This window comes from Felis catus, chromosome D2 (genome assembly GCF_018350175.1).
Source record: "Felis catus isolate Fca126 chromosome D2, F.catus_Fca126_mat1.0, whole genome shotgun sequence".
NCBI lineage: Eukaryota > Metazoa > Chordata > Mammalia > Carnivora > Felidae > Felis > Felis catus.
Window position 1 is genome coordinate 19001757 of NC_058378.1, and position 142692 is coordinate 19144448.

Consider the following 142692-nt stretch of genomic DNA (forward strand, 5'->3'; position numbering starts at 1 on the left):
AGGTGTCTTTCCTGTGAAGCAGCTGCTCGGCTAGTGGTGTGGACGCTTTCTGGTAACCTGGTAACCACCTGTGTTTTGGTCTATCGATTAGACTCCTCCTTTCCTCCCTGCGCTGTCAGTCACACTGTTGTGTGTCACCCGTCCCCCTCCCCCCCCCCAAAACAGGGACCCGGCACAAGAGCCAGCTTGAGCCAAGTTGGAAACAACGGCTGGTCCTGGATGAGCCGGTGATCCAAACCCGTCTAGTGAGAGTCCTTGCCTAGACCGGTCTGTGGTGTTCAGAGAGGGAGGCTGGCTTCTTCTGGGCCTGGGGATGCCGAACAGGTGGGGGGGGGGGAGGGATCCAGGAAGCTGTGCCCCTGGGGTGGGGGCTGGGGGAGGGAGAGTCAGGTGGCAATGCTCAGACTGCATCTGGGGACCGGGCTCCTACGCCTCAGTGCGTCCTTCCTGCTCGGGTCTACAGATGCCTCCCCACTGGTGTTTGTTTGGCTTGAACCGCTTCGAGTTGGGTTTGTCGCTTTCAACCAAAAGAGGCCGGGCCAAGAGTCTCGTCCTGAGGCAGTTGCCCAGGGGGTCAAAGGCACAGATTGTGGCTTTAGGCTCCCTCAGTCCGGACCTTGGTCCCGCTTCTCGAGATGGGTAGCTGGCCGGCACTGAGGCACCCTAGCCTGTCTCCTTGACCGGAAGATGGGCCAGCGTCTCTGCTCTAGCTCCGGGGCCCCTTTCCCGAGCCACGGGACACGCTGTGCAGCGATCGTGATGGCCTCACACAAAATGGCCACATGCCGGCGTTCACGATGTGCAAGTCCTCGCGGGAAGCGTCAGGGGTTCCTTCACTTATTTATGCCGACAGTGTCTTGTTCTAAAAGGGATTTATGCCTTTATGATAGCTTCCGCAAGGTTCTGAAAGATGAAATGGAAATGAGTGAAGAAATTGGGGCATCGAGGGTCGGGAAGCTAAGGTAAACCTAGGAGTGAGATTAGTTAGCCAGGCAGGTTCAGATGAACCGGAAGTGTAATTCTTTTTTTTTTTTTAATGTTTATTTATTTTTGAGACAGAGAGAGACCGAGCATGAACGGGGGAGGGACAGAGAGAGAGGGAGGCACAGAATCCAAAGCAGGCTCCGGGCTCCGAGCTGTCAGCACAGAGCCCGACGCGGGGCTCGAACTCACAGAGCGTGAGATCGTGACCTGAGCCAAAGTCGGACGCTCAACCGACTGAGCCACCCAGGCGCCCCCAGAAGTGTAATTCTGAGCTCACCAACAGCTTATGCGAAGAGGGAGCTGCGAGCAGGTATAGGACTCTCGCGTCTTCATCCTGATGTTTTCACATCTTGGGGCCTTGATGACCTAGTGAAGGCCCTGCCTGCCCCAGGCCCCCAAACCCGCCGAGATTATTCAAACTAGCCAATCCCAAACCTGCTTGCCCTGCCTCAGTGGAAGCCACCAGGAAGGCTCCGGGCGACGAGATGTCACCTGCGCTCCGTCCACCGCCTCACTGACCTGGTGTTCCCTCATTTCTAGGGAATCCATGGGTATAAAGATTGCTCCCTTCATGACAGATATTTCCACGTCTGTGTATCTTATCACACCCGAGTACAGCAAATCCCTGGCAGGTTCTGCAGCAGTGACTCAGGGTGTCCGTGGTATCCAGTGAGAAAGAGAAGCGCGATTATTCAGTAAAGCGAGGCCAAAGGCAGTTGTCTCCGGTAGCCCTCTTAAAGAGGACGTTGCGTCCTGGACTGAGCAAAGTCCCCAAAGACAAATGCACAATTTGAGAGGAGGCTTTCAGCGGCAATAGAACACTGGCTGAAATAGGCTTAAAGACCACACAGCTCAGAGGTGAGAGCGGTGCCATGGAATTTAGAGCCTCGGGAGAGGCTGGTTTCTTTGTGATTCTTTTTTGTTTGTTTGTTTTTTGTTTCATCCCTGAGCACTCTCTGAGAAAAGTTCCATTCATCTTAATGCGGTAGGAACACATTTTGGAAATATTAGCTGCTCATTTAAAAATAATTTTTTTTAACGTTTATTTTTGAGGGAGAGAGACAGAGGGTGAGTGGGGGAGGAGCAGAGAGAGACAAGAATCGGGAGAGGGCTCCAGGCTCTATAGGTGGGGCTCGAACTCATGCACCGTGAGGGCCTGACCTGAGCCAAAGTCAGATGCTTAGCCGACTGGGCCACCCAGGTGCCCCTTTAAAACGCTGCTCATGTTTATTCTTGGTATTCCTTTGTATCCCATGGCCCTTCTTTCCAACATTAGAGGCCAAGTTCAGAGTCAGAAAACAATCAAATTCTTAGCCTTGACACTAAAGAAAATAGGCTTGTGAGGACCAGAGAGGAGTAATGTCTTGAAAACCGAGGATCTCAATTGGCAAGAGCCGGGCTTTAAGGGCGATCAAAGGTCTAAGAACTGAAGAGCTGTTTGAAGTTCGCCTATAAATGACAGGAAGACGCTTGCAAGTGACATTTGGGAGGACGCTTACCTATAGCTTATTTTCTTCACCACAGAATGAAGACAGGCAAGCTCTTTGGGGCTGCAGGAAAAGAGGTTTTCCAAGTTTAGGATGGTAAGGTAGTGGGGAGGCCACCTATGTCGTCAGTTTCAGAGGAGAAACTCTGTGGCAGGCACACCCAGGCTGAATGAGCCATGATCGTGACCCCTCGATATGTTGATAATGACCCCCGAGCCCTGGGACGTGGCCAGCACGAACCGGAGCATGGAGCAGGATCTAAGTGGGGTCTTCAGGGTGGTGAGGTGGTCAGGCTGGATCCCGGAAAGGTCCTGAGACCCCGGGAGGTCCCCACAAGTGCTGAGAGAGCTGGGGGTCCTGGGGAGGAGGTCGTGGCTCCTTGCAGAGCTAGAAAGGACGCACAGTTGTGGGAATGAGGTCCCCCCAGAAGGGCCACGTGGGCACAGGTGGACTGAGCTCAGCACCTCCTCATCAGCACTCACCTGAGTCCTCCCAGGGCCTTGCCACATCCCCAGGGGAGAGGAGGGCAGAAACATCCGATTTTAAATCGTAAACTGACTTCACAGTCATTAACGAAATTTACCTGGAAATGACAAGATTCTTTTTGCTCTTGGGAGAAAACAGGGACTCAAGAAAAAGTATAGCATGGTTATAGAAAATACGGTGTCAGTTTTGCACAGTTGAGCTAGCTGCCAAGTTCTAGGAAAACGCTCTCTCTCTCTCTCTCTGTGGGGTATTTTGGTATTTAGTATCTCAGCGGTTGTTTCACTCCAAGCTAATACCCAGCTATTATTACCTTTTTTTAAATGTTTATTTATTTTTGAGAGAGAGAGAGCATGGGGGTGGGGGGAAGGGACAGTGAGGGGGACAGAGGATCCCAAGCGGGCTCTTTGCTGACAGCAGACAGCCTGACGTGGGGCTCAAACTCACGAACTGAGAGATTATCACCTGAACTGAAGTCAGACGCTTAACCAACCAACCCACCCAGGCGTTGCTGGCTATTACTGATTATTAACATGAGTCTCAAATTTTCTCTGGTTTGTCTATATTTTCTTGATTTTGTTATTTTTCGATAATGAGCATGGCATTTATTCATTCAATAAGCACTACTGAGGACTTCTAGACAGCCAAAGCATAGTGCCCCAGTTTGGATCAGGTTCAGTTGTAAGAGACACAAAATAACAGTGGCTTAAATAAGGTAAAATGTCTTTCTCTTTCCTCTGAAAGCCTGAGGATAGACCATCCAGGACTGGAATTGTGGCTCTACTCCACAAAGTTCTCAGACACCCAAGGCCATCTCTCTTGCTTCGCGTGGTTTTAATTTGCATCATCAATGATGCAAATGTGGTCCAATGTGGCTGCACAGGTCCGGTCGTCACACACACATTCCAGCTAGCAGGAAGGAGGAGGCAAAGGACGTGACTAGCTGTCTTACGGAAAGCTCCTGGAAGCTGCTATTTAGTGCTTCATTGGTCAAAACTTGGCCAAAATACATCGCTTCAAGGGTAACCCAAAAAAGTCATTTTTATTCTGAGCGGCCCTGTGCTCAACTAAAATGTGGGCATTCCATAAAGGTGTAAGAAAGGAGAATGGTTTGGGGGGGCGGATAACGGGCACAGTTCTTTAGGGATGCTTTATTTATGTCTATCCAATTCGGCAAACATTTATTGAGCAACTATTAGGAGCCAGGTACTGGAGGGACAGGTCCTGGAAGTGTCCTCCCTGGCGAGCCCTTATCCTCTCCCTGCTGTGCTCCCTCTGATGAGGCAATCATTTCCTCTCCTCCTTCGGATCTGATTTGGCTTTGCAGAGATAGAATTAAAAAAAATATATTTTTATTTATTTATTTATTTATTTATTTTTTGCGGGGCCCCTGAGTGGCTGTCAGTGGAGCGTCTGTCCGACTTCAGCTCAGGGCACGATCTCATGGTTTGTCAGTTTGAGCCCCGCATCGGGCTCCCTGCTGTCAGCACAGAGCCCACTAAAGATCCTCTGTCCCCGCCCCCTCTCTGCCCCTCCCCTGCTCACGCTCTCTCAAAAATAAAACATTTAAAAAGCAATGAGAACAAAAGTTGTTTTTTTTTTTTTTTTTTCTGCTAGCCCTACCTCTGGATGTTGAACTCTGATGGGTAAGTGATTCTGTTTTACCCGCCTGATGCTTTGATTCTTTATGAAGAATCCCCTGGCTTCCATTTAAATTACCTCCAGGCCTTGAGGGTGAATCGTCAATCAGTATTAAATCTCTCAGACTCAGAGTCACAGACTCTTAAAGCTAGAAGGGTCTCAGGGAGCCCTGAGCCCCGAAGCCCTCTGTAGACACAGGAGGACCCGTCAAGCCCAGAGGCGGGCAGAAGCTTGCCGGGGCTCTCAGGTGCCCGGGGTTCGCGGCCCTCCAGCCCCCGCTGCCTCCCTCCACCGATGGCTCTTGGCAGAGATCAGCACGCTGGGCAATCCCAGGCCTCAGTCACACGTCACCCAGGCAGTGCTGGGGGAGGAGGTCGTAACTGACTGACGTAACTGACGCTTCATCCCGTTCCTTAATCCCCAGGTGACCTGTCCCAGTTCTGCAGATGCGCATTTCTGAGCCCTGCATGAGGAAAAACTCAGATTTGGATTTGTATGCTCTTGCTCCCCGGGCCCCTCCCCCACCTCTCCCTGCTCCTCCCTCCCAGCCGCCTCAGTGTCACCCCTGCAGCCCTTGCCTACCAGTACTTTGCTACCGCTGGGTGCAGGGGGAGGGCCAGGGTGGCTCGGCCCCCTGCCCATCGCAACCTCTCCCGGGGAGGCCCCCACCTGTGACTTGTTGTCCTGGAAGTGACACTCCCAAGTCATAAATGATGGGGTGTATGGAGGCAGGATTATCCCTCTACTAGGGATAATGACTTGGATGCCAGTGACCTCTCTTGAGTGGGACGGAAGGGCTGAAGTCAGGCCCCGGGGCGCTGGGGATCAGCCTGGCCCTGACAAACCGGGGGAGGCGGCCTCAGAGGTGCCCCGGCCTCTCCTCTGCCCCCTGCCAGGGGACAGGGTGCTAACTGCCGGTCATACCACCTCCCGTCTTCATGTCCCAGCAGAGGGAATGGGGTGGAGTGAGGGATGGGGTGAGGCTCCCTTGCTGGGGCGGGGTGGGGGGAGGGGAGAGCCTGCCAGACCAGAGGCAGGACCCTGGTGGGATCTGAAGGGACAGAGCAGCCCCACCAGAGAGAGCATCACCCAGAGAGAGAGCCACTACCCTCAGCCTCCTTTGCCAACGGGGATCACCACCCCCCCACCCCCACTCCCCTGCGAGCCTGGCTCCTGGTCCCTCCCTGGCCCCTTCCCTGCAGCACCACCCCTGGTCCCTGTCCCCAAAGTGGTGTCTAGAGGGCCAGGAGGCAAAAGCAGAAGCGCAGGTGCCCTACCCACCAGCCAGCGCCCTGGGCACCACTGGGGCCTCAGGCCTGAATCCTGGGGCGCTGCAGCCGGTGGCCAGAGCTATGCCCTCCGTGTGCCAGCACATGTACAGATGGGGCGGCGGAACAGGTCAGGAAATGAAGAGTAAGGGAGCATCGCGATCCCACAGACACAAAACCAGCCCCCTGCCTGCCTCTCCCTGGGGAAACGGATCCGGGTTCATCTCACTCAGGGGCTTGGCATCTGGCCCGGGGTGAGTTGGGGCTCTCTGAGCCCTCTGGTCTGGACCCTCCTTTAATGCACCGGGTGGGGGGTGGGGCACACATGTCGCTGAATGGGGGCGGGGGGGGGAGGGTGGTGTCTCATCTGTTCCACCAGGAGGCAGCGAGGTGATAGGAGCCCCCCCTCCACCCCCGCCTTCTCCCCCCCTGCTTTGTTGCTGCCGCATCTGTCTCTTGTGCAGGTCAGAATTCCTCGCAGAAAATCTAACGAAAGGAGAAAAGCACATTTTCAATCCCGCACAAGAAAGATGCTTCCCGGAAGTTATGACGTCATTGCATCTGGGGGCACTGCGCTTTTGTGGTGAAGAAAAAGGACGGTTAGTATTCCTGTTAGATGCAGACTGGTGGGTGGGTGGGTGGGGGGGCGGGTGGCCAATTTCTCGCGCATCATCCTAAGTGGAAGGCGTAGCTGCTTCTCCGCCCAGCTATTCTCCTGGAGTTCATTTGCAAAAAAACTTGCTCTGAGTTTTCCTACAGGAAAAGAATGTACCCTGTTATTTTGTGAGAAGGGGAAACACAGGCCACAAATCCCTGGTCCTCTTGGCCCTCGTCTACCACACCCTTCCCCATCCCTGGCCACGTGGCTGCCTGGGAGGAACCCGCTGGCCCACAGGATGGCATGAAACACTCCCCTGACTCCCAGCTCGCTTACGGGTAATGTTTTCAGGGCACAGACGAGAGTGGGGTGAAGCGTGTTTCCAGGTCCCGCTCCCCAACAGACCCGTCCTAATCTGGCGCGTTTTGGATGCGATGGAGTGACATCATAGGCCCGGCTACAAAAATGGCCCCAGGTCGCCAGCAGACTGAGCCCCCCAAAATTGTAGAGCCAGAGGTCTGTTGGGCCACCTGTCAGATCGACCCTTAAGGCCACAGACACAGCCTCAGTGGGGTTCCCCCTGGAGCATGTACTCCTACTGTTTCTTCCTCTGTTTCCCAATCCTTATCAGAAACCTCAGTGTCTCAGGTCAGGGGAGGGCTGTGGGGAGGTGGGATTAGACTTGGTCAGTGAATTTTTTTTTTTAATTTTTTTAATGTTTATTTATTTTTGAGAGAGAGAGAGAGAGAGAGCATGGGGGAGGGGCAGAGAGAGAGGGAGACACAGAATCCAAAGCAGGCTCCAGGCTCTGAGCTGTCAGCACAGAGCCTGACACGGGGCTCGAACTCACAAACCGTGGGATCATGACCTGAGCCGAAGTCAGACGCTTAACGGACTGAACCACCCAGGCGCCCCAGCCTGTGTTTTCTTTTTTATGCTACGTGAGAATATCACCCATGACAGAGCCACGGCCTTTGGTCTTTGAATGAGCTCGTGCTTGAGGAAAAGTGTTCGATATTCCAGAGACGGTACCTGTTCCTTCCTCGCCCGCGTGAGTCAGGAATCCTTGTCTCTGGCAGACGGAATATACCCCGTCTCCTCGACTGAGAATTCTACTCTGGAAATAAACACATTTGTACGCCTGACTTGGATCCCCTGTTCCCCTCTCTCTGCCCCTCCCCTGCTTGCCAGCTCTCTCTCAAAAATAAACACTTTCCGGGGCGCCTGGGTGGCTCGGTCGGTTAAGCGGCTGACTTCGGCTCAGGTCATGATCTCGCGGTCCCTGAGTTCGAGCCCCGCGTCGGGCTCTGGGCTGACCGCTCGGAGCCTGGAGCCTGCTTCCGATTCTGTGTCTCCCTCTCTCTCTCTGCTCCTCCCCCACTTGCACTCTGATTCTCTCTCTCTCAAAAAAAAAATTGAATAAATAAATAAGCATTTGTTTTTAACCAAGATGCCGATTCGAATTCAGTAGATCTGAGATGGTCAGAGATTCTGGCTTATAACCAGGTCCCTGGTGATGCGAGGCCGCCGGCCTGTTCCACGGAGGGAAGGCGGTGTTTCCCCATGTGTGGTCCTCAGGCCGTCTGCATTGGAGCCCCTGGAAGCACCTGGGCTCCCCTACAGCCAGAATCTAGGGGAGGACCCCCCGGCACCCGCAGTTCAGTAAAAGCCCCAGACGACTCCGGTGCAGACGGATGCCAGTGAGCAGCTGCTGTAGGGACGAGAAACATGGTCACTCACGGCAGAGCCGAGGTTGAAATGGCCCATGGGCTTGTGCCGCTGCCGTGTGCGATGGTGTGCTCCTTCTGTGCCCCCAAGTTTTGGCCTCCTGACTCCCCAGAATAGATCTGCTTCATGGGATGGCTACCGTAATTAGCCAATAAGGTCAGATCTTGGTATAAAGAGGCCCTAGGGGGAACTGTGGCCTGAAGGAAAAATGACTCAGGAGAGCATCGGAACCCGGGGCAGGATGGGGAAGGACCCTCACCCTGCTTTGTTGCATGGAGCCTCCCCTGTACCTCCAGCACTGGGCCCAGAGCAACCACCTGGGCAGGCAAGGAGGCCGGGGGACCCACGGGAACCGTGCACAGCCGGCAGGCAGGAGTCCGGGTGCCGACAGGAGATGCAGCCTTGGGGGCTGGGCCAGCCCTGCGGGTCCCCCATAAAGCACTGCCGAGAAATGCAGGCCAGCCCGGCACACGCTGCCCCTGCCCCAGCCCCCAGCAGGACCCACGCTGGGTGCTTTGCACCCATGCTGGGTGCCCCGCCCCCCGCCTTCTCCCTCTCCCCCTTCGTCCCGGGAATATGTGGGGCGCACCTGCTAAATGTTGAGTGGGCACTAAAGAGAGAAGAGCCAGCAGAGGTCACAGAGTAGGGGCCGACACAGACAGCTGAGCAAGCTCCTAGATCCGCTGTGATGAGTGCGGCAAGGGTGGTGGGGTTGTGTGCTGCGGTGCAGGGGAAGGGGGCTGCTGGAAGCGGCAGTTGCCCAGAATCAGTTCTGGAAGGTGGACAGTTTGATATTCTAAGGCGGAAGGTCTTTGCACCCATAAGCAGCACGGCACCGGGGCACTTAGGCTGAGCAGGGGCTAGGAGAAGATGAGGCCAGAGAGGCAGGCAGGGGCCAGATCAGGAAAGGCTGAGTCCTGCCAAGGAGGCTGGCTTTTCCTCTCGCAGGAGCCCCCCCATCGGGTCGTCAGCAGGGGAGCCTTGAGTGAGGTCCCCGAGGCGGCCGTGAGGAAGAGATCCTGGAGAAAGCATGCACGGCTGACCGCCTTGGAAAGAAGGGCCGTGTTGGTGAATCAGTCCTGCACTTGAACTAGTAGAGGTTTTGGCGGACTGAAGTGCCCGTCACGGGTCAGTTTTTCTCTTACTGCCCTTCAAACCCCGGTTGAGAAAAAGATATTGGTGCCCCGGATAGATCTGTTCAGTGAGGACAAAGAGGCCGTCCATCCACCACGAAGATGGAAATGTTAGCAGTGGTGGCGCCCAGCCCTCAGTTCATTTGCAAACAATTGCCAGGGAAGATACTCCTCGCGGTCAGACAGAGAAATGGTTAGTATAGTCATGACTAAAGAAAACAGAAAAAAAACTGACCTTAAAAAATCCCAATAGGAAAGCAGGCAACGGACATGTACAAACAAATCATAATTATAGATATTGCTTTATTTTAGAGAGAGAGAGAGAGTGCATGAGTGGGGGAGAGAGGCAGAGAGAGAGAGAAAGAGAGAGAGAAACACAGAATCCCAAGCAGGCTCCACACTCAGCACAGAGCCCGACGCGGGGCTTGATCCCATGACCCTGGGATCATGACCTGAGCCCAAATCAAGTGTCAGATGCTCAGTCAACTAAGCCAGCCACGTGGCCCCCCGAAACAAATCACGATTTAAGATACATATTCTGTAGAAGCACAAAGGACATAAAATAAACACACAAACCAAAACACGTGAAAAATGTTTAACACCGTTCGTGATCAAAGTCACGGCCATTTAGGCACTGAGAGTTGGCGCTCGTCGCGTATCAAATTGGCGATATTTAAGAAGCTAACACGCAACTCTGGACTGAGAAGACTAGCGGTGTGGGCAGCCTCTCAGCATCCCGGTGGTGGGGGGCGGGGGAGGGAAACAGGGAAACTTTTCCGAAAGCAATTTAGACAATTAAACCCCAAAGCCATAACAGTGCCCTGTCTGTGATTTTACTTCCAGGAATCTATCTTAAGGGAGTAATGAACGAGGCTTCAGGGATGGATGTACAAGGACACCGTAGTGCTATTTATGATAAGCCTAAATTGGAAGAGGTAAGTCATGGGTCGAGGCTAGCCCAGTTTGATAAGCTTACACTGCGTGGTGTAGGACGGACCACTGAGCAACCACTAGACGTATGTACTGAAGGATCTTGAACCCGATCGAGGGAAATACCCACGAGGCATCTCACATAAAACCAGTATATTAAACCACAAAATCGGCAGGGTCCCAATTTTATTGTTTAAAACGAGCATACACTTAAATAAGTGTTAGAAGGGCACACAACCAAATGGGGGAGATTATGAGGATTTTCTTTTCATGCGATTTCCCCCTTCCCCTGTATTTTGCAGTTTTCTACAACGAATGCGTTCCTAATTATGTTGGAAAACTTCGTCTACGAAGCCTCCTCGCCCCATCGAGTGACACGGTCCTCAATGCCACAGCAGGTTGATGCTGGCCTCAAGCTGTGGTTTGGGGCAGGTGGGGTGGCAGGTGGCCCTTTGTGGGCCAGGTTCGCAGAGTGTCACCGCATCATCGGTCCCCACGGAGGGCCTGTGACCACAGAAAGGAACTCCACCAAACCCAAACTCACGCCTCCCTATCTCAGCGTCCTACCTGCCAGGTCCCCAAATTACCCGCAGCCAGCCCCATTCCGTATGAAGGAAGTGCAGTGGAAGGAAGGTTGCAGTTAAATTACTTACTCTTGTAAATTTTGCCCAAACCAAGGACTTTCTAAGAACATTGCTAGAGGGGCGCCTGGGTGGCTCAGTCGTTTGAGCGTCTGACTTCAGTTCAGGTCATGGTCTCATGGTTCATGAATTCGAGGCCCACATCGGGCTCTGTGCTGACAGCTCAGAGCCTGGAGCCTGCTTCAGATTCTGTGTCTCCCTCTCTCTCTGTCCCTCCCCCACTGGCGCTGTCTCTCTCTCTGTCTCTCTGTCAAATTAAAAAAACAAAATCAAAAGGACAGAGTTTGGAGAGCTTCCTGGTTGGTGAACACATGGGAATTTGGGGAGAGTGGTATCCTCAGAGAGGGCACGGGACCTCCTCACCCTTTCCCCATACCTTGCCCTACGTGTTTCTTCCATCTGACTCTTCCTTGTATAATAAATCGGTGATCTAGTACATGAGATGTTTTTCTCTGAATTCTTGTGAGAGGCTCTAGCAAATTGATCAAACCCAAGGACGGGGTCACTGGAACCTCTGATCTATAGCTAGTTGGTCAGAGGCACAGGTAACAGCCTGGGCTTGCGACAGGCATCTGAAGTGGGGGGCAGTCCTGTGGGACTGAGCCCTTACCCTGTGGGATCTGACACCATCTACACCAGGTAGAGAGCGTCAGAATTGAGTCGAATTGTAGTACACCCAGCCGGTGTCTGAGAATCGCTTATCGGCGGTGAGAGGAAGAACCACACACGGGTCGGGACGGGCATTAGCATCATCAGATATGAAGCCAGCCCCTGAGGAGCTCGGGTTCTCGTTCAGAGCCCCAAACCTGCAGGACCCACAGCATTTTGCCCCAAGCTAGATTCCTAAGTCTTCCAGGGCACCAAATGAGCAGGGACCCTGGAGCTGGCCTCTGAGTCAGAAAAACTCTGGGTCCCTTAGAAGGTTGAACCCTATTCATACGAGGTCCTTGGAGTCACGGCTCTGGGGTCTCTGTCCGGGATGGGTCCTCACACACCTGAAAACTTGGCCGATGAGAGCAGGGCCTTCGTTCCTACTTTCCCAGTGGGGCAGCTGGAAGGGGAAATGGGGGAATCGGCACGTTTGTTCAAAGGACTTGCTGAAGGCTGAAGGCTCGGATTCCTGAGCTCTGAGTGGAAGCCAGACCCTTGTGGGGAAGGACAGACACAGGGAAGGTATTTTTCTTGGATTCCTGGAGTGGGTTTGGGAACCAAGGTCATCAAGTGGATGGAGATCATGATTTACATTGTAGTTGAGGAGCGGGTGGGTGGGTGGAAATTGGGGTCACCTAAGAGACAGAAGCCATGCAATTTGCTTCGTATATGGCCGGCCACTGCTCGAGCAGGAGGCTTTGTTCTATCACCCAGTTGTCTGCGCTGCCGGCAGGAAAGCAATTTTGGGCACTCATTTAGAAATCAACATCCTTCCTGCAGCAAATGCATACTCGCCCCGAGAAGGATCTGGCTCGTTACATTTCTCTGGGGACCAGAAACCTTCTCTCAGCCTTGCGCTCACCCAGCACGGCTCCCGCATGACTCAGGCAGGGACAGGCGCAGGGCACACTGTTTCAGGACATAGGTGGCCTTGTAGACGGCAAACGCCTGGCGGAGCCCTGCTTCCCTCCCACCCCCCGCCCCCCCATCGCTGTGGCCCAGCCCCACTCTCACTTCTTACAGAGCTGAGGGATGGGGCTAGAAGCTGACTCTGTTGCCCATGTCAGTTGGGTCTTGCCCTCCACCCCCCACCTCTGGGGACATAGCCAGTGATAAATAGTATCACAATAAGGCCACCAGTGTAGTGGTGTCACGTGGGTTAACTCAGTTCTTCGAACAGCCTTCTGCTTAGCGCACAAGCCCAGGCATGCAGGGGGCTTAGTGGACGGTTGGCCAGTCGGTCTCTTTGATCCCCTAGATCTCCGAAGTGCATGCTGGGTTTTTTCAGACCACCGCTTTACACGCTACCTGGGATTACGCAGAATACCACCGGGTAAGGATTTTCGCAGTTAGGATTAATCCTGCTGGCCACCCTTCAAATAAATTCCTCGGCCAAGTCCTCTTCTGTTTCTCTGGAGAAGCCAAATCTGGACCATCAGGCCCGTCGGTGAGAAGGTGCTGAGCCCGAGGCCCGAGCCCCTACCCACCACATACACAGATCTGTTTCTGTCATGGGCTTGGTTCAATGCAAAGCATTCGTGCAAAGCAATCGCTGAAGAGCTTAAAACATTTCTCCTCTTTCTCGTCTCCGCTGACCCCTGTATGTCCAGGGGGCCCCTGAGTCCCTCTGGAGATGTTTGGAGCTATTTATAAACGTGACACAGGATGATGCCTGGCTTGGCAAGCGGACCACACAGAACTTGAAGTTTTGGGAGGAGGAAACAGATACCCCGGTCCGAATCTGGCCATGATATCATTTACCTTCTAGTTCGTGGTGGCCCGCTGCCCGGGAAACGCCACCTGATCCCTTGAGGGATCCAGGGCTCCGTGGGAAAGTTCAGTCCCTGAGGACCCCAGCTGGACGGTTTGGAAATGTCTGGACCTATATATAACACGCACGAGGGTTGGAGAAGATGCTAGCACTCGGTTTTCTTTGTCGAGTGATGCCCCAGAGAAGTGCTCGTGTATTATAATGAAAACCAGAGTTTCTCTTTGCCTCACTGTCCTCTGCATTGTCCTTTTAGGCAAAAACATAATCCAGGGCAGAGCAAGATGCTTTATGAGTTTCAGACTTCAGACCCAGGTAGTCTATAACTGCATTCTAAAGGTGCCCCCAGATATAACTTGGAACCCTTTGTGGTGATTTAAAATTTTTGAAATGTTTATTTATTTTTGAGAGAGAGAGAGAGAGAGAGAGCGCTAGCAGGGGAGGGGCAGAGAGAGAGGGACAGAAGGTCCCATGTGGGTTCTGCACTGACAACACAGAGCCTGACACGGGGCTCGGACTCACGAAATGTGAGCTCATGGCCTGAGCCAAAGTCGAACGCTCAATCGACTGAGCACCCCTGGAACCCTTTTTGGTGATTTTAAAAGAATCACAGATGACACCTTAGATCTACATAATAGGAATATTAAACAAGATGGGAACCAGGCTGGCATGTCATTTAAAAAAAATTTTTTTTAATGTTTATTCATTTTTTGAGAGACAGAGACAGAGCATGAGTAGGGGGAGGGGCAGAGAGAGAGGGAGACACAGAATCCGGAGCAGGCTCCAGGCTCCGAGCTGTCAGCACAGAGCCCGACGCGGGGCTCGAACCCACGAACCGTGAGATCATGAGCTGAGCCGAAGCCGGACGCTCAACCGACTGAGCCACCCAGGCGCCCCTCATTTTTTTTTTTAAAGGAAAATATAGTAGATCCTGAGAAACTGTAGGTCTGTGTGACACTGCTTTCCAGAAAACTCCTGAGATTCATTGTTGAATATATGATTTCGACTATGAGGAAAAGATTTCTGGGAGTCTGCACTCGTTCAGAAAGAGCAGGTAAGTCATGCCAAAGTGATGCTATTGCTTGTTCAGATTGTGGCGCTCAGTCAGTACCTCCGAGGGATCCCGCAAGGGTGTTTGGTCCGTTTCATATGGCATCCGACATAAAACCCTATGCATGAAATGGAGAAATGTGGGTTGGGTAGTGACACGCTTGGACAGGTGAGAGATGGGTTGCTTGAAGAATGATGTTTGGAAACTGGATTGATATCGTGGTAGAGGGTGGAGTATTCTGTTCTAGCTTCTCCATGTTTGGAAATGGAAAACCTGCTTGCTAAATTCGTAGGCACTTCGAAAGCGACAGGGCAACTAGTCGGCAGACAACCAAACTTGACATCCAAGCTTGACAGCCTGAAATGGCGGGCTCAGATCAATGGGTAAAATGCCAACCAGGATGAATGCCAAGGTTGGATTTAGATTTTTAAATGCGAGAGAAACACGTTGGCAATTCATGAGAAGAGTCACTGGGGAGTTGAATAGAACACATTGCGGCGTGATTAAAAGAGAGATACACAATCCCGCACTACCTTCCTGAAGCATCCGTGTCAAGATCATGTTCAAGCCATAGTACATGAAAATCAGTTTTCACCTAGTTTCTGTTAGTCCGCATCTCAGTTCAAGTCTGGGCTCTGCATTTTAAGATCCGGGAACAGTGGTGAATTCTGGAACGTTGAGCTGGGTGACCAGAATAAGGAGGCGTGTGGAATGCCATACCCAGGAGAGTGAAGGAAACTTTTTTTAGAGTTTATTTATTATTTTGAGAGAGAGAGAGCATGAGAGTGTGTGCTTGTGTGCACACAGGCTGGAGAGGGGCAGGGAGAGAGGGAAAGAGAGAAACCTAAGCAGGCTCCCCACCATCAGCCCAGAGCCCGACGCAGGGCTCGAACTCATGAACCGTGAGATCATGATCCGCACTGAAGTCGGACGCTTAACTGACTGAGCCACCCAGGCTCCCCAACAAAGGAAACTTTTTAATTTTTAAAACATGTGTTTTAGTTTTTTACTGCAGAAAAACAAACACATGTTATAAAAATTGGGAAAAGTAAGGAGTAGTGGAGAAGAGACACTCGTCTTCTCCCCAGGGAAGAGTTGCTTTTATACTGGAGAAGGTGAGGCCTGTGGAGAGGGGGAGGGGGAGCAGGGTGGCGGGAGGGGGACACTTGGTTGAGAGTCAGGGCTTGGCCTCTGAGGTTCAGTTTCCTCCTTATCCAAATGAAGGGCTTGATTAGGTGACCCTTCAGGCCACTTCTAATGTCGTCAATGACTTACTGATAGGACAGGACTGTCTCCTAAACACTTGAAGGGCTGGGAGGTAATCCCAGATTGATCGACACACTTCCAGGCTCCCGAAGATAAAACTAGACTCATAAGGACAGGTAAACTAAGAAAACTTGGGATAGTTTATTATTAATTAAGCATTTATTAGGGGCGGCCTGGGTGGCTCAGTGGGTCAAGCGTCTGATTTCGGCTCAGGTCACCATCTCACAGTTTGGTTCCTGAGTTCGAGCCCCGCATCGGGCTCTGTGCTGACAGTGCAGAGCCTGCTCGGGCTTCTCCGTCTCCCTCTCTCTCTCTGCCCCTCCCCTGCTCGCTCCCTCACTCTCTTAAAAATACACAAATAGGAGCACCTGGGTGACGCAGTCGGTTGAGCGTCCGACTTCAGCCAGGTCACGATCTCGCGGTCCGGGAGTTCGAGCCCCGCGTCAGGCTCTGGGCTGATGGCTCGGAGCCTGGAGCCTGTTTCCAATTCTGTGTCTCCCTCTCTCTCTGCCCCTCCCCCGTTCATGCTCTGTCTCTCTCTGTCCCCCCAAAAAATAAATAAAAAACGTTGAAAAAAAAATTAAAAAAAAATACACAAATAAACTTAAAAAAAGTGATTTACGTTGAAATTGCTGTCACAGCTGCAGCCTTGGAAGGTAAGATCTCCCGAACGAAGTGCAGGGAGAGTGATGCATCGGACGGTCGTGCTTGGTCCCCGTTCTCATAGTCACGGGCCGCTGGGAAGGAAGCAGGGGGCCCTTCAGAGCTGTTCCCATAGCCCCTCCCGGCACTTTCCCAGCCACTAGTGGCCTGTGCTCCTTCAGGCTTTCACTGTCATCCCTGCCTTGACCCTGTGTCCTCGAAATGTTCGTCCAGCTCCGGTTTCTTCTCAAATGCCCCTCTTCAGAGAAGCCTTCCTCCCACTTTAAATTTTCTCCCACACCAGGAATCATTCTGTCAACTCGGCCACTTGTGGGTTCCCTTTGTCCGCGTGGAGGGCAGGCTTGTTCATGTTGTAACATCTGTTCCTACACCGGTGCTGACCCCACATCGGAGGCTCGGGCCGTATTCATTTTTGGAGAGAGCGTGAGTGGGGGAGAGACGGAGAAAGAGAGAGACACAGAATCTGAAGCAGGCTCCAGGCTCTGATCTGTCAGCACAGAGCCCGACGCGGGGCTCGAACTCACGGACCGTGAGATCATGACCTGAGCCCGAAGTCGGATGCTTACCTGATTGAGCCACCCAGGTGCCCCTCTTTGACCTTGGTTTCTGACACAGGGCTCTTACATCCCTTGGAATTTCTTGGATGATACATGTGTCTGTTCTTTTTTTTTTAGAGAGAGAGAGCCTGGGGAAGAGGGGCAGAGAGAAAGAGACAAAGAGAGAGAGAATATCTCAAGCAGGCTCCACACTCAGTGTGGAGCCCAATGGAGGGCTCAGTCCCACGACCCTGGAATCATGACCTGGGCCGAAATCAAGAGGAGGACGCTTCACTTACTGAGACACCCAGGTGCCCCTGGAGTGTCTGTTGTTCTAATGAGGTGACTCTGAGTGGGCTTCAGGATGGAGGCTGGTGACCCGCAAGACCAATCTAAGGCCACGATTAGAACCTTGCAACTTTCAGCCCTGCCTGCCATCCTCTGGGAAGGGGAGAGAGGCTGGAGGTTGAGTTAATCATCCGTCTTGCCTACATGAAAAGTCTTTACAAAAATCCCAAACCTACGGGGTCCGGAGAGTTTCTAGGTTGATAAACACATCTATATGCCAGCAGAGGCACACTCCAGCTCCACGGGGACAGAAGATCCTGGACTCCAGACCCTTCTGGATATTGCCTTATGTGTCTGTTCATCTGGCTGCTCATTGATATCCTTTATCATACCCTTTGTAACAGACCATCAAATGTTAGTACGTGTCGCCCTGAGTTCTGTGAGCCATTCTATCCCGCAAATGATCAAATCCAAGGAGAGGGGTCACAGGAACCTCTGATTTGCAGCCAGGTGGCACAGAAGTTGTAGGTAACTTGGGGACAGGTGGTGACCTGTGATTGGCCTCTGAAGTGGGGGCCATTTACGGGACTGGGCCCTTAACCTGTGGGATCTGAGGCTGACTCCAGGTAGATAATATCAGAGCTGAATTGTAGGACACCCAGCTGGCGTCACAGAATTGCTTGGTGTGTAAAAACCTATGCATGTTGGTGTCAGCGGAGTTCTGAGTGTGGTGGTCACGTGAGAGTAAAAGAGAAACACACAGGGCGTTTTTCTCCAACTGGTCCCCTCCCTTCCCCTTCTCCTTGTGACCTGGAAGCTATGTGTTGGGATGGCCTTGGGGCGGCTGTGTCACAAGATGGGGAGATCCAGGGTCCCTGACTCACTGCTGGGAGGACAGCCCCCTCTTTGAGTGAGAAACAGGCTTCTATTGTTTTCGAATATGCAGATTTTGGAATCTGTCTGCTGTAGAAGCTGGCCTGACCGGGTAGGAAATGCGCGCAGGAACTACTACCCTTCTGCAGATGAGATGAACAGTGAGTAAAAACTTTAGCAAATATTCTTGTTTTTCTAGAGGGCGAGGATTGATACCTAGGATTCCATCTAAAACAAAACCCTAGGGGTACCTGGGTGGCTCAATCGGTTGAGCATCCGACTTCGGCCCAGGTCGTGATCTCGCGGTTCATGAGTTCGAGCCCCGCGTCGGGCTCTGTGCTGACAGCTCGGAGCCTGGAGCCTGCTTCGGATTCTGTGCCTCCCTTTCTCTCTGGCCCTCCCCCACCTGCCCTGTGACTCTCTCTCTCTCTCAAAATAAGTAAACATTAAAAAAAAATTTTTTAAAGGAAACTATATTTCTATCTGTTTCACCTGTTTAAGCTCCCTTGGTCAGACTTTTTTTTTTTTTAATTTTTTTTTCAACGTTTTTTTAATTTATTTTTGGGACAGAGAGAGACAGAGCATGAACGGGGGAGGGGCAGAGAGAGAGGGAGACACAGAATCGGAAACAGGCTCCAGGCTCTGAGCCATCAGCCTAGAGCCCGACGCGGGGCTCGAACTCACGGACTGCGAGATCATGACCTGACTGAAGTCGGACGCTTAACTGACTGCGCCACCCAGGCGCCCCGGTCAGACTTTCTTTAGCAAAAGATTTCCGTGTGTTTTCTTTAAGGCGTAAAATGTCAAAGCTTCTAGCATTTACGGAGTGCTTGTGAAGCCCTCAGTGTGCGTCTCACTGAATCCTCCACAACGTCCCTGTGACACGAGTGTTATCATTCCCATCTCTCAGGGTTTGGCAGCTTAGGCTCAGAGAGGCAGACGCCTCGCCCAGGGGCACGCTGGGAGTAGGTGGGGAAGCTGGGTGTTCAGCCCAGCTCTGTCCAACTGCAGGGCCCTACATACTAACTGGTAAGTGACCTCACTGATCTAATTCAGTCTTCCGCCGAACAACCGAATCCCCAGCAAGGGTTTTCTGTGGTCCACACCTAAGCAGCCGGTCACATTTCGGGCCCAATTCAATTTGTAAGAAAGTTCTTCTTTATCCGGGGATGAAAACTGCTTCCCAGGCCGCCAATAAATGCTTAATGAATCGAGCCACCACGGTCCTACACTAGAACCACTAGATTATGTATGCACCTTTCCATTTTAAGAAGTCAAAGGATCTGTACGGGAAAGGAAAGAACTCAAGAAGACTTGCCAACCAGCCATCACTGACTGCAGGGAGAGGTGCTTATTACAAAGTCACGTATTTCGACCTCATGGCAAGGACGGAAGTGCAGTGCTGGCTCCTGATGTCCCTGCAGTCCCCTTGTGCCGGACTTTCATTGCTATTTTAAAATTAAAAAAAAATGTTTATCTATTATTGAGAGCGAGCGCGAGAGAAACACGGAGTGTGAGTGGGGGAGGGGCAGAGAGGGAGACAGGATCTGGATCAGGCTGCAGGCTCTGAGCGGTCAGCACAGAGCCCGACGCGGGGCTCGAACTCACGAACTGCGAGATCGTGACTTGAGCTGAAGTCGGTCGCCCAACCGACCGAGCCACCCAGGCGCCCCTCATCGCTATTTTAACACCCTGTATCTCTAAATTATGTATCTGAAACGTCTTTATTGGGAATCATGAACAACAGTATTCTCCTGGTTCATCTTTGGGGTTTATGTCAGGTAGGCTCTCCCAGAATATATATATATATATATATATATATATATATATACTCATTTAATGAGTAAAATGAAAGAGAAAATTCTGGTCCCAGCTCTGACAATAAGTGTGTGATCTTGCAAAACTTATTTACCTTCACTAAATGACCTTATAAAAATTTTTTTTAATGTTTATTTTTGAGAGGGGGGAGGGGCGGAGAGAGAGGGACACAGAATCCGAAGCAGGCTCCGGGCTCCGAGCTGTCAGCACAGAGCCTGACATGGGGCTTGAACCTGTGAACCAGGAGATCATGACCTGAGCCGAAGTCCGACACTTAACTGACTGAGCCACCTTCACTAAGTGACCTTCTAAACGTATTCTCGGTTTTAAAGACTAGAGGAATGTGGAGTAACCAATATTTAAGCAACGTCAGGAGATCCATGAAAGGAGATGTGTTCCATCTACTCCCACCCACTCCTGCCAACAGGGATTCGAATTTAACTTTGTAGCAATGATCAGAAGGTTCAAACACTTTTTCTCTACTATCTACACTTTTCCACCAAGAGTCCTTTGCTCCACTGTGTACTTGTGCTTATTAATCTCTAATATTGAGAAGGTAGCGTGCCCAGTTCACAAGATCACCCTCGCTCTGGACACCAGCTCCAAGTTTGGGACGCCCCAGGTTTGATAATTCCTTAGAAGAACTCACAGAACTCACTGAAAGCCAATGGTTGCAATATAACGACAAAAGGAAGCGTTGCGTGGGGCAGTCCGGGAGGGTTCCAGAAGCAGGGCTTCTGGTTGTTCCCTCCCCATGGTGTCACGGGCAGTGCTAACTGCTCCCCGCAATGATGGGTGACGTCATTTGTGGAATATTGCCAACCAAGGAAGTTCACCCACGCCTCAGTCTCTATGGGGGCTCCTTCGTCAGCTGTGTACGTAGCTGGTCTCAGTTTCCAGATCTTTTGGAAGTTGAGCTGGTATTGCAGGACTTAAAAGTGGACTTAAATCACATTGTTAGACATTCTGGTAGGGTCCAAGACGCCCAAGCAAACAAAGACACTCAGCGGTCAGGACATTCCAAGAGCTTGGAGATTACCCACCAGGGGCTGAGAGCAAAGGCCAGGCCTCCTTCTGGGCCAGGTTAAGTCCTTACTATGCCTGTGGAAAAGTTTTCTTTTAGAGAAGTTTGTGAAGGCCAATGTTTACAAACTATCTTGGCTTTTTTTTTTTAAGTTTATTTATTTATCTTGAGGCGGATTGGGGCAGAGAGAAAGAGAGAGAGAGAGATTGAGAATCTCAAGCAGGCTCCTCACTGTCAGCTTGGCACCTGGCGTGGGGTTCGAACTCACAAACTGTGAGATCATGAGCTGAGCTGAAACTAAGAGTCAGACTCTTAACCCCCTGAGCCATCCAGGTGGCCCTAGAATATCTCGTTTCCTGTCTGAGACTCAACAGAGTCCACTGCATCGTCAAAAAGCAAACGCATTTTGAACATCCACCATGGTGCTTGGAAAATCCTGTGCTAATTGTCCACGAAGTTTACCCTGCCATTCTGAGCCCTGTCTCATCTATCGGCAGACATGTTTACGTGCCCCAGCAGCCCAGGCTAGATGAGGCAATGGAGGTTATTGCCCCTTGACCACATAGGGCTGAAGCTTTAAGCTGGCTTCTGACCGGCCATTTTCGTCATGGTTGCCAACTCCCAGGGTTCTGAAAAGAAGGCATGACGCGATGTGCCACTATGTCAGCAGCCACCCAATCAGCAGTTGACTTGTAGTTCACTCAAGTCCCTTTCACATACGCGCTTTCTCCTCTGCAGGCTCAGGAAATGGGCAACTCTCTGACTCTCCTGAGTCACGTTTTTGGGCGATAAAGTTTAATCGGCTCTGAAAGTTGAGTGGACTTTGCCATCACAGTGGATCTCCAGAACCGGCGAAGTCTGTGCTGCGGACTGAACCGTGTTCCCTCCAAATCCTTATGTTGAAGCCCTAACCCCCCTGAGCCGACTCAGACGGTAGAATTCCCCCCAAAGCGGTCAATGTGACTCTCTCACAAATTCAGAAAGAACGTGTTTCCGAGGTTCATTTAAACGCTCAGGGGAGAGATCTGCACGATGCTGGAAGGCTGTTCTCTGTCAGGCTTTGAAAATGAGCAGCTTACGTGGGCTACGCTCATTGCCTCACGACTCACATACTATTTATTTATTTTTTAAGGTTACTTATTTATTTTGAGACAGAGAATCCCAAGCAGGCTCCACGCCGTCAGCTTGGAGCCTGACGGGGGGCTCGAACTCACAAACCGTGAGATCGTGACCTGAGCTGAAATCAAGAGTTCGACGCTTCACTGACTGAGCCACCCAGGCACCCCACACACTATTTATTTAAAAAAAAACCAAACATATATATATATATATATATATATATATATGTATATATTATTTAAGTATAGGTGACATACAATGTTATATTAGTTTCAGATGCATAGAAGTGACTTGACAATTCTACGATTTGGCTTTTATCTCGTCTCTCCATTGAAACTTCATTTCTGAAGCTCATTCAACTCTTGCCAGCCTGATTTTTTTTTTTTTTTTCCAGCCGTCACTATCCTAAGTTACTCGGCACACGGTCATCCTGGGCTGCTGCTTTCTGATAAAAAGAGCTCCCGTCTCCTGGTTGCTTATTAAATGCACATGCAAATTCCATTACTTCACACACTGAAATTGTATCCAATCCTCACAAGACCTTGCTACCGCATCTATTTTGTGCCTACGGACACTGAAGCACGAGGAGGTTAAGGTACTTGACCAAGGTCACATAGGGCAAAGCCAAGATTCAAACTCTGGCCCCAGTGCCCGGCACACTTACTCTCCATACCACATTGTCCCCCACCCTCTTTATTCTCTGCCTCAGGGTACCTGGCCAACTGCTCCTCAGCCAAATTCCTTTTGTCTTAATCATCCCTTCTAGTAACATGCGCGTTAACTCTGGAGTCGGGGGCGTGCTTGGGTTCCAGTTTCATCAGCTACTTACTACCCACGTAATCTTGGTCAAGTTTTTTTTATTAGGGCTAGTCCTCAGTTTTACCATCTCTAAAGTGGATGTAATAAGTCTAGTTGACAGAGTTGTTTTGAGAATTAATTGCGATAATGTGAGCAGAAAGCCTGATATTAGTAGGCATTTGTTAGATACCTCAGCGTATAGTTTGCCTCACGAATACGAGATGGGGCTACTTTTCCTGGGATCCATTAGCTGGCACGGGACAGGATGACAGGCAGGCAAATGTCTTGTGTGTACATCTATGTTTTTCTGGGAAAGAGCCTATAGCTTTATTTATATTCCCAGAAGAGTATGCGACCCCCACCCCCTCCAACTGGAAACCACTGAATGCTAGTGGGCCTGGAAGTTGAGTCCTGAGTCTTCCACATTTCCAGACCTGAGTCTTTTAGGTTTCCTCCCCTGAGCACAATGCTGGACACACAGCAGGCTCTCCGTGACGTGCAGGAAACCGAATTCGACTGCAGTTCGGCAGTGGATGTCAAGGCCTCGGATGGTGGGGTCCCTCGTGTTGCCAACCCGTTTTCTTCCATACAAAGATTCCCACTGTGAAAAGATTTTCCAAATCGCTTCTTTTGTCCAACAGCAATAACCCAAAGCAGACTATTCTAAATGTTGCATTGGAAAAGGACTCTAGTGACATCACATCACGCTGTGACATCTACGGTTGGCGGAGTGCCACCTGGGTGGAGGAGGTGGCTGTGTGCAGGGCAAGTCTGTATTGGCCCTCTTCGCCCTTCCCTCACTCAAACACCTTGACATAATAACGGCTGCTATGTAAAGAGTGGAAACACAAGCTATTCATTCTTATTTTTATCCATCTCCTTGGGGATTGTGATGCCCACCCTCAATTCAAAAAGGGCTCAAGTGTATTTAGGTATCGGTTTCCCATTGAGATATATAATATATCTTGCCTTCCTACGTAAGATCTGTGAGGTTTACGTTACATACCCCTGCGAGTCCCACTGAATTAAAAAAAAAAAAGTTTACATGTTACATCAGTTCGGAAGAATTAATGATTTTCAAACCAAAAAGGACTCATACATGAAGAAAGGATTCATCATGGGTTTAAGTGAGCATCCAAAATACACCATGCGCTAGGATAAGATCAGTAAACGAGGCGACCAAAAGGAAATTAAAACAGAACAAAGTGACGGGAGGTTGGTGCACGAGAGTGGGCCACACGTTTGCCCCTGTCTCTGAACTTGCCACACTCGAAGCCAAGCAAAACCACAGAAGTTTCAGTGCCCAAATGGTAAAAATAAGTCAATGCGTCAACAGCGGACCCAGACAGATTTCTCCTGTGAGATTTCACAAGGGGATCATGGGTAAAGGGGCAGACAGGGCATTTCAACTCCCTTGCACGGATTTAAAAGAAAGTCGCATCTGGCTGTTTCTTGGAGAATCCACCCGTGAAGCCAGTGCTCTAACACCACACGTAACGCCTCTGTGAGACACCAGAGAAATGCTCTTGAAGCACACTTGTCCCATGGGTTGGCGAGAAAACAAGGAAAAGATTTAGAGGGGGGAAATAATCACTTAGAGCGATGGAGTGAGTGCACACCCATTAGGTAATCCTCCATGAAAAATACGTTCTTGTTCCCAAGCCTAATAGAGTTGGGGGCTCTATTCTCTGGGGTGAAGGGGGGGGACCTGGAATATAGATTTTCTTTTTTTTTTTTAATTTTTTTTTCAACGTTTATTTATTTTTGGGAGAGAGAGACAGAGCATGAGCGGGGAGGGGCAGAGAGAGAGGGAGACACAGAATCGGAAACAGGCTCCAGGCTCCGAGCCATCAGCCCAGAGCCTGATGCGGGGCTCGAACTCACGGACCGCAAGATCGTGACCTGGCTGAAGTTGGACGCTTAACCGACTGCGCCACCCAGGCGCCCCTGGAATATAGATTTTCTATGCTGCTTACCTAAGTGGACAGTAGAATATCCATCCTTCCATGAACATTATGAAGCCACAGGGGGAAAAAGAAAAAGGCATCCTGGTCTACACGGGGGTGGGCTGACAGAGTATATGCAGGTAGGGCCAAGATTTCTTCAGAAACACACACAAATAGGCAACCTGGGGCTCAGGGTTCAACATCGTGGAGCACTCTTTCAAAGCAGGCGTTACCAATGCAGCCAGATGAGACTGCGTTCTGACAAATTGCCATGGTAATCACACTGTGTTTCTGGATTTGACGGCTTATTATCTAGTAGTCAAGGTAATTGGGGGTATTTTTGTTTCTTTGCTAGATGGGACCAAGCGTAGGAAGATCAGGGACAGGGGATTGCTCCGGAGGGGGCCAGAGGCTCTGTGCTAGAAGTCAAGCAAAGAGAGAGAGAAGGAGGCGGGGAGAGGGAGGGAGAGGAGGGAGGAAGAGCTTGTAGGGCTGTTCAGCGAACGAACTAGAACAGTCGGTGAAAGGCAGCAGAGGTGGAGGAAGGGCAGAGGACATAGGGGTGGCTACAGTATGAATGTCGGTGTCCCTCTCAAATTTGTATGTTGAAACCAATGCCCCCCACCCCCTGTCCACTTATGCTTCTTACTTCCCACCCTTCCAGTTGGTATTAGAGATGGGGCCTCTGGGAGGTCCACCTCCACCTCCACCTCAGCCCTGGAGACAGGGGTCTCTCACCTGACAGCCCGCCCCAGGGCTGAGGAGCCACTCAGAGGAGCTCAACTAGTGGTCAAGCTCAGGGTCTGTGGTCAGTGGGTCCTGGCGCAGAAGCTCTAGGCCTGTTCTTGGTAAGTGAAGGACTTTGGGTGGTTTCCCATCCCCTTCGTGGGACTCCCGAAGCCGCTGGCCAGGAAGGCGTCTAACTTCTCTTCTGCAGGGAGATCGTGCAAATGGCTGGCGCTCTCTGCACGGCCACCCTCTGCCTGTTAACGGGGCTGCAGGCTTCTCGGTAGGAATTCAAGCTACACACTGTGTTTCGTCTTTTCATTCTTCCCGTGGCTGGTAGTGCCTTGAGACAGAAGGTTATGCCGACCGGGAACAATCCAGGCAAACAAATGCTTGGCCTAGATCTTGTTCCTGTGAAAGGAATTCTCCGTGTGTACTTTTGTGTATGACAATTCCTGGCTATGTTCATTGTAGACAAGGAGGGAAGGAAGGCAGTTAAACAGTCCTGAGGTGTCCTGGGGGATTTTTTTTTTTTTAATGTTATTTTTCTAGACTCTCTTATTTAGAGTCTGGATGAGCCCACAGCTCTGACAGCTCTTTCCCACACCATGGGCCCAGCTTCCCCCTCAGCTGAGGATCGGGGGAGGCCTTGTGGGTGAGGCAGCTCAGCTAGGCCTGCCCCTGACCGTGTAGACCCCTTATCTGATCAGGTCCTTGCTCTCTGCAGGGCCGCCAAGGGGAGTTGGTGCTTGTGCGCGTGCCCCCAACTGGGCTGATAAGGTGGCGGGTGAGAGGACGGGCACAGGAAATACGGCCTGATAGACGTGATCACACCAGCGAGTGATTGTGCGTGGGGCACCCGGTGACAAAGATGACATTTTGACTGGGACTGGGAGAACGGACATGCCGTTAGCAGGAACTGGGACTCCAGAAGAAGGGATGGGCAGGGCGAGGACGGTGGTAGATACAACGAACCCTGAGCTCGAAGTGGTAGCCAGCCGGGCGCGAGGGGAGGACGGACGGTGACCTGGAAGGCGGTGTGGCCCCCAGAGTGGGGGCGGGGCACCGGGGCACTGATGCCGTGATGCAGAGGGGTCACCGCTGTTTTGCGATCCCTCGTGCGGGGGGGGGGGGGTTGGCATGAGGAGAGCGGAGGGGAAAGAATGGGGGGAATCTGTGACTTAAAAAGGGAGACGGAGAAATAGGAAGCTGCCAAGGAAACTGGGAAACCCATCCGAGAGGAGGAGTCAGGACCGTCCGGTGTGTTGAACAAAGCGCCTAATTGCTCGCAGACAAACCCCCTCTGCTCATTTTAGAAGAACAGACACATATTTAAAAACTTTGCCTGGGTGGCTTCCAGAAGCTCTGGACGGGCTGGAAAACACAGGTGTGGAGCTCTCAGAGGAAGAATAGCCACGGAGACCGCCACTGCCCTGGAGCCCTGGGTGTGCGGCTCCCATCCCTGACTCGGCTGGCTCTGGTCCCTGGGGTTTCTCCGAGCGCTGTGGCCACTGCAGCCCCAGGAACTCAGCCTTGAAACTGACACCGCGGCCAGAGAGCCTCCTGGTCCCTGCTTCCGATGCAACAGGAAACCCTGATGGCCAGCCTCGGGACAGGAGTATCTGATGAACAGAGTTTAGGGTCTCATAACTGCATTCCAGCCGCAAGAGAGGGTCTGGGAGAATATCTAGCGTTTGTAGCTTCTCCATTGGGAGGTGGAGTTATAAAAAGGGCAGGGTGGACGGGCGACTTCTGAGTATGTTCGTGTTTGGAGAGGGGGCGGAGGGGAGGGCTCGGGAGAACTGGGAGCAGAGCCCATGACCTGAAAAGAACATCTTCTCAGAAGAAAGGACAAGTGAAGTGGAGAGAGCTCTTGGAAGACGGCCTCCCTGCGCTAAAGAAGGACGAGGTTATTGACCCAGGATGGGGTGGCACCCTGAGGGGGAGATAGTGCCAGATGCTTGGGGAGGGCTCTGGGAAGCAGGGAGCCCAGAGAATCAGCCATGCATTTTTGTGACCAGACTGAGTCACTAGCAGGCCTTTTTTTTTTTTTTTTTTTTTTTTTCAACGTTTATTTATTTTGGGGACAGAGAGAGACAGAGCATGAACGGGGGAGGGGCAGAGAGAGAGGGAGACACAGAATCGGAAGCAGGCTCCAGGCTCTGAGCCATCAGCCCAGAGCCCGACGCGGGGCTCGAACTCACGGACCACGAGATCGTGACCTGAGTTGAAGTCGGACTAGCAGGTCTTAATAACGAATCTGTACGCCTATGTAGCAAATAGCTATTATTTTCCTATAGTCTCCCAGGATTCAGCGTTGCTTTCTATTGGCTCCCCAGTCACCCTGGTGGAGAGGCTCTCCCAGGGCTGCCTCTCACTGAAGCCTCCCTCTGCCAACGTCAGGCCCCTCTTGTCCATCCAGGCCCCTGCAGCCTGGCCTCAGAGGTCTCCTTGAGGCCTGCCTGTTTTCCACCTTCTCTGTGTCTTCTGTGAGCTTCTAAGGCCATTCCTAAAATTTCCCTCTTGCTTAAGAAAACCAGTTCCCAGGGGCAGCTGGGTGGCTCAGGCGGTTATGCGTCCAACTTCGGCTCAGGTCACGATCTCATGGCTCACGAGTCCAAGCCCCGCATCGGGCTCTCTGCCACCTCAGAGCCTGGAGCCTGCTTCGGATTCTGTGGCTCCCTCTCTCTCTGCCCCTCCCCTGCTTGCGCACTGTGTCTCTCTCTCAACGATAAATATTAAAAAAACAAAAAGCAGCTCCAGGTCCACAACGTTTGCCACAGTTGTATCTTGTAACCACTGTTTACGGGCCCTAACCCCACCTGCAAATATGACGGACACTCTCATCCACATCGGCAGCTTTCCGTGCTGTATGAACAGACTATTCTTTTTTTTTTTTTAATTTTTTTAATGTTTATTTTTGAGAGAGAGAGAGAGAGAGAGACAGAGTGTGAGTGGTGGAGGAGAGAGAGAGAGAGAGGGAGACAGAATCTGAAGCAGGCTCCAGGCTCCAAGCCGTCAGCACAGAGCCCGACGCGGGGCTCGAACTCACAAACTGTGAGATCGTGACCTGAGCCGAGGTCAGATGCTCCACCGACTGAGCCACCCAGGCGCCCCGATTGTATTCAAATTCTTAACAGCTTAAGATCAACATACTTAAGATCAACTATATCCCATGTTTTTATCCCTCTTACACGTGCTGTCAAATTAGAACATTCTCATCTTGTTCTTCTTAGACACAAAGACAAACCTCCACGTGGGCACACACAGTTTTGTGTGCCTATCACTCCTCCTTCTGAGGAGTCACCCCATCCTTATTCCCTGGGCTGTCAATCTCAGCCTGCCACCCTATCGCCATCGACAGAGATGGGCACGTTTCCCAGGCTTGGCCGATCATGTCACTTCCTACACCTGCCAACGGCTAAGCATGTGACCAGAGAATCTTTGTTCTCTTATGCTGGTGGTCCTCAGCTAAGACAACATAAGGCTACAAGGGGTTCTTCCTCAGCTATGTGGAAGAAGTCCATTTACATTGGGGGGGGGGGGGAAAGGCCAGCTCCAGGAGGAAAGCAGAGCTCAAAGACAGAAAGAAATAGAATCCCAATGAAATTGACTGGGACTCTGGGTTTAGCTCGGCCAGAGTCAGTAAATGTCCTTTCTATTTAAGCTGGCTGAATTGGTTTTTATCACCTCCAAGTGGACGAGCCCTGATGAATAATAACACTTAAAAAAATTAGAATCAAAGTAGCACACTTAAGTGTGCACAACAGGTAGAAGCAAAACAAATCGGGGCCCCTGCGTGGCTCAGTTAAGCGTCCAGCTCTCGATTTCACGAACCATGTGATCAGACCCCGTGCGTTGGGCTGCATGCTGAAAAGGCACAAGACTCTCTCCCTCTCTCTCTGCCTCTCCCTCACTTGGGCGTGCTCTCACTCTCAGATAATACACTTAAAAAAAAAATAAAACAAATCATTCCTAGTTCTATTTTTCAGCTATACGAAAACCAAAAAACAAAAAAAACCCAGTACATTACCTTGTAAAGTAGGACCACAAAGCACCCAGGGAAGTTAGCTGCTGCCCTTTCCCTGCAGGGGTGAAGTTTATTTCTCTCTGAATCTGGGCTGGGCTTGTGGTTTATTTGAGTATTAGATGCAGGAGAAGAGATGTATATGACCTTCCCAGGCCTTCCAGCTTGCCATTACCCTCTCAGAAGACAGGGGCGAGTGGAAAAGCCAGTCTAGCCTCCTGAGGATGAGGCCACAGGGAGGGGACTAAACGAGGCCAGTGCACAGCCAGCCCCACCAGCAGGCATGTGAGGCCCTCATGAGCTCAACTCTCCCTCCGGCTAAAGGCCACTGTACGGTGAGTCTAGACCAGCAAGGCGAAACCAGAACTGCCTGGCTAGCCCACAGAGTTGTGAGAAACAAGCAATCTTTTTGTAATGTTAAACCACTAAGTTTTGGGGTGTTTAATCATGCAGCCAAGGCTGAGACAGCTTGCGTTCTGCATTTTTCACACAACTGCACATTGTCATTTCCCCCGGGTTATTAATATATTTGTTACCATTCTTTGGGTCGCAACCATCCCAAACCACCCCTGGCCACTTCCACAAAAGTGAAATGCATTAGAAGGTTCCTGGGGGGTGTCTCAAGGATCAAAAGGCAAAGTTGGGGAAGAGAGAAGTCAGGGCCGCTGTGGGGAGGTCAACAGCCAGGGCTCATGCAGTGGTCCATCCAGAAAACTGCCCTTAACAATCCAGGGGTAATGACTCCTGGACTGCTCATTTCAACTTCTCAGGACAGTCTGACTTGTCCCATTTGGGCAGTGTCGACCTCTGGATCAGTCGGCTTCCATGAGGGGCTGGGGCAGAATATGAATGAAGACAGAAGCAAAAATAGCAGATGAAGGGGCGCCTGGGTGGCTCAGTCAGTTATGCATCGGACTTCTGCTCAGGTCATGATCTCATGGCTCACGAGTTCAAGCCCCATGTAGGGCTCTCTGCCAGCTCGGAGCCTGGAGCCTGCTTCAGATTCTGCGCCTCCCTTTCTCTCTCTGCCCCTCCCCTGCTCGCACTGTCTCTCCATCTTTCAAAAGTAAACATTAAAAAAAAAAATTTTTTTTTAAATAGTAGATAAAAAAAAAATAGGTGAATGGAGGAAAACCCACTACGGAAGCCAGACCGGTGTAAACTCACTCATGGATGGCCTAGGCCTGTTTTTCAACTGTTTTAAGTATTTTGATTTTCCAAAGCTGCTTTCGAATCTTTTTTGTTACGAATGTATCAACGCTCCTTTTAACGGAGGGTAAGGATCTGCGTGGGGCCACACTTGAAACTGTACCGACTGCAGCAACATTGTATGCTGCCGCACGAGGCAACTGAATCTGTCCAGGCTTTTTTGTGCTGACGTCTCTGAGACGGTGGATTGGCGGGTTTAATGAAGTTGAAAAAAATGTTTGGGGTGCCGAGAAGAAAGGAATTCGTATTAACACGTGGAAAGGGGTTAAACCCACAGTTACAGGTGCTGTGTGAACACAGGAAGGAAGCAAGAGCGACTGCGGGGACTCGTTTCTGGGAGAGGAGAGCAGCGCAGGGGTGTCAGGAGGGGAGCGCAGAGGGTGCGACCCCGGGGGTGCTGCACCGTTCACTGGACGGGGCAGCAACCCCAGCCCCTGACGCCTCCCGCGGCGGCGGGCGCCTGGGACGGCGCCTACTGGGGACGCGGGGGCGCGGGCGCCTGGGCCGGTGGGCCGGGGACGTGGGCCTGGGGCCCCGGGCTGGCAGACGCGCTGCACCCCCGCGCCTCGCGCTCGGCACCGAAGCGGCCGCCCCCACGCAGCGGGCGGGGGCCGAGACCGGGAGCGCGCGGGGGAGGCGTCTGCTCCCGGGGACTGAGGCGGCGCCTTCGCCTGCCGGCTGCCGCAGGGACGCGGGCCGCCGCGCCGTCGGCGACATCTTGCTCGGCAGGAAAGCGCGGGGGAGAGCGGGCCGCTCGGAGCTGCTGCGCCACGAGCGCGGAGGACGGGCCGGGGACGCAGGGCCAGGCCGGCGCGGGACCGAGGAGGTAAGCTCGGAGGGCGCCCCGAGGACCCCCCGCCCTTGCTTTGCCTCACTCCTGCCCCCGCCGGTCCCCGGCCTCCCGCGGCCCTGTCACACCAGCCCCCGGCCTCTGGCCGCCGTCCTCCGGGGTGACCCCCCAGCCCCCGCAGTCCTGGCCGCTGCGCCCTCCTCCTGGAGCCTCCCGCGCGGTACCCCGCCGGGGCCATCAGGACAGGGTCACGGGACAAGGCGCTACCTGGCCCGGTCCTCCCGGGCCCCGCCCCTTCCCGGGGCCGGCCGCCCGCTCCCTCCGCCCCCTCACCTCCGCCCCCTCCCGGGCCCGGCCCCCTCTGCCCGCGCCCCGCCCCTCCGCCCGCGCCCCGCCCCCGCCCGCCCCGTCCGGGCGGGGCTCCGGGTTTAAACGTCGCGGCGGGCCGGGTCGGCGGGAGGGGCGGGGCGGGTCTCTGTGTCGTGTCCCCGGCTCCGTAGGCGGCGGCGGCGGCGGAGCGGAGCCGCGCGCGCTCAAGCCCGCGGGAGGCACCATGTCCCCGGGAGCGGGGTGAAGAGCGAGTACATGAAGCGCTACCGGGAGCCGCGCTGGGAAGAGTACGGGCCGTGCTACCGGGAGCTGCTGCACTACCGCCTGGGCCGCCGGCTGCTGGAGCAGGCGCACGCGCCCTGGCTCTGGGACGACTGGGGCCCGGCCGGCGCCTCGGACGACTCGGCGTCGTCGGCGTCGTCGGGCGCCGGGGGCCCCGCGCCCCAGTTCGCCCCCGCCTCGCCGCCGCCGCCGCCCGCGGAACCCGCGGCGCGGGAGGGGCCGGAACGGCGGGCGCGGGGGCCGGCGGAGGAGCAGGGCGCGGAGGCGGCGGAGGCCGGGGAGGCCCGGGACGCGGCGAGCGCGGAGGAGGCGGCGGACGGGGCTCTGCCAGGTACCGGGCCGGGAGGGGGGACGCGAGGGGGCCGGGAGGGGGCTGCCCCTGGCGTCCGAGCTGCCCAGCTCCGTGTCTCGCAGCGCTCAGGGCAAGCCCTTCCTATTTATTTTTTGTTTTGTTTTCTGGTAGACGGAGAATGCGCCTCCCTGGCCGAAATAAGGGTGGTGTCAGCCCCGCCTCCGCCCTCCCGCCCTTATTTCCGTCATCGGGTGGCTCTGGGTTGGGCCCGCTGTGAACTGGGTTGAAGTGGCGCTGAACTCCGGGTCTTCCTCCGAGGGCCGTGGTTGCCTTAGTGAGCTCCGAAATCCCATCTATTTATATCTAAGCACCTCTTCCCCCCCCCCCCCCCCCCCCCCCCCCGTAGAGGAGCCCAGCTTCCGTCAGATTCTCAGAGGGGACCGAGCCCAAGAGGTTAAGGTCGCTGAGCCCAGCTTTCAGTCTTATGAATGGGGCCGCTGTTTTTCTGTGTTAAGTCCCTGACCTCGCTGCATTGTCCCTGAAGAGTATTTTGAATTTGTTGACGCAGGCGGTTGCGTAACTCCTGGTTGGTGGGAGAATATTCGTTGTAAGTGCGAGGTGCTCTCCGCTTCTTGCCCACCCACTCGTCCCCCGTGCGCGCACCCCTCATCAAAAGGCTGCCGCGGGGTGGAGGTGGAGCCGTAGCTGGAAGATGGCCCTCGGGTGCTGTGCGTCTACTGTTTCTGCCCTGGTCCTCCTCCACCTTCTTTCCTGGCCAGACGGTGGCAGAGTTGGGGTCTCAGCGCGGGAGGCCGGATGGACGGTCGCTGGTGCTTGGGGCCGGGCTAAATGCCTTAGGATACAGCCTGGAGTAACCAGGGGTTCCCTCCTGCCACTTTCTAGCGTTGGCCAGACACTCCCCCCACCCCTCCCCCAGTCCCAGTTCTCCACCCCCGTCCCGGGTCACTCGATTTTAAAGAGGCTTGGGCGAGAAAAGTAACCAAAATGTATTGACAGCTTATTATCCCTCCAGTCGCTGATCTTAGAAATACGTATTTGCTCGCTCAGCGTTCAAAACAATTCTAAGTGGTAGGGGTGTAATTTTTACCTCCGTTTCATAGATGAAGAAATGGAAGCTGGGGATAGATGATCAGTGACTTCAGTTTTGTTTGTTTACGGCACCGTAAAGCGGGGGGATTAATCAGCTTTTCAGTCTCTCCTCGCAGCCCCTCTTCGAGAGGCTGGAAGAGAGAAAACTGAATCTTTTAGTCACAGAGCCAGCCTGCTTTGTTGCTGTTCTGTCAACTTCAGCCATTCTCAGTGCTTCCTAGAGCTGCCTTTCCATCCTCACATAACCTGTAAATCCCCCAAGATTTGTGGCTGTGTAGTAGCTTCCTAGCTAGCTTCTAGGAGCTTCCTAGCTTCAATGATCCCTGGTGGAAATTTGAATAACAGAAGGCAGAGGGGGCCGGGGCACATGCCTTCTGGTTTAGTCCCCGCGGACACTGGCCTACCAGCTAAATTGTGAGGTGTACTTGAGGTGCCTGTGTTTGCCTGAGTTCCTGATTATTTTGGTTTCCTTAGAGACACGGAATCCTACTAGTGGCTGAGGTCAGTTATTTCTTATCTGCTGATATTTCTGGCTTAGGCATCAGGCAGAAGAAAGGATGTTCAGGGGCGCCTGGGTGGCGCAGTCGGTTAAGCGTCCGACTTCAGCCAGGTCACGATCTCGCGGTCCGGGAGTTCGAGCCCCGCGTCGGGCTCTGGGCTGATGGCTCAGAGCCTGGAGCCTGTTTCCCATTCTGTGTCTCCGTCTCTCTCTGCCCCTCCCCCGTTCATGCTCTGTCTCTCTCTGTCCCAAAAATAAATAAACGTTGAAAAAAAAAAAAAGAAAGGATGTTTGTTGTGTCCAGGCCTCTCGGTTCATTTGCTTTGCTCCTGCCTGTTGATTCCTATGTCTGGCAAGACTGAAAAATCCTTGTTTTTACGTGGATGGTTTTATATACTAGAATGATGAGTACTCTTGAGTTTCTATGAAACAAACCTTTGGTTCTTGTTTTCACTGAAGCCGTATGTACACTTAGAAGCATCTAGTTCTGTATGGCTTATTACAAGGATCCAGCAGACACACAGACCAGCCCCCTGTTCCTTAGAGGACCACTTCCAGCGCCTCTGGCTTTTCCTTCGGTGTTGATTTTTCTCCGAGTGACAAGGCTTTTGTTGACACCCCTTAATTTTTTTTCTTTCAGTCTTTAGCATTATCTATCGGCTTTCCTTCTTTTTAACTCCCTCCTAACCCATACACACGGGCCCTCCCCACACCTGCTCAATAGTCGTCATGGAGTTTGTTGCACCTACAACTGTATCTACATTATTGTGCCTGGAAAATGTTGTGCCAAGCCGCCCTGTATTGTTTGCCGTGACTCGTTTTTCTTTCTTTCACAATACAACCAACACATCAGGTTCGCTCTCGCTCTCGACATCTTAAGACATCCCTCCCAGCGTCTCTGACCTACTTCCATCTGGCCTGGTTGCTGCTCTCTCTTGCCTGCCTGGTTCCATCTTGGGCGGGCCCTTGGCTACCACCCCAGGGACTCCTTGGCTTCTCTTACGTAGGAGCCCTTGTGTGGCTCTCACATCATCTTCCTTCTTGGTTTACCCCTCCCGTTGGAACTCATCTTCCAGTAGCTTCCCGAGAAAGGGTATGTGCGAGGTTAATTTTCTGAGAGCTGGCATGTCAAACGATAGCTTGTATTTCCGCCCTCGCGATTTGGTGAGTTCGTGGCTGAGCCTGGAATTCTAGGTTGGAAGTATTGTCTCTAAAGAGTCTGGAGGCATTTGCTGTGTTGTGTTGTAGCTTGCGGTATTGCGCTAGGGTCCTGTGGTCACCCGATTCTTGATAACGTGTCCCCACCCTCAGGAAGCTTTTAGGGTCTTCCCTTTGTCCTTTGCGTTCTGAAATTTCTCCTTGATCTAGGTCTGTCTTCCTCCAGTGTGCTTGTGAGCCCTTGCAGTGAAACTCCTGCTTTGTCATTTTGGGAGGTTTTGTTTTTTCACCTCTATTTCTGTTCCTGTTCCTGTCTTCTCGAACTCCTTAGTTGGATGTTAGACTTCATGAATTTCTCCTCTACCTTTCGAATGTTCATCTGTCTTTTTCTTCTGTTTTTTTTCTGGGCGATATTCTCAACCTTATCTTACAACTCTTTCTTTCTTTCTTTCTTTCTTTCTTTCTTTCTTTCTTTCTTTCTTTCTTTCTTTCTTTCTTTCTTTCTTTCTTTTAGAGAGAGTGAGAGACAGCGAGCGTGAGCAGGGGAGGGGGCAGTGGGAGAGAGAGAGAGAATCTTAAGCAGGCTGCATGCTCAGTGTGGTGCCCCCCTTCCGCCCCCCACAACTCTTCTATTTTTTTTTTTTCATCTGTGGGATTCTATTTATTTTTAAATTAATTTTGTTTTCTGGACTTGCTCCCTTCCCTCCCTACCTTCTTTCCCCCTCCCTTCCTCTTTTTATTCCTTTGTTATAAAGTTCATTTATTTATTTTGAGAGCATGAGTGGGGGAGGGGCAGAGAGATGTGAGGCTTGAACTCACGGAAACATGAGATCACGACCCCTGAGCAGAAACCAAGAGTCCTACACTTAACCAGCTGAGCCACCCAGGTGTCCCTCTTTTTATTCCTTCATAAAAAACAGTATTCTCTTCTCAATTCGTGCATATAGTATCTTTTATTATCTTACTGAGGATATTACTAGAAGTTTTTTTTATGTATTTTCTTCTTATTGTATTTCTACGGCCTAGTTTCTGGCTCCCCACCCTCTCCCCACTTGCGTTTCTTTTTGCTTTTAACCCTGTATTTCATGTTAGAGACCTTTTTGAAATGTCTGATGATCCTTGGCTTCTCACTCTTATTTAAGAGACGGGTACGAAAAAGCTGTCAGGACGTTCTGTGCACCTGGTGGGTGTTACAGGAGTGTTCGCTGTGGTACGCCTTGAAGCCTGCTTTGGAGAGTCCTCCGAACTGTCTCTAATTCCTTCATGTGTCTCCTTTTCACTTAAATTTTATTTTTTAGCAAATTTACACATATGCATAATTTTTTAAAAATATGCTTAAAACGAAAAAAAAAAATCTGACCTATTTCCCACCCGTGCCCCTCGCTCCTGCGGATGCTCCTTCCAACTCTTTTTAGCTTTCCTTTCAGCGATGCCCACCCTCTTCTCATCTAGAGGCTTTTTATTTTATTTTCTTATTTTTTTTAACATTTGTTTATTTTTGAGAGACAGAGCACGAGCCGGGGAGGGGCGGAGAGAGAGGGAGACACAGAATCCGAAGCAGGCTCCAGGTTCTGAGCTATCAGCACAGAGCCCCACGCGGGGCTTGAACTCCTGAACCGGGAGGTCATGCCCTGAGCCAAAGTCAGATGCTTAACTGACTGAGCCACCCAGACACCCCTCCGTTGGCTGTTTAAATTTTATTTTAAACATTATATATTGACTTCCCATCATGGGAGATGATGTAGCTTAAGATCTTGGCTCTGCCCCGCCCACTCCCTGCCATTTACCAGCCCCCGGTTTGTCCCACAGTATTAACTAGGTGACTATTTTGTTTAAAGCACGATTCTGTGTTTGAATTATTGTGGCTATGTAGAAGTATGCACAGGCGGGCCGTGTAGTATATTCTGACTACATTTTCTTTTTATTTATGTTTTTCCTGAAGTTAATCATTGTTTTACCTTTTTGTATGCGTGTATGTGTGTGTGTGTGTGTGTGTGTGTGTGTGTGTGTGTGTGTATTCCCACGACTACTTCACCCTGAAATAGTCCGGTAGTATTCTAAAACTTGGCATATGCTAGACACATTAGGTGTTCTATTCATTTATTTTTCTTTTTTCCCTTGGAGACTTTTTTTTTTTTTTTTGAACCCCCATCCTCCTATTCCAATTTAGACGTTGTGCTGTCAGTCTGGGACTTCTCTTCACTGTTTCAGTATTTCTTTTGCTCACATCCTTTCTCTGATCTCTCTTGTACATCTCGAGTGTCCCTTCGTGTGGCTTATCCCTTCCTTCTGGGGTAACATGTCCTCTGTACGTCCTGAGAAATGTTGCATGGGAATAGAAATTTTGTGACCTTGCATGACCGAAAATGCCTGTATTATATCCAAAGGCTGGATTGATATTTTGCAAGGTAGAGAACTATAGATGAGAAATTTCAGTGTTTAAAGGTATTATTATATTGCATCCTAGTTTTTGGTCTTGCGTTTTAGAAGTACCATGCCATTCCAACACCTTGTGTATGTGACCTCTTTTTTGGGGGGCGGAGAGAGCAGTTTTTAATAGATTCTCTTTATCCTAGGTGTTCTAACAGTCTATGTCTTTGTTTTTTTTTTTAAGTAAGGTCTACACCCAAGGGGCTTGAATACTAAGATCAAAGTCGCATGCTCTACTAACTGAGCCAGCCAGGTGCCCTTTATGTGTATGTCTTTTTTTAAAAAAAGTTTTTTAATGTTTATTTTAGAGAGAGAGACAGAGAGACAGAGCACAAGTGGGGGAGGGGCAGAGAGCGAGGGAGACACAGGCTCCAGGCTCCGAGCTGTCAGCACAGAGCCCGACACGGGGCTCGAACTCATGAAGTGTGAGATCATGACCTGAGCTGAAGTCAGATGTTTAACCGACTGAGCCACCCAGGCACCCCTGTCTTTTGTCATTTATTGGGCTGACAACTTGGTGGGCCTTTTTAGTCTGGAAACTTCTCGTTTAGTTCGGTAATATTTTCTAGTACTGTTTAAATAATTTCCTGTGCTCTATTTGCTTTTTCTTTCTATATTTACTTTTAGTTGGATGGTGTAACTCCTGGATCAAACCTCTAACATTTTTATTTAAAACTTTTTTGATATTGGAATTTGGGGTTCTGTTTTCTGGAAGAACTTTTTAACTGTATCTTCCAATCTTTATATTGAAAATTTTAGTTCTGCCATCCTAGTTTTAAATTTTGGAAAGATTACCTTTTTTTTATTTTTGTCCCAAGTTTTATTTTTAAAAATTAAAAAAACAATGCGGGCACCTGGGTGACTCAGTGGGTTGACCATCTGACTTTGGCTCAGGTCACGATCTCACGGTTCATGGGTTCGAGTCCTGCGTCGGGCTCTGTGCTGACAGCTCAGAGCCTGGAGCCTGCTTTGGATTCTGTGTCTTCCTCTTTCTCTCTGCCCCTTCCCCACTCGCTCACCCCTCTCTCTCTCTCTCTCTCTCTCTCTCTCTCTCTCTCTCTCTCAAAAATAAACATTAAAAAAAAAAAATAACATCCTGTTCTTGGATTTCTTTTAACTCAAAAAAAAAAAAAAGCCATAATTGAGAGGTCTGTTATATTTCATACTCTTTTTGTATACTTTGGACTTTCTCTTTTTAGAGGATGTACTCAGATGTTTGCTCTTAGCCTGTCTGCTCGCACGTAAGAGTGAGACTTGTAGAGCTTTCCAGGAGCTCTGGCTGTGGGGGTGCTTGTTGACTAATTGGATGAGGACGAGCTGTTTCTCTGGGGAACTTAAACATAATAAGTACCCATTTTTCTTGTGTTCACCTCCCCACATGGCAAACCTCCAGTCTCCTGCCTGGGGCGGGTACAAGCCTGGCTGTCAGCATTCAGGGAACAAGAGTTGGGGAAAGGGAGGAGGGGCCTTGTTCTTTACCACATAAACCTGTTTTTCAAGAAGGTGTCGCCCTTTACTTTTCCTGTGCCTCGTATCTCAAGCCCCTACCCACTCTGCTTCTCCATCTCTGGGGAGTAACCCACATGCCTTCTGAGCTAGGAGAGGGGCAATCATGTGGCATACCGACCGGAGGAAAGACTTTGCAAGAAGTGTCGACAGCGACATAACCGAGTGACCCTGAAAACTAGTGGCTTAAAATTTCACTGCTCATTTATTACTGCCCATGGTTTCTGTGGGTTGGCACTTGCCCTGGGCACAGGGGATGCCTTGTTTCCACTCTGTGCCGTCTGCAGCCTCTGCTGGAAGGTGCCAGGGCTGGGGGCTGGCTGCTAGGGCCCTCGCTTGTGACATCTTCATGCACCTGGCCTTCCTCATAATGTGCCGGCTGGCCTCCAAGGGCAACTGTTCCTGAGAGAGAGCAGGGCACGTGCTGGGCTGCCCTTTGTGACTTATCACCAGAAGCCATGGACCACTTCTTTCTCCCCATTCCTCGCTTATGAAGGTCTGCCCAGGTTCAAGGGGAAGAAGCATCCACCCCCCCCCCCCCATCTCAACAGGCACATTCATATTATGTTGTCAGAAGAGCATGTGGGTTGGGGGGCCTGGGCGGCTTAGTGGGTTCAGCGCCCGGCTTCAGCTCAGGTCGTGATCTTACGGTCTGTGGGTTCGAGTCCTGCATCGGATGTGCTGACAGCTGGGAGCCTGGAGCCTGCTTCCGATTCTGTGTCTCCCTCTCTCTCTGCCCCTCCCCTGTTCACGCTCTGTCTCTCTGTCTCTGTCTCAGTCTCAAAAATAAACATACATTAAAAAAAAAAAAAAAGAGCATGTGGGCTGGGACACTGATTAATGCTGGACCTTTGGAAAAGGCATTCCATTACGCTGGCCTTCTGCCTCATTTTCTATTTCCTTTTGGGGTTCAGTGTGTGTCCTGTGGGACTTTCTCCCGCAGGGGGTTAGGATTCGTCCTACTCAGTTCTCAAGGTCACTTCTACGTCCTCATCTATGTTCCAGCTTCCAGAATTGTATGGACACCTGCTGCCTGGTGTCATTGTCTCCCTTGCTTTTTGTCCTATGGGTTATGCGTTTTTTCCTTCACTTTAGTGGGCTTTTGGGAGGAAGGGACTATATGCACATGTCATCAGTGCGTATTAAGCCTAAATTCCATTTGCTGTATTTTTACTTAGATTTACTAAAAAAAAATTTTTTTAATCTTTATTTTTGAGAGAGAGAGACAGAGAGAGAACAAGTGGGGGAGGGTCAGAGAGAGAGGGAAACAGAATCTGAAGCAGGCTTCAGGCTCTAAGCTGTCAGCACAGAGCCCAACGTGGGGCTCGAACTCACGGACTGTGAGATCATGACCTGAGCCAAAGTCGGACGCTTAACCGCTTAACTGACTGAACCACCTAGGCGCCCACTTAGGTTTATTTTTTACTTCCTTCTTGATCAGTCTTGCCAGAGATTTGTGAATTTTATTAGTTTTTTTCCCCCAAACTAACTCTAGACTCTGTGGATTTTCTTTATTAATATGTCTTTATTGATCCATGATCTTTTCTTCCCTTACGCTTTGTAAGATGGGTGCTTCGCGTTGATTTTTTTTTTTTTTTTTTTTTTTACCTGCTTTTCTTTTTGGATGTGTTGATTTCAGGTTGTAAATTTCCCCACAGTTACTGCTTTAGCTATACTGTCAGTTGAGTAGGATGAATCTTAACTCCCTGCAGGAGAAAGACCCGCATTTTGTTATATAGTATTTTATTTACTTAAGCAAAATCATTATGATTCTTAAAATACATGAAAAAATTAACAAACCTTAACACTTATGTATATAATACAAACATAAGGAAATGTATTTATCTTAAAAAAAAAAAAAGGACTATATCCTAAAAGCATACTACAAACGTTACGCTTAATGAAGAAACTGCAGAAGCATTTCTAATAAGGTCAGGATTAAGGAAGGAATGCCTTCCATCACCACTTTTTTTTAATTGTTAAAAATTATGGTAAAATCTGCTAACTCGCTCCGCCATTTAACCATCGGTAAGTGTGGCATTGAGTGCATTCCCATCTTTGTGCAAGCATATGATTTATTTTTGATCCGTGCGTTATTTAGAAATGTTTTTAAATTTCAAAACTGGAGATTTTAAAAAGTTACTTATTTTTGGGGCGCCCGGGTGGCTCAGTCGGTTGAGTGTCCGACTTCGGCTCAGGTCATGATCTCACGGTTCGTGAGTTCGAGCCCCACATCGGGCTCTGGGCTGACAGCTCGGAGCCTGGAGCCTGTTTCAGATTCTGTGTCTCCCTCTCTCTCTCTGCCCATCCCCACTCATGCTGTGTCTGTCTCTGTCTTAAAAATAAATAAAACATTTAAAAAGTTAAAAAAAAAAGTTACTTCTTTTTGTTGTTTTATCAAGGTGATTTACACTATAATTACACCATAATTATCCACTATATAGAGGGTACATTCTGTTTGATTTCAATTTTGTAAATATATTAAGATTTGCTTTAGAGACTCAGATGTGTAAATTCTTGTAAACGTTCCATTTCACCACATTATATATTCTGTAGTTATGGGATGCAGGGTTGTATGTATAGCCACTCGGTCAAATGTGTTAATTCTGTTGTCCAGTGTCTTCAAAACAGACCCTCCAATAAAACTGAGCGGCCCGGTGGACGTGTTCTCTCTTTGTATCATCCGGCATGGTAGTTCCTAGCCACGTGGGGTTATTGAGCACTTAAACTCTGATCGGCTTAACTGAGGAATCGAATCTTTACTTTTATTTAATTTTCCTTTACGCTTATAGTTGATAGCCACGCGTATTGGCTAGCACAGCCCTACACCAAGACTGAATTTATTTTTGTTTGACTGTCCTGTCAGCTCCTGAGAAAGGGGCATTCTAATCCTCTCCCACAATGGCGATGACCGCTGTTTTTTGTTCCTCTGAGAAGGTCTTTGGTTTAAACTTCAGCCCTCCAGGTAAGATCTTGACCCGTATGGTCACATGCACTCACCTGACAGCAGGCAAGAGTTTCATAAATATTAATATTGGGCTGATAGGTTCTGTCTCTTCTGCATTTTCCGTCTTTGTCTCCTGCTGCTGCAGACGTACTTGGGTTGGTTTCTTTCTTTTAAGTGTTACGGAGAGTAAATGCAACGATTTGATAGCCTGTAAATGGAAAATTGCTCCCGCTGGCCCTTCCTTCTTGTCTTCTGTCCTTACGAGGCCGCCCATCTTTTGCAGTACATTCATAAGCGCGTTTGCAAAATTATTTGCAGGGATAACTTGGCCCAGGGTCTCTAGAGAAGAGTTTACTTCTTTGTACCGGGCGCCTGTGGACCCTCGGGATTTTTAACATCAGTCTTTGTTTATCTGTGGGGGGGGAGGGCTGGTCCGGTAGCTCATGGTTAGCAGAACTAGGCCTCCTCCACTCTGTCCGGTACGCAGCCCACCGTGACCTGGTGCCCCGACCCCGCGTCCCCCTCTGTCAGCAGTGAGGCGGCCTGCTTGCCCAATGCCGAGTCTCTTCCCCCTCGTCTGACGGACCCCCTCCCCCCTGCGGTGTTGAACACTGTTCACGGCTGCCTCCTTTACCAACGCTCTTCCCGTAGTTTCTCTCCTGGTGAGTTTTCCTCCTTTTCTAGCTATTCTTTCTCCCTCTTAGGCTCTCCTTCTTCAGCCTGGCTGCTCCTTAAATAATGGTGGCCCTAGGGGCCTGACTCTCTGTCCCCTCCTCTGACTCCGCGTTGCTTCCTGGATGATCTGTTCCACGTCCAGACCTCAGCTCCCACCTGCTGGCTCACTACCTTGTCTCCTGGCTTCATGGGCCTGCTGAGTTGTTCCAGAAGTATCTCCCATCCGACGCCGCAAGTATCCTGTCTTTATCCTTGGGTGGACCTCTGTCAGAGGATAGCAGGACCATCCCCACTAAACATCTGTGGGAGCCGTGGACTCCTCTTTGCTCCCAGGGCCGCGGGGCGTCTGTCGTCTTCACCGGTCTGTCGCACTGTTGCTGGGCCGTCTGCTCTGGAGAGGCCTCGGTACCTCGGTACCTGCTCTGGAGAGGCTCGCTGTTCTGATCAGTGTGTGGTTCACAGGTGCCCAGTGAGTCTGAGCACCTGCCAGGCTCGGTGGGCCCCCTTCTGGTCCTTTCTCTCCCCTCTCCACCCCTACCGTGACTCCTGGGCCCCACTGGCCCCCACTTCCCACCTCACCCCCAGACTCTGCCGTTGTTTGCTAGCTGGCCTTTCTGTCCTCGCCTCTCTCGCTCATCCTTCACGTTGGTAGCTGGAGGCCCTAGCCCTAAAATGCAAATAGGGCCATGTTGCTTTTTCAGCTTACAATCCTTTAGTGATTCTTCATTTTCAGGAGAAAATGAAACTCCTGAGTTTGGTGTGGAAAGTCTCCTCCTTTGCCACCCGCTCCATGCCTTCATCCACAGACTCTCTCTGGACCTGTCATTTTGAACTATTTATATTCCCTTTTCTTTCCGGGCCTTTGGACAAGACATTCCCTCTTGCTGGGACTCTCTTTTTCTCTTTTCTTCCTGACTAGTTTGTCCTTTAACCTAAATCATTATTCCCTTCTCTGGGCAGGCTTCTCTGGAAGACCTGGGTTAGACACATACAGACCAGGAGAGGAAGAGAAGGAAGGGAACTTTGGTGGAGTCAAGGTCATTGCTGAGGATAGAAGATAGAAATGACAGACGACAATCTGTCAAGACTTCACGCTTGTGATACTTCAAGATACTTCCTATCCAGGGGCTTACTCTAAAGGGAATGTGGGCAATAAATAAATAAATAAAAATAAATAAATAAATAAATAAATAAATAAATAAATAAATGGAATGTGGGCAAAAAAATGAATAAATAAAAATAAATAAATAAAGGGAATGTAGGCAGAAGGAAGAAAAGAGTCACAACCAGAAATAGGAAGGGACAAGAATGTGTCCTAAAGAGGTGATGAGGCTTTAGAATAGCAATCTGTAAAGTCATCACCTAGAGCCAAATTCTGGAGCATTTGAAGTGAGGGGTATCCTTAAGACCTAAACAGCTCGGGTAAGTGAAATGGAGTTGTAGATGCATAAGGAGCCATTATTCAAAAGACTGAAATTAAATCACTCTATTGCATCATACACACAAATTAACTCAAGTGGATTGAAGACTCGGATGTAAGACCTGAAACCATAAAATTCCTAGAAGAAAACATGGGCAGTGAGCTCCTTGGCAATTGGTCTTAGCAATGTTTTTTTTTTCCGGATCTGATTCCAAAGGCAAAGGAAACAAAAGCAAAAATAAATGGGACTACAACAAGCTGAAAAACCGCGCAGCAAGGGAAAGAAAGCATCAACAGAATAAAAAGGCAGCCCACTGAATGGGAGAAGATATTTGCCTAAGGGGTTAAATATCCAAAATACATCAAGAACTCACACAACTCAACAACAAAGCACCAAACAACCCAAGTGAAACACGTGCACGGGGTGTGAATAGACATTCTTCCAAAGAAGATACACAGATGGCCGGTAGGCATGTGACAAGATGTTAAACATCAGTCATTAGCAGGGCAGCGCAAATCAAAACCACAATCAGCTATCTCCTCACACCTGTTAGAATTGCCATTACCAAAAAGGCAAGAGATGACAGGTGGTGTGAGGATGTGGAGGAAAGGGAACCCTCCTGTACTTGGTGGGGCTGTAAGTTGGTACAGCCACTATGGCAGACAATATGGAGGGAGATTCCGCAAAAAGGTAAGAGGAGAACTAACCATATTATCCAACCATTTCCCTTCTGGGTATTAAGCTGAGGAATACAAAAACACTAATTCGAAACGACATAGGCACCCCCATGTTTATTCTAGCATGAGTTACGATAGTCAAGATAGGGAAACAACCCTAAGTGTCCACCGGTTGACGTTGACGAGTGGGTAAAGAAGATAAGGCATATATACACACAATGGAGTGTTCCTTACCCAGCCACAAAAAGAAGAAGGAAATCTTCCCTTTGGAACACCACGGGTGGGTCTAGCAGGTTTCAGACCAAGTGAAAGAGGTCAGACGGAGAAAGACAGATGCCATGCGATCTCACCTAGAAAACAAGACAAAGGAACAAAAAACAAAAGCAAACTCCTAGATCCAGAGGACAAGTTGGCGGTTACCAGAGGGGAAGGGAGTTGGGGGAAGGCTGCGTGGCCGAGGGGACTCAACTGCGTGGTGACCGGTGGTAACTAGACTTACCGTGGTGATCAGTCTGTAGTGTCTACAGATACCAAATTATAGTGCCGTGCACCTAAAGGTCATATGATGTTGTATGCCGATCTTACGTCAGTAAAAACAACCAAACAAAAAAAAAAAAGGAAATTCGGGCCGAAACGAAACATGGGATCACGAAGCGTTGAAACAACATCGCATAACTTTTACAACAAATAAAGGGTCTATAAAAAGTAATGAGCGGCCAAATGATAAAATGTTGTCAAGGGAAGTAGGTATGTTCTAGAGCACATCCTTCATGTCTGACGTTCACCTCAGAAAGGGCCAGTCCCATTTTCCTTGAGGATTGCTCCAGCTCTGCTGGTAGGCTTTAGGGCTGTGTAGACCCTGAGCCCTGATTCATGCAGTCATTTCTATCTCAAGTGTTGGGGAAGCCCTCTTATTTTTTTATTTTTATTTTTTTTTATTTTTATTTTTTATTGTTTTTTCAATATATGAAATTTATTGTCAAATTGGTTTCCATACAACACCCAGTGCTCATCCCAAAAGGTGCCCTCCCCACACCTCCAGCTCTTCATGCTGGGAATCCATAGTGAGTAACTATGGAAACCGCTCCCGATTGTGACTGAGGACTGTTCAAGCTAAGGTGGGCAGCTTACTCTTTCTTACAGCATGTTAAGAGCCACAGGGAGCTCTCCATATTCGTGGCACCTCAAAAAGAAATGAAATTGAGCACGTCAAGAGCCGTAGGGAGGTTTCCGTAATCATGGTGCACCAGAAAGAAACGGGATCCCGGAACTTGAGTTGAGTGACTTCACACCTAACCTTTTACATCTGCTGAGAGATTACCGCAAATCCCGATCTGTTTCTGAAGTGAGGCCTTGATGATTGGACTTCCCTTGGGGGTGTGGAGAAAGCCATGAGGCTGTGGTGCTTTTTAGGTTTTAATATTTAATTGGGATGCTTGATATCGGACTGTGAGTGAGAGTTGTGGCTTTCGAATAGGTTTGGTCCAGCCTTGGTGGATTTGCTGTTGATTTTAAAATGGGCCAGACCATTTGAAAGGTATAACCCTGACTTGGTTTTGTATTTCTTGCTTACTTGGACTCGTGAATTGAGCCGTTACGGCATGAAGCGTTATGAATTTCACAACCCAGCTATTTGAAGTGATTATATAGAAACGTGATTTTAAAGCATTCTCGTCTTGTTTTATCTCCTTTTTTTTTCTTTTCTTTCAAAAGCACTGCCAGTGAAAGACATAAAAGAAAAACCTGAACAACAGGTCAGAGCAAAAGAGACTGACAAGTTACCCAGCAGTACTGAACCTCGACAGCAACCAAGTGCCTTATTTGCTAGAGGAAATAGGAAAGCAGCCAAAAGTCCTCAAAGATCATCAACTAAAATAAAGGAGAAGAAGCATCCGTTTGCTCTTTATGGGTGGGGAGAAAAACAGACCGATACAGGAAGCCAAAAAACTCACAACGTCTGCGCGTCTGCCCCCGTGCATGAGGTGGGTTCGTGGGCACCTGGCCGTCACTGCTTTTCCTTGGAGGCTGGGGGTTGGGCTGCGTTCCCGTCATCGGGTGTCCTATTCTGTGATCACCGCGGTGCTTTGGGGTCATGGTAGATCTTAGGAGATGGCAGGGTGGGCCAAGGAAAGCCTGGAATTTGGGCATCTGATTGGCAAACAGATTGAGGGTGTCAGCTCCCTGGAGATCGAGGGGTGTTGCTGGGAATTAGCTAGGATTTGGAAGATTTACCAACATGGAACCAGGAGAAGAAGTGGCTGGAGTCAGGGTTTTCAAGTTCCGGGGGGGTGGGGGGGGCGCAGGTGCAGAGGAGGAGCCCAGCGGGGCTGGTGGCTGCCTGTGTAGATGTGCCGTGGGCCTCTTGAGAGGTTTCTGGTTCCTGTGGCTTTGATAACTGGTATTCCTCGACTCCCTTGTTATCTTTTGTTAGATTGATTCTGTAGTTCTTGACACCTACCGTAGATTCCCTTTGGCTCTTTGAGTTCAATTCGGATGACTGTGTTTTCCCCTGCTCATCCACAGCCAGTGCCTTTTACTCATTGGAGCCTTAGTTGTCCTCTTTTTTTTTTTTTTTTCCATGTTTATTTACTTATTTTTGAGAGAGAGCACAAGCTGGGGAGAGAGAGAGGGGAAACTCAGAATCCAAAGCAGGCTCCAGGCTCAGCTGTCGGCACAGAGCCCGACCCCGGGCTTGAACCCACGAACCGTGAGCTCGTGACCTGAGCCGAAGTCAGACACTTAACCGACTGAGCCACCGAGGTGCCCCCAGTTGTCCTCTCAGTCCCGAGAACACGTCTGACCAGAGGTCTTCGTGTGTGCAGCCATAAAGCAATTACATATGTTAGCACTGACATGACTAAGTCGGCCTAAAGCAAAGAACGAATGAAAAGAAGCAGAAAATACAAAGAATTTGGATTCTGATGAATTACCATGATCAGATTTTTACTGAACAGACTTCTGAGCGAACCCTAGCAGATGGTGTTATTTGGAGTGATATTTGAGACAATGGAGCTGTGGTTTAACAAAAGACTGGCTATTACATGGGATTAAGTTCAACAGAGTTCGTCTGTAGCATGAAACGTCTTAAGTGGTAAAAGTCCTTTAATGGAATACTTATCCAGGCTTACTGCTAAGCGTCTTCAATAATTTTCCAGAGCCAGTTTCTAGAGACACATGCAAATTAGTTGCTTACCATTTATACCTAAAATTTAATGTCCGTTTTTTATTGTTTAGCGCCTTGGTCACTGACCAGGGGCAAGGGGATGGCTTTTCTGGAGGAGCTATTATACCTGGGAGAAAGGGATATGATGAAGCCGGGCTGGCCTCTGCCCTGGTTTCCATCCAGCTGATACAGGAATCTACAGGAAGGAAGAGTGCCGAATTCTCTGGAAGAGGGAAAAAAAGGTCCTGGGGGTAGTAAATATTCATCGCAAATATTCTTGAAAATGAGTATAAAAGCCACGTAAGTTATTATACTTTTATTTTAGAAGTAACAATAATCTTTTTATTTTTGAGTAATTTAGATTCACGAATCAGCATTACGAGCCAAGAACAGAAGACAGGTGGAAAAAAGGAAATTGGTCACTCAGAGGCAGCGTGCTCACTCTGTAGACGTGGAGAAAAACCGAAAGATAAAGCCTTCCTCCTCGGAGAACCCATGGATGACAGAGTACATGAGATGCTATTCGGCAAGAGCTTAAAGGCCGAAACAGTTGCTTGGACAGCCTCTTCAAAAGAGTGTAAATGAAAAGAAAGAAGAAACAAAACAAAAGAAAACAGACATAGATTTAAGAAACCAGCTGATTATGCAAGGTTTTCCATAGGGAATGTCCAAAAGATTGCTCTATTTCAGTGAACCCTGGTCACCTACCTCAGTAGTAGGGCGACAGTTGAAGCCATAGATATTTGGTTATTTATGAAGCTCAGTCCCTAATATTTGATATTCTTATAAGGGTTTTTGTTTTAAAGCATCTTAATCTTTTCAGATACCGCCACCGAATGCCTTTAAATGGCTATTGATGCTTAACATTCAGTCTTCTCTGTCAGTGTAGCCGGAGCCTGTTTTCATCCTGTCCTGAGTAACTTTCCAGATTCCATAGTGAGGAAGATCATTCCGACCTGTAGCTTAAGACTCATTTTCCTTACGCGTGGTTTTCTTCGTGAAAGAACGGCTCATCGAAAGGGAGTTTCGACACTAACATCGATTCCTTGTATAGTGACGCCAGAACCCCCGCAGTTCCTGAAAAAGTAAACTTATTCGTCTTTCAATTATGGCACCACTTTACACAGACCGTGATATTTAAGAATTATCTGGGCTGGGTGAGGGTCCTCTTTTCTCTTTAAATTGTCATCTGGGCACTTTCTATCTCATACAGATTTTAATCGATCGAACGCAGTCCCGTACGTAAAGTGCCAGTGCGGTGTGTTGAGAGGAGTACTGAACTTCTTTTGTGAAACTTTTCTTTTTATTATTGCAACTTTCTTAACACATAACGGGAGAAGCAGCTTCTTGCTGCGGTCCAGCCTTGTGGCATGTACGCGCTGCGGACTCTTGCCTCTTCTTTAATAGTTGGCCGTGACATTTAGAACTTCCCGTGTGAAATTTCACTTAGCGATGTTGAGGTGGTCTTGCGCACGGGGAGGGGGATGACATCCAGATACCAGTTAGAGGTGTGGCTTACCCCTGCTTTCTCCACTTTTTCCTCTACAGAACTCATTCGTAACAAAGCCTTGACGACGTACGTGGTTCAGACTTCCGCTGAAATGCGTTTCTCCCGGATTCCTAGCCAGTGGAATGAGACGATGGTGGTGTTTGTCTAAGGCACGGATGTTGAGCATGTAAATAAAGTGCTCCTTCCCTGGTACATTTCCTTTGGGGTAGAACAAAATGGTTTCAAGGAATGCTGGTTTCCATCCAGCTGATACAGGAAACTACAGGAAGGAAGCGTGCCGAATTCTCTGGAAGAGGGAAAAAGGGTCCTTTGCCTGGGCCAGGCTAGCACCTGTAGATGGGTGAATAAAATTTGCTATTAGGTGTGAGGTTGAACATTCCCTTGCTGTTTTTACTCTGGATCTTGGAAGTGTTGTCAATTTTTACTTTTTTTTTTTTTTTTTAAAGTAGGCTCCAGGCCCAGTGTGGGGCTAGAACTCATGACCCTGAGACCAAGAGTATGCTCTACCAATTGAGCCAACCAAGCCCCCCATAGTCAATGTCTAAAACACAAATATGTTATATTCCACATAAAATCTTCACACAGTGTCCTCTTACAACTGTATAAGCTTTGAAAACTCAAGAATCGTGAGCTTTAAAAAAAAGAAGACTTTTTAAATACTTGCATCATTCTGAGGTGAATCCTTTTACATAGAGAGCTCTCCTAATCATTGAGATGGGTATTTAACAGGAAGTTCTATATGTCGGTCCAAAACAACCCTGCTAATAATCCCGGTGAACGTGACTGTCGTTATTAAAGTCCTTAAACACTGCAGGTACCTAAGGATCAAATTAACGTGGCATTGTGATGGTGCAGCTGACTGTGAAAACTGTTCCTTCCAAAGCCCTTCGTGCTCCTTTGTGTTTAGGCATCCAGCTCAAGCGTTCCTGTTGCACCTGACAATCTCCGGGAAGATGGCCTTGGGTGTAGGTCAGGTTCCACACTGACGGGCTGCCTTAGAAACCCAGCTTCCTCTCGGCTTTACCAAGCCGGACTCCCTCCCCTTTAGGGAACAGACTCGTATTTAATGTGCTTCCTACTGGCAACTCCAGATGGGGACAAAACCTAGAAGGCAATATTGGCCAGTTTTACCCCTTTTTTAAGTAGAAGACCAATGGACAGGATTTTTAAAGTACTTTTCGTGTGCATGAACAATGAGTACATCAGCCTGAATTAACTGTGAGTCCCCTTCCCATGTCCAAGTCATTAGTTGGTGAGGGTGTCTTTTTAGGGGTGAAAATCACCTTTGGAGCCCATGAAGTTTTTTAAGCGGTAACAATTTGATGGTCTGACTGTTCCCTTCATTCTAGAAACTCATGTTCCTAATTCTTATAAATCGTGTTCCTAATTCTTGGGACAGCGTGGAAGACAGCAAGCTGGTTTAAAATTACCTTTCATGTTGAAAAGTCTGAAACGGAAAATCCAGTGAGAATATGGAATAAAATAATTGCTGCCTAAGATTCTCTTTTTTAAATTTTGGTTTTAAAATTAAAAGTTTGCCATAAACATGGTTTCTGTGTTACTTTTATTAAGAGCAGTAATCGGATACTAAGTAACATTTAGCAACTCTGCTGGACCAAGGCAAATGCCAAGTGAATAGAAATCTATTTCTTTTTTTGAAAAAATATTTTGAAATACTTTTTTAAGTGTATCTTTATTGATTTTGAGAGACAGAGCAAGCAGGGGACGGACAGAGAGAGAGGGAGACAGAATCCCAAGCAGGCTCCACACTGCCAGCACAGAGCCCGATGTGGGGCTCGAACTCGCGAACCACAAGATCATGACCTGAGCCAAACTCAAAGAGTCGGACGCTTAACCGACTGAACACCCAGGCGCCCCTATTCTTTCATTTTAAACCTAAAAGGCTGCTCTTATTTAGGAGGTATCAAAATACTCAGTACCTCTGGGTTTTATATATATATATATATATATATATATATATATATATATATATATGTATGTATATACACACACACACACACACACACACATACATATACTCCTATATATATATATATATATATGAACTCCACCGCGGTAACATTTCTAAGTACATATATACATTTTTTAAAAGTTTACTAAAGGTATAATAGGGTATAGATTCTCTGAATTGCTCATGATGTAGTAGGCACCTATTTATGGTACTTCATATGTAATACCTTTGTCATTGTTTCATTAAATAAAAATTGCCAATAACTTGAAAGGTGTGTGTGTGAGGTCACTCAAACTCTGTAAACTGCACGGAAGAATGGTGTCTGTGAGCCAGTAGACGTCACCCCCCCCCCAAAAAAAAAAAAACAAAAAACTCTCCTCCCCAAACAGAATTTTGTGCAATTGGCAGAGTTAAAAAAAAAAAAAATTCTAGTGATAACCTTCCTCCTTTGACTTGAAATGCTGTACTGAGCATAAACTTTAAAAATGGAATGTTATCGTACTTGGTATTTAAAATGTTCAAAAGTATTATTGGCAAGGAGGGAGAGAGGCGAAGCATATGTTAGAAGTGAAAACAACTTTTCTGAGTAAAAAATAGGTTTACACTGGATTAGATACAAAATGGTGCTAATGTTTCTTTATCTTGATTCTGTGTTTGGTTTGATACTAAAATGCTAATGCCTGACTCATAAGGCCCCTGCTATATAGTTTGGTGATAAGTTCACATTTAAAAAGCAATACTGGGGCACCTGGGTGGCTCAGTTGGTTAAAAAGCCATACTAAAAATGTGACCTGATCATTTCAAATGCTTTTGAAATGGAGTTTTTGGACAGCAGGGTGAATAGGGAGTAATACAGTGTAAGAACACACTTAATCCCAAATTCTAGGCAAGGAGCTATGTCGACATTATTGGCCCAGATTTGCTCCCTTCAAGCCTAGTAGCGTAAAAGGGAAATAAATTGCTTCTTTAACACTTATTTCCATTTTGAAAGTCAGGACACCTGCATGAAGACATTGGAAGCCTCTCTTGAGATTTCTTTCACAATTTGCAAAACTGTACTTAAGAACAGTCCCTCCCCCCTGCCCCCCTCCCGCCATGTTGTTTTATGGTTATTTTGAGTAGTGCCTTCCCTTTAACATTCTGAAGGAATATAAGGCCTACTTACAATCCCAAAGCTCAGGCGATGAGAATTCTGGGTTGTCTTTTCGAAGAACTACGTATTTGCTTGTAGCTTCTATGTAATGTTGCAATTACTTGGAAAAATGTGAATAAACTTAGGATTATGGGCTGAAACTTCTGTGGGAAATACTTCTGAGCAGTAGATCAATGGCTATGTGTACGACGCATGATCACATTGACTCCTGAATGGGTTTTTTTTCCCTCAGACAAATGTTACCAAGATACATTACACCCAGGAAAAGATGCTTTCTGGATATCCGCTTTGAGTTGAACGATAAGTGTTTCGTCGTCGTTTCGCTCACGTCTTCCCGTTTTGAAAATTACAAAAGCAATAATGCGTGCATGCTTAGAATCGTTCAAAAAGAGGTATGGAGTAAAAGGTGGAAGTTCTTTCGACACCACCCCTGCGCCGAAATTCCTTCTTCGAGGAAACCCGGGTCAGGTTGCGTAGGTAAGCTTGAAGACCTTCTTCCCTAGGCACTTACCTGTGGAGCCACACAGACCCTTTCTTCGGTGCACAAATACGCAATAGTGCCATACGCCTTCTAGGTCTTTCAATATCACGGGGAAGATTTGTTGTTCCGGGTTACGTGGAGTTAACACACACCTTCCTTTCCCTTCTCGCTGAACACGGCTGCGAAGCCCGGACAGAATGTATGGCGCCACCACTGGACGACACGAAGAAGTAAGTAGCACCAAGCAGGTTGGGGAGAACCCCAGAATTCCAAGCACCCCCGAGGTGGTGAGTGTGCCGGCTTCGTGTTCCTCTGGTTCTCCCAGCCGGAACGCAACGCAGCCCCAGATGCAGCAGTGGGCACGGTGGTGCCGGGATCCTAGAGAAGCCAGGCTTGAGAAACACAAATGCTAGAGCCCAGAAAGTGGGGGAAATGCCTGCTTCTTCCCCTTCTTTGTCTCCATGTTTCAGGCGAGGCCTCCCTCGGCTGCCAACAGGAGGCCTGCGGGAGCCGAGAGTCTGAGGGAAGGGAATTTCTCTTCCATTTGGTAGAGCTGTGGCACCAAGGAGGTAAGGCTGAGCCCGTGTGCTCGCCCTCCTCTCTCAAGGACGGGGCTCGGTTACAGGAGTGGGCCGGAAGTGGTGGGCTAGAGGACCCAGAAAGTGCTGGGGAGAGAGTAGCGAGGGAAGAGCTCACGCAAGTGACTCCGCGAGGTTATTCTCGAGCTCTGGCTCAGCCCTGACCTGCTCACCTGTTCACGCCGTGCACCCGAGGAGCTGGTCCTAATTGGCGTACCAAGCACATCTGAGACCTGAGCTGATAGGAAGATTCCCTCCCCGGGTCTCCCAGGGGTCCCATGATGGTGACAGATCCAAATAGCACTGCAAAGGCTTGGAAAACCGCACTGACGTGAGAACCAGCACTCACAGAACGTATGGCCCAAACCTAACCAGACTGATTACTTGCCAAGACAAAGCTCAGCGTTCTCCATAGGATTGGCTCCCACCTCCTCATGCAACATTCAAAATGCCTAGGATTACTGTAGAGTTCAACACAAGTCCTCCATTCCGATCAACAGAGAAGAAAGGAAAAATTTCAGGGTCAGGTCATAGCGATGAGGGACCATAAGGCAAGTTGAGGGCCAAGCACAAGCTAGCACAACCCCCCGCCCCACCAAGGTGGGATAAGTGTGATGTTCCTCAGGCACTCCTGGCTGCCCAAGAACAAAGGAAAGGACAGAAAGCAAATGGTTAAACTGCTAGTCTCCATCAGTTTACAAATATCTCATCAATAGATCTCCAGGAACTCCCCACTACCTTAATGATAATGCTTCGCCAGAGGGAAAAACAACCTTAGCTTGACAATAGCTAGGCCTCCAGTAATCTGTAACTCCTCTTTAGCATATGGAAATTCCTTTAAGAAACTGACTCTTGACTTTACCTCCCCTCCAAACTCCAAGGTAGATAAGCAGTCACTCTGCACAACCCCAGGGCAGCTCTTCCTGCCCACGGGTCCTGTCCCCATGCTTTAATGAAATCACCTTTTGTACCAAAGACGTCTTCAAGAGTTCTTTCTTGGCCATCGGCTCCAGACCCCACGAACCCCACCATCACCCCCAAACCCCATCAGTAGGAGTCACAGCACGAGAAGAGCAAGCATAATGCTGTATAAACATCTGCGGAAATGAGGGGCTGACAACCTCCCGAGTAAGCCGAGTGAACGGGAAACGGGTTCAACCCAAAGAAATCCAAGCCAGACACGTCATAAACAGTCGAAAACTAAAAGACATCTTGAAAGCAGCCGGAGAAAACGAAACGTTACCTATAGGGGAGAGTTCAAACGACAGTCCATTTTTTCATCACGAACTAAGGAGGCCAGAAAAAGGGACACATCTCTTAAAGTGCTGAAAATAACTGAGAACTCAGGATTCTCTATCCTGTGGAATATCCCTCAGGAATGAAGGGTAAAATGGAGACATCTTCAGATGAGAATAGCTAAGAGAATTCATAGCTGGCAGATCTGCTTTAAAGGAAGAGCCAAAAGATGTTCTTCAGACCAAAGAGGAAACTTGGACCGTTGGGAGTGAAGAAGAAGCAACAATGATAATATTCGGTCTTTGGCCCTCAGTTCCCAAAACAGTTCCAGAACCTTAAAGGCTTGTCTTCATGACAAGCCCCTTTCAATCACACCCGGAATTTGGGTTAATGAAGTGACTTTGGGAAGTACCCAAGGACGGGGGCTGGTTGCCCGAGGAACTCCTGCGATTAGGGGGTTGGAACTGCCAACCTCTGCCCTGACCTCTGGGGAGGGGAGGGGGCTGGAGATTGAGTTCAGTCATCGAGGACCAACCCTCAATCATGCCTGTGTCATGAGGCCTTCACAAAAACTCAGAAGGACAGGGTTTAGAGAGCTTCTGGGTTGGTGAACACAGGGAGATGTGGGAAAAGTGGTGTGCCCAGAGAGCATGGTAACGCCACACCCCGTCCCCCATACCTTGCCCTGCACGCCTCTTCCATCGGGCTGTTCCTGAGTTCTAGCCTCTTATAATAAACCAATAATCTAGTATGTAAAATTTCCTGATTTCTGTGAGCCACTGAAGCAATTTATTATTACCAAAAACATTCCTTAAACGTGTCCGCCATTTTTATCGTCCCTTTGGAGAACATAGTGTTTATACCCTGAGGTCTCCTCATGTTGCTCTAACTCCTTTGCTGACTTTGAAGTGAACTTCGTTCTCACGGTGCGAGAATCCATGTTAGGGCTTAGAGCTCGTATAATCCAAACCTCCTCATTTAAAAAGAGTCAGGGGAGGTCAGAGAGGAAATTGAATTGCTCAGACACCTCCCCCACGGTAAAATGGAGCCTGTGGATAATGGAGCGACCTGTGAGATCAGGACCTAAGCTGAAATCAAGAGTTGGATGCTCAACCCCCTGAGCCACCCAGGTGCCCTGGAAGTTTTCCGCTATTATTTCTTCAAATAAATTTTCTGCCCACTTTTGCCTCTCTTCTCCTTCGGGGATGCCTATAATGTGAATATTGTTATGCTTGACGGAGTCACTGAATGCCCTAAGTCCACCCTCGTTTTGCATAATTTTTTTCCTCTTACCTGCTCAGCTTTCCTACTTTCCATTAGTCTTTCCTCCAGGTCGCTGATTCGTTCTTCTGCTTCATCTAGTAAGCTGTTCTATCTGGTATGTTTTTAATTTTTTTTTTATTGTGTTCTTTATCTCTGATTGGTTCGTGTTTATCCAATTGTTAAGGGTCTTGCTGATGTCCTCCACTCTTTTCCCAAGTCCAGTGAGTATCTTTTTTTTTTTTTTTTTAATGTTTATTTTTGAGAGAGTGCAAGTGGGGGAGGGGCAGAGAGAGGGGGCCAGAGGATCCCATGCAGGCTCTGGGCTGACAGCGGCGAGCCCAGTGTAGGGCTGGAGCTCATGAACTGCGAGATCGTGACCTGAGCCAAGGTCCGACGCTCAACCGACTGAGTCCCCCCCAGTGAGTATCTTTATGATCATTACCTTAAATTCTCTCAGGCGTATTATCTCCATTTTGTTTAGGTCTCTCGCCGATTCTGTCCCATTCTTTTGTTTGGGACATATTCCTCTGCCTCCTCATTTTGTCTAACTTTCTGTATCTGCTTCTGTGTGGTAGGAAAGACGGCTACGTCTCCTGCCCTTGAAAGTAATGGTCTTCTGAAGAAGGGGTCCTGCAGTCCCCTGTTGTGCAGGGTCCCCTGTTTGCTAGAACCCGCTGTTTCAGGGGTCTCTCCTGTGGGTCCTGTGTGCACCCCGCACTAAACTGTGGCGGCACTTTTCCTGTGTTGTCCCCCGGGGAAGCTTTTGTTGGTGGGTGGGGCCTGAAGTCAGACCAGTTGTCTGCCTCCAGTCCACTGCTGGGGCCTCCGTCTGACTGGTGTGTGTCGTTCTTTCTCTCTCTGGGGCAGGAGTCACTGTGGAGTGGTGCTGGCCACTGTAGGGACTGCTCGCGCTCCCACCAGGACTGTGATAGTGCTGTGTGGGGACCCTGGTCAAGAGTGTATCCGAGAGGGCGGGTCCACCAAAGTATAGCACAGAGGGGCAGTGCTGGGGGGTTGGGTGGAGGGTGGGTGGGGGTGGGGGGGTGGTGGGCACCAGCAAGTTTGGCCTCCCTGCTGTCCCTCTGCACGGGGAGCCCTGCGGTGCCTGGATTGAGGCCGGCTCTCCAGGATGGTGGATTGAGGGAGGAGGCACAGCGTGGGTGGGGACAGCAGCGGTGCTAGTAAGTTCTATGGGGGGCTGTGTGTTTATGCTGGCGGGGGGGGGAGGGGTTGGAAATGGTGCCTTCTGTTTCCTTTATTCCTGGAGGAAGTCCCCAGTGCTTTCTGTCCCTCTGGGGCATGCTCTGAGATTAGTAAATAACTCTCCCTCCCATATGCCCCAAGTGTTTTTCAAACTGCCGCAGGGTCTCCGCGGGCTATTTGTTGTGCTTTTTTTTTTTTTTTTTTAATGCTCATTTATTTATTTATTTATTAAAAAAAATTTTTTTTTTCAACGTTTTTTTATTTATTTTTGGGACAGAGAGAGACAGAGCATGAATGGGGGAGGGGCAGAGAGAGAGGGAGACACAGAATCGGAAACAGGCTCCAGGCTCCGAGCCATCAGCCCAGAGCCTGACACGGGGCTCGAACTCACGGACCGCGAGATCGTGACCTGGCTGAAGTCGGACGCTTAACCGACTGCGCCACCCAGGCGCCCCTATTTATTTATTTATTTAGAGAGAGAGAGGGAGGGAGAGAATCCCAGGCAGGACCTGAGCTGTCAGCACGGAGCCCAACCTTGGGGCTTAAGCTCAGGAACCGTGAGATCACGACCTGAGCCAAAACCAAGAGTCAGATGCTTAACCTGTGAGCCACCCAGGTGTCCCTGTTGTGCTGTCATTTCCAGGGCGGGGACTCCGCTTCTTACCCACCTGCTCTCCCAGAGCGGAGCCCACTAATTTTTTTAATTATAGTTTTAAGTCCCACTGGTTGTAAGGATTCCTGAAATTTGGCCCTTTTGGTTTTCGAAGCCAAACGCTGTGGGGATTCATCTTCCTTGCGTGGGCTCCCCGGGGTGGGGGTCTGTTTCTCTCCCCTCTCTATGCCCGTGGCATCCCTCCCTCCCATGAACAGTCCCGAGGGTCCATTGAATTCTCAAGCCTTGACCCTTCCTACCCTCTTTTATGTGGCCTCTTCTCTACCTTCGGTTGTGAAGTTTGCTCTGCCCATCTCTGGATTATTTTTCTGGGTTATTCACACTGAGGTGCCATTGAGTTGTATCCATGGGATAGGTGGGCCTACAGTCCTCCTCTGCCTTCTTCCCCAGAAGCCTCTCTCTTTTTTTAAAAACAATTAAAATATAGTTACATTAAAATACTAAAGAAAGAAAGGAAAGACATGTTACATCGGTTTTCAGGGGTACGGCACAGGGATTCAATAAGTCTGTACATCATGCTCTGCTCACCGCGAGTATGGCCACCGTCTGCCATCACACAACGCCGTTACATTACCATTTACTCTATTCCCTACGTTGTACCTTTCATTCCTGTGACTTTGTCATTCTGTAAACTGGGAGCCTGTCCTTCCCACTCCCCTTCACCCATTTTGCTCCCTCCCACCCCCTCTCCTCCAACAACTACCGGTCTGTTCTCTGCATGTATGGGACTCTTTCTGCTTTGTGTGTGTGTGTGCGCGTGTGTGTGCGTGTGTTATGTTCCACATAGAAGTGAAAGCATAGGCTATTTGTCTTTCTCTGCCTTACTTCACTTAGCGTAACACTCTAGGTCCACCCACGTTGTCGCCAGTGGCGAGATTGCATCTTTTTTTCTTTTTTTTTAAGGCTGAGTGATAGTCCGCTGTGAATATCTTCTTTACCCGTTCATCTATCAATGGAAACTTTGGTTGCTTCGGTGTCTTGGTTATTATGAATAACGATAAACAGTAAACATAAAGGTGTATATATCTTGTTGAATTAGTGGTTTTGTATCCTTGGGGTGAATACTCAGAAGCGGAATTACTGGGTCGGATGGTGTTTCTTTTTCACAATTTTTGAGGAACCCCCATACTGTTTTCCACAGCGGTCGCACCAATTTGCATTTCCACCAACAGTGGATGAGAGTTCCTTTTTCTCCCACATCTTCACCAACACTTGTTACTTCTTGTCTGTTTTATCCTAGCCATTCTGACAGGTGTAAGAAATCTCAGTGTGGTTTTGAGTTTCTGTGATGATGAGTGATATTGACACTCTAGCAATTTAATAGAACCCGGGGAGGGTGTCATGGGACCCTCCAATTTATAGTTGGTCAGACAGAAGAACAGGGAACAATCTGGAGTTGTGATCAGCGTCTGCAGTGGAGACAGAAGGGCTGTCTCGTGGGACTGAGCCCTTAACCCGTGGGGTCTGATGCTATTTTCAGGTACATAGTGTCAGAATTGAGTTGAATTGTAGCCTACCACTGGTGTCACAAAACTGCCTGATGTGTGGAAAACCCCCAAATCTAGTGTCAGAAGTGAAGTTGTTAGTGCTCTGGTTAGAGTGCTGAGAGTAGAGAAGACACATATTAGGAATTTTTCCTCAGCACCTAACAACAGCGGGGCGCCTGGGTGGCTCAGTGGGTTAAGCGACCGACTTCGGCTCAGGTCATGATCTCGCGGTTTGTGAGCTTGAGCCCCACGTCGGGCTCTGTGCCGGCAGCTCGGAGCCTGGAGCCTGCTTCGGATTCTGTGTCTCCCCCTGTCTCTGCCCTTCCCCTGCTCACGCTCTGTGTCCCTCTGTCTCTCAATAATAAATAAACGTTGGGGCGCCTGGGTGGCGCAGTCGGTTAAGCGTCCGACTTCAGCCAGGTCATGATCTCGCGGTCCGTGAGTTCGAGCCCCGCATCGGGCTCTGGGCTGATGGCTCAGAGCCTGGAGCTTGTTTCCGATTCTGTGTCTCCCTCTCTCTCTGCCCCTCCCCCGTTCATGCTCTGTCTCTCTCTGTCCCAAAAATAAATAAAAAAACGTTGAAAAAAAATTAAAAAAAAAAAAAAACGTTAAAAAAATTAAAAAAAAAAAAAAAAAAGAACCTAACAACAGTGCTTTAAAATATATGAGCTTCTGTCCCAATAGTGCTGTCATGGACATGGTGAATGTTCCTAAAACCCGGCGGACCTCTGTAAGAAACGTGGCCAGCATCATCCCTACAAAATGACAGCACGCGAGAAGATGAGGAATCTCTCTGTAAGGCCAGGGAAAGCGGGGCTCTGACAGGAAAGAGTGGCTGTGGGGGACAGACTGTGTTGAGCTGCCAGAAAAAGGTGAAAACTGCAAAGAAGATCACGCTTGGGTAAAATATATGAAGGCAAATCTGATCATCGAAAGGAGTAGTAGACAAATTTCTAGTTCTAGTTGGAGAGTTCGACGCTATCGGTAAGAGAACTAGACAGAAAATAAGCGAAGATGTTAGAAGAGCTAAACAACATCATTAATCAAATAACTGGCGTTTGTAGAACACTCTACCCAGCAACAGAAAAACATTTTTCAAGAGCACATGGAACGTTCATCAAGACAGGCCATATCCGAGTTCATAAAATAAACATTGCCAAATGCAAAGTAATTGAAACCACGTAAAGTGTATTTCTGACTCTAATGGAATCAAACTGGAAATCAGTGAGAGGACGATAACAGGAAAATCTCAGATCGGTTGGAAGTTAAACCATATACTCATAAAAATCCATCAAAGAAGTCTCAAAAGCAATTTAAAAATACTTCAAATGAGGTTGCCCCCGGGTGGCTCAGTCGGTTGGGCGACCGACATCCGCTCAGGTCATGATCTCACCATCGGTGGGTTCGAGCCCCATGTCAGGCTCTGTGCTGACAGCTCGGAGCCTGGAGCCTGCTTCGGATTCTGTGTCTCTCTCTCTCTCTCTCTGCCCCTCCGTTGCTCATGCTCCGTCTCTCTCTCTCTCCCCCACAAAAATAAACATTAAAAAATTATAAAAAAAAAAAACACTGACATGAAAAAAAAAATGAAATTACGACATATTAGAATTTGTGGGCACAGCTAACAGCACAGTGCCTAGAAGGGAATTTAGAGCCTTGAGTACTAATATTAGGAAAGAAGATCTCAGATCAGTAACCTACGCTTCCAGTTGTTAAGCAACTGGAAAAGGATCAGCCAAATGAACCCACATGAGTAGACTGAAAGACAAAGAGTGGAAATCGATGAAATTGAAAACAAAAACAGAGAAAATAAATGACAGGTTTTGCAAAAAGAATGAGAAAGTTGAACATCTAGCCAGACTGACAGAAAAGAACAAGTCGTGTAATACCAGCATCAGGGATAAAATGCGGTTAATTGGCAGTTTACTTGGTAAGAGTGAGGTTAGCATCTTTTCATGTTTATTAATCATCCATTTCTTTGATGAATATCCTGTTTATGCACTCTGCCCAGTGAAGAGCCCTTACTGATATAAAATGTCACATCGTATTTTTTCATAAATTGCCATGGATGCGTGAGGTTTCTAGATGCTTGCTCTTCTGTGGATCAATCTGTCTACATCTGAGCTCCTGCCACTGGTTTAATTTAATTTTGCAGTATACTTTAGTATCTGGTGTTGCAAGCCTCTCTATGCCCATCTTGTTCTTTGCTTTTCTTGGCAATCTTCTTTTTTTTTTATACGAACGTTGGGATGAACTTACCAATTCTAAAATTCCATATGGGAGATTTAAAAAGATTTTTTTTTAAACGTTTATTCATTTTTGAGACAGAGACAGAGTGAAAGCAGGGGAGGGGCAGAGAGAGGGAGAGACACACACACAGAATTTGAAGCAGGCTCCAGGCTCCGAGCTGTCAGCACAGAGCCGGCCGCGAGGCTTGAACCCACGAACTGTGAGATCATGACCTGAGCCGAAGTCAGATGCCCAATCACACCTGAGCCACCCAGGTGCCTCCATGTGGGAGTTTTATTAAGGCTGCGTTAAATTTGTTAATTTTGAAGGATTCATATCTTAATAATACTGGGTCTTTCTATCCCCAAATATAGTATGTCTCCATTTAAGTTAGTCTTCTTATATTTATTTCAAGAGTCTTCAGCAAAAATATCTTGCACGTTTCTTGCTGGATCTCCCCCACCCCCTTCCAGCAAATTTTCTAAATGGTTCTTTCCTATATATAGGAAACGGGTTAAAGTGAAAGGAACGCTATTACTTTTTTTTTTTTTCGCTATTACTTTTTTGATAAATGAGGGAAGGAGAATGTAGGCGAGACTGAGAAATTAACAATGCTGTCAAATTGAGTATTTTGGAATTACCTCCAAAGAACCAGGGAATTGGAAATGACCCAATTGCTTATCGGTTAGGAACTGGTTAAAGAAACACGGTCTATGCACACAAGGGAAGCTTTAGTGAGAAGAAAGCTCTCAGTGTTTAGGCAAAGAGCTCCAGGATACAGTATAGATGGAGAGTAGGTCATACGTTACCTTTTATTTAAGAAAAAAAAAAAAAAAGAATAAAAAATATCTGTCTCTACATCAAGAAACCGGAAAGAGGCACGAACTAACAAGTGGTTACCTATAGAGGTGAGGGAAGGAATGGAGTGGTAGTTGGGGAGAGAGGCCAATGTTTACGTTTCATACCGTTTTGATTTTTGAACGATAAGAACGTATTCGGTATTTAAAGAAGTCCTAGAGAGAACACAAACGAAATATCCCTCTCCAAAGACATGTCCTCCCACTGAAGATTCGTCTTTGTTACATTTTAGCTTTTCCATAAATACTGTAGCAGTCACGAAGAAAGTATACTTCCACTCCGCAAATAGCAGTCTACCCAGCAGCACTGTTACGAAGTATACACTGAGATTTAAAAAAAAAATTTTACATTTATTCATTTTTGAGACACAGAGAGCAACAGAGCATGAGCAGGGGAGGGGCAGAGAGACAGGGAGACACAAAATCTGAAGCAGGCTCCAGGCTCTGAGCTGTCAGCACAGAGCCCGACGCGGGGCTCGAACTCACAAACCGCGAGATCATGACCTGAGCCGAAGTCGGACGCGTAACGGACTGAGCCACCCAGGCGCCCCTACACTGGGATTTTTGAATAGTGAGATATAAATCCTGAATTTTCACTAGAAGGACTAACCTTTCCTAGGTTAATAATGACAAAATATAAACCTTGTTGTTGTTGTTTTCTAAAGTGTGGATTTAAGATTGGGCCTCTGGCTCTAGGAGTGGGAGTATAAATCGGCGTTAAGTTCACTGGAGGGCAATTTGGCCTTATCGGAACACATCTTTGACGTGGCAGGTCCACTCTTAAGCACTTCCTGGTATATCCCTGAGTGCAGGTGTGCTGGCTGAGGGAATTCACCAGGGTAGCACAGCGGGCAGACTGCCTGCCTCTCGCCATGAACTAGACCAATGGGGGGGGGCGGGGGGTGGTGCGGGGATGAAGAAAGGAAAGTGCCCAGCAGTCCTGAAGCATACAGGCTCCCTGCACCATTGCTAACTGCTCACAGATGTACGGGGTAGCCTGGGGCAGGAATCTTGCTATGTGTATATAGTTTCAGTTTGTGTTGAACTATGACAGACAGTCTGACCCGGGCCAGAGTAACTACTTCTAACCATTGGCCTTGCCATCAAGTTATCTTTTAGTTTTTATGGCGTAGGTGTTGACTAATATCTGTGATGACAGCATCGGTTTCTCTCTCACATTCTTAGGGCTTGAGGATTTCACAACTGGGGCGTTACCTTGTCTTTGTGCTGCCCTGCTATTGAGAGGAACCCTGGGAAGTTGGGATCAAACGCTTGCTTCCTGCCAAGAGCCTCCTCGAGTGGCTCACCACGCTCGGATGGCCACCTGCTTCTTGGGCGGGCCCCGCACGCCGGCTCAGCACCCAGGGCTTTTGCACCCTGCTCCCTGGTGCCTGATTCCTGCCGCCCTTCCTGCTTTCTACAACACCCGCTGGACTGGACTTTTACTTTACCCGCAGCCAAGGACTCTGCTGTGTCACCCAGTGACAGAACAGACCCGACATGGGGGTAAAATCTCGCGCCAACGGGAGAGCCCTGTGAACAAATCCCAGACTTGGGCTACAGTGGAGGACACTGGACGGGTCCCAAGATATGACTACATTTGGTAAAAGTTTGAAGCAACAGGCTCGCACCTCCCGCCAAAATTACTTCTGGAAATAAAAAGGGGAAAAGTAGAATAATCCGATAGGTATAGATTAAGTGAAATCCTAAGTAAGGCGATTTCTCTTTTACTCTTGCTCGAAGACTAAGTGAAATAAGTAGAGTGAGAAGCAGCAGAGGCTACGACTAGCCTGGGTCCAGAGTTTATTGTGCGCGTGCGCGCGCACACACACACACACACACACACACGGCGCAGGAATGTGGCCACAGGAAATACACGAAATGTTGCGGTGAGGGATGTAAGCCCCAGGTATAAGGTAGAGGACACTCTCATGAGGCGGGCGACCGCCGTTAGCACAGGCCTCACAGGCACATTCTTACCTTTGCCAAAGAAATATTTAACTCGCAAACAACCTCAGGACTGGACAGCTTTAAGAGCCAACGAGAAGATATTGACAAGCATTCTGAAAAGAGTTAGCATGCGCTTTCGGTCACGCACTTTTCACCTGCTAATATTTTCAACTCACTGAAGGCAGGGCCAAAAGGCAAGTTATCAAACTTGTAAGTTTTTTTTTTTTGTTTGTTTTTTTGGTAAATCAAAACATGGTGTCACAAGGATGACATCAATATCTTCCCCACCTCTAACGATTTGGCACTAAAGTTTTTTTTTTAATTTTTTAAATGTTTATTTTTTGAGAGAGAGAGAGGGAGAGGGGGCCTGAGGAGGAGGGCAGAGAGAGGGGGAGACACAGGATCCGAAACAGGTTCCAGGCTCTGAGCTGTCAGCACAGAGCCTGACGAGGGGCTCGAACCCACGAACCGGGAGATCAGGACCTGACCCGAAGTTGGTCGCTTAACTGAGCGCCTCAAGTACTAAAGGTTATTATTTTAATGTGTATTTATTTTTGAGAGGCAGAGTGCAAGTGGGGGAGGGATAGAGAGAGAGAGAGGGGGAGACAAAATCTAAAGCAGGCTCCAGGCTCCAAGCTGTCAGCACAGAGCCTGACACGGAGCTTGAACTCACGGACTGCGAGATCATGACCTGAGCCAAAGTCGGACACTTAACTAAGCCACCCAGGCGCCTCACTAAAGATTATTTTTAAAATAAAACATTTTACTATGTGAAATAAAAACTCTTTATAAGTTCTTAAAAACTCCAGTAAATGTGTGTTTGAAATTTCGAGGGAAGAAAGGATTCCAATCAACACAAATCCCAGTGCCTTTTCCGACTGCTGTGCGGTGAGGTCCACAGCCTGCACCCAGGGCCTCCTGTCACTTCCTAGGGGTGGCCGGCTGCTACCCTCTGCCCTTTGGGCCCTAACTGCAAAGGGCTGTGTTGAAGGCTAAATCAGGCGTTAATGTGAAAATACTTTTCCGCTGCAAAAAAAACCGCAGAGCTCTCTCCAGGGCTTAATGTTATGGACATTTTAATTGACAGTATTAAAAATGAGCTTGCTAAACTAAATTTTCTGGTAATTTCACGCATAAGCATTTTTATTTTACATTTTTTTTTTTTTTACAGATTTTAATCTCTACACCGAACGCGGGGCTTGAACTCACAACCCTCAGATCAAGAGTCACGCGCTCTACTAAGCCAGCCAGGTGCCCCAATAAACTCTTTTTTAAAGAATCAGTGGTCACCACCACCACCACCTGTCCTGCCAGCCATCTGTGGTTTCAGTTACCTGTGGTCACTCTGGTCCAAAAATACCAAACGTAAAACTTCAGATATAAATAATTCATTAGTTTTAAATTAAGCTGCATGATGAAATCTTGTGCCAATCTGCTCTGTCCTACGCAAGAGGTGAATCATCCGTTTTTCCAGCATATCCGGGCTGTGCATGCTACGTACCCATTAGTCACTTGGCTGACTTGATGATCAGCTTGGCTGTTGTACCGTGGTTCTTGTGTCTAAGTACTATTTTATTTAATAATGGCCCCAAAGCACAAGGGTGGTGACGCTGGCAATTTGGACATTCTCTTACTGTGCCTAATTTATAAATTAAACCTCATCGTAGCTATGTACGCGCGGGAGAAAATGCAGTATGTAGATCTCAGCCCTATAGCTGCAGGTTCAGGCACCTACTTGGGGGGTCTTAGAATGTACACCCGTGGATGATGGGGGGACAGCTGCACTTTGATCAGAGAGACCGTGAACGACCCAATGAGCGCTCGGCAATGGGAACTGGATTTCTCCAAGTGCAAAAGTACAGTTCTCATCGCTCAGGGTGAAGGTGCGGAGAACCAGGCAAAAACCTGTATAAACAATTTAAGGAGAATACAAAGTTTGAACGTTGCCATTCCTCTACCCCTTTGGCAAGGCTGCAGGTACTGAGTTTTCAAGATCTGACTCTAGCCCTGGCTCCTCCAACACGGGGACTTGTCTGTTAACAGGGTTATGTGATTAACAAAGTGGAGAGATTTGACACATTGCAGCCCCAAGCATTTAGGACCCAGCATACAATCTTTAGACAGCTGAGCATGCCTAGCCTGAAAGCAGGGGCTTATGGGTGATCATACTCTCGGTGGCTTCCCACAGCCCTCAAGCCTAAAGCTCGGTGACTGCAGCAGCAGGTTGGTGACGATGGTGCGTGGACCTTGGCCACCTGCTTGCCCATGGGCTGTGCCGCGAGGTGCCAAGAGGCTAGCCAAGGGTACACAGAACGCTAGTCCAAACAACAAAACCTGCTGCCCCAGAGTCAAAGCTCTTGCCCCTAGAATTTAAAATAACTGGGTACCTATGTTCATTACCCAACTTTTGGAAAGGGTGTAGGCTGCACCAGGAGATACGATTTTAGACACTTTTATGTGCCTCAGAGAAGAAATTTTGGTGTGACTCATCAGCTTCATGAACTTGGATGTGCAAATGTCTCTCCAGGTTTGGGAAGTTCTCAGCCACTACTTTAAATAAGCGTTCTCCCCCTCCCTCCTCCCTCCGTCTGGGACTCCAGTGACGCGTAGATTGTTTCTTAACGGCGTCCTGTAAGTCCCGTAGACTTTCTTCATCCCTTTGCTTCTCTGGGCAATTTCACACCACTTGCCTCCAAGCTCGTGGATTCTGTCTTCTGTTCAGCCCAGTCTATTGAAGCTCTCGACTGAATTCTTTGGTGTAATAATTGTATTCTCCAGCTCCAAATTTTTTTTTTTTTTGGTTTTTAGGTTTTCTCTTTGTTGGACTTATTTTGTTCCTGTATTTTCCTGATTTTGTTACCGTTTGCGTCCTCTTGAGCATCTTTAGAACAACTGTTTCGAATTCTTTATCAGGCGGCTCATAGATCTCCATTCCTTTGGGGTCAGTTGCTGGAAGTTTATGGTATTCCTCTGGTGGTGTTATGATCCCCCTATTCTTTGTGATCCCCGTTACCTTGTGTAGGCGTTTGAGGAAGCAGTCACCTCTTCCAGACTTTATGGACCAGCTTCAGTAAGGAAAGACCTTCACCTGAGAGTGGGGGCCGCTGGAGCAGGCTGTGTCTCCAAGGCTAGCAGCGCAGGGTGCAAGGTCCAAGTGCAAGGGCGTGTGGCAGCTCCAGGTCTGATGCTGCATTGGTTCGGGTTGCATTGCTACGAGGTCCATAGCATCAAGCACATGAGCCTCGGTGGACGCCGTGGGGGTACCGCAGTGGCTCCCAGGGCTGTTTGGATCCTCAGTGCCGCCTCCAGGTTGAGAAGCTAGGGACCAGGGCAGGCAGTAGTGGTGGCCAGGCTAGTGGTGTGCACGCACTTGGCTGTGGAAGCCAGCTGCAGCTGCCCGTGTGGTGGCAGGGGCTGGGGCTGCAGCCAGCAGCAAGGGCTCGGGCCAACTGGGGCCCATAAGCAAGCAGCTGGGGGTCCCTGGCTGTCGGTGTGCACTTCCACGGTGGTAGGATCGGCCAGTGATGAGAGGCTGGCAGTCTGCAAACGCACCGCTGGTGGGGCTAGCCACAAGGGTGCGCATGGCAGTGGGAGTCAGCTATGGCCGGGGGGCGGGGGGGGGGAGGGGATCCGGGCTGGCATCTTGCACTGTTAGCCGCAGAGGCCTGGGCAGGCTGCCAGTGCAGATCCGGGGCTCTGGTGGGGGCACTGGGAAGGAGCAGAGTGGGACTCAGGCATCTGGCCCCGGGGCAAAAAAGGACGAAATGTGTAGGGGCTCCATGCAGGTGGGAGGGCTGTTTACTTCTTCAGTGGTGAAAGCCGCTGGGGTCCTCCGGAAGAGCAGGTCACTGGCAACCGTGGTTACTCTTGCAGAGTGCTGCTACTATAGCCCTTGTCCCCCTTCCTCGTTCTTAGCCATGGCCGTAGGTCTCAGTGTTGCTAGCATCTGGGGGCGGGGGGACCCGAAGTGGGTCCTTTGTGTGGTGCCCCAAAAGGCTGGGGAGTTCTCTCGGTGCTGAGCCAGTGCTGGAGGGACTCCTCCTTGGAGGATGAGAAGACAGAGGCAAAATGAAGTTCTTCCTTCCCTTTTTTTGTAGTTATTCTCAGGCTGTTTGTCCCACTATGCTGGCGTTTTTCCGTGGACTCCTGAGATCACTTGGAATGGATTTTGGGGACAGTTGTCTAATGTTGTCTAAGTCGGTCTTTGTTGGGGGACAGAGGCTGGGGACTTCTACTGCACCGTCTCGGTGCTCTCATCTGGAAAGGCGAGCTAGGAGTTATGAAACTCCCTCCCAGACAGAAGGAATTTAAGCAGGATCGTATGACCACCTTTTGGAGAGTCTGAAAAAGGGTTTCTTGCAGTGGACAGACTGGACACCCAAATACTTTAGAAAAGCCTTGGGGGCAGACCTGACTCATCATGTGTCCTTCCCACAAGCATTCCTACGTGCCAGGCAGCGGGCGCACAAATGCAGCGCTGTCCCAGGGAGGTCTTAGCCCAGGAGAGAAGACAAATAAGGATAACATATAGATAAATGAAAGGTTAGGACAGAAGAAAGGTTACGACCGAGAATGACAGGAGCAGAGCGTGTTTGCAGGTGTCCGGGGGTGGGAGGGGCTTAGAGAAAGCTCCCAGTGGAGAAGTTCTACACTGCCCCCTATCGGGCAACAGGGCCACAACCTGACTTGGAGAGCCAGTGGGGTGCGGTCCAAGGGAGGGAAAACAGTCCATGCAAAGGCACCGCGGCAATGAGAAAGCAGGGGGCATTCAGAAAAACACGAGTGTCATATAAAAGCACCATTCTTCCCAGGAAATGGGCGTAACAGGTACTATGGGGTATGTGATGTAGATTTATGGCCATGGAAACTACTACAATGACTTTTCTGGAAAAGAGAATAATGTGGGAGACTTACTCTGACTTACCAAAACAATTCAATGTAAAATGATTTGAGGGCCCTCCACCCAACATAAAGAAATCAGCATGTCACCTTCATACATTGTTAGCTGGTCCTTAAATATTTAGTGAACACAATTATTTCCATGTTTTGGATATTTTCCATATTTGGGGCTGCAAAATACTCAGAAACTTAGCAATCTGTGTGCTTCACACCAGCTTTCTTTAAAATGAAACTTACACATCACCCAGAAGTTACAGAAACGAGTAGTCAGAGCAGAGGCTTATCTACACAGAAGTTTAGGGACAATGTCCTCTAACACAAAGAAGTTGACATCATTGCAAGTTTATGGTGTGGCTCAACCCACCTCATAGTTGGCTGGCATAAGTCGAAGTCAAAGGCATTCTTCATAATGGGATATAAGCACATTAGGATGATTTCAATGAAGTATTTCTCATGCTACTGCACCGGCAGAGGGGATACTGGAAGTACTTAACCAATACGGCAAGGTCACCAACCACTCCGATGCTATGCTGGCCGTGGGGAGCAGGCCCGCTGCCCTGCTGTCCCTGCTGAGGGACAGAGCTTCTGGTACAATCAGCCACATGCTCTGATAATACTGTATGAAAGACATGCATTTTGCTTTTTCCACACATGGCAGAAAACTTTACGTGAGTGCAAGGTAACAATAAACATAACCACTCTTGGCTTTGTTATCAGTATCTTTCGAGAAGTCCCCAATGCTCTGGTGTTATATAAAATCACAAACTCTTTTCAGAGATGCACACTCAACTATTTTTTGGGTGAAACGACAGATGCCTTGGGTGTTTCCAAATGCGACAGCATTAAAATGTGGGGCAAAGGTCGATGAAACAAAGGTGATCCCCTGATCACACTGTTCTTTTCCAACAAGCAGTATTTTCTAACCTGAGAGGGCGATGGCCGTCACTTCCTCAGCCACGGGTCTTCCTGAGCCTGGTGAGTGTTCTCGGCTAAATCTAAAAGTCTAAAAACAACTCCTTGAAGAATTTCATACAACTGGGAATTAACCAAGCAACGGCTAGCTGGGACAAATTGTGACTGTCCGTGAACAGGCAGAATGATTAGTCTTTAAAGAGATTCACGCTACAGGTGGCACAGAAAAAAAAAAATATGAAAAAATTCACAGGTGTTTTAAAGTCCTTCTAATCCTCTCCTCAAAAAAACAAACAAAAAAACAAAAACAAACAAACAAAAAACCAAAAACGGATAAACTTCACAGAAAATTAAGAACCCCCTACTGGCTTGCAGTATGAATTGCTAACCATTTAAGTTTTCTTTTTTATTTTAACATCAGATTCTTCACTCTGAGTAATATCACTGTTCCTTGAGACTTCAAAGACTCTTTTATAAGTCCCAAAAAATGTTTTTAATAAAAAAAAAACCATTACAGATTCCCACCGTGGGATGCTCTCATTTTCACTAAATGCTGGGCTTGTAAAATAAACAATTTCAAGTCTAAATGGAGTTTAGAGTATTTTTCGAGGACGATGAAAAAACGCTTCTCTAGAAATGTGAATTGAGAGCATCCTGAAAACGTAGTGAGTTGTGGAAAGCGTACACATAACATTTACCGGCATATGATATAACAACATGTATTTGGTTTTCGTCCTTGATTCCCAGCACAGAGCTCCTCAAACCCTTGGAATTTCCACGATGGGGGTGTCTGCCGTTAATCACCAAGTGTCACTTTGGAGCACATTGGAGTTTATGCTAATGAGGTGACTTAGGGTGGGGTCCCCTGCGTCTCAGGATGGGACTGGCCACCAGGAAGACCAAATGATTAGAGGGGCTGGAACTTCCAGGCCCACCGCCTCAACTCGGGAAGGGTGGGGTGCAGGCTGGAGATTGAACTCTTGAACAACAAGATGTGATGAGGTTCCAGGTTGGGGAACAAGAACACATCCTTGTGCTAGTGGTATCTGAAGTGTGTGTGTGTGTGTGTGTGTGTGTGTGTGTGTGTGTGTTGGGGTGGGGCAGACGAAGCCCGCAACCTGTGGGATCTGATGCTATCTCTAGGTATAGAATATTGGAACTGAATTGTAGGCCGCCCCCCTCATACCTCTGGAGAATCAGAGAACTGGTTGAGGGCGTTGGAAAACACTCCACTGACCAATATAGTAAATTATCTCCCTTCTTCATTTTTCCTGAAAGGCCTTTATTAAGAACCACCATGGTTTGGTTCTCCAGCAACTTTTATTGGTCAAACGATGTGGAATTCTATGCAGTACCTGTGGTTTAATTAATAGGCTCATTTGTAAACCAAGTTAACATCTTATTTTAAAAATTCTTGCTTTTGAATCAAGCGATGTGGCAGAACAGACATGCTCCTATCCCATGCAAAGAGCTGTTCAAAAGTGAGCAGCCTGCAGAACTATCATAAATGAGACGCCGAATCGGACATTCTTCCAGCGAGGTCCATGTAGTGGTTCAGTCTGAAAACTTACTTCATTTTCTGACTTTTCAAACCAAAAATATTCCAAGCATTAAAAAAAAAAAAAAAAGCAAAATTAAGACGCCTAACACAGATACATACTGATCTTTTTACCCAAGTCACCTCCCAGAGTTTCTAGTGCCACTGTGCTCTGTTGATTAACTCGAACAACCAAAGCAGCAGGCAGCTTCTCACTGAAAGGCAGTGAAATCCACCAATCAGTCTGCAGCGAAAAGTCACAGTGAAAGAACATATATCAGGTGAAGAATGCTTTTTAACCTTTTGGCCTTAAATAATACTGTATTTCAACTTTAAAGAAAAGTTCTATGTTTTTTGCATCGACATTTTAAAAGATTAGAACAAGTCTTTGTAATACAATATATATTACACTTCGATATACCTTATGTGAATTAAAAACATGTCAACTCGATAACCGTAGTAAGGCATTGAAGTATTCAGCAAAAGCTATACAGAAATTTCTTGCTGAGTGGTATTCCTTTAATATTAACTTGATTTAGCGGGTTTCCTTAAAATGAACACGAAACAATAAAAGACTTAAAAAAGAGGCAGTGACGTCACACACCGAATCCTAGGAAAAGCACAGTAACGAACAGCGTTTTCCAGCAGGGAGACCAGACAGAGCAGCAAACGGGGAACAGGTGAGCGGCCCCAGTTATACCGTCCGTCGCATTTACCAACAGCCGAAAGGAGAATCGATTTCCTGGTAAGTTTGGGTAAAGGTAACAGAATCCTTAGTGCTGATCACAGTGCCTAAAACACAGCAGGTACTCTGGCTACACTTCCTGAATCGATCTGGACGAAGGTGCTGTAAAATCAACAGAGCGCTGGAAAGCGTCAAGTTCATGGAAAAACTCCATTTTCCATTTCATTTCCGTGTCTGAGTAACTACTGGTCTAGTATTTCAAGTGTGGGTTACGTAAACACTTTGTGGACCGTGGCAAATGGGAAGTAAATAAGCATCTCACTGGCCGTCAATGCCAGAGTCTTCGAATACCGGGCCATCAATATAACCAACTGTGCAATGTAGCTGACAGGATGATCAAAGTACACTCGCCATCGACAGGTTTTAGTTCAGACGATTAAGGAAAATAAAATTTTAGACTGCACTGGGAGCAACGTTCTATCAGGTCCTACATCAGATACCATGCCGTGGAGACGTATTGAGTAAGAGTCTATATACAGCACACAGTGAGGATTTAAACCAAAGATGAAAGGGAAAATATGGACCAGAAAATTTTTACATACATGTATACCTCTAACGGTACCGTCCATTTAATGAGATTTATTATATGATTTGCTGTGCCACATCTACTAGCTTGCATATTACCCCAAATTATTCTTCTTCGCAGGAATATCTACTTCTGTATAAAGTAGAAAAAGACGGTGGTAAAAAACTTCTTCTTCAAGCTCCGACAACTGTGCCCCAAATAACACCTGAACACCTAAAAAATATGAAGAACGATTTAGAAATCCGCATAACTATAAATGTGCAGACAAATACAGCTGAAAGTCCCATAGGGACTTGGTGAACAGATCTTCCTACTCCACTTAAACGTCATGTACACCTGTTAGATGATGTTGCAGGTGCATAAAAAAGTCCACTGTGGCAAATGGGAAAAGGGAAGCCTTACAGAGCTACGATCTCTACTTGCAAATTTTATAAAAAAAGCCTATTTTAGCAACAGACACATTCAGACTTCAGTTAACCCAAAAAAGTCTCCGTATTGATACAAAGGCAGAAGAATCTCTATCTCAATTACTCCCATCAACGACCACCCTTCCTTCCTAAGAGCCTAAAGTTTACATTCTTTTAAGCAGAACATCTTTTTTTTTTTTTAATTTGTAGAGTTTAATCTACCATTTCCTATTTGTTTTCTATTTGTGTGATCTGTTCCTTACTCTCCCTTTCCTCTTTCTGCCTTCTTTTTGGTTATTTAGATTAATTATGTGTTTATTTCCTTCTCATTCCTATGTTGGTTAATGAGCCAAAACTCTTCGTCATGTTATCGTAGTGGTTGCTTTAGGACTTTCTTCTTACTAAGATTTTACTTTTTGGGAGCAGTTTGAGGTTCACGACAAAAGTGAGGGGAAAGTTCATAGATTTCCCAGTTTCCCAAATACCCGCTGCCCCTCATACATGCAGAGCCTCACCCGTGATCAGCATCCCAGACCAGAGTGGAACATGTGTTACCAGGGATGAAGCTGCACTGACACATCGTCATCCCCCACAGTCCATTATTTACACTATGGTTAACTCTTGATGCTGTACATTGGATGGGTTTGGACAAATATATAATGAAATGTATCCATCGTTACAGTATCATAAGAGTATTTTCACTGCCCCAAATATCCTCTAGGCCCTGCCTATTCATCCCTCCCAACCCCAACCCCTGATCTTTTAATTATCTTCATAGTTTTGCCTCTTCCAGAATGTCATCTTGTTGGAAGCATACAGTATATGTAGCCTTTTCATGGTTTGAGAGTTTTTTTTGTTTTGTTTTTGTTTTTTGGTTTTTTTTAGCGCTGAATTGTCCATTGCCTGGATGTACCATACTTCAGTGATCCATTTGCTGAAGGACATCTTACTTGTTTCCAAGTTTTGGTAATTATGAATAAAGCTGCTTTAAACATTCACGTGCAGATTTTTGTGTTTTCAACTTCTCTGGGTAAATACCAAGAAGTGAGACCGCCAGATCACACTGTAAGAGAGTGTTTAGTCTTGTAAGAGCTGCAGCGCTGTCTTCCAAAGCGGCCGGACCATTTTGCATTCCCGGTAGGGACGTATGACCGTTCTCCTGCTCCACGTCCTTGCTAGCATCGGGTGTTGTGCGCGTCTTTTATTTTGGCCATTCTAGTAAGTATGCTGTGGTGGTACCTCATCGTTGTTTTAATTTGCATTTCCCTGATGACATATGATGTGCACGATCTTTTCGTATACTCACTGCCACCTAGAGTGCGTCTTCTTTGGTGAGGTGTCTGCTAAGGTCTTTGGCCCATTTATAAATTGGGTTGTTTTCTGTTAAGTTTTAAGGGTTCTTTGTATTATTTGGATAACAATCCTTAACTAGATGTCTTTCAGAAATATTTTCTCCCAGTCTGTGGCTTGTCTTCTCACTCTCTGGGTGTCTTTCCTAGAGCACAAGTTTTGTAACGGAACCCAGCTTATTGACTGGTTCTTTCGTGGATGGTGCCTTTGGTGCTGTATCTAAAAAGTCATCATTACATTGAAGATCACCTAGGTTTTTTCCTACGTTATCCTGTAGCAGTTTTATAGTTTTATGTTTTACATTTAGGTTTGTAATCCATTTTGATTTAATCTTTGTGAAAAGGGGGGTAAGGGGTGTGTGTGTGTGTGTGTGTGTGTGTGTGTGTGTGTGTGTGGTGTCTAGAGTCTTTTTTTTTTTTTTTTTTTTACGTGGCTAGCCACTTGTTCTAGCACCGTCTGTTGAAAGGACCATCTTTGCTCCTTCATCAAAGATCAGCTGACTGTATTGACGTGGGTGTATTTCTGAGCTCTCTGCTCTGGTCCACTGATCTCTTTGTTCATGCTTTCATCAATACCAAACTGTCTGGATGACCATAGCTGTATAGTGTCTTGAAGTCCAGGATCTATGGTCGTCCAGCTTTGTTCTTCTCCTTCAATACAGTGCTGCTTGTTCTGGGTCTTCTGTCACTCCGTGTCAACTTTAGAATCACTTTGGTTTTTCCTAATATAGATCTTACACGTATTTTGTTAGAATTAGACCCGAGTATTTCTTTTTTTTGAATGCTAACGTACACAGTATTGTGTTTTTAATTTCAAACTGCACTTGTTCATTGCTGGTACATAGAGAAGTGATTGAGTTCTATTAACCTTGTATCTTGCCATATAACCTTGCCGTATAACCGCTTGCGTAGGAGTTTGTGGATTCTTTTGGATTTTCCACATAGATAACCATGCTGTCTGTGGACAGAGACATTAATTTCTTCCTTCCCTATCTGTGTACTTTTTATTTCCTTTTTTGTCTTACTGCATGAGCTAGAACTTCCAGGATGATGCTGAAAAGGAGTGGTGAGCAGAGACATCCTTCCTTGTTTCTTGTTATGAATTGGAAAGCTTCAAGTTTAATGCTGTTAGCAGTTTTCTATAGATGCTCTTCCCCACATTGAGGAAATTCCCCTCTATTCCTAGTTTACTGAGAATTTTCATCATGAACGGGTGTCGGATTTTGTCAAATGATTTTTCTTTTGATGTGATCGGGTGATTTTTCTTCTTTAGCCCATGGATGTGATGGATTACATTAACCGATTTCGGAATGTTGAACCAGCCTGGCATACCTGGGATAAATCCCACTTGGAAGTGGCATAGAACTCTTTTTTGTACAGTGTTGGCTTTGATTTGCTAAAATTTTATTGAGGATTTTTGCATCTATATTCATGAGAGATACTGGTCTGTAGCTTTCTTGTCATGTCTTTGTCTGGTTTTGGAATTAGGGTAACACTGGTCTCGTAGAACGAGTAGCAAGTATCCCATCTGCTTCTGTCCTGTGGAAGAGATTGTAGAGAAATGGTGTAATTTCTTCCTTAAATGGTGGAACTCACCAGTGAACCCATCTGGGCCTGGTGCTTTCTATTTTTGAAGATTATTAATCATTGGTTCAGTTTCTTTAATAGATGTAGACTTAGTCAAATTGTCTATTTTTTTCTTGGGTTTTGGCAAATAGGTCTTTCAAGGAATTGGTCTGTTTCATCTGTATTATCAAACTTGTGGGCATAGTGTTCTTTTACTATCCTTTTCATGTCCATAGGATCTGCAGTGATTCCCCTCTTTCATCTCTGATATTAGTAATTTATGTCTCTCTTTTTTCTTAATTAGCCTGGCTACAAGGTTATTGATTGTATTGATCTTTTTCAATAAATCAGCTTTGATTTTGTTCATTTTTCTCCATTGATTTCTTGGTTTTCATCTCATTGATTTCTGCTCTAGTTCTTATTATTTCTTCTGCCTACTTTGAATTTAATTTGCTCTTCTTTTTCCAGTTTCTGATGGTGGACACTTAGATGACTGATTTTGAGATCTTTCTTCTTTTCTAATTATGCATTCAATGCTATAAATTTCCCTCTAACAATGCTTACACCACATTCCACATTTTGATAAGCAGTGTTTTGATTTTCATTTAATTCCAAATGTGTTTAAGTTCCTCTTGAGATTTCTTCCTTGAGTTATTTAAAACTGTGTTGTTTAACCTCCACAGATTTTGGATTTTCCAGTTATCTCTCTGTTATTGATTTCTAGTTCAATTCCACTGCGGTCTAAGAGAAGACACTGTGTAATTTCTATTCTTTTAAATTTGTTAAGGTGTGTTTTAGAGCTCCGAATGTTGTCTATCTTGGTCAATGTTCCATGTGAGCTTGAGAAGAATGTTTCAACGCTGTTGTTGAAAATACCTAATTTTAATTATACAATCACCTCTCCATTTCAACGTAGCTGCAAAAAGCGACAGCAACCTTTACAGCTAAGCATGTATAGAACGCCCAAGTAAGAAAGAGTACAAGGTTGTGTCAGCAAAGATGCTGTGATGTGAGCACATACCTGTGCACTCCCGTGCTGCTTTTAACAACCACACTCCTGAGCACTTGGGGCCTGTGCGCGACGTGGTGACCTCAGCTGTCTCAAGGCAGCATCTCCGTACTGAATACCAGAGCCCATTCTTTCTGGGTCCAGCTCACCTGAGGACCAAGCAAGTCTTCTTTAAAAGAAGTTTTTATGTTTCTGTGGTGCCCCAAATATATTCAGTGAAAAAAGCAAAGTGCAGAACACTGTGTGTAAACAGTGTTTTGAGGGGGGTCTGGGTGGTTCAGTCAGTTGACCATCTGACTCTTGATTTTGGCTCCAGTCATGATCTCACGGTTTATGAGTTTGAGCCCTGCACCGGGCTCTGCACTGACAGTGTGGAGCCTGCTTGGGATTCTCACTCCCTCTCTCCCTGTCCCTCCACCATTCACACTCTCTCAAAATAAATAAATAAACATTAAAAAAAAAAAAAAAACCAATGTTTTGAATAAAGGAGTAAAACCACATACACATTTTCTTGCATGGGCATAAAAATACCTTTGGAAGGATATATAAAGAAGTGATAATAACAGCTGGCTTTAAGAAGGAGTTTTAGGGGCGCTTGGGTGGCTCAGTCGGTTAAGCGGCCGACTTTGGCTCAGGTCATGATCTTACGGTCCATGAGCTCGAGCCCCGCGTCGGGCTCTGTGCTGATGGCTCAGAGCCTGGAGCCTATTTCAGATTCTGTGTCTCCCTCTCTCTGACCCTCCCCATTCATGCTTTGTCTTTTCTCTGTCTCAAAAATAAATAAACGTTAAAAAAAAAAAAAAGGAGTTTTAGATGGCTAGGGGCCTTGTCTCTCTCTGTCTCAAAAATAAATAAACGTTAGAAAAAAAAAAAAAAAGGAGTTTTAGATGGCTAGGGGCCGCGAGAGGGGTGTGGAGGGAGACCTTCACTGTATCCTCTTTTGTATTTTTTGAATTTGGAATTATGTGAACGTAGTATGTACACAAAACTAAATTAATTTCAAATTAAACTACAAGGAGACCACTGCCTACTTACCAGAATGGTACGAACCCAAGTGTGGTAATATCCCCCGTGGGCGTGGCTTTAGTGCACTAAGCAATTCTATTCATTCTAGTGGGGCTCCATTCCTCATATATAGCAGGAATGTGACAGCCTCGACCTAATATCCAAATGCTTAGGTTCTTTGACCTGGCAATTCCACTCCTGGGAACTTATCCTACACATACACTCCACACGTGCGAAACGAGAATATAAAAGGTTATTTACTGCAGTATTATCTGTGACAGCAAGATGTCGGCAATAATCCAAATGTCCAAAGTAGACTGGTTAAGTAAATTATGGCAACACAGACAACTGAATATTACATGTGCACACAAAATACATACATGTGTACCTTAGCATATGTATGTATAGGGAAGTCTCTGTACGTTGATTTGTCATCATCCGTAGATCTAGTAAGTACAAAAAGCAAGATGCAGCAGAATTTATAGTATGCTAACTTTTGTGTAAAAAAAGAAAAAAAAGAGGAGGAAATGATGGCTCTTGAACCATATTTAAAAAATACTGCTGAAAAATTTTAACTAGTATCTTTATATTCTTTCACCTAGACATAATTATGATTTTGAGGATCTCAGAAGAAATAGACCTCGAAAGTTTTATATGAGTCAACTTATGTGTACTATATTCATGGATGCAGTATTAAGGCGGCAAGGTAATTAAATAAAACCTCAGGCTGAGCTTGGCAATACTCAACACCAAGTCAATTTTAATAACAACGTATGTTATAGAGTCTTTAAAAGTAACAGTTTTTGTGCCAAATTTCATAAAGAAAAAATATTCTGTTTTCAGACCAAGAAAATCCTGAAGGATGAAGTGTCCCTCTCTTGTATCTGGGCCCTCGACCCTCTCTCCCACTACCTCACCCAGTGCCCTACTTTCTCTGTCATGCCCTCTCCCTACCTCCTCTCCTTTACTTTCTACCTCATTTTCTCTCTCGGCACTTAGAAATGCTAAAATGTCTTCCATCACCGAAACCTCTTTACTCCTTTGTCCCCTGCCATACCAGTACCTTCTTCCTCAAGAGAGGAATCAAAACTCACTCTGCTTTCTCACTTCCTCTTTGTTCCTCGTTTGCTGTCTTCTATTTTCATAATTTTGCTGGAGCTGTTCTTGATGAAGATGATCAGTGACTTCCTATTACCCACCCCTGTGGCTATTTCTTAGCTTAGTTCTTAGCTTATCAGACTGGTCTCCATCGCACTCGATCGCGAACAAGTCTTTGACTCGCTTAGTGTTTGGGCTGAAATGATACCCGCTTTCCCCTGGTTCTTTCCAGACATCTCTGACCATTTCCTTCTCTTTTGTAGGTTCCTCCTCTTCCCTCTCGGTCTCCAAGGCTCTGCTTTTGATCACTGCTTTTCTCACTCTCAACTGCTCTCGGATGATCACGTTCCTTCCGTAGTTTCGACTACTCCAACGTACTGATGACTCCCAAATGGATACCGCCAGCCCAGACCTCTCCCCAGAGCTTGTAACTGCACGTGCTTGTTGGGCCAGTGGCACTGCAAAGGGAACCCATCTGAAACGGACTCCCCTTCATTCCCTTGAGCCCGCTTATCCTCTGGCTTAATGACATCTCTTTACCGAGTTACCCAAGTGTGACATCTAGTTATCCTTGGCTCCTCATGCCTTCCTGACCCCACCGCCTCACCGCCCCCCTCACCCCAAAACCAACTGCCCTACTATTTAGCGTTGGAGTCACATGACGCTGCTACCAAAATATTTCTTAGATTCATCTATATCTCCTAATCTTTACTTCCACATCCTCCTTAAAGCTTTAATCAGTCATATTTTACTTGGATTATTCAAAAATGCCTTAATTGCTCTCCTGGTCTCTAGTCCTGTTCTTTCACTCCATCCTCGACGTGGCCGCCTACATGCATGATGTATCTCAGGTCCCGACCTGACCTTACCACTCGCTGCTCCCATCCCTGAATAGCTTCCCATCCCATACAGCCGTGGTTCTCAATCCTGGAGGAGCGCTAGAGTCAATCACATACGAGGGCTTTTAGAAATGCTGATGCCCAGGCTATGCTTCGGCCCAATTAATCAGCATCTCAAGAGGTGGGGCCTGGGATCTGAATTTTCGTGTCCCAGGTGACTCTAGTGGACAGCCAGAGGTGAGACTCAGTAACCCACAGGACAAAGTTCCAGATCCTGGATGAGAATCACTGGCCTGGCGGGTGCCTCTCTCCAACCTTCTCCTCTGCCCCCCCCCCCCCGCCCCCCCCCGTAGTCTCTCTGTTCTAGTGATTTCAACTTTGCGGTCATTTTCTGCCAGTCTCAACTCCTGCTGTCCCTTCTGCTGGACTACCCTCCTCTCCACTCCCTAGGCTGGCTCATTCCTACATTTTGAAAGACTGGGCTCGGTTATCACCCCCTCTTGGAGGGACACCACCTCCGTGACCTGGCTGGGCAGGTTCCCCTTCTCTGTGCGACCCCAGGATTCTATGCGCCTCCCAATTATTATATCCTCCACACCGTATTGTAATGATCTTTTGAGGTGTCTCATGAAAGACAGTTTCTTGAGGGCAAGGGTTGTGATTAATTCGTTTTTGTCTCCTAGCACCTGACAAAGAACCAACCTTCAGATATTTGAGTGAATCAATTAAAAAGTGAACGTCTACATACAATTTCGGTATCTTAATAAAACTCAACTTTAATAACGACAACTACGTACTATTTTGTCGGCTGCCTAAACTAGGGTTATTTTATTTTTTTTATGTTTTTTTTTTTAAACTGTTTATTTTTGAGAGAGAGAAAGAGAGAGAGTGTGTGCAAGCGGGCGAGGAGAGGGAGACAGAAGATCTGAAGCAGGCTCTCACCGAAAGCAGAGAACGCAAGCAGGGCTCGAATTCACGAACTGTGAGACCATGACCTGAGCCAAAGTCGGACACTCAACTGGCAGAACCACCCCGGAGCCCCAGGTTATTTTAAACTAATTTTTACTGAAGCGACAAATACAACAAAATAACGAGACGCGTTACTACCGAAGCATGCTCAGTTAGCTTCAGAAATAAACTATCCACGAGGTACAAGCTGCAAGTATCAACGTCGTGCATGTACCCATAACTTCCTTAGCCTCACGCAGGCGGTCCACCATCATGCCACATGACCGTGGCCCAGCAGGGCTAGTAAGCTGTTGTCAGAGAGCGAACAGAGCTCCGATCTTCCTCCTCGAAGCGATGGATCCCCAAAAGGCCGGGGTTCTGAAAGCCAACGCCCACTGAGGCCCCGACTGCCCATCCTCTGTCACCAGTGGGCCATGGAAGCCACTATGAACAAGGGTGGGGTTTCACCTCAGCCATGTGCACAACGCCTTCAAAACCATAAGTGGCAATTTTAGGTTGGCGGATGTAGAGAGAATACTCCTGGACTAAATCACTCCTGGAAAACTAAAAGGTGATACTACTGGGCTAGACAGTAAAATATGCTGAAGAAAAGTTTACTGATGGAAAACTTTTTACCTGATTCAATTTTGTTAAGTATTTTTCTTGCACATTGTACAAAGGCCTCCTCCACGTTCTCCCCCGTTAGTGCACTTGTTTCCAAGAACATCAGCTCTAAAAGTGACATCAAACAAAACACGAAGCCATGTTTAGAGGACGATCACAATTCAATAACAGACAGCCTGTTCAGAATTCTCTTCGAACGGCAGGCCAAAAAGCAATTTATTACTTACGAACCACATATTTCTGCAAATAAAATCAATAAATGTAAATACGGCTTTTTAAATGTCAGAAGACATCTACGCTTTCCTGAAAAGCGGGAGACGCCTTGTGCTAGCACTTAAGTCTACTGGAGAGACCGTGCGAGCTCCAGCGTTTGGTAAGGAAGCAGGCTGCTAGAAAGGGCCCAGCTGTCGACACGAGATGGAGATCCTCCAAATATTCTTCATGTCACCATGGATACAACCGAAAGGTTTTTCATTTTGGAGGGGACTACACGGCAGCTTGTCATTCTGACGGCGAAGAGGCCTTCTATGAATTAATACTCTTCGTATCCACCAGGGCTTACTACCCCAGTGGGGAGGCGGGCTTGCCTTGCTTCTGTATTTCTAAATGGTTTCTTTCCAAACTCACGATGCCTTAGGTTCTTCTCCCATGCTTATTTTCTTAGCACAACGCCAGTCAATCTGTAAGAGTATAATTTGGTAGTCCTAGACTCCAAGGGACAATTGGCGCTAGGATATTTTAGTTCTTGACTGGTTCTAAAAATTATTTAAAATGTCTAAATTCTGATCGTTTTGTGATCTATAAGCAACCATTAATTTTATGTGTCGCTCTCTGGTGTTCTGTATGGAAAGTCATAGAGGTTCCAAAGGCATCTAGAACCAAATGACTTTAATTTAATGTAACTAAAATAAAGCCAATAAGCCTAGTATCTCTTCCACTGCTTCCTCTTCAATTTACATCTAACATTTTACCAACTTAGCTCCAAATTACATTGGGGGGGGGGGGGGAAGGACAGGACATCACCTGATTAGGGCCTTTAAAAATTAATAGTATAAATTTCACTTTAGACCAAAGCCTGGGCTGTTCAAAGACCTTGGACTGAAAGGTCATTACACAGTATTAGCACATTTGCTTTTATCCTCATCGTAACCTGGTGGGCAGAATACAGTGAAAATAGGTTAAGTCTAAATTTACTAAAAACAACAGGAAATCTCACATTTCTTAAGTACGGCTTAATCCTAAAATTTCAGTAGATACGGTAAACCCAAAGCAATGTTGTTACCCCCAGATCCGCCCATTTGAAAAGCGGTAGTATTAAGTAAAAGGTCACTTGCCATTTTCTTGAGCAAATCTGGAGGCTTCTAAGAAAGTAACTTCACGATCTGCATCCAGGTCCTTCTTGTTCCCACAGAGGATGATCACAATGTTCTGACTCGCTAGCATTCTGGCATCTGTTAACCAATTAGTAAGCGCATTGTAGGTTTCTCGGCTGCATAATATAAGATTGTGAAAATAATACATGTTTTTTATAAAACTAGCAACTCTTTCCAATCATTCACACTACTCACACTGCTTTTAAACATGTCAGGGTAATGTCAACAACCTTTAAGGTTACTCAGGTAACCTGAATGCTCAATTACACACCACGCCATAGGGTTTGTTTGTTTTTCTTCCAGAAAAATGGAGAGAGCAAGTCAGATATTTTGCTATTTGTTTTTGCCCAATCGGTGCAAAAGGAAAGAGAAGTTCCTTTATTCATTTCGCTAATATTTATCGAGCTCTTAGCTCTAGGCTCAGTTGTGTGCAACGTGGGGAAGCAAGTTCTAACAGGTAGCTGCTATCATGTAGCAGGTCTGTGCGGCATGCTCGTACTTTGTAGTTTATCACATTCTTTATAAAGACTCTGTGCATAAACTCTACCTCCCTTTTTCATGAGAAGCCTGAGGCCCGGAGAGATTAAGTTGCCCAAAGTCACACAAGCAGCCAGTGGCGGAGCCAGGACTTGACTGGGTCCGTCGGACTCCAGGACCAGCTCTGCCATCTGCCGTCTTCTGTCCCGATACATTCAGGGACACATCTGCCCTGCGGGCAGATTACTTAGCCTGATGACTTTGCAGTAGGCAAGCTGAGCCTTTCACTGCCTGAGCGAGGGCGGCAGGGCCGGGCCAGGAGCTGCCACCTCATTGCCAGTGTGCCTCCTTCCGCACACACAGACTGGGTGTCACAGCAGCAAGGTGACACTCTTTGGGCAAGTTCCTACCGGAAGGAGCTGCCAGATGATAGGGTATAGATGACATTTTTAAGGTGGTGCCGGCACACACTGAGATCAGTGCTGTCTGATGGGACTTCTGCAAGGACAAGAATGTTCTATAATCCGTACCGTCCAATTCAGCAGCCACCAGTCCCGTGAGGCTACTGAGCCCTCGAGATGGGGCAAGTGAGACCAAGGAACCAGATTTCTAATTTAATTCGTGATATGTGGGTGACAGTGCACTCAGATCCTTATGATGTGCCAAGAGCCTTAACACCAACCGATTTAACCAGCTGCAAACCTCCCAAGTCTTACGCAATTATCAGCGCTCCCTGTAACGGACCAGGACATTGAAGTCCAGACGCTACGGCACCCTCCCCGAGGACCACCCAGCTAGCCGCCCAGAGCTGCATGCGAACCCGGGCGGTCAGAGCCCAGAGCCTGGGCCCTCACCTTTCGTCGACATCGATGACTTCTAATAATTTACCACACCGAAACGTTCACTTTGGGAACCTTGAGGAATGTGTCAAAGCATCAAGCTAAGAAACATAATGAACCGCTGGGGATGCTTTATCTAAAACCTCACTGCTGCATTTCCTTACGTGGCAAAGGGGCGGCAGCGGCTGGCTCAGACACCTCTAAAGCCCCGGATGAAGGGGCCGAGGGGATCCCAGAATCCCAGGCACAAAGCACACGCTGCACGCAGGTGCGCTTTGGCAAGACCAGGCTCCGGGGAGCAGGGCTGCCTCTTCCACCGGGGGTGGGGATTGGGGGGGGGGGGGTCACGTTACCTGGTGATGTCATAGACGAGGAGTGCTCCCGCGGCACCTCTGTAATAACTTCTCGTCACAGACCTGAAAGAGTTACACTACTCTTACTTCCGGCCAATCAAGATCCTCTCCCACTGAACACTGTCACCTATTTTTGCTTTGCAGACCACCACGCAGGGACAGGTGTTGCGTTAAAACAGAAATGATGCAGACATCTGAGCGAGCGCACGGGGGGCTCGTCTGTCTGAAATCATGTCACGGAAACGCTGGGGAGGTGGGGGGACGTGCGGCTGAGACAACGATGACATTTCCTAACAGGTAGATGAAGCTCTCCCCCAGCACCCTAGATTGGCTCTGAACTTACAAGGAGGGGCAAAGCGTCTTAGGGAGCCATCAGAACCCCTAGGCGGGCGCTCAGCACCCAGCACTCCTGCCCTGCTTCCTCTGGGGAGTTTCAGGCCTTCTCCATGGCCCTGCGTAGCTGCCCCCCTCTTTTCCCGGGAAAAGGGAAGTCCTCGGGTGGGAAGCCACTACATCTTCCAACCGGGAAGCCACTGCCCCCCCCCCCGCCCCTGTACTCACCTTCTTTTCCCCTCCCCACTCCTAACAAGGAAAGGCCGCTTCGCCTCTGCCAACTGAGTGCCTCTGATACATCTTATCCGTTCTCACGGTCCTCAGGATTATTTTCTCTCAGTAACCCGCTTTCTCCCCAGCAGTATCGGTCTCTCCTTCTCTGTTAGATTCCACCCCCCATCAGCAACATAAAATGTGCTCCGCTACGTCCCATCTCGAACAGCAAGACGTGCGGCACAGTCCTTTCGGCTACCGTCCCGCTGTTTGTTCCTCTCTGCGCCCCAATTCCTCCCAAGCAGTTGTCCCCAGCAGCTGTCTCCTTCTCTTCACCACTGCTCTGGCGTCCGTGTCCGCTCCTCCGCGTCTCCGAGTCCGGCGGCACTTCTGGGTCCTCATCCCTCCACCCCGCCTCACCCCTCCCTGAACCAGCCGCCCCCCTCTCCTCCCTCACTGGCCGCTTCTCCTCCAGCTCGGGGTCACACTCTCGCGAGCCAGCCTGCTCTGTTTGTCCCAGAGTTCCTCGGAGCTGGGGCTCAGTCCCGGGTTCTCTCTTCTAGTCACACCTTGACCCGAGAGGAATCTGCGGCTCGGGCTACTTCTGGAAGATCCGGCTGCTGCCCCAACGCCCCCTTGTGACTGCCTAATGAACACGTCACACTTAACATTTACAAGACAGGACGTCTTGGCTCCTACCCGCCACGTCCATTCTGGTTTGGGGGGTGGGGAACGCCACCGCCCCTCTGTTTATCAGCCAGAAAACTCTGCTTTTATCCTCAACCTTCTCCACACTGGACCCACCAGTCAGGTCTTGGCTCTCTAACTGACGTCTCCTGCGTCGTCCATGTTCTTCCAGCTTCACCAGGGCCATCCTAACCCAAACCACCGGCCTCCGCCTGGATCCCTGCAGTCACCCACTACCACGTGTGTCCCCACGGCCACTTGTGTCCCCTGGTCCATTTTCCTGAGCAACCAAATTCCTCGTCAACACCTACAAGGCTTCCTGTGCTCAGACGCTGGAAATGGACCTCAACTGCCAACGGTCGATGAATGAATCAACCGTGTTCACCTACCGACACCTCCGTAAGAACCCCTGAATGATAGGGTTCAGACAGCTTCTGAGTTTATGATCACTTGCAGGGGCAGAGAGGGCAGAGCACCCGGAGAGGGCCTGGGAGCTCAGCACCCAATTCCCACATACACTGCCCAATGCATCTCTTGGCTGTTCCTGGGTTGTACCCTTTATAATAAGCTGGTGACAGTGAATGCAGTGCTTCCCTAAGTTCTGTGAGCTAACAAATCACTGAACCTGGGGGATGTGTTGTGGGAACCTGTGAATTTGCATTTTGCTGGGCAGAAGGGAGGATGGCCTGGGCACCTAATTTAGGACTAGTGTATGAAGTGGGAGCAGGTCTGTGGGACCCCTTAGCCTGTGGGGTCGGATGCTAACTCCAGAGAGAGTCAGAATTGGAGTTGGATTGTTGGACACCGAGTTGGTATCGGAAAACTGGAGAACAGGTGTGGAAAACCCCCCGTTTGGTGTCAGAAAATACACATCACAGAACAGTGCCTATCTTTAGGGCAAAAAGAAAACTGGGGAACTTATCAAAAACAAACAAGATGACTCATGATTAGTTTGATACTTTGAAAAGGGCAGCTATTTTTAAATGTATTTTTCGGCTCTTAAACTCCAAAGGCACACAGATAGCTTGAGGCTTTTCCTTTCTACCCATAGACTGCGCTCTGCACGGCATATGCTTGGAGACCTGGCGACAGGTGCAGCGTGAGAAGGGCCGCATTTTGAGTGCTTCCTGGGGCCGCCTCTCGGACTGGAGGGAGGCCTCTTCTCCACATACGCGGAGGCAACTCTTTTCTATTTTAGTTTCCAGAAACTAGCAGACATCTAGTTTCCAGAGAAAGGGGTAAGAGATTTCCTCAAGATAAACTAAATTATATCGGCTGCGTCATTCACTTTAAACACGGTATTTTGACATGTGGTGTCTAACAAATTATTCAAGTATACAAATTTAAGCATTTAAGAGTACTTTTTTGAGGCAGTTAATGTTTCTCAAAAGTAATTTAAAGCAGAGTAATACAGGTACATAGTTTGAAAAGGAAATACCGCTGACAGTCTCAACATGAAACTCCGCTGTCTCCTGCCTCACTCTTCCCGGGAGCCCCACTCCCAAGGCGAGTTCCTTCCCTTGCACTTGACTTTTTTCCTAAATGAAGTCACTAACAGAATACATGTTGAACACCTACGTGCTATATTCTCCCCAGGGCTTTGGAGAAGCAACAAAGAAACGCACAAACGTCCCTACTCTCCTGGATCTTCGTTTCCTTTCTCCGGCGTTTGCTTTCATCTTTCTGTAAAATGCTTATGAAACTATTCGACTTGAGTTTCAGGGCTTACTGCTTTCCTGCTTCGATAAGAATCTAGCACACTCAAAACCTCCCACCCCCTTCCCTCCGTCTCCTCTTCCTCCCGGGGAGCACCCTTGCCTGTCACCGACCGGCCTGCGGTGCCTCCTTGTTCTTCTCCCCAGCTGGGTGGATGGACTTCACCGTCCTCGTTCAGGGTTTACTTCTTTGTGTTGATGAAGCATACCCTCCCGAAGTTTCTAAGAAAGAGTGTGTGAAAGATAACCTTTGTTTCCCCTACTCTTGAATATCTGAAGGTCTCCTGACTTTATTATCTATCACACTTGATTGATAGTTTGGCTAAGTTTCGAAGGTCGGAATGGGATTTTTCATGCTGAGTTGGCAAGGTGAGGCTTCAGTATCTTCTGGCTTCTGCCTGCTGCTGTTGAATGGTGAAATGCAATTCCCATTTCTGCTCCTTTAATGTGACTGTGTTTTTCTTCTGGGGATCTTTTTGTATCTCCACTGCCTCTTTGTCCTCTGAAATTTCACACGACATGCACGCTAGTTGGGATTTTTTGCCCCATTCATTTGCATTTGGTCTAAGGCGGGCCCGGTACATCTGGAATCTCATTTCTTCAGTAGAAAAATCACAGAGATTGGGCTATTTCATTGGAGACGCCAACATGTTAATATATTTGGGCCTTTCCTTTGGGGCTACTCATTCTTCTGCAGAGAAAAACTGTTTCTCCTGAATACCCACCTGGCGGCCAGCAGCCAGGGAAGAGGTGGGAGAAGAGGGCGAGGGTTCGCAGACTTTCACCGATTTCCTTCTTTTCAGTCCTTCCCTCGTCCCTGTCCTCTGCTGCGCCTTATGACTTCGCATCTAGACCCTGCTTTAACTCTGAGACTGAACTTCTCATCGTGTGTGTGTGTGTGTGTGTGTGTGCGCGCGCACATACAAAACACTTTAAACCCCCCCTCCTGTAGAACCTGAAGCCTCCAAATCCTGACCTTTCTTGGGACTCAGCAGGAGGACGTGGCCTGCCTCCAGCTCCCTGGCCTCCCCCATTATGGGCACTTAGATGTAGCTTTTAGTCAGTCACCATCCACTAATCACGTACCCCCCTTTCTGGGTGTTTGCGAGTTAATGCCATTTCTGTTATTTTATAGTCCTTCCGGTGAGGGTTCGGGGCTAAGAAAACACAAGTCTGCGTGTTTGATCAGTGGTTCCAGAAGAATGATCGTGATTAAAAATGGTTTCGATATTTCTGAAGCAAACAATTACTGAACATTTAAAATATAATATACTCCTGCCTTTAATGAAATGAAATGCTTATAGTGAGAGTGAGTTTTACTTAACTGAATTTTAAGACCGTGAATATCCGTTCTGTTTTGACTTTGTGTATCTGTTCAAAAAACACACCTAAAATATCAATCCACTTTCTTGCTTTAGTAGTTACAGACTATTAAACATGTAACCTCCTACGCAGTGATCTGGGGTCGTAATTTCAAACATCAGTTATGACTATAGTGTAATAAAAATGTGCAGGAGAGAATATTTGGTGGAACGTATATACCAGCCGTCAGAACGTGCTCTAGTTAATGCAAAACAAAAGAAAACCGCAAAAGAGGTTTTTAAAAATTCTCCTTTAAAAGTGGAAGATAGAGAAGAAATCGTTGTGCTATTACTTTGCCTTAATTTTAATCTCAAAGTATACTGCAGAATAAACAATGTCACATCCTCCAAATGTACTCGCTAGTCCCAAAGAATAACTCAGCCTCTACATTAGGATGCGTTCGCTCAAAAGAGATTCTAACGCGTTCTTTAGCAAGTCAATGCCACCTGGAGAAAACAGTCCTTTAAGACAAGAAGCTGCTCTTTAAGCTTCCAGAGGTGAAGGTTCTGAAATCTGTGTAGGGGAGAAGACAACTACACATATTAAAAGGCTAGAATTGGTTACTTCAAATCCAATTTTCAAATATTTTTATTAAGTTAGAGAGAAAGCTACCTGAATCGTTCTTGGCCTGCTGTATCCCATATCTGTAACTTTACATATTTACCACCAACATTTATTATCTTTGAACCAAACTCCACTCCTATTGTATGATTTGAGTCATCTTTGACTGAAAAAGAAAAAGAACAAGATATTTAATTTTAGAACATTAAGGAAACAGGCTTACAGATTTAAACAAGTGAAATCAAGGGTTAAAGTCAACGGAAATGTAATTTACTGTAGCCTTTCATTTTTCCAACAGTCAGTTGATACGAAGCACTCGCTGTTTTAAACAGAACACACACACACTTCCTCTTCTGAAGGAGGCGATAAGGCTCTTTTGCAAGACCCCCAAAACAAACCATACATTTTAAAGTCTAGGCTTGGAAATGGCTACACCACATGAGAACCACATCTACCCGTCCACGGGGAGGGTACTCACAAATGGTGACTGCATAAAATACCCGGGTGCCCCCCGAAAGGGCTTACGGCCCACTGCACCTCAGTCAGTAATGAAGAGGTGAGAATTCCCACTATTTGAATGGATAAATATTCCAAAGAAATCAAAGGGGAGGAAAAACACTGTAGCCCCCAAAAGAAACCTGATGGACACCAGAGATGAAGGGAAAAAGAGGAAAAGATAAAACAAAACCAAAAAGAAACGAACCCCAAACCCAAAGCCTCTACGCGTATTATCGTGGATTTTAGTACTGTGTGGCAATGACTTGGAGTGAACTTGTTGGAGAAGTCAATACTCTCTGTGCCAGGAGGCGGGCAAGATAAGCAGCTTGCTAAGCCCACCCTGAGTAAGCGGTCTGTGAAGGAACACTGCTGTGGTGATGAACACTGAGGATGACTCCACGGCCCATGACCGGCTTCCACTTTGTGGCTCCACGGCCTGTGACTGGCTTCCACTTTATAGCCGTAGGGCCAAAGTCAGGGATGCCACGTGACGGGGTGCTGAGTTTCCTGGTGTGTGTGTGTGTGTGTGTGTGTGTGTGTGTGTGTGTGTGTGCGCGCGCGCGCGCACAAAACAGGTTCATACTGACCACACAGGCCTGTCCCAGACAGTGAGGAGCTAGTGTGGACGTTCTAGAATTCAAGCTACTGAGAAACCTCGGAGTAAAAGGCTCAAAGGGTGATGGCTAAGGTCGGAGGGCATCCTGATTACAACATGGCCACAAGAGGAATAAACTGAAACCTTTCCCGTGATGCTCTAGACCACGCGGACTAACACCACACAGGTACCGGTCTCTGTGGCGAGGCCTTAGGGGAGGACGATCAAGGGAGAGCTCGCCACAGAGAGAGGACACAAGGATTAATAAGCAGGTGGGCACTGGGCCCAATGTCCTGGGGGCCTTCTCTTCTGAGATGCTACAATGCAGTCTTGGCAACCTGTGAGGGGACCTGGGCCCCCAGGGGGGGAATATGTGTTCCACTCGGTAAGGACTGGCTCTGTGACTAATCCATGCTGGGGCCGTGTCACTGGACAGAGGTTCCAACAAGTCCTTGGAGATTGAAAATGGAAATAGCAGAATACACTTCTACAGTTTTCCTCCTCGAAGCTCTTTGCCTGGATACCCTCTGCCGTCTCTTTGCCCATTTTACCCACCCCCACTTCAGCAAGGGCAGTTAATTCTGCTTCCGTGCCTTTACCCACCTGCCGCGAAACAGGTCTTTCCCCACCATTCTTTCCATGGCTCTAAGAGCACTGTTTATTTTCAGGGTCTCTAGGTCTAACCAAGTCTCTTACAATACCTCGGAGTAAAAAATCCAACCTCCCTTACCAAAACAGCGCCAAGTCAATGGCAAAAAGATGGGTCTGTGGTCAAAAGGTCCGGGCTTGAGTCTAATCAACTACCCTCCCAAGGTGGTGGGATGACCGTCCCAAGAGCACACACCCACTTCTCTAAACCTGCGCCTTTTACCTGCGAAACGGAACTGAGGACAACAGCTGCCTTCACTGTAGTACAAGGCTGCCGAGGACCCCACATGACTGGCTTATCTACAATGTGCCGCTAGGGCTTTTTGGGCGGCTGGCTCCCTGTCAGGGAATGACATTCCTCCTTTGCCTTCCGCTTCACCATGTTGTAGCTCAGTGTCTGGAATGTATCTGAGTATGTGGGAAAATGGATGGTATGATAATATGCCGAATGATGAGCCATCATCAAACTGAAATAACTTGACGAAAACCACAGGCATGTTGCTGAAAGCTTAATACGACATAAACTTTTAACGTTATTTTAACATATTTTAAACTATAACTCTTTGCTGAAATAATATTCACAAGTTTTACTACAAACAAATCTGAGCAAGGGAGCACTCTCAGAAAAAGACATGCACGAAACACTGACCATTTGATGTCACTTACATTTTTTTTCTATAAACTGATGAAGCAAGCAAGACTTGCCAGTTCCTGCATTTCCAATAACCAAGAACTTAAACAAAAAATCTGAAAAACAAAAAGAGACTATGAAAAAACCTTTAAAACGTGCTATGTTTATTCTTAGACTATGATTAAAAAAAAGAAAAGTTAGTAAGACCTGACTTGTTAACAGAAAAGAGAGGTAACTACCCTGTGAAAACAACAATACATGTGTCAACTTACCTTTTCACCTCTTGGATATTTGGCTTACATGCCAATTCAGTGGTTTCCCAAACTGTGCTCCTGGGACAACTTCCTTTCATGTTGGAAGTCTGGCGACTGTTCTTGTAATGTATAAAATTTGTCCCTTTGCGAGTCACTATTCTAAGAAATACGCATAAGCAGTGACAAGAAAAAATAGCCTAGAAATTTCAAGTGTTTCTGTACAAAAGGAAAACCCTGGGAAACTTCTAGGCTTTGAGAAGTTCACTCCTTTCCTTTTAAAAATAGGTATGCTTTCCAGGGGTGCCTGGGTGGCTCAGTCGGTTGGGCGTCCGACTTCGGCTCAGGTCGTGATCTCGCACTCTGTGGGTTCGAGCCCCGTGTCGGGCTTTGCGCTGACAGCTCGGAGCGTGGAGCCTGCTTCGGATTCTGTCTCCTCCTCTCTCTCTGTCCCTCCCCCACTCGCGCTCTGTCCCTCTCTCAAAAATAAAATAAAAACATTAAAAAAAGTTTTTAAAAAGATAAAAAAAATAGGTACGCTTCCCCCCGCCCTTGCGGATTTTTGTGGTCTTGCTTCTATCCCCTTATCTGTAACTTGTGGGAAGGACAGCTTGAGCCAAGTTTGAGTCAGTATTCCAAGGGTGAAATTTGTCTCATTCAGCATAGAAAGAATTTCTCATTTCTTCTTTACAGAGTAATATGTTTAATTTGGGATATTATTTTACATGAAACGGAAATGAAGACTCCCCAGTGCAATTTGTTATTTAATCAGCATGATGTAGCATCGGTAGCCCCACGATGCCTTAATAATCCATTTGGCTTTTGCTGTTAGCAAAGAACTTGAGTTATGCGGAGCCCAGGTGCTGCAGAGGACCCCTCCCACCCCGACCCCTCCCACTTTGATCAGAACCCATCGACCGCTAGCCCCCATGCTGCTGGACTCATTGCGTGGCCCTGATGAGTCTGTACTGCGGGTTCCCTGGTTTGCACCTCTGAAAGTGTTGCCTCCATACATCTTTTCTGAACCCAGACCAAGCGCTCCGAGCCCTGGCTCCCTCTTTCCCCCAAGGAAGCTCAAACAGCCCATTTCTTTGCTGAAGCTTAGCCTAGCCCTCCTTCTTTTTTTTTTTAATTTTTTTTTCAACGTTTATTTTTATTTTTAGGACAGAGAGAGACAGAGCATGAACGGGGGAGGGGCAGAGAGAGAGGGAGACACAGAATCGGAAACAGGCTCCAGGCTCCGAGCCATCAGCCCAGAGCCTGACGCGGGGCTCAAACTCCCGGACCGCGAGATCGTGACCTGGCTGAAGTTGGACGCTTAACCGACTGCGCCACCCAGGCGCCCCTAGCTCTGCTTCTTAAGACCTATATTCATCATCACTCCCAGATTAAGCCGATTCAACCTCTCACGATTTCCACAAGGTTACAGGCAATGAGCTTAGTGGATAGTGCTATGAGAATTGTCGGCGCTTAAAAATAACAAGTTTTATGCTTCTCGTTGTGTGTTTTGAAAGCATGCACATTCAGGTTCACGGCAGCATTATTCGGAGTAGTCAAAAAGAAGCATTATTTATAAATAAATGGATAAACAAAATACGGTGTATACAAACAGCAGAATACTACTCAGGCTTGAAAGTGAGGAAATTCTGACATGTCACAACACGGATGGACCTCAAAGACATTATGCTAAGGGAAACAATCCAGTCACGACAGGAGAAATACTGTATGATTCCATTTCTATAATGTACCTAGAGTAATCAGACTCCGAGACAGAAAGTAGAACCGTGGCTGCCAGTGGCTGGGGAAGAGGGGAAATGAGGAGGTGTTGTTTAATGGAAACGAGCATCAGTTTGGAAAGATGAAAAAGTTCTGGAGACAGACGGTGGTAACGGTTGTACTCCAATGTGAATGTGCTAAATGCAAATGAACTGCAGACTTAAAAATGGGGGGAATGGCAAATCTTACGTAATTCTACCACACACACACACACACACACACACACACTAAAACATGCCAAATCTAATCATTTTCATCAAACAGCTTCTATAACCTAAGACGTCGAAGGGAAGATGGTTAAGATTGCCAGGTTAGGGGCGCCTGGGTGGCGCAGTCGGTTAAGCGTCCGACTTCAGCCAGGTCACGATCTCGTGGTCCGTGAGTTCGAGCCCTGCGTCAGGCTCTGGGCTGATGGCTCGGAGCCTGGAGCCTGTTTCGGATTCTGTGTCTCCCTCTCTCTCTGCCCCTCCCCCGTTCATGCTCTGTCTCTCTCTGTCCCAAAAATAAATAAACATAGGAAAAAAATTAAAAAAAAAAAAAAGATTGCCAGGTTAAAATGAAAACACTGGAATCTTTCAATCTTTTTCAATATCTTCTTCTACTTAAGATATAAAGCCCAATCATTGTGCAGTTGACCTTTGAACAACTGAGTGCGTCCACTTACGTGTGGATCTTTTTAACAGTACGGTACTGTAAACGTATTTTCTCTTCCTTGTGATATTCTTAGTAGCATTTTCTTTTCTCTAGCTTGCCTAATCATAAGAACGTGATATATAACACGTACAGTATAGAAAATACGTGTCAACAGGTATTTTATGTTATCAGTAAGGCTCCCCGTCAATAGGAGGACATTAGTAGTTAAGTTTTTGAGTGGTCAAATTTATATGAAGGTTTTCAACTGTCCGGAGGGTTGGCACCCTTTGCCCCTGTGTTGTTCGAGAGTCAACCCTGTAAGTTAGAAACAGAAAAGGGTGAGGGCTAAATAAAGATGCTGCCAATATGCAGGCAACAGTAAGTACTGAAAAAGAAAAGAATTTGTACGCAAATTGAAATGTTTATGTGTTATGTCTACACAGGAAAATGAGGATCACAAATCTACGTGCTCCTGGAACAAAAACTCGGACAGCTAGACATAGACTTTGGCTTGACTCTTGTTCCACTGTTTTCTTCTCCTTTGGAAATTTTGCTAAATGTACTTTTCTATGGTAACTGCTACCCGGGTTGTCCCATAGCTCCAAAAGGCAAAAGGGTAACATACCCACTGAGCTGCACCTTGCTGGACAAAAGATATGTAGTCTCCAGATGTAAAAGCTCCTCCAAAAACTCTTCATACTCTGTCTTGTAGCTCAAACAGGTTAAGTATTCATGCTTTAGTGGAAAACCCTTTTGCTGGAAAACCCTTTTGTGTCACCATCTAGAAATGCTGGATAAAATAGATCACATTCCCGCTCCTCCCCACCCCCCAAAAAAATGCACCGCGGAGTTTTCAGGGAAGAAAGGAAAATTCTAGATGCTTGGAACAGAGAAGAAACAGAAAAAAAGCAGTAGGGGCCCAGACACGGGACTGTCAGGGAGAGTAAATCCACACTTAAACACCTCATTACCATAGTAAAACTACAGACAAACACTATAAAGGCGATCAGAAAGAATGGAAAAACTCCCTATAAAGAAACTAAGTTCCTTACCCCAAACATGAGAAGGCAATGAGATAATACCTTCCCAGTATTGAAGGAAGGAGCACAAAACCAAAAACTGTTTAATGTAGAATTCAATGCACGCACTATTATACTCAATGCCACGGTAGACTTTTGCTTCCAAGAGATAGAATAGGAGACTTTTCCCTATTCCTCCTGCTCAGTATAACTTAAAAGCCTGGAGCCTGCTTCACATTCTGTGTCTCCCTCTCTCTCTGCTCCTCCCCTGTTCACGCTCTGCCTCTCTCTCTCTCTCAAAAATAAACATTAAATAAAAAACATAAACAAAAGTCAGCTCTCTCTGGCCATAGGACTAGGCAAGGGCAACCTAGCAAGAGAGAAAACTTTTACACATTAACTGCTCTTTAAACAAATGAAAAACAGAAATCTTCAGCAAAGAGAAGGTCTTATCAAAGAAATAAAACATAAAGAAGAACCATCAGATAGAAATTTTAGAATTGAAAAATACAGTAACTGAAATACATAGTTCAGCAGATGGGCTCAACAGCAAAATGGAAAGGGGCAGGGCAACAATTGGTGAACTGGACGACAAAATGATAGAAAATATCCAATTCTGAACAACAAAGAGAAAATAGACTGAAAGTATACAAGTAGAGCCTCACAGACCTGTGAGACTCTAAAAAAAAAGCTCTAATATTTGTGTCACTGGAGTCAGAAAGGGAGAGGAAAAAGACAACAAGGTTGCAGAGATACTCAACGAATCAATGGCTGAAAACTTTCTCAATCTGGCAAGGGACACAAACCCAGATTTGAAAAGCTGAGTAAATCACAGAGAAGATGAATCCAAATAAATCCATGCCGATGTACACCGTAACTAAACTTCTGAAAGCTAAAGACAAAGAAAAGAAATCTTGAAAGCAGCCAGAGAAAATCACAGCTTACCTAACAGGGAAAAAAGTCATCCAATGACAGCAGAGTTTTCATCAAAAACCAGAGAGGTCAGAAAGAAGTGGCAGAATATTTTTCAAGGGCTGGAAGAGAAGAACTCTCTAGCCAGAATCTTATATATGGTGAAAGTGACCTTCTGGAATGAAGGGGGGAATCGAGACGTTCTTGGGGAGGGGGGCAGGAACACTACAGAATTTGTCAGCAACAGACCTATCCTCAAAGGAAGGAGGACCATGGGACACAAAACCATGGATAACTACAATAGGCTTTTTCTTCTTGTCCTGTTGAGTTTTCTAAATTATGTCTGGCTATTTAAGCAACAACGATTAACACTATCCAATGTGATTCTAAATATGAGTGCAGGAAACATTTCAGACAATTTTGTTAAAGGTGGGTTACTGTAAAGGGATGTCAAAGAAGGTAAGGTTTTTATATTTCCCTCAAATGCATACAGTGGTGACACCAGTAGACTGAGATGTATACACAATGTAATACTTAGAGCGACCGCTAAACAAGCTATACAAAGAGAGATGCTCAAAACTAGTATACATAAATAAAAAAGAATTCTTAAAAATGTTCACATAAACCACAGGAACACTGGAAAGAGAAAATGAAAAACAGAATAAAAAATGGCAAAAATAAGTCCTAATATATCAGTAATTACAATAATTGGGTAATGTATACATGTAGCAATTAAGAGACAAAAATTGGCAGATTACATTAAAAATATGTCGGGGCGCGTGGGTGGTGCAGTCGGTTAAGCGTCCGACTTCAGCCAGGTCACAATCTCGTGGTCCGTGAGTTCGAGCCCCGTGTCGGGCTCTGGGCTGATGGCTCAGAGCCTGGAGCCTGTTTCCGATTCTGTGTCTCCCTCTCTCTCTGCCCCTCCCCCGTTCATGCTCTGTCTCTCTCTGTCCCAAAAATAAATAAAAAACATTGAAAATAAAAATATGCCATAACTATTGGCTGTCTACAAGAAACTCACTTTGATTATAATGACCCAGGCAGGCTGAAGGTGAAAGGATAGAAAACGCCGTATCATGCAAACATTAATCAAAGGAAAGCAATATTATTATCAGGTAAAACAGACTTCACAGCAAAGAAACTGCCTACGACCAAAAGGGTTATTTATATAACGATAAAAGGATAAATCGACCAGTAAGACGCAGGAATCCACACCTTCAACTAATACAATGCTATGTCATTTATATCTCAAAAAAAAAAAAAAAAAAAAAAGACTAGGAATCCTAAATGTGTATATCACAGAGCTAAAAAGCTTATCAAGCCAAAACTGAGAGAACTTAAAGGAAAAACAGAGAAACCCACAATTATGGTTGGAGACTTCAACACCACCGAGAGTTCTTCACAACCAAGAGAACGAGACAGAGAATCAGCAAGTATAACAACAAAAACACAGTAAACCAACCGGACCCAGCTGGCATTTATAGAATATGCCACCCAACAGGAGCACACACATTCTTTTCAGGGACCCATCAAGTTAGACTATATCCTGGGCCGTAAAACAAACCTCAACACATTTAAACGAACTGAAATCATATACAATGTGTTCTACAACCACAATGTAATCAAACTAGAAATCAATAAGATGAAGATGGAAGGAATATTTCCAAATACTCGGATACTTATAAATAATCCACTTCTTTTAAAAAATTTTTTAACATTAATTTTTATTTGAGAGAAGGAGAGAATTTGAGTGGGGAAGAGGGACAGAGAAAGAGAAAAGAAAGAGAGAAAGAGAGACAGAGAGAGAATCTTAAGCAGGCTCCATGCTGAGCACAGAGCCTGACGTGGAGCTCAATCCCCACAACTCCGGGATCATGACCGGAGCCAAAATCAAGAGTTGGACGCTCAACCCACTGAGCTACCCAGGTGCTCCTAAATAATTCACTTCTAAATAATCTATGATTTAAAGCAGTCTCGTGGGAAATCGAAAAAGTATATTGGGCCGAATGGAAAAAAAAAACACATCCTATCAAACTTTGTGGGATACAGCAAAAGCAGTGCCGAGAGGTGAACTTGGAGCGCTAAATGCATACATTAGGAAAAAAAGAAAGTCACAAGCAATTATCTACGTTCCTAACTCACGAACCTAGAAAAAGACGAGCAAAATAAAGCAAGCAGGAAGGAAGGAAATAATAAAGAGCAGAAATCAATGAAACTGAAAATAGGAGAACAAAAGAGAAAACCCATGAACAAAAGCTGGCTCCTTGAAAAGATCGATAAAATTGATAAGCTTCTAGCAAAACCGTAATGAGTTCAAGGAATTGAGGTCTGACCAAGGAAAAAGGCAAGACTGTGAGATGGCACAATAAACTTTTTTGGGCACACTTGGACAGGCTGCATCGGAGGGGAGATCCCTCTCAGCAGGAGAACTTCCAGACAAGATGCCCAGAAGGGGAATAGGGCAAGGGGACTTTTGGGGGAGAAGGGATTTGAGAGGGGATTTATGTGTCTAGATGATGTCGCCAGCAGTCTGGCGGGGCAGCTAGCAGCTTGAGATCCTTCATAGCCCTTGAGTTTGTCAAAGGTTAGCAGATGGTGCCTGTAATTTCACAGGGTATGCAAAGCAGGAAGTCTCTAAATGGCTAAAAATATGCTTATTTGGGCTGAATTTTAAGCAACTGAGTGTGTAAGAATTTGAGGTTAGTGCTGGTAGACTCTGAACGGATGTCCCAGCTTGCCAGGAGAAAGAAACCAACAGAGGGACCAATATACAGGGCCATCTTTAATCCATTTCTATAACAAGGAAAAAAAGATGACACAATTAGTCAATCTCAGGGATGATACAGGGCATGTCACCAGAGACCCTGCAGACATCAAAAAGATAACAAAGGAATAACACGAACAACTCGATACACATTAATTCGACAGCTTAGATGAGATGGACCAATTCCTTGAGAACACAAAGTACCACAACTCACCCGACATAAAATAGACAATTTGAATAGCCCTCCAGTGACTAACGAAATTGAATCTGTGATTTTAAAACTCACAAAAAAGGAATATTCAGGCTGAGATGCTTTCACTAGAGAATTCTACCAAATATTTAAAAAAGAACACAATTCCATATAACCTCTTGGAGAAAATAGAAGAGGGAACCCTTCCCAAGTCATTTTATGAAGCTGATATTTGTTATTACCTGATTTATTATACATTTTTATTTAAATATTTTAATGTTATATATTTAACGTTATATATTAAATGTTATGTTTTATATACATATGCATATTTTAAGCTTAAAAATATATTAAGTATGTATTATTAAATACATAATTGCATATTATAAAAATATTAAAAAATTTTATTTACATATATTACAGTGACACCAAAACCGGAAGAAGGCAGTATTAAAACAAAACATACTACAGAACAATATCTCTCACAAATCCTTAACGAAATACTAGGAAACTGAATTCAGTAATGTTTACATTTATAAATTTAAATAAAATTATATACTATGACCAAGTAGGCTTTATTTCAGGGATAAAAGGATGGTTCAATATTTGAAAATCAATGTCGCTACTCTATTTAGGCTAAAAAGAAAAGTCAGCCAGCCGATCATACCAATTGGTGCAGAAAAAGCATTTCACAAGAGTCAACGCTCACTTGTGATAAAACCCTCAAAAAAATAAATATAGAACTTCCTCAAATTGATCAAGAACATTTCAAAAATTGTACAGCTAACCTTATACTCAATGATGAAAGATTACTCCCCCCCCTTCCCCAAGATGAGGAACACAGTAAGGATATCTGCTCCCGCCACTATTATTCAGTATCATACAGGAAGTTCCAGCCAGGGCAATAAGACATGAAAGGGAAATGAAGCCACACAGATCAAAAAGAAATAAAACTGTTCCTATTGGCAGATGATATGGCGGTATACATAGAAAATCCAAGGACTCTCAAACAAAACAACCTCCTACAATCAATAAGTGAATTCATCAAGGTGAAGATTAGAGAATATAAAAATCAACTGTATTTCTAATACTAACAGCACACACGTGGGCATCAAAATTAAAAATATAATGCCACTCACAATCACTCAAAAAATATACTTAGGTCTCAATATAAGAAAACATGTAAAGGACTTCTATACTGACAAGTATACAATGATAATGGAAAAAAACCCAAAATAAATCTAAATAAAGGGAGAGATATACCATGTTCATGAATTAGAAGACTGGATAGTAAAGATGTCGATTCTCCCTAAATTGATACATATGTTTAATAGTTTCTACTAGAAATCTAGCAAGACTTTTCGGTACATACAGACAAGCTTATTCTAGAATTTATATGGAAAGACAAAGGAACTAGAATAGATGAAACACCTTTGAAAAAGAAGAATAAAGTGGAAGGAACCACTGTACCTGATTTGAAAATGTATTATGTAGCTACAGTAATCATGACTGAATGGTATTGACATGAGGAGACACATATCAATGGAACAGAATCAAGAACCCAGAAATAGACGTACACGAAGTCATCCAACTGATGTTAAAACTGCAAAAGTAATTCAGTGCCAGAAATTTAGCCTTTTCAACACATGGTGCTGTGGCAACTGGGCATCTATAAGGGGAAAAAATGACACTTGACTTAAGTCTCATGCCTTATGCAAAATTAACTCAAAACAGATCACAGACTTAAAGGTAAAACATCATACTATAAAACTTTTAGGAAAAATTAGGAGAAAATTCTTCATGATCTATGGAAAAAGCAAAGAGGTTTTAGACTTGACTCGGAAAAACAACAACAACAACAACAAAAACAAAAACCAAAACAAGCCAGAGAAGGAAAAACTGATCACATGGTCTTCCTCAAGACTGAAAACTTTTGCTTTGTAGAAAGTTTTGTTGGGAGAATGAAAAGATAAGCTACAGGATGGAAGAAAAGATTGCAAAACATATATCCAACAAAGGACTAGCATCTAGGTTATATGCGTTAAACAAACAAACAACAACTCTCAAAACTCCACAATAAAAACTCAAATAATCCAATTAGAAAATGCACATAATACGAAGAGATATTTCACTGAAAAGATAGAGAAATGGCAAATAAGCATGTGAAAATGTGTCTCTCATCATTAACCATTCATCAGGGAAATGCAAATTGAAACCAGTAGTGAGGTATTGTTACACACCTATCAGAACGGCTAAAATAAAAAATAGCGATAGCACCAAATGCTGGCAAGAATGCTCGGAACCCAGAGCACTCACACACTGCTGGTGGAAATGTAAAATGGTGTAGCTGCTTTAGAAAATAGCAGTTTTTAAAAAACTACACGTGCAACTACCGTATCACTCAGCAATTGCGCTCCTAGGCATCTATCCCAGAAAAATTAAGGTTTATGTTCACACACACAAAACCCTGCACATGAATGTTTACGGCAGTTTTATTTGTAATAGCCCCAAGCTGGAAACACTCCGACGCTCTTTAACAGGTGAGAAAACTCTAGTACATTCATACCAGGGAATCCTACTGGGCAGTAAACAGGAATGAACCGTTGGCATATGCAGGCACCTGGAGGAATCGCCAGAGAAATACACTGAATGAAAAAGTCAATCCCAAGACATTACGCAATGCATGCATGATTCCATTTATTTAGCATCGTTGAAGTGACAAGATTATAGAAATAAAGAACAGATTAGTAGTTGCCAGGGCCTCCAGAGGGGGTGGGGGCAGGAAGGAAGAGTGTGTGCCTATAAAGGGCAATAGATCCTTGTGCTGATAGGAATGTTTTGTACCTGCAGCTGTGGCCACATCAATATCCTGGTTGTGGTGTCTTACAAGTTTTTCGAGATGTTAGCACCAGGGAAAAACACAAAGGGGCCATGAGATCTCTGTAATTTTGCTTAAAACTGCATGTGAATCTATAATTATCTCAAGATAAAAAGCTTTATAAAAAATAAAACAATAGGGACGCCTGAGTGGCTCAGTTGGTTAAGCATCTGACTCTTGATTTTGGCTTGGGTCACGATCTTGGGTTTGGGGGGATCGAGCCCCATGTCAGGCTGTGTGCTGACTGCATGGGGCCTGCTTGGGATTCTCGCTCTCCCTCTCTCTCTCTGCCCCTCCCCTGTGCTTGCATGTGCTCCCTCTCTGTCTCCTTCTCTCAAAATAAATAGAAATTAAAAATTAAAAAAAAAAATAGGTAACATATCAAATAATGATTCTATAAGTTTACTATGCACAGTCCTAAACTGGAAGAGTTACCAACGGATGTGCTTCAAGAAGGAAATGGTACCCAGAAGGAACGAGGGCAGCTACAAAGCCAAGCGGTCCAGTCAGTATGTTATTTTCTGCCTGGAGATATAGCTGTTTGGCTAACACACATAAAACCAAGCACCACAATGGGTAATGAGTTATTCTTTGTAGGTGAGAAGAATCCAACTCTGTGAGGAGTTTCAGCTAATGCCCCTCCTGTTTACAAGGGGATCTGGATTTCACACACCTCCTTGTAACTGAGCACCAGGAGACGGGAGCCCCGTGTGCTCATGTTCAACCCCGGGGTCAGGAGTACAGCCTGATGTTCTCTCTTCAGAGAGGTAGTATTTGAGGTCTGATGGCCTCATGCCCCCATGTCCATGGGTCGGGTAGAATTTGAATTGATGTTACTGACTTATTTTGTTTTTATCACCGTGGGGTTTTACTTTCTTTTTCTCTTTTCTTTGAAACTGAAGGACATACACATCAAATATAAAGTACATATACGTTTTATATGTCAAGCGGACGGTGCTTAACGGCTACAAAAGGCTTTAATTAGGAGCAGGTAACTAACCATATTACAGAGTAATTAAGGAAGGAAAAATGCCCAGGTGGGCTGTATAAGATCACCTAAAGAGAACTTGTGAAATAATTAGGTTTACTTCAAGCAGACCTGATGCAGTTTTATTATAATGGTTGCTAACTTGGGGGCTCAAAATCACAAAGAAGTTTTCTGCATCGAATCTATGATAATTCCATTCACCTGATGAGGGTTTCCTTGGCATGAATTAAGCCTAGAAGTGGGGGAAAGACCATATCCCAAAGGAGAAAATCTAAAATGAATATATGCTACCAATGTACTTTTAATTTTTCACAAGAAATTTAAATGTGGTAATAGGAAAGGTATCACATAAATAAAAATCAGTTCCTATTTAAAAGTCAGCAATTCAGGAACATGGACAAAGTACAGATCAGGAACAAATGGCCTCCATGCCAAGTGAAATAGCTAACAGAGAGCCAAAGGATTAACTCTATGGGAGAAACCTCACTCATTGGGGACCTTCTGACTTGTCTTTACATTCCTTTCAAGAACCTCCAACTTCTCAGACCAGAGCAGGTTAGAAGCGTATATACTAAGTAGGACTGTGAACTTCAGGTACAAGGACAATCAAGTGCTCACAGCAAAGGCAACCACGGACCAGGAAATGAGCCAGGAAGTGCCTCTAAGAGCACAGCACACTTATTCAGCAATTGATTGCCAACGATGACCTTGAATCTTCCAGAAAATTAAGTCATAGTGAGCAGACAAGATGGCCTTTGCCTTCCTAGTTTCTCCCATGAGCAATGGTTTGGCATTTAAGATTTCCAAAGGTCAGAAAGGAGGCAAGGGCTGGTGGCCCGGGCCACAGGACTGGTTCCACGTTGCACTTCCCGGAAGAAGAAATGTGGTGTGCTGGGACAGTGGGGCCATCTGAGAGGATTCCTTGGTTTCTGGCTTCGGCAACCAGCTGGTGTGGGACACCAACACCTGTGATAAGAGGTACTGAAGGTTTGGAAGAGGAATCCGTTTCGTGGCAAAATAATGAGTGCAAATACCGAGAGGTGAAACTGAAAATACCGGTGAGCCGACACAGTGGAGATGTGGGGGGAGCGGTGCTCCCAAGGGAGGAGGCCCCAGCACCCCAGGTGAATTCATCCTCGCCTGAGACGGGGCAAAGCCAGTCGGCTGAAGATTTAGAGGCGGGACGCTGTGGATGAAAAGTACTGACAGCCTCACAAGGAGCCTGGGCGTCCGGGGGGATTGCAGAGTGTAGGGCGAACAAAGTGGAACTTCCAGGGTGATCGGTGGCGCGAGTCTGAAGACTCGAGGGGTGAGTCCAAGGTGGGAGGGAGGGCTTGGTCGCAGACAGGAAGAGAGACCTCCCTTCTTCCAAGACTGCAAGAGAAGGGTAGAGGACGAGCGAGCGTGGAGGTAAGTCACTTCACGGGTTGGAGAAGGACAGGGGAGGAGAGGTGGTTTCCTGGGCGTGGCACGTTCTTCCCTGTCTTCTACTGGACAGGAGACAAGGGGTCTAGCAAAGGTGGGGACAAAGGGCAAGATGGCCAGGATGAGAGGGGATCGCCAAGTGCTACTGAGAGCCCCTTCGAAGCAGACCACAAATCCGCAGTGGGCTTAATCTAAAGAGCGCTCTGTCTGCACGGTGGCAGGTCACGCGGGTTGGGAAGCCAGGGCCGGGGATCTGCACGGTTGAAGGACCAAGAAGGGATGGGTGGAAGGAAAGGCGACGGCATCACGTGTGGAGAGAGAGCAGCTCATCACGTGACAGAAGGGGAGCAGGTGCCATGCGACTGTGTCCAATGAGCAGCCGGGGAAGTGAGTACCTGGGGGGGGGGGGAGCGGGGAGGAGAAGGTGCCTAGAGACGAAGTGACGAAATGGACACTAAGCTGCGGACTGACCCCTCTGCACGGACACTGTAATCACCCAGGAGTGGTGAGGCGCGGGGGCGGGGCATTGAGACCCTACACCAGGGGACCTTGTAGAATGAGGCATAGCCCCGAGGTCATCACGTCACAGCGATGAGCAGGATCGAGTAGGGCACAGAACGCAACATGGCACGAGCTTCAAAGAGAAAAACGTTCTGGTAATGCTGGTCAGGCAGGAATTAAGCTGCAAAAGCTTGAAGCGTTGGCTTGGGAGAGAGAGATGGCTTGGGCGGTGGAAGAACACGTGACCTGTGAAGGGCAGGTAAAAATAAGGCAAGGGAGGTGGGAAAGAAGGCAAAGCCTAAAGCCCGACTCTGGTACTCTGAGTTAAATGCCAGCAGAGAGGAACCGTGACGTCTGTGGATTTAACATTTGCACCACAGACTGATGGTTGCTCAAGGTCCGGTGACGGGCTCTGTGATTTTGCAGAAGACCTCATTTGGATCAAATCCGCTGTGGGGCCTGGGGGTGTGGATGCAAGGTAGTTAGCAGGTGAATGAGCCTGGTCAGCCACCAGCACTGAAGCTGTGAGTTCCTAGTTGCTTTCTACGTGATGTAATAACATAAAAACAGAAAGAATTCTCCCAACGTGCAAAACTGTCCCGAAAAGGAAATCAGTTACCAGTGCGGTACACAGAGACAAAGAGACCTAATAAAAACAATCATCTTTAAGCAGGGAACAAGTTTTGGATGCTTCAAGCATTTTTTTTTTTCATTTTATTTGTTTTACAGAGACCATGCACGAGTGGGGGAGGGGTGGGGGAGTGACTGAGGGAAGGAGGGAGAGAGAGAGGGGGAAAAGGGAGAGGAAGGGGGGAGGGGGGAGAGAGAGAGAGAGAGAGAGAGAGAGAGAGAGAGAGAGAGAGAGAGAATGAATCTTAAGTAGGCTCCACACTCAGCACGGAGCTGACAAGGACTCAGTCCCATGACCCTGGGATCGTGACCTGAGCTGAAATCAAGAGTTGGGTGCTCAACAACTGAGCCATCCAGGTGTTCTGGATACTTCCAAGAGTAGGATGTTCCATTTGATTCTGATACATGAGAAGATAAAATCATATTAAGAAGTAAGGGCAAGTGGTTTGTCAAATATTTCAGAGAACACTCCAACTGGTGTAATTAAAAAAGAGAAGGTGAACAGTTATTTTTTTATTGGAGGATACATACACAAAATGTTGTCTTTCTGACTTGCGACTTTGGAGCAAACCTGAATACCGTTAACAATATTTGCACGTTTACAAAGATCTGTGAAAGCATCCCTTGTGAATGTTAAAGGTCTTCCGCGTTGGTCTGGAAGGTATAAGCTTTGGTCCCCGTTACCCTCCACCCCCTGGTTTTACCCTGAGTTCAGAGATAAGATTTTGACTCATGTTAGATGTCCATGTTAGTTTAGAACATGCAGGGGAGCAATGACATCCAGTGGCCATGTTTCATCTGGGTCACCACTGAGCAGAGATTTTATGGAAGAGATTTCTGTACAAGATATATGCAGAGTAAAAACCTAACTACCCTTGAGAATGTGACACAAGGCAAATTTGAGCCCAAACTCTGGCTCTACAACCCCCAGCTCTGAGACTCAGGCAGAGCACCGAACCTCTCAGTTTCCTCACCTGTAAGCAGGACATAGTGTTTACCTTTACACTGTTGTTGTAAGGATCAGAGACTCTGGACACAAAGTCCAGTAGATAATTCTGCATAGATTATTAGAACTTCATCTTTTTTTTTTTTTTTTTTTTAAAGCAATGTCTACACCCAACGTGGAGCTTCAACTTACAACCTTGAGATCAAGAGGTGCATCCTCGGGGCGCCTTGGTGGCTCAGTCGGTTGGGCGTCCAACTTAGGCTCAGGTCACGATCTCGCGGTCTGTGAGTTTGAGCCCCGCATCAGGCTCTGGGCTGACGGTTCGGAGCCTGGAGCCTGTTTCAGATTCTGTGTCTCCCTCTCTCTCTGACCCTCCCCTGCTCATGCTCTGTCTCTCTCTGTCTCAAAAATAAATAAAACGTTAAAAAAAAAAAAGAGGTGCATCCTCTACCACTGAACCAACCACGTGCCCTAACTTCATCTTTATCCAGAGGTAAGAGTTATAATTTAGGCTCGGCACACCATCGGTTTTTCAGTAAGGAAAAATTTCCTGTACAACCATGGAAACAGAGCAACACGTTAATACCAGAAGAATCTTCAATCGGTACATATTCAAAGACACTGACCTAAAAGCTTCTTTGGTCATGCAATAGCTAGAAATAACACTGTTCTTGGCAAAATGTAATAGGGAAAATTATTATTGTATAATAGGTCCCAGAGGAAATACAGAGATGGGTCACTTCTAACTCACAATGTTTTTATACTTGTAAACGTTTAAAGGAACTTGTTTACATAGTAACAAAAGACACTTCAAAATCAATTTTACCAATAAAGTTTTACCAGTCAATGTCTAGACTTATGGAGGTCTCCATGAAATTGAAAAAAAGATAATCCAAAATATAGACTTCATTCTCCTTTTTTTTAATGTTTATTTATTTTTGAGAGAGAGACAGAGCGTGAGCAAGGTGGAGTGGGGGGGCAGAGGGAGAGGGAGACACAGAATCGGAAGCAGGCTCCAGGCTCCGAGCCATCAGCACAGAGCCCGACGCGGGGCTTGAACTCACGAACTGTGAGATCATGACCTGGGCCGAAGTCAGACACTCAACCGACTGAGCCACCCAGGAACCCCTGGACTTCATTTTTATATAGTATCCTAGATTATATACATATTTATGACAAAATTATTCAAGGTGCTAATGTACGACAAGTGGGAAAATAGCGATGGCCACCAAATAGCAACTTCCATTTCCCCCCCAATATTACCACGGTCAAAGTGGAACGTTAGTCTTCAAAACACCAAATATTTTTAGCGCATTCACAAAGACCGTAAGAACTAAGAACGAGTGCAAGTGTATCCCGTTTGCAAAACGACAGGAGAAATTTCTTGTTTTCTAAGAAGACAAGGGATTCTAACGTGTGTGCATACGGCCAATGTGGAAGCCCACGCTCTTTCTACTACTGTGCTGCTTTCTCGGACTGCTTCCTCACCGGAGGAGGGGAGGCGTGAAGGAACGTTTAAGCCCATCATCTTCTTCGGGAAGATCCTTACTTGGAACAAACAGTTGAAAGGGAACTGCAGCTTACATGTTTTGGAGGCTGCGGTAGATGCTATCGTAGCAGATAACTGCCTAACAGCTACTCCCCAAGGAGCCAAAGGAACAGGTGAATGTGACCCCAAAGCTGGAGACAGGCGTTGGTTATTTTAAGCCAATTATGGCCATTCCCAGCCCCCTCCTCCCTGCCAGACTGGATTAGAAAAACATACAGCCTTGGGGCGCCTGGGTGGCCCAGGTTAACGTCAGACTCTTGGTTTCGGCTCAGGTCATCATCTTGAGGTTCATGAGTTTGAGCCCCACACTGGGCTCTGTGCTGACAGTGCAGAGCCTGCTTGGGATTCTCTCTCTCCCTCTCCCTCTGCCCCTCACCTGCTCTCTCTCTCTCTCTCTCTCTCTCTCTCTCTCAAAATAAACTTAAAAAATTTTTAAAAAGAAAAATATACAGCCTTAAGCTAATCAGTGCAAAGTGTTATTACCCTGGCCACATAATGGGTCCAGGGACAGGGACTTGACCCAATGTGGCTCAACCGCGTGGAGAGGAAGAACTTTTATTCCATCAATGCAGGGAAGAGCTCCTCTTTCCTACGGACGTAACAAAAAAGTGACCAAAGGGCGCCTGGGTGGTTCAGTCAGTTAAGCATCTGACGCTTGACTTCGGCTAAGGTCATGATCTCAGTTTCGCGAGTTTGAGCCCCGGGAGTGGGGCTTTGCGCTCACAGTGCAGAGCCTGCTTGAGATTCTCTCTCTCTCCCTCTCTCTCTCTCTCTCTCTCTCTCTCTCTCTCTGCCCCTCCCCTGCTTGCACTCTCTCTGTCTCTCTCTAAATAAATAAATAAAGAGAAAGAAAGAAAGAAAAAGAAAGAAAGAAAGAAAGAAAAAACAAGAAAGAAAGAAAGAAAGAAAGAAAGAAAGAAAGAAAGAAAGAAAGAAAGAAAGAAAGAAACTAGGATTACAAAGAGTAGTCATTTTATGGCTCTGCAGGGGTGAGAATCACAGTGCTACAGGTCCTTGCCCACACAGCTGAGCTCCCGACTCAGCCAACCCTGAACACCCTCCTCACTGACAGTTATTTGAAAAAAATACATTTCCATATTACCTCCAGCATTGTGAGCTGGGTTTTCTGCCCCCTGCAGTTGGAAGCATTCTGCCTGATGAAACGACCCAGAGGGCTCATCACCTATTATCGACTAAACAGAAACTGTGTTATGCACAATTTCAAAAAGTCTTTTATTTTTGGTCATATAGAATCGGTTTAAAATCAAAAGGCGGTCAAGTAAGCCGGGATTTAGGACTAGGGGAGTTCACCCAACCACTGGCTACTTGGTAACTACCCAGTGCCAGGCATCTGAATGCTTATTAGGAACCACACATTCAGATCATCTGAGACATCTGCCATCACAACAGGGTTATGTCTGCCCCCAAGTGCTCCCGGGCCACTGAGCGGGCTGCCAGTCTCCCCCTGAAGTGCCTGATGGATACACCAAAGCCTGCCCTCAAGGCTCGTTCACCTCCACGGTCGACTAACCTCCTTCCACTTGATCAACCTGTTCTCTCCCTAGGTACATTCACCACTGGGCAGCCATGAGGCCCTGAAGCTCCGGAAAGCCGTGAAAGTACCTCCACAACTCTCTGCCCCCCGTGCACTGTGAACTGATTTCAGATCCGAGTTCTCAGAAGGGAAATCTATTTTTTAAAGGATGCCCTGTGTGACCTCTTTAAGTCAAGCAAACGTGGTCTGTGGAAGACGTTTTAATTAGTGTTGCATTTATATTACACACAATGTAAAGACTGCTTGGTTTCTACCATAAAGAAAAAAAACTATGTCTTAAAGTCGGTTTTCCTATTAACCTGGCCTTTTGTTTCATACTCTGTAACTCAGAAGAAAAACGCCACCTCTCAAACGGAATCAAATCAAAGGTGCTTTTAGCAGTCCCAGAAGGCCGTGTCCAGGAGCACCAGGGACACAGAGACGTCTCAGCAGACCCCTGCTTTCAAAGAGCTCATGGTCTCACCTTGAAAGAAACATTCTCTTTGTCGCAACTGAGATTTGAGCAAATTATAAAAGAGATATGCAAAGTCCTGGGGCACCTGGCAGGCTCAGTCAGTAGAGCATGCAACTCTTGACCTTGGGCTTGTGGATTTGAGTCCCACGCTGGGTGTAGAGATTAGTTAAAAAATAAAATCTTAAAAAAAAAAAAAAAAAAGATATGCAGGGTGCCTGGGTGGCTCAGTCAGATAAGCCTCCGACTTCGGCTCAGGTCATGATCTTGCAGTCTGTGAGTTCAAGCCCCGCATCGGGCTCTGTGCTGACACTTCAGAGCCTGGAGCCTGCTTCGGATTCTGGGTCTCCCTCTCTCTCTGCCCCTCCCCCGCTCATGCTCTGCTCTGTCTCTCTCTCTCTCAAAAATAAACATAGAAAAAAAAAAGACATGCAAAGTCCAGTGCAAAGATAGTATATATTTTATGAGGACTTCTGCAACAACAGGGCATAAGCAAATGAACAAGAGAAACAGTATTACAATTAAGGGAGCACACCACATACAGTAACATTTTAAATGATAACAAAAGAGAGAGATACTTTGTTTTTAAGTTCCAAATTTTTTCTGCATGCTTAAAAATTCATATTTGAAAAATTACAAGCCTCCTTCTAACATACGTCCACTCGCCCATAACTTAGTAGCCCTTGATGAACGGTGTACCCTACCCTGCACACCTAAATATCGTTAGCTGCTTTTTTAAGGACTTAGATGCCAAAGACACAGCACAGAAGAGAGACAGAAAGAAACGAAGACTAAGATAACTACGCGTTGTCATATAGGAGTCTGCCATTCTGAGTAGTGCAGGAATGCACTTGGCTGTGGCAGAGTACAAAGCAGTCTTTCTCCAGGTGTCACAGCCATCATTATCAGGGACTTCTTGGTATTGGCCAAATCTCTCCACATTAATTTACTCTGGTTTAGGGAGCTCAGAGGGGGATTACAAAGGGAGAAAACTTGTAGTTACACGGCGTTTATTTGATTCATATGTTGCAGTGCTATTTACTCTTCACATTTACCCAACTTTATCCACCCTTTAAGCAACAGTACCCTGCATGTCATTTTAGCTTTTAAATTACATTCACAGCTACAGAGAAGCACAAAAGTATTCTTCAAACATACAGAGCATGGTCCATTACTAAGATCAGACTGGTAGAGAAAGCGGCGATATTCAGAGAACACAGAGCACAGAGGATTCAAAGGTTTTTCCCTCAAACTATTTTCACTGGCATGTATCCTAACGGAGTTTTCAGGAACGGGGAAAAAAAGAAAATCTATTCCATTAGCCTAACCAATCTCTAGAGGATGGATTATGAGAAGACGTTCAAGGAACAACATCAGCTTTCTCCTCATTCCAAAGAAATCTTCAGAGCAAAACGCTTGCCTGATTAGATATGCTAAAAGTGGAAAGAATCCTGTTATGGCTAATTCCATGCCTCGGGGCCCAAAGTGTGAGATACTTTTCTTTTTTTTTTTTTTTTTTTAATTTTTTTTTCGACATTTATTTATTTATTTTTGGGACAGAGAGAGACAGAGCATGAACGGGGGAGGGGCAGAGAGAGAGGGAGACACAGAATCGGAAACAGGCTCCAGGCTCTGAGCCATCAGCCCAGAGCCCGACGCGGGGCTCGAACTCCCGGACCGCGAGATCGTGACCTGGCTGAAGTCGGACGCTCAACCGACTGCGCCACCCAGGCGCCCCTGTGAGATACTTTTCAAAACACATTGGTGACGTGGTTCTTAACAGAAGAGGTATTACTATTATTACTAAGTTAAGAAGGAAAGTTCACATTTTAGGCTTACGTGGAATTATTTTTCAAGGAGCACAAGAAGCTTTGGAAACACCATTTACTTAAATCGTGATGATATTCCCGTGAAGCTGTGGCCTAAGTTGCCAGTGGTCTGGGTCCCCGGATAGATTTTACCAGGACCCCTTCTAACTTACCCCTACCGGAACCCACCTCACCCTTGCCCAGGCGGCCGGTTTCCCTTCCTGCATGCGGGAGCCACAGAGGTTGCTTTACCGCCAGTTACAAGGACGCCATACCACCAGCAGCAAACAACTGGTCCAACTACTCAGGTTGCTGTGACCCCAAAGCTGGAGACAGGCATTGCCTTATAATCCACTAATCTTCCTTTATAATCCACTAATCTGGCCCCCCGCTAACCTTCCCTTGCCTCCTCTAGGGTTAACAGTAACTTGAACTACGTTAAGGGGTCTATTTAAAAGACAGAAACCGGGGCGCCTGGGTGGCGCAGTCGGTTAAGTGTCCGACTTCAGCCAGGTCACGATCTCGCGGTCCGTGAGTTCGAGCCCCGCGTCGGGCTCTGGGCTGCTGGCTCGGAGCCTGGAGCCTGCTTCCGATTCTGTGTCTCCCTCTCTCTCTGCCCCTCCCCTGTTCATGCTCTGTCTCTCTGTCCCAAAAATAAATAAAAACGTTGAAAAAAAAAAAGACAGAAACCAACTGGATTCAGGAGATGGGATGATGAAGAATTAAAGATTCCAACTTTCTCTCAGGCAGATGGGTACCAGGGACAAATAGAAGGCTGGGGAGTAGGAATGGGTTGGTTGGGTTTGGGATGCAGTGTGTTAGGATCCCCCAGGCCATCCAAATGGAATAGTTAGGTATGGAGTTCAAAACAGGCTCTTAAGCCTGAGGGACTGATATGACTGGAAACAGAGATTCAGGAGTGGCAGAAGTCACAGGCAAGGATTGGGAGGGAATGCTTTATAGTTCAAGTGACTGTGAAAATTATCGTCCACTTTTGCTTTTCTAAAGAACAAGGTTTCCTCCTGAAATCACTGTTGCATCAGATGCTAACCAACTTGGATATAAATTAGAAAATAAATTAATTAATGAAAAAAAAAACAAAACAAAGGGCAGCCTTGATCTCAAGAGTGCCCCCAAACAAACAAACAAATAAACAAACACACCACCAAAAAGCGAACAAACAAGTTTTCAAAGGTCTGGGCACGGGAGCCGTTATATAGCGTAGGATCTCGACCTTCTATCAGGTCCCCGGACCAACAGCATCTGCGTGGGCTGGGAGCTGATCAGCCGTGGGGTCGCCATCCACCCCCCATCTACCGAATCAGAACTGGAACTTTACGCACCAGGGGACTCGGGGGCCCAGCAGTTTGAGGACCTCTGGTGTAGTGTTCCCCACGTTCTAGTTCTTTAAATGGTCACCCGTTTTCAGTACATGAGGAAAGGAAAACACAAACATTAGAAATAATAAACAGATTCGATTTGGAGAAAGGTCCTTTATGCCGCTGTTATACGCTTCCTTGACTGATGTTTATGTCTTTTATGAAATTCAGGTAATGGTTATCTTGGTGATTTCTCTAACAGTAAGTTATTTTATACTTTACTGGCACCACATGCCTTTGAAGATGTTACTTCCTTTACCCCAAATATCCTTACTCTACTTCCCCTATTAAGCCCAAATTTCTCCATGAGTCATATTCTGACTACCAAGGCCGATGTTTTAGTGTCATAGGGCTGCCATACCAAAATGCCACGAGCCGGATGGCTTAAAACTAGAGAAATTTATTGTCCACCAGTTCTAGAGGCTAGAAGTCTGAAATCAGATGTCAGGAGGGCCATACTTTCACTGAAGGCTCTAGGGAAGGACCCATTCCTGCCTCTTGCTAGCTTCTGGTGGGTGCCCACCCCCTTTGTGGTCCTTGGCCACTGCCGTCTCAGCCTGCCCTTCGTATCACATTCTCCCTGCACGTGTCTATACCCAAATCTCTCCCCTCTTATTCGGGTAGCAGTCATTGGATTAGGGCCTCCCCGAATCTAACAGGACTTCATCTTAACCTGATTACATCATTCCTATTTCCAAATAAAGTCACAATTCGCAGGTACCTGGGGTTAGGACCTGAACGTATCTTTTGGGGGGATCCAATTCAACCCGCGACGGCCTACAATGAAATATTTCTAAAAGAAAACATCTTGATAATTCCCCAAGTGATGTGGTAAATACTATAATACTGTGCTTTCCAAATAAGGCACAAAATAAAAATATGAAGACTATATTGTAATAAACTCAGCACACGACTAACAATTTGTGTTCTTGTTTCATTAAACCGTGTTCGTTGTAGAAAGCATAAAGCCCAAAGTGTAGAGACTGATCTTAGATTTTTTTCCTCAGTCTTAGCCTGCTTTAGTCCTTACTTTTTTTCCCCTAGCATTTTCTGCACCACTTATATTTTTTAGCCCCTTTTTGGCCATCATTGCTTGGGACTACCTAATCCACTTGTTACTTTTGTCTCGCAAATCTTGGTGTCAGGAATTACTTAAGGCCAATTTGTGTCCCAAGTCTCAGATGGCGGGAGTTCTTTAGCCTACTAACTGGCTTTAAGAATGCTCTGAAATCTACACTGGGGAAACACTGTTTCAGTTTAGATATACTTAGACAAGGGCTTCCAACGGAAACAGATCTGTTTTAGATTTTAACTGTGTGTTACAATCTTGCATACAGTATTCATGTGGTTATTAGTTTCAGGGCGGGCAAAATATTTACTACTCAGTCTATGGAAGAAGACATAGTGCCTTAATTTGCTAAAAAGCATTAAAGGCAGATATAGCTCATCACTAGTACTTTATAAGCACTGGCTCTTTATTTTTCACCCTATTGCCGATAAGCTACACAGAGCCTCCTTTTCTGGAAGAGAAAATAAGTATAGAGCACAAAGGAGTTTAAAGGTTAGGCAAACATTCCTTTACCAGCTAGCCAAGAGGCACACGTCTGGAAGGTGGAACCCGATTGTTTTACTTTTGGGGAACAATGCTGTGCAAATATGGTCAATGATAAATGAAGGTGACAGCTTACGACTTTTGGCTGGCAGTTTCAACTGCCACATTTGCTGTTTCTGAAACCAACTTTTTCTTTTCTTTTTTTTATTTAACGTTTATTTATTATTGAGAGACAGAGGCAGAGCATGAGCATGGGAGGGACAGAGAGAGAGGAGAAGACACAGAATCCGAAGCAGGCTCCAGGCTCCAAGCTGTTAGCACAGAGCCTGACGCGGGGCTCGAACTCACAAACCGCGAGATCGTGACCTGAGCCGAAGTCCGATGCTGAACCAACTGAAGCCACACAGGTGCCCCTAAAAACCAATTTTCTATTCCATTAGCTTCTTCTAACTTTCTCTATTAGAGAAAAAGATTAAATTGTGAGTAAAAACATATTTGGATGGAATCATGACAAAACAATACTGTTGCTTAAAACCTTATGACATTTATTTATTTATTACATTCTTTCAACATTTATTCATTTTTGAGAGAGAGCGAGCGTGAGCAGGGGAGTACAGAGAGAGAGGGGACACAGAATCCGAAGCAGGCTCCAGGCTCTGAGCTGTCAGCACAGAGCCCGATGTGGGGCTCGAACCCACGAACTGTAAGCATAACCTAAGCTGAAGTCGGACGCCCAAACAACTGAGCCACCCAGGCGCCCCCTTATGATCATACTTTAATCAGTTAATCTGTGATGCTCAAAAGTTCAATTAACTGCATCTGAAGTGTAGTAGAGATATGCGATATTTTATGAAGGTTAGTTCATATAACACAAATGAAATGTAAAAGCTCCGTCTCCCGAACTCTTCCAGTCCTTTCTTCCTCATTCATAATCCCCACCTGGTTTTCTTATTCAGACTTTCCACCCCTCCCTAACGCTCCTATCCAGGTCAGAGAAAAAAAGTGTGGGGTAAGGAGCACTCGAAAATAAAGCAAAGCACAAGGACAACCAAAAATCGCTAGAGAAGCGTATTTTCTTTGCAAAATCTCCCGACTGTGGTTCTGTACAGGGAGGACCCGACCACACGGATGAACGGGACCATTTGTGGCTCTGACAACACTTCAAAAGCCATCGGGTTCCTGGAGGATGTCCTAAGCCTTCTAGGAATGGGTGTAATGCCCCGAGGGGCACCAAGAACAGGGCAATCACAAGTCACAGGAGAGGCTGAAGGTGAAGCAAATGCACTGTGACCTCACCCCTCTTAGGAGAAAGATGGAACCTTCCATAGGCTCTCTCCACCTCGCCCTCACCTCTGTACCACTGTTTAGGCTCCCCTTATTGGAGGAACTCCATTTCTCTCCAGCCCTGGGCATCTGCCATTCTGCCGCCCTGACCAGTTACTACCTCCTGGGCTCCCCACTCTGGGCCAGGGTTCCTTCTAACATACTTTCCGAAGGCACAATCCTCCAGAACTCCTGCCCGGAGTTTTAACTACTCATTCGTTAGTGTCCTGATGGCATTAACTCTGTATCCGCCACTAGACTGCATGCTCCATGAGACCAGAACCACGCCTGTCGCGTGGCCTGCGGTATTTGCAGCACCCTGCTGGCTCCACCCTGCCATTCCACGCGTGTCTGGTGAAGGAGCAGCGGGCCACCACAAGTGATCTGAGTCCGGGTACATACTTTTGAACTCGAACCTCTCCCTGGGATTGTTAAAACTCCCAATCAAAGTCTTAATCTGAGAACGCACAATTCCGAACAAGTAATCAGAGACTGGTAAACATCTCGAGCCTGATGCAAAGGAGACGTGTACGATATTAGTTATTTTTACCACGCAGGACTAAAACAAAGCACAACAACACAGTAGATGAATTGGGAAGGCTTTCGATTACTCAAAAAAAAAAAAAAAAAAAAATGATTCCCTTATAGCATCCAGGTGTGGGTGCTACAGGGGCAGCAAAGATTAAGCAGATAGGGCTCTGCTCCTAGGGTGTTTAGGATTTTAAAAAGGCACATTTATAAACAGCCATAATGCAACCCAGAAAGGACTAAACACCCGAGAGACGGAGAAAGGGAGAAATAAATGAGGCAAGAGGTCTCCGCACGAAGACACGGGTTAGTCTATCGATTACTTCTCACTGTAATCCCAGGGCAAAGAAAGGAATTCCAACCCAGGAAAGGTCATGCTGGAATATTCGAAGAACACACTGAAATACAGGCGTCGCCCTAAGTCCTTCACGGCCCCTCGCGGGGGACAACCTCGCAGAGGAAAGTCTTCAACTGGCTTTCCAGACCCGGAGCTACTGAAAATCGGAAAACCCTCCGCGTGTGAGCGCGTAGAAAAGGCCGGAGGAAACTTGAGAAAGCAGATCACGTAAACGGGCGGCGCACGGCCGGGCCCGCGCCCCCGCGCCCCCGCCGCCCCCGACCTCCCGCGGCCCGGACGCGCCCCCGAGACCCGCGGCCCCGCGCGCACCCGCCCGCCTCGCCCGGCCGCCTCGTACCGTAGGTTTCGGACATGGCCGTCTGCGACATCTTGGGAGCGGCACCGCCTCTCGCCGGGTCACCGGCTGCAGCTCCGGCCGGGCCGGCGGGCGTGGGGGGCCGGGGTCGTCCTCCGCGCCTCGGTGGGAACGGCGTGCGGCAGGGGAGCGGAGGAGGGAGGGGCCCGCGGTCCCCACGGCAACGGCCGGCCACCCCGCGGCTGCGGCCCTGCCGGACTGCGGGCTCCGCGCAGGCGCACGGCCTCCGCCCCCCGCCGGGCCCGGACGGGGACTGGGAGGAGGAGGAGGACGAGGAGGACGAAGAGGAGGAGGAGGAAAGGGGGCGCGAGGCCCGGCCCTTCCGTGGTCGCGCGTGCGCACGCAGATCGCGGCGGGGGCGGGGGGCAGCTGGCGCGAGGAGGCCGGGGCCGGGCCAGGGGCGGGGCCGGGGAGCGCCGGGAGGCGGGGGCGGGGGGCGCCCGGCGCGGGGAGGCGGGGGCTGGAGTGGGAGCACGGGGGTGGGGCAGGGCGCGGACGGAGGGTTGCGGCTGGCCGAGGTCCGGTTGCAGGGGTGGGGAGGGGCCTGCGATCCGCAGGCTTGTGGGGTGACCGAGTGTTGGGGACAGTGGGGTCTAGCTCCTGGGCAGGGTCGGCAAAATGCCTGCAGTGGGAAGACAGTCCTGCCGGATTGGCCCTCCGCGGTAAAGACTTTGTCGTCGTCGTCGTTAGCGGCTCTCAGGCAGGAAAAGACTTCTTGAAACTATTATGGTCAACCGGGGAACGTGGTTAATGGGTAACTAGGAGGCGGTAGCCCCAGTCGTCCAGCTAGAAGACCAGCCCCTGTGGCCGAGGAGGCTGGCTTAGCCGGGAAACTGAGCTTTACGCAGACCTGCCAGGCCCTCTCCTGTAGGGCTAAGCGGGTGTCTGGAGAAAACGGTCAGAACTTAAGGTGCCCTGGTGCTGGAGAGAGTCCCCAGAAGACTGTAGACATTGGCCTTCTGCGTCCCATGTTAGGGGAATCTGGCTTACGGGCAGGAAGCATCTCCCGGAAGCATCTCCCGGACCTCAGCTTAGGTTAGGATTCGGTGGCTGGGTATTCTGATTTAAGGCGCAAAGCCGAATTCAGAATCCCCTTCTGCTGGAAGTGCAGAGGTGAATGTTTATTAGGAAGAGAATTTTGGCTGGGAGTTTGCTTCGACTGAGCATGACCAGAGTCACATCCTATGTCCTAAGACCCAACCTTATTCAAAAGGTTTGTAGGATACTAAAATATGCCTTGGCTAAGCTCGCAAGTAACGTGCACTGTGGGGAAAAGGCTAGTAAATACGTTTTTTTCAAGTCCGTTTGGCTCCATCCTCCTCATAAATTGGCATCAGACTTTGAGAACTTTCCCCTCTTCCCCAATGGCCATTTGGCTCTACATTTTACTCTTCTCTCTGATCTTAATAGCAAATAGATATCCTTGCTTCTAAATCACAGAGAAGCCCCATGCTGAAATATTGTGAGGACTATAATCTAGAATTATTTTGCATATATTTCTTGTTCGGTGGCTGAGATACTTTGTGGCTTTCTTAATTTGGTTTTCTGCATGTCAATTCGGATTTACACTCCTGAGTATAGCAGGCTAATCTGATGGAAACTATTTCCAACGAAAGACAGGGATCCCATTCTTTAAATCTAAGATTTCTTCCTGCCAGGGGCTTTTGTGGATAAGAAAGAAATCACCGAGTTACAGTGATTGCTTGGGTTATTGATTAAAACTGGACCTCGAGATCTCTGAAACCTGGACAGAGTGGTAGACATAAAAAAATTAAGCTGCTGTTTCAAAGCTGAGAGAAGTTATCTATTCTGTGGACATGAAGACTTAGACCTTTGGGGAAAACTCTTTGTTTTGGAAAAACTACCCAAAGAAATCTAGTTTGCAAATACAAAGGCACATATCACAATTAGAAAAGGAAATACGCGGGAGCTGAGGCTTGAAGGAGCCACATTTTTGGAATAGCAGTGTGGAAGATTCTTTGCATCTCAGTAACTGTGGATCTTTGAGAGAAACCAAATTTCTCCTAAAATCTCTTCGAGACGACCTTTGATTTTGAGGTGCTGTTGATTGTGGAAGGAGAACTTATTGCAAAATTAGTGTTTTCTCCGGTTATTTTCTCCTTTCTTTTCAGGGGGGGTTTGTGATGGAGTAAAAGTAAGTTTCCAAAAGCCTCAGCACACTGGGGATATGTCCACAGGAAATGAAGGGAGAAGGATTTCTTCCAGAAGATCCGCTCCTCCAATGGCTCCTTTACTTTCCTTCTTGCTCCCTGGCAATGCTTCACATGAGATGAGCAATTAGGAATCTCAGGGGGCTGCCGGCCTCACAAGGATTCATGTTCTCCAGGACCAGCAGAGGACCACAGGGGTAGGGACAGTGGTCTCTGTAGGGAACAGTGAGCACAGATGGACAATGACTGAAGGGGCCTTTTAGACTCCTAGGCAAGGGTTGGACCGAGACCAGTGGTCCAGTCCCATGGCGTGGAGCCCTAGAAAGGCTTAGGAATGAGAATCCGGCATAGCCTTGATGGCCCAGAAAGTAATGGCATTGGGAATGAAAGGAAATGGCATCCTTGGTGGAGCTAGGCTTGGTGGAGAGCATCGGTTACAGCCTGTGTGGTTTGGTGACTTTACTTGATGGCTCGAGTTGAAGAACACGAGCCAACTTATGTCTGGGTCCTTGCAGACTCAGAAATACCTCGGTGTTACTTTAAGAAGGGCACCTGGGTGGCTTAGTCGGTTAAGCGTCTGACTCTTGATTTTGGCTCAAGTCATGGTCTCATGGTCGTGAGATCGAGCCTCTTGTCAGGCTCCGTGGTGAGCGTGGAGCCTGCTTAAGATTCTCTCTCTCTCTCTCTCTCTCTCTCTCTCTCTCTCTCTCTCCCTCTGCCCCTCTCCCCTGCCTCCCCTGCTTGCATGCTCTCTCAAATAAAATTAAAAAAACAACAACAACAAAAAGAAGGACCCAGGTTCTGCCCAGGTAGGTAGAGGCTTGAAAAGGTGGCCTCAGTTAAACACCCAGGCTGGTGACACCTGTGACCTATAACTCTTCAGGTTGAAAGAGACCTCAGAGGCCCCTAGACCAGTTTGCTCTCCAGGGCTGAACGAGACTACCACATCTCTCATTGGACACGCCTGTTGTTCGGGAATATGCAGTCAGGATGGGCTAAATTATCTGCAGTAACAAAGATCTCCCAACACGCCTATGACTGGCACAATGGCGTTCATCCCTCAGACCACCTGCCCCTCTCATGGTGGCAGAGACTCAGCTCCGTGTGAGCACTCATAGACCCAGGCTGACCCAAGTCTCCTATAAACACACGCTCCCACCATTACCCAGGCAGGAGAAGGAACCAGCACCGATTGTGCATCCGCTCATGAAGATTCCATCGGGAATGGATAGAATCGTTTCCGTTTATATTTCATGGGCCAGAGCAAGTGACGTGCCCACACCTGACTTCGAAGAGGGTGGGGAGTACCACATCGTATGTCCCAGAAGGAAAGGAGAAGAGGGTGTATTTGGAAAGATGTGATGACCACCACAGGGCTTTGTACCTGTCGAGGCAGCTCAGTCTGCTTCGGTTTGAAACAACTTTGTTGAAGTGCATTTGAAGTACACAAGTGATGATTTTTGGTATAGCTGTCTAGCTCTGCTTGTGCCACTGGGATGTCACTACTGTGGGCCTTTTCAGTGGAGACAATTTCTACGATTCCATTTTATCTTCTTTGTTGCTGATTAGGAATACCTTCTTGGAAGGTTATCTTAGCGGCTGTTTTAGGGTTCATGGTACGGGTTTTTCACTTGTCACAGTCCACCTTCAAGTGCCATGCCATTTTATGCAGAGCATAAGAACCTGGTACCGCGTATGAATGGAGTCAAACAGTGTCCTTTTGTGACTGGTTTCTTTCACTTAACGTAATGTCCTTAGGGGTCATCCGTGTTCTAGCATGTGTCAGAATTTCCTTCCTTTTCGAGAATGAATAATGTTCCTGTGTGTGTGTGTGTGTGTGTGTGTGTGTGTGTGTGTGTGTGCATTGCATGTGTGTGCATGAGATCTATAAAACACGCATACACATATATATACCATAGTTTCCAGAAAATTCTGTCCTCAATCGATTTAAATAAATACTTCAATGTATCCACCTAGTTACTATGTGTAGCACTCTTCCATCCCTTGTGTGGATTCAGATTCCATGTGGTATCATTTCCTTTCTGCTGGAAGTAATTCTCTTTGCAGATCCTGAAGGGCAGGTCTGCTGGGGATGAATTCTTTCTGCTTTCATATACCTAAAAATATCTTTATTTCACTTCTATTTTGAGTGATGTTTTTCCTAAGTTTAGATTTCTCAGAAGTTTTTTTTTTTTTTTTCCTTCCAACACAGTGTTTTCTGGCTTATATTGTTTCTGATAAGTCTATGGCCATTCTTTATTCCTTTGTATGCATTGGGTTTTTTTTTTTTTTTTAATCTCTGCCTTTTTGAAAGATGCTATCTTTTTTTTTTTAAATTTTTAACACTTATTTCTTATTGAGAGACAGAAAGAGACAGACCGTGAGCAGGGGAGGCGCAGAGGGAGAGGGAGACACAGAATCGGAAGCAGGCTCCAGGCTCTGAGCTGTCAGCACAGAGCCCGACGCGGGGCTCGTTGGTTTGTTTTTTTTCAGCCATTATTTCTTCAAATGTCTCTTCTGCCCCTCCGTCTCTTCTCTTTGGGTGACTCCATCATACATATACCGGGCCATGTGAATTTGTCCCACAGGTAACTGATGCTCTGTTCATTTTTTGCCAACCTTTTCTCTTTCTCTGTGTCATTTTAGATCACTTCCATTGCCATGTCTTTAAGTCCGCTAATCCTTTCTGCGATATTTGCTCTGTTAATCCTATCCAGTGTGTTTTCCCTTTCAGACATTGTAATTTCATTTTTAGAAGTTCCATTTGCATATATGCCTATCATGTTCAGTACTTATTCTCATTTTCTCCTTTAGCTTCTTGAGCGTATAGAATGTGTTATAATAATGCTCTTAATGTCATTTTCTACTAATGTTATCATCTGAGGAATTTCTGACACAGTTCCCCTTGATTGTTGTAGGTGGTGTCTTCCTGTTTTACGTGCCAGGTAATTTTTGATTAGATGCCAGACATTGAGGAGTTTACTTTGTTTAATTGTATGTATAATATATAAGGATTAGGAATTCTTCTGGGCTTTGTGTGTGTGCTGGGGATTGATGTAAAAATTAGAGGGGATCCTTTTTTTTTAATCTTTATTTATTTTGAGAGAGACAGAGAGAAAGAAAGAAAGAAAGAAAGAAAGAAAGAAAGAAAGAAAGAAAGAAAGAAAGGGCGAGCAAGTGCAGGAGGGGCAGAGAACTGTCAGCCCAGAGCCCCACCTCACAAACCGCTAGATCATGACCTGAGCTGAAATCAAGAGTCAGACACTTACCCAACTGAGCCACCCAGGAGCCCCTAGAGGTGATTCTACCTGGCCCTGGGTACTTCCCCCAGGTGCCTGCACCCATCAGTAGGTGAGGGCTGGAAGGGAACCCTTTCAAATCTCTGGTGCTGTGCCTCTGCACAGCTCCCTCCTTCCCTTACTGGGCCCTGAGGACCCTAGCTACCTCTCAGCTTCCATGGCCTCCCAGCACCGTCTCCCGAGCTCAGGGAGTGCTACCTTCTCCTCCCGTGTCCAATTCACTTACTCATTAGTGGATTTCATCCAGCTGCAAAGGCCTTAAATACCATCTAAAGGTGATGCTTCTTGAAGTTCTCTCTTGCCTGGGCTCCTACATACAGTTGTTCATTTGCTACCTTCGCTTGAACGTTTGTTAGGCTTCTTCACGCTAAAAGAATAAAAAGCAAACACCCAAATTCCCCAACCGAACTTGTGCAATCTTTCCTATCTCAGTTAAGTGGCAGTTTGTGCCGGACAAAATCTTGATTTCCTCCTCGACTCCTCACTGTCACTAATGCCTACGTTTGGTCCATTAGCAAGTTTTCTGCCTTCAAGACATCCAGAACCCGGCCACTTTACCCCTGTGTCGTTCCCTCTTGGTCCAAGCCTGCGTCACCTCTCTCTGCATTATGCTCCTAACTGGCCTTCCTGCTTCTGTCCTTGTCTCCTGGCAGTCGGTTCTCTGCACAGCTGCCAGAGCGATCCTAGTGAATGTAAGTAAACAAAAACAAAAGCAAGAAGAACAATATCGCTTTAAAGGCAGCCAGGGTTGGGGGCAGGTGGGTGGGTGGAGAAGGAGGGAAGGGAAATGGAAGTTCCATCCTGCCACTCTGCTCAAAACCCTTCATCTTACCTACCCTGGCTTGAAAGATCGTCTGTGGTCTCCCAACTTCTCTCCTTCCACTCTCACACTTACTCTCTTATCTCTGATCACATAGGCCTTCTTGTGTTTTGAACCCATCAAGAAGATTTTGGCCCCAGGGCCTTTGCATGTGCCCTTTCCTTTGCCTGGAATGCTCTTGTCCCAGATCTCTACATGGCTTGTGCCCTCGTGGCCTTTATGCTTTCTGCTTTTATGGTACTTCATCAGTGAGGCCTTCCCTTTCAGATATAAAACAGTGATCCCTCTTCCCCTGCCCCCCCCCCCCCCCGCGTGCAGCATTTCATACACTCCTTACTTCGGGTGCAGCCTCATAGCATTTACCACCACCTAACACATATATCATTTATTAGTATGTTGTCTACTCTACCTCTAGATGGCACGGTCTATAAGAGAAGGGGTTGTATCTCTCTTATTCTCAGGTCTGTCCTCGTGCCTAAAATAGCATTTGGCGGGGCACCTGGATATCTCAGCTGGTTAAGCACCCAACTCGTGATTTCAGCTCCGGTCACCATCTCACAGTTTCGTGAGTTCAAGCCCCACGTTGGATTCTGTGCTGACAGCACGGAGCCTGCTTGAGATTCTCCTGCTTCACATGTATTATGGCAAAACCTGCTTCTTCCTACAGACTCATGAGATGTCATCCTATTTTGTAGATGAGGAAACAAAGGTCCGGGTGCATTATATAGTTTGCCCCAATTCTCAGGGCTAGTGTGTTTGTTTGGATTTTTTTCTAAACCCACACTAAAGTAGACACCTCTCCTTTTCATCGATAGTGTGTAACAGGGAAGAAAATGCAGTATAAAAATATCCCAAACAAGCGTGACTTCGCAAGGCATCAAACCGTTCAATGGAAGGGAACCTATGGAAAATAGTGCCCTTGGGGTCTTGCCCTGTACTGGATGCTTTATGTAACTTCCCTGACCGTCTCCTGACAAGGTGGTTTTCCTCACCCTCCTTGTATAGTCGAGGATGGCTCCAGGCCAGGGTTTTTTTGTTTTTTTGTTTTTTTTTTTTTACTGCACTATGATGCTAAATAAAGACGGAGACAGGAGTGGGAAAATGTTTCCTGGAGAAAAAAAATTCCCTGAGCACCTCTATAAATTAAGCATAAGCTCAAGCTAGCTCTAAGCTAGAACATGAACCCTGAAGGTCACATCCAATTCTCCAGTACTCCACTCAAGTCTCTGAACCTGTTTCTAAAGGCAAACGGACTTGTGTTTACCCAACAAGAATATACTGCAAATGTTCCGTGTAACAGTATGAAGGGTAGAGGCTGGAGCTGTGGGCACAGTGCTTAGTTCGGTGACGTAATCGTCCCTCACCTTCACCTTTTAATTGGAAAGTTACCAGCAAATCTTCTTAGTTCTAATGGGAATGCGTCTCTGCTTATTTCTGCATTTAACAACATTGGTACTCAGAGAGATTTTTTTCTGAGTCCTTTTGATTTTTGTTCTGCATTCAGTAAAGAGGGTTTTCTGGTTCTTCTTTTCTTTTAATCATATTTTAAAACTTTTTAAAATGTTTATTTGTTTTTAACACACACACACACACACACACAGAGAGAGAGAGAGAGAGAGAGAGAGAGAGAGAGAGAGAGCACATGAGCAGGGGAGGGGCAGAGAGAGGGGGACACAGAATAAGAAGCAGGCTCCAGGCTCTGAGCTGCCAGCACAGAGCCCGAAGCAGGACTCGAACTCACGGAATGTGAGATCATGACCTGAGCCAAAGTCGGACGCTCAACCGACTTGAGCCACCCAGGCACCCCTCTTTTAATCATGTTTTAGAGCTCAGATTAACTATCCGACTGAGGATACTAGAATACATGTGTTTTCTTCCCATTTTCTGTTAAAACTACAATTATCTTTGTTTTATTTTTCCATTTCTTTTCTAAATCTTTAGATCTAAACTTTTCTACACATTTTGAATCAACTGGCCTATTTCCAGTCTGGTTTCTTGTTAAAAAGATTGTAGGGGCGTCTGAGTGGCCCAGTCAATTAAGCATCCGACTTCGGCTCAGGTCATGATCTCGTGGACCGTGAGCTCAAGCCCCACGTTGGGCTCTATGCTGACAGCTCAGAGCCTGGAGCCTGCTTCAGATTCTGTGTCCCCCCCCCCCCCACTCCCCCTCCTCCCCCACCCATGCTCTGTTTCACTCTGTCTCTCAAAAAGAAATAAATGTTAAAATTTTTTTTTTCAAAAAAAGATTGCAAAATGAATGGTTTTTGTTTTTGTTTTTGGATTTTCCTCCTGATTACCAAATACGTTTAGTCAGAACTTTATGTTATGAGCTGATTTGTTTACTTCAATCAGCTTTATTGATGTATGATTTATATACAATAAAGTTCAACAATTTTAACTATACAATTCTGTAAGTTTTGACAAATTATATGTAGTTGTGTGATAAAAGACAACACAATCTTGATATAGAACCTTTATTTTTTTTTATTTTTTTAACGTTTTTTTATTTATTTTTGAGACAGAGAGAGACAGACCATGAACAGGGGAGGGGCAGAGAGAGGGAGACACAGAATCGGAAGCAGGCTCTAGGCTCTGAGCCATCAGCCCAGAGCTCGACGCGGGGCTCGAACTCACGGAGTGCGAGATCGTGACCTGAGCCGAAGTCGGCCGCTTAACCGACTGAGTCACCCAGGCGCCCCTTGATATAGAACCTTTATATCACCCGCAAACTTCTTCCACGTCCCTTTGCAATGCCTTCTGGGCTGACGTAGGAAGCTTTGATAGAGGATTACTGGCTGTCACATGAGAAAATATGTCGTATGAGATTGGGTAGGGATTTCCCATTGCAGAGACTAACCACTGTTTCCCCTGACTGCAGACATCTTGACAGACTGTCCTTCTCCCTCTTTTAATCTCCTTTGTGTTTGCTGCTCTCTGAGCCCAAACAGCAGTCAATACCATCTCCATCCAACAGCTGGGTGAAGTGTGCTGCTGCTTTTTTTAAAAAAATTAAAAAAAAATGTTTATTCCTTCCTGAGAGAGAGAGACAGAGACAGAGCATGAGTGGGGGAAGGGCAGAGAGAGAGAGGGAGACACAGAATCTGAAGCAGGATCCAGGCTCTGAGCTGGCAGCATAGAGCCCGACGCAGGGCTCGAACTCACAGACCGTGAGATCGTGACCTGAGCCAAGATCAAGAGTTGGACACTTTACCGACTAATCCTTCCTAAGGAGGATCTTGACTCAAAGACTTACCCTCGATCCTCTGTTGAGATGGTGAATCTCCTTAAGAGCTCAATCTGGTTTCTTTCTTTCTTTTCCTCTGCTTGCCCCCATAATTTAGCAAGAGTTCCGGATTCACCGGGCAAGGCGTTTGCCTCTGACACTAGAATGTAAACTCTCTGAGTGCAGAGACTTGACCTTCATTGTTCTCACTCTTCCCCCCCCCCCCCCCCCCAGCACCTGCCCTAGTGCCAGGCACATTTTAGGTGCCTCAAAGTATTTGTGGAATTGAATGAACGAACGAATGAATGAATGAATGAACAAATGAATGCTGTTACCACCTGTAAACAGCAGAGCTGACTGTGGAGAATATATGGAGCCTTTAAACCATTTCAGACCAGTCCGTGTTAAGGCTGTGTGGAGGCTAAGTGCCAGAGTACCAAGGAACAGGTGAATCACTTAGGGGTAGGAATCAGAGATCGTTTTTACTGAGGCTCTTTCTATGGGTTTTCCTTCCAGCCTCCTTTGTTTGCTTGAGCCTAGAAGGCTTCACACTGTGTTTGAGTCAAGAGGCGTCTTTCCTCACTACTGAGCTTAAAGGAATGGAAATTTTGTTTGCAGGAGAAGTGGTTTCGGAACTTGAGGGGCTCTGTGGGAACAAATGTGCAATGGGGGGTGTGGGAACAAGGTGGCTGGAGCATGTGTCTGAATGGAAGAAGGGGTGGAGTGATGGGGTCCACAAGGAAGTGGTGGCCTCATGCAGACTTTTCTTGGACAGATTTGCTTAGCATTGAAAATTAGCTCAGAGATGCAAGGTTGGTCCGTCCCTGGAAGGGTGGCCATCATAGTCTTCAACTTATTTTTTCACGAGTGATTTCACTTGAATCTTGGATTCAGTGGGAGATTCTTGCCCCTCTAATTGAGCTTTTCTGGAATCCCCAGAGGGTGCCCCGTGGTAAGGACCCTGAGGAGCTACTTCTCTCTTCCTGAAAAATCTACCAGCACAGGGCAAATCCACTGCCACACGACGGAAACAGTGAGTTTTGAAGCTACTTGGAAATCATCGTTGGGAAATCAGGAAATCTTTGAATCTCTCTGGGCTGGGCTGGCCTATTTGAATTTTTTTTTCAACGTTTTTTTTTTTTTTTTTTATTTATTTTTGGGACAGAGAGAGACAGAGCACGAACGGGGGAGGGGCAGAGAGAGAGGGAGACACAGAATCGGAAACAGGCTCCAGGCTCCGAGCCATCAGCCCAGAGCCTGATGCGGGGCTCGAACTCCCGGACTTCGAGATCGTGACCTGGCTGAAGTCGGACGCTTAACCGACTGCGCCACCCAGGCACCTCTGGGCTGGCCTATTTGAAGATCCTGATCTAAGGAACAGAATTAAGATGGGGCGCCTGGGTGGCGCAGTCGGTTGAACGTCCAACTCTTGATTTCAGCTGGCGTCATGGTCTGGTGGCGGGCTCCGTGTTGATGGCAGGTCCTGCTTGGGATTCCCTCCCCGCCTCCACCTCTCTGCCCTTTGCCCGCTCATGCACACACTCTCAAAATAAATAAACTTAGGAAACAAAAAAAAGTTGAGGAACAAATTCAGCGAGGGATTTAGTAAGAGCGCAGGTATTTGTTACTTTCTTGGTCAAGTGGTGCCCCCTTGTGGGTACTTCGATGTACTCTCCAGGAACCTTGGCTCTGGCAACGCAAGACCGCAGCAGCAAGGATTACTTCTGGTTTAGGCCCGGTCTGATGGTTCTCTGTGGATTGTCTATTAGGCAAGAATGTAATTCGTGAAAGTGGTGTGGGCTAATTTGTGACCTCCCCAGAAAAGAGATGTTGAAGTCCTAACCCCTGATACCTGTGGACGTGAGCTTATTTGAAAATAGGGTCTTTGCGCATATAATTAAGAAGTAAGTTAAGATCAGGCCAGTAGAGTGGGCTCTTAAATCCAATATGGCTGCTGTCCTTCTATAAGAGGAGAGGGACACAGGGGAGGAGAAGGCTACGTGAGAAGGGAGGCAGAGACTGAAGCGACGCAGCTCTGAGCCAAGGAACACGCAAGATTGTCAGCCTCACCAGAAGCTCGGGCAGGGACAAGGAACAGATCTCCCTCAGAGCTTCCGGAAGGAACCGATTGGGTGGACACTTTGATTTCGCCTCTAGAGCTGTGAGAGAGTAAGTGTCTGCCCGTTTGACATTCATTCGTTGTTATGACGGCCTCAGCGAGCTAATGCAGAGAGAGTCTGGGATTCTGAGTCAGGACCCCAGCTACCGCTTAACAACTTGGGTGACCGTGGACAAATCACTTCAATGTCTCTGAGCCTCTATTTTATCAATCGCCAATGGAAACATGCAAAAGAGTTCCCCTACCCCAAGGTTCCCGTGAGGGTGAAGGGTGATCATGTATGTAAGCATATTTTGTTCACGGTAGGGCACTGTGAAAATGTGATGTTATTATGTAGCAAGAGGTAGTATAGTGCGGTGGCTGAGATCTAGGCCCTGTAGTTCGTTTTCCTGGGTCCACATGTAGAATATCAAGGATGACTCTTAAATACAGAGAACAAACTGAGGGTGGGTGGGGAGAGAGGGGAAAATGGGCGATGGGCATTGAGAAGGGCACTTGTTGGAATGAGCACCGTGTGTTGTATGCAAGCCAATCTGACAATAAATTTTATATATATATATGTATATATATATATTTTTTTTAAAGAGAATATCAGGAAGGAGAATATCATGAAAACTTGATTCTCAAATGAGCCAAAGGCAGTGATGCCCAGGAATGGAGCTGGAATGCATTAGAGGGATCAGAAAATGGTTAGTCTGTAACAAATTACCCCAAAGTGTACTGTCTTCAAACAATGGACGTTTATTATTTCACACAGTGTCTGTGAGTCAAGAATCTGGAGCAATTTAACTGGGTGCTTCTGGTTTGGGGTTTTTTTTATGAGGATGCACTCAAGAAGCTGGCTGGGACCGGGGGTGGAGGGGACCCACTTCCAAGATGGCGCTCTCATCTGGCTGTTGGCAGGAGGCCTCAGTCCTAACTTACCGTGTGGTCCTCTCGGTGGGTCACCTCGAGTATTTTCATGATATTCCATTTCCTCATTCCTCCAACCCCCGCCCCCGCCTGCTCCCCTCACCACGTTCTTCCCTTCAGCAGTGGTCCTTGACCCTTTTTTGTGCCTCAGGCCCCCTGAGCTCTAAAGAGGAGTAGGGGACCCTCTTCCAGTAAAGCACACATACAATTACACAGACTACTATCCTAGATCGAATTTCAAGAGGTTCTGAGGTCATGGTCCACAGAGATCTTTGTAAAACACAAATATAATTATGTAACTCCCTGTTTAAAATCTTTCCGTGACCCCTATTGCCTGCTGGATCAAACATTGGTTACAGTGTGGCAATCTGACTCCAGCTGACTTTTAGTAACAGTGAGCACAACATTAGCATATTGAGTGTCTCCTGGGTGGTAGGCACTTTACGTACTCTTTCTAATCCTTAGAAGAACCCTGCAAGGAGTGAGTTTTATCCTTCACGTTTTGGAGATAAGAAATGTCTCAGAGATGAGATGTAGAGAGTCCAAGATCCCACCGAGTTTCTTGTGATTCTAAAGCAGGTGTCCCTCCGTCAGGCTCACTGCCCCACTCTGTGTCCCGTCTGTGGCTGGACACACTTCACACTCCTTACTCTGGTGCTTCCGAATCACTGGTAGTTTCCAGACATGCTGTGGGTTTCTGCACGGGGTAGTTTTCCCTTCCTCAGAGTTCTTTCCTCTCCTGTCACTGTCTGTCTTCTCCAAACCTCCTCCATCATCATTGTGCTCTGGTACCCTGTTCTTTCTTTAAGACTCAGGGTGTCGCTTCTTTCGTGAAGTTTTCTGTGGACGTCCCAGTCAACGCCGGCAGTCCAGCCACCCCTTCCTCGTGGCCCTTGACACATTCCACAATGATCGCTGGGCCGGGCTGTGATTTCTTTTTTTTTTTTTTTTCCAACGTTTATTTTTATTTTTGGGACAGAGAGAGACAGAGCATGAACGGGCGAGGGGCAGAGAGAGAGGGAGACACAGAATCGGAAACAGGCTCCAGGCTCTGAGCCATCAGCCCAGAGCCCGACGCGGGGCTCGAACTCATGGACCGCAAGATCGTGACCTGGCTGAAGTCGGACGCTTAACCGACTGTGCCACCCAGGCGCCCCCGGGCTGTGATTTCTAATCTCTTTGCCTCTCTGCTCTCACGAGACCCATTCCTTGGTGGGTATCAATCAGGCATCTCTCTAACCTTTTTCTCTCTCCCCAGCACGTGGCACAGAATGGCTGCCTGATGGGCATTCGTTGAGGGAGAGAAGGAATGAATGAGTGAGCGGATGAATGAATGGCATTTTCCGCAAGGAAACGTAAATCAGCATGTAAATCACCTGGCTTTTGAATACACGCGGCAGGAGCTTCAGCCGTTCCTGGGGCGTCAGCAGTCTCTGGAATGTCTCCAGTAAGCCAGGGGTGGCAGGGAGATGCTGCTTCTTTTGTAACATTTTAGTGCCTAAAGGGAGAAGCCACCAAGTTTCTTTTGCCTGCTGGTAGTAGCCATTTGTCCCCTTTTCACAAAAAGGGAAACTGAGGTTCCGAAAATTCCAGTGTCTTTACCAGATGTCCGATCATCTAAGACTCTGCCGACTGGCGACCAGGATCCAGATGCCCTGAGCCCATGTACTGGCTTGTTTTCTTGAAACATACTATGCTTCATAGGGGAAAAGTGAAACCCCCCTTGGAGAACTTGTGAGGGCCCCACTCATCTGGGAAACCTGCCTGCATGTTAAGGAAACAAGCAGTTGTTTCGATATGGTTCCATTTTAATAAGAAAAATGTAAATATGTGTGTACAAATATGTATATGGTAAAAACAGGTGCATCAACATGGTAATAATTGTGATTTCCGGGGGGAGCGGGATTTTGAACTGTTTTTCTTTTCTCTTTTTATTTATGTTTTCCAATTTTTGTGTAAGGTGTATGAATCGCGTATGTGATTTAAAAATTTTTCTAGGGGCGCCTGGGTGGCTCGGTTGGTTGAGCGTCCGACTTCGGCTCAGGTCACGATCTCGCGGTCCGTGAGTTCGAGCCCCACGTCGGGCTCTGGGCTGACAGCTCAGAGCCTGGAGCCTGTTTCAGATTCTGTGTCTCCCTCTCCCTCTGCCCCTGCCCTGTCATGCTCTGTCTCTCTCTGTCTCGAAAATAAATAAACGTTAAAAAATAAAATTAAAAATTTTTCCAGGTGTGCAAATGATAAGGACCGCAATAAGGTAAGGTCTCATTGTAATTTGTGACTTCTCTTTCTTAATACAGATAAAGTCATACAGAGTCTGCACCTAACATAGGAAATGGTTTCTAGAGCAGCAGAAAGTCCAGGCAACTTTGGTATGCACCGTTTCACCTTGAAGGCATCTTCTATCAAGGTTATATTTATAAATGTTCAGTTCAGTGAAATAGTTGACTTGGGTGCTTATTATTATTATTATTATTACTATTATTATTTAGCTCTAATGTCTTCAAAGAAAGTCGGGAAGCCCAGAGGTGGATGATGCAGGGTACTTTCTAAATGTTTTACTCAATAGCTGAGTATGTCCAGCAGTGAAGACAACCCGTTGGTATTTTCCCTGTCAGCTTGTTGGTGGATTTTCTTTTAAAGAAGTCAGATTCTGTTGTGCTGTTTTTTTTTTTTTTTTAATCTAAGCCAGGGGAGCAAATTAGCAGACCCAAAGGTAGGCTCTTCGAATTCACTCACCTCTGTGTCAATAGTGTCCGTTGGGGCTAGTTTCAAAATCATGCATTCACTCATTCATTCATTCATTCCTCCATCAGTAAATATTCATAGCATGATTAGTAAATATTCATAGCATTCTGATTAGTAAATATTAGTAAATTAGTAAATCTGAGTAGTAAGTTTTCACAGCATGCCCATTAATGCCAGGTTCTGCCGTGGTTCCTGGGAATGCGGCAGTAAACGAAGCAAAGTCCCTGGCCTCGTGAAGCAGACTTGCTCGTGGGAGGAGACGGAACGTGAACAAATTAATATGTGCTATGTCAGGAGTGATGGATGCCATGGAAGCACAGGTGGTGGCCCAGAGTCCAGAGTGCTGGGGAGGGGCCAGGGAGGTGGCGGTCCCCATTTTGGGGGACAGTGATCATGGCTGGTTTCGATAAGGAGACATTCTGAGCAGAGATCTGAAGGGAGAGGAAAGGAGCAAGCCTTTGGATATGTGGCAGGAACCTTCCGTAAGGAGATACGAGCAAAGGCAAAGACCTTGCGGTGGGAGTGTGCTGGACATTGGGGGACAGCAGCAGGAGGCTGGGGCGGTGAGGACCATGCATTCGTGATTCAGCAAAGGGTGGAGGGCAGCGTATGGGCTCTTGTAGGCCACTGAGAAGAGACTGGCTCTCTTCTGAGTGAATTAGCCCCAAGAGGCTCTGAGACCGCTAATGGCTATGGGGAGACCAGGCCACAGCGGGGCAAGGCCTGGAGGCAGGGGGAGGGGTTGGGGAGCCGTTGCAACAACCCTGAGAGATGATGGAGGCTTGGATGGAAGACGATGGAAGCGGATGGCTTCTGGATATCTTTTGAAGGCAGAATCGACTGGATTTACTGATAGATGAGATGTGGGATGTGAGAGAGAAATGAATCTGGGTTTTTTTGACCTGAGCAGTGGGGTAGATAGGGGCTCTACTATCTGACAGAGGGAAGATGGCGGGAGGAGTAGGCCCAGTAACTGTGTCTATTGCCGAGTGACAAACCATCCCAAGCTTAGTGGCTTCAAACATCGGTCATCATTAGTTCTCACAAACCTGCGGTTTGGACAGAGCTCGGTGGGGACTTAGTAGGTGCAGGTGGGGTGAGTTGGGGCTCCCAGATGCTGGCTGGAACGCTCTGGGGTTCGTCAATCCCGTGTGGCCGGGCTGGGCTCTCGGCTGGGACCGTCAGCCAGAACTCCCGCACCTCACTTCTCCGTGTGGCTGGTGGTCTCCTCACAGCCTGGTGGCTGAGATCCAAGGGTGAGCCTTCCAAAAACAAGGTGAAAGTGCATGACGTTTTTTATGCCCTAAGCCTGGGGAGTCTCAGAGCCCACTTCTCCTGTTCTCTATTGCTTGAGGGAGTCACAAAGACCAGTCTAGTTTCAAGGGGAGGGGTCAACATCACATAGAAGAGCGTATGGGCTGGGAGATATTGTGGTTCTCTCTTCAAAAAATACAATCTGCCACCTGAGGGAGGAAGGTCTGTAAAGTGTGCGTGGGGCTGTTGAGCAGGCAGGTGGATGTATGCGTCAAGGGAGCTAGGGTCAGGGAGATGACATTTGGAGGCTTTAGGATATTGCTCGTATTTGAAGCCACCTGGAACAAATAGGAAGAGGGGGAAGGAGATTCTGAAGCATTGCATTATTTATTGTGGGAGATAGTTCATGGATACCGTGCCCTAGAACTCACTCCTCCTGTGCACATAGAATTCAGTTCAGTTTCTGCCTCTGCATTTTTTCTCTTGCTCCCAGTGCTCTTGGTGGGGAGCCCATGATTAGATCTAACAAGCCCCCTTTGTCTTCCGGAAGCTGACCTCTCCGCTGTGCTTGGAGTGCCCTCCGGCTTTCCCTGAATAACAATAGCCGAAAGTATTCAGATTTTTAAAAAACCGAAAAACCTTCCAAAGGTCAATAGTGAGAAATAAAGAAATGAATTATTCTATTGTTAGGCAGCTGCATGTCAGGGTAAGAGAGAACACGAAATCATGGTGGGTAAAGTATTCACTAAAGGTTAAAAATAAGAGAAAGGAAAGGAAAGAAATAAGAAAGCCACTTTTCATCCTTAAGAGATCTGATAAAGCTCAGAACCAAGGCTTTAGTTAAGATCTTTATTTTATGAGCAGACTAAATGCCAGGCTGTCAAAAAGGGTAAAACATAAACTTAGTATGGTACATAAAAGCTTTCAAACTCTGGCCCTTTCCTTTCCAACCTCGTCATATCTCACTACATTCTGGTCACTCTGCTCCAAAATCCCCTAAACATGCTACACCTGTTGGCCTCTCCATGGTTTTGTTCCCCTTTTGATCCCGGGCAAACTCCTACTCATCCTTCAAAGCCCTTTTTTGACTCCTGGCAAACTCCTACTCATCCTTCAAAGCCCTTTTTTGACTCCTGGCAAACTCCTACTCGTCCTTCAAACGCATCTGCTCTACAAAGCGGGTGGTTGCAGTCACTCTTTTCAGTGCTTTTTGTATTCCTGTATGGTTTATCATGAGCTGACAGCCAGTTCCTTAAGGGCAGAAACCCCAGGTGCTTTTTCGGCAGCCCCAACACCCAGCAATGCTGGGCACAGCATAGGTAATCACTACATTTTTTCCTGTCTTTGGAATGGAAATACTAACACTTTAACAATGCTCTTTGGTGTAGATTTAGTTTCCACTCCCATTTCCTGGATCTTGCTTCTAGACTTGCCTGAGTGGTTGATCAGGCAGGACTGATTTCCACCGTGGAGAAGGAAGGAAGCCCCACCGCCAGGACAGGAGGGCAGCGTTGTCCCCAAACCCCTGGGGTTTGGTTTCTGCCCTCTTCACAAACGGAGGTTAGGGAGCCCCACATACTCACCGATTTCCAGGCTCTTACCCTGAACTCCTAGAGCACAACGTCTCTGGACTTTCTGTTCGTAAAATCTGAACTGTCAGAAATCAATGGGCTTACCAGATCATTTTGACTACCTAAACGCACTAGCTGTTGAAGCCGGGTCCTAATTTAGTTTCTGAAGCTTGAAGGAAAAGAGAAGAGGGATGCAGACTGTAGTCGTTTGTGAAAGCGACAGGGCTGTTAGAACAAGGGAGCTGGTCTTTACGGAAGCTTTGTTGTAGCATAAGGGGTAATAGCACAAGTCCTTGCATGTCTGTTGCAGATGATTACTTCCAGGACTTACAGACACTCGATCTGGGACTGACAGGCAGAAGGACCAGTCTTGATGTACTGTGCTGGGGTGGGCAGTCATGTGCTGGCTGGATTCCCTGCTGGCGTTCACGTTCATCTTCCTCGCTGCTCCTCGGTAGCATCTTGAACTGAAATACACACGATGGGGTCTGTAGGCCTGAGCAGGGCTGGGTTGGGAGAGTGTCTGAGATCCAGGAGATGACTGGGTGGGGCTGTGGGTGCCTCAACGTGCTGTGGTAGGAAGAGTGGTCACCAGCAGGCTGGATGCTGGGTTCTTCTGCGAGTTTTCTCTCCCCAGTGTCCTGGGAGTGTCTCTGTCTCCAAAGAGACACCGCATTTGACTTCTGACCTAGAAAATAAAGCATGCTTGCCTTTCTACTGCTATGGAGACCTTTTTGAAGCAAGGAGTGCATTCCTCACGCCTCCCCGTGCCTCCCCGTGACAGCTCACTGTTCTTTATTTTTTGAGACAGAGAGAGACAGACCATGAGCAGGGGAGGGGCAGAGAGAGAGGGAGACACAGAATCCGAAGCAGGCTCCGGGCTCCGAGCCATTAGCACAGAGCCCGACGGGGAGCTTGAACTCACAGACTGAGAGATCATGACCTGAGCCAAAGTCGGACGCCCAACTGACTGAGCCACCCAGGCGCCCCACACTGTATTTTTTTTAAAAAAATGTTTATTTATTTTTGATAGAAAGAAAGAGAGCGAGCACAAGTGAGGGAGACAGAGGATCCAAAGCAGGCTCTATGCTGACAGCTGAGAGCCCAATACCAGGCTCGAACCCACGACCCATGAGATCATGACCTGAGCCGAAGAAGTCAGACGCTTAACTGACTGAGCCACCCAGGTGCCCCGGTTCGTGGTCTTTCTTTTCCTCAAACACAGGCAAAAGATGTTGGGGGGTGGGGGGGAGGAAGTGAACCTGAAATCAAGCTAAAAGCATACAGTCCAGCGCCTACCCAGTCTTCGTGTTTTCTCCCTTCTTTCTCTTGTATTCGTTATCTAGCTGTGCAAAAAATACATCCCGGACGGTAGCTGTTTGAAACAACAAATAAGCGGCCACATAGGTTCCAAGGCTTGGGAACCTAGGCGTGGCCTGTGGTGTGTCCGTTTGTCGACCAGGGCTACAGTCATCCGAAGGCTTGACCGGGGTGGGAGACTGCTTCCAAAAAGTCTCACTGACATGCGGTTGGCTTGCTCTGTGGGCCTCTCTGAGGACTGCTCGAGTGTCCTTATGGCTCGAGTGTCCTTATGGCTGGCTATCGTCAGAGCAAGTGACCAGAGACAGAGAGTGAGTGGGGCAGGGCACAGAGGAAGAGGGAGAGACAGAGCAAGAGGGGAGGGGAGGAAGGACGTCACTGTGCCTTTTGCAACCTGCTCCCTGAAATCCCCTGCCTTTTTGCCTGATCCTATTCCTCGGAAGCAAGTAACCGCATCCTGCCCCCACCCAAGGCAGTCAACCCTCCGTCTTGTGAAGGGAGGAGTCTCAAAGATTTTGCGGAAATATTTTCACTACCACAGCCCTCTGTCCGAGTCCCTCCACCCCCCCCACCCCTACCCCCTGCCACGTTTCTGCATCTTTCCACTTTGGTCCTGGTCTCGTAAGTCAGCGAATCCGCATGACTCCAAGTCAGCTGTCTCGTAAGTTAGCTCATTCTAGGGGAAGTGTAAGCTTCCTGTAGATTCTCTCAGGCCCAGGAATCCTGATACCGTTTTGCTTTTTGTTTTTTTCTTATAACTCCATGTCTCTTCTCCGGCACACCAAAATATATTGATGCGACGAATTCACATGAAAGTGTAGGGGGCTTGTCAGCTCACTGGTCCAAGGGGCTTCCCATTTTTAAAAGGGACAAGGCGAATTCTCGCTTTAACCTAACGGAGAGACTCTGCTGGTAGCGGTTAAGTGTGGCGTGTGTCTGGGCAGAGCTAGGCTAGTCCCACAATGTCGCAAGGCGATTCTGCTGGAGGGAGGCATGAACACGTAGGAGGAAGGCCTTCCTCAGACCTGCTGGCCAAAGTGCTCTCTCTCTTTGTTCTTTCTGTTTCTCTCTCTGTCTCCTGTCTCCCCCTCCCCCGTGTGTGTGTGTGTGTGTGTGTGTGTGTGTGTGCATCTTTGTGGCTTAAACTGGCATTTCAACCCCCCCCCCTTTGCACTGTTTGCACCTCTTCCGATTCTTAGTAGCTCTTTTCTCTTTTTCTCTCTCTAACTTCCTACCCACGCCTACCCCAGATGTTATTATTAGCAGGCTTTGTTCCATAACAGACTTGTATTATTAGCAGACTTGTTTCATTCAAAGAAAAAGGAAACGAAACTTCTGCGCCTCTGCCTAATGTAGCAGCAGACTTTAGTTTAAATACGTTGTATTTCATTTCTAACCGGGTATATATAACAGAAAAGTGTTTCTTAAATAAAACTTGTTTTCCCGATTCTGAAAGCAATACGTATTAATTCCAAAGAATCTGGATTTTATATAGAGAGGCACAAAGGAGAAGTTTATAGTTGTCAGTTACTCTGTGATCACAGATAACTGAGGTTAACATTATGATGTATGTCCTTTAGCCTTTTACATACATGAACCCCCACACACACTTTGGGGATATGCTGTATATACTGTTTCATAATATATTTACTTTTTTGACATTAATATGTTAGGGTGAACATTTTCCCATGCTAGTATTTTTCTATAAAATATTTTATTAATTTATTTATTTTAAAACGTTTATTTAGGGGCGCCTGGGTGGTTCAGTCGGTTAAGCGTCCGACTTCGGCTCAGGTCATGATCTCGTGTTTCGTGGGTTCGAGCCCCGCGTCGGGCTCTGTGCTGACAGCTTGGAGTCTGGAGCCTGGAGCCTGCTTGGGATTCTCTCTTTCCCTCTCTCTCTGCCCCTCCCCTGCTCACGCTCTGTCTCTCTCTCAAAAATAAATAAACATTAAAAAAATGTTTAATGTTTATTTATTTTGGGAGAGAGAGAGAGAGAACATGAATGGGGACTAGAGAGAAGGAAAGAGAGAATCCCAAGCAGGCTGACAGCACAGAGCCCGATGCAGGACTTGATCCCACAAACTGTGAGACCATGACCTGAGCCACAATCAAGAGTCTGACCTTTAACCAATGGAGCCACCCAGGTGCCCCACTATAAAAATATTTTTAAGTACTACATAGTACTCTACTATATGATTACATAAAACTTTATTTAATCTATTATTTTTGGACATTTAAGATACCTTGCCCCTCCCCTACGCACACTTTTTTTTTTTGCCTATTAACAATAATACTGTGGGGGCGCCTGGGTGGCGCAGTCGGTTAAGCGTCCAACTTCAGCCAGGTCACGATCTCGCGGTCCGTGAGTTCGAGCCCCGCGTCGGGCTCTGGGCTGATGGCTCAGAGCCTGGAGCCTGTTTCCGATTCTGTGTCTCCCTCTCTCTCTGCCCCTGCCCCGTTCATGCTCTGTCTCTCTCTGTCCCAAAAATAAATAAACGTTGAAAAACAAAACAAAACAAAACAAAAAACAATAATACTGTGTTGAACCTGCTGGCACTTAACTTTTATCCACATCCACGATTATTTCCTTAGCATAATTCCTAAAATTCCTCGTAATTCCTAAACAGTTGGATTAAATGGATGCACGTTGTAAGTTCCTGGTACCAAATTCACTTCTAATGGAGCCAAATTAACTTCTAGAAGGGTTATGCTAATTTCCACTCTTGTCAACAACGTATGAGAATGCTGGTTTTCTACACCGTAGACAATATCGACTATAGTCCATTTTTTTGCCTGTCAATTTTTAGTTTGATTCTATTGTGATCAGAAAAATATACTTTGTGTGAATTCAATTCTTTAAAACTTACTGAGATTTGTTTTACGGGTTAGAATGCTATCTTGGTGAATGTTCCACGTATGCTTGAAAAGAATGTGTATTCTTCTCTTTTTAGATGGCGTGTTCTATATCAATCGGGTCAAGTTGGTTGGTAGTGTTGTTGAAATCTTCTACATCTTTGCTGATTTTCCTGTCTGCTTGTTCTAGCAATTACTAAGAGAAAAATGTTGGAATCTCCTATAAATCTGCATTTGTCAATTTTTTCTTTCTTTTTTTTTTTTACAATTAAAAAAAAGTTTATTGTTTATTTTTGAGAGAATGAACATGAGCAGGGAAGGGGCAGAGAGAGAGAGAGGGAGATACAGAATCTATCTGAAGCAGGCTCCAGGCTCGGAGCTGTCAGCACAGAGCCCAATGCGGGGCTCACACCCGTGAGCTGTGAGATCGTGACCTGAACTGAAGTCAGACGCTTAACTGACTGAGCCACCCGGCTGCCCCTACTTATTCTTTTTATCAGCTTTTGCTTTCTGTGTTTTGAAAGCTCTATTATTATGGGCCACTGTATCGGCTTTCTTATAGCTTCTTGAAGCATTGATCCATGTATCATAATAGAACTTCTTCTTTTTTTCCAGTTTTATGGACAAATATTTGACCTATATCACTGTATGTGCTTAAGGTGGATAGCATGATTGTTTAATGTACATATACTGTGAAATGATTACCACGACAGGTTTAGTCAGCATCCGTTACCTCATGTGGATACGATAGCAAGGAAATAACAAAAATGTCTGCTTGTGATGAGAACTCTCAGGATCTACTCTCTTAACAACTTTCCTTTACATCAATCAGTAATGTTACCTATAGTTACCATGTTGTATCCCTAGGGCTTACTTATCTTGTAACTGGAAGTTTGTACCTTTTGGCCACCTTTTCTCAATTCTTCCTCCCCCATACACCTTAACATTCATATTTATCCCTGATAATATTCTTTGTCCTGAAGTCTATTCTGTCTGCTATAAATAGAAACTCTTGAGCTTTTAAAATTAGTGTTGTCTATACACCATAGATTTTCCCAGCCTTTTACGTTTATTTTAATCCATCTAGGCCTATTTATGACCTGAGCCAAAGTTGGACGCTTAACTGACTGAGCCACTCAGGCGCCTCTATTTTTTAAAATTTTTAAAAAAGTTTATTTATTTATTTTGGGAGAGAGAGCATGGGGGAGGGAAGAGAGAGAGATGGAGAGAGAGAGCCTGACATGGGGCTTGAACTCATGAACAGTGAGATCGTGACCTGAACCAAAATCAAGAGGTGGACACTCAACTGACTGAGCCACCCAGGTGCCCCTCAGTAAATCTTATTTACAAAAACAGGCAGCAGGCACGATTTGACCTGTGGGCTATAGTTTGTGAACTCTGCTTTAAATAATAAAAAAATTATATATTAAGGAACAGAATGTTTTTAAAACATTGAGCCCATATTACCATATCTGTTACTCTTCTCCACTCCTCCCTTTATTGAGATTGTGAATTTCATTTGACATCATTTTCCTTCTGGCCGAAGAAATTTAACATTTCTTACAGACCTGGTATGCCTCAATACATCATTTCAGCTTTTGCTTGTTTGAAAAATCTTTATTTTGCTTTTGTTGTTGAAAGACATTTTTGCTTGAAATAGAATTCTAGGTTGACAGGTTTTTTCCTTTCACTACTGTAAAGATATATCTGCATTGTCTTTTGGCTTCCATGGTTTTGGTCAAGCAGTAGCTATAATTATTATCATTTCTCACCTTATATAAGTCATTTTTTTCCTGGCTGCCTTGACAATTTCTCTCTTTATGTTTGAGTGTTCAGTAGTTTGATTATGACGTGGCAGGTGGTTGTGTGTGTGTGTGTGTGTGTGTGTGTGTGGTGTGTGTGTGTGTTGGGCCTGTTTGGGGTTCTCTAAACTTCTTGGATCTGTGATTTTTCATCACAGAAAAAATTCTTGGGCATTATATCTTCATTCCCTCATCAAACATGTATGGGATGTCTCCTGTGTGACATGAAGGGGCAAAGATGAATAGCCAACAAAGGTTGGTAACACCAACCCCTCCCCATATCTCTCTCCTTCCTCTCTCTTGACCAACACACAAGAAGAATTGAAAGAATCAGTTGCCAACACTTCACCCACTCATCTAAGAATACAAGCTTTCGGCTATGTCCTGGGCCGCCATGAAGGTCAAGATTGCTCGTGGATTTCAAAGCTCCTTTGGCTACAGGTAATGCTTTCCTGCCTCTACTTCCTTCTCTCTTCAGAACGCTTCTTGCTTTGGAAGTCCAAATGACAGGGTGATGGATGAATCACTTTGTGGTCCCAGGTCTGGAACTGA

General features: G+C 46.9%; 2 protein-coding genes and 2 long non-coding RNA genes across 8 annotated transcripts; 3 read left to right on the forward strand and 1 right to left on the reverse strand.

Annotated features, from left to right (window-relative positions):
• Nucleotides 1-5620: 5620 nt before the first annotated feature.
• On the forward strand, nucleotides 5621-7100 carry LOC109492858. Its single transcript, XR_002146820.2, has 3 exons — nucleotides 5621-6117; nucleotides 6328-6462; nucleotides 6623-7100. It is a non-coding gene; the product is annotated as an uncharacterized LOC109492858 (long non-coding RNA).
• Nucleotides 7101-20598: 13498 nt separating this feature from the next.
• Nucleotides 20599-50991, forward strand: LOC102901250 (centriole, cilia and spindle associated protein). Its single transcript, XM_023240446.2, has 7 exons — nucleotides 20599-20682; nucleotides 29772-29782; nucleotides 30934-31482; nucleotides 31947-32389; nucleotides 46487-46755; nucleotides 48298-49093; nucleotides 49485-50991. Exons 1-6 carry the CDS (start codon nucleotides 20599-20601, stop codon nucleotides 48472-48474), a joined length of 1533 nt encoding a protein of 510 aa, XP_023096214.2. The 3' UTR covers nucleotides 48475-49093; nucleotides 49485-50991.
• Nucleotides 50992-71637: 20646 nt separating this feature from the next.
• On the reverse strand, nucleotides 71638-118325 carry RAB4A (RAB4A, member RAS oncogene family). 5 transcript variants are annotated; one of them, XM_003993935.6, is made up of 8 exons: nucleotides 118031-118321; nucleotides 92310-92390; nucleotides 89954-90068; nucleotides 85032-85094; nucleotides 83324-83478; nucleotides 82002-82097; nucleotides 77488-77624; nucleotides 71638-73357 (listed from the first exon to the last, which is right to left on the reverse strand). In XM_003993935.6, exons 1-7 carry the CDS (start codon nucleotides 118059-118061, stop codon nucleotides 77509-77511), a joined length of 657 nt encoding a protein of 218 aa, XP_003993984.1. In that variant the 5' UTR covers nucleotides 118062-118321; the 3' UTR covers nucleotides 71638-73357; nucleotides 77488-77508. The 5 variants fall into 5 exon arrangements, with proteins under 5 accessions (XP_003993984.1, XP_044895901.1, XP_044895900.1 ...); XM_019813117.3 differs by lacking the exon at nucleotides 71638-73357 and adding an exon at nucleotides 75300-76439 and having other exon boundaries at nucleotides 118031-118325; XM_045039966.1 differs by lacking the exons at nucleotides 89954-90068; nucleotides 92310-92390 and having other exon boundaries at nucleotides 83324-83440; nucleotides 118031-118315.
• Nucleotides 118326-128863: 10538 nt separating this feature from the next.
• On the forward strand, nucleotides 128864-132599 carry LOC123381015. The gene is made up of 3 exons (XR_006587520.1): nucleotides 128864-129730; nucleotides 130266-130369; nucleotides 131851-132599. It is a non-coding gene; the product is annotated as an uncharacterized LOC123381015 (long non-coding RNA).
• The last annotated feature ends 10093 nt before the right edge of the window (nucleotides 132600-142692 follow it).

What these genes read in the sequence shown, in the direction of transcription:
- RAB4A (XM_003993935.6), bottom strand. Translation starts at nt 118,061, where the DNA reads ATGTCGCAGACGGCCATGTCCGAAACCTACG. An exon ending in GGCCATGTCCGAAACCTACG is followed by an intron (nt 92,391 to 118,030) that starts GTACGAGGCGGC and finishes TTTGTTTTTCAG; the next exon opens with ATTTTTTGTTTAAGTTCTTG. An exon ending in ACTTAACAAAATTGAATCAG is followed by an intron (nt 77,625 to 82,001) that starts GTAAAAAGTTTT and finishes CTTGGTCCTCAG; the next exon opens with GTGAGCTGGACCCAGAAAGA.
- LOC102901250 (XM_023240446.2), top strand. Translation starts at nt 20,599, where the DNA reads ATGGGTGACGTCATTTGTGGAATATTGCCAACCAAGGAAGTTCACCCA. An exon ending in GCCGGCGCGGGACCGAGGAG is followed by an intron (nt 31,483 to 31,946) that starts GTAAGCTCGGAG and finishes CCGGCTCCGTAG; the next exon opens with GCGGCGGCGGCGGCGGAGCG. An exon ending in CGTCTGCCCCCGTGCATGAG is followed by an intron (nt 46,756 to 48,297) that starts GTGGGTTCGTGG and finishes TGAGTAATTTAG; the next exon opens with ATTCACGAATCAGCATTACG.